This window comes from Nicotiana tomentosiformis, chromosome 4 (assembly GCF_000390325.3).
Source record: "Nicotiana tomentosiformis chromosome 4, ASM39032v3, whole genome shotgun sequence".
Lineage (NCBI taxonomy): Eukaryota > Viridiplantae > Streptophyta > Magnoliopsida > Solanales > Solanaceae > Nicotiana > Nicotiana tomentosiformis.
The window spans coordinates 63054604-63198782 of NC_090815.1; the positions used below are offsets into that span (position 1 = coordinate 63054604).

At 38.4% G+C, this 144179-nt stretch overlaps 4 protein-coding genes across 11 annotated transcripts; 1 reads left to right on the plus strand and 3 right to left on the minus strand.

Annotated features, from left to right (window-relative positions):
* Nucleotides 1-9041: 9041 nt before the first annotated feature.
* On the minus strand, nucleotides 9042-63868 carry LOC104099391 (uncharacterized). 3 transcript variants are annotated; one of them, XM_070199825.1, is made up of 13 exons: nucleotides 63366-63864; nucleotides 61531-62257; nucleotides 54206-60186; nucleotides 51646-53135; nucleotides 49805-50068; nucleotides 43241-43461; nucleotides 41649-41920; nucleotides 30783-33804; nucleotides 30565-30697; nucleotides 20304-20818; nucleotides 19194-20093; nucleotides 17249-17440; nucleotides 9042-9576 (listed from the first exon to the last, which is right to left on the minus strand). In XM_070199825.1, the coding sequence occupies exons 1-13, from the start codon at nucleotides 63707-63709 to the stop codon at nucleotides 9379-9381; spliced, it is 14259 nt and encodes a 4752-aa protein (XP_070055926.1). In that variant the 5' UTR covers nucleotides 63710-63864; the 3' UTR covers nucleotides 9042-9378. The 3 variants fall into 3 exon arrangements, with proteins under 3 accessions (XP_070055926.1, XP_070055927.1, XP_070055928.1); XM_070199826.1 differs by lacking the exon at nucleotides 61531-62257 and having other exon boundaries at nucleotides 63366-63504; XM_070199827.1 differs by lacking the exons at nucleotides 9042-9576; nucleotides 17249-17440; nucleotides 19194-20093; nucleotides 20304-20818 and adding an exon at nucleotides 23470-23841 and having other exon boundaries at nucleotides 63366-63868.
* Nucleotides 63869-102776: 38908 nt separating this feature from the next.
* LOC138909805 (uncharacterized) lies at nucleotides 102777-105257 on the minus strand. The gene is made up of 4 exons (XM_070201020.1): nucleotides 104825-105257; nucleotides 103579-103800; nucleotides 103054-103185; nucleotides 102777-102925 (listed from the first exon to the last, which is right to left on the minus strand). Exons 1-4 carry the CDS (start codon nucleotides 105255-105257, stop codon nucleotides 102777-102779), a joined length of 936 nt encoding a protein of 311 aa, XP_070057121.1.
* Nucleotides 105258-108226: 2969 nt separating this feature from the next.
* LOC104108108 (uncharacterized) lies at nucleotides 108227-112470 on the plus strand. 6 transcript variants are annotated; one of them, XM_033659152.2, is made up of 6 exons: nucleotides 108227-109673; nucleotides 109970-110712; nucleotides 110817-110967; nucleotides 111085-111140; nucleotides 111225-111293; nucleotides 112178-112470. In XM_033659152.2, the coding sequence occupies exons 1-2, from the start codon at nucleotides 108664-108666 to the stop codon at nucleotides 109995-109997; spliced, it is 1038 nt and encodes a 345-aa protein (XP_033515043.1). In that variant the 5' UTR covers nucleotides 108227-108663; the 3' UTR covers nucleotides 109998-110712; nucleotides 110817-110967; nucleotides 111085-111140; nucleotides 111225-111293; nucleotides 112178-112470. The 6 variants fall into 6 exon arrangements, with proteins under 6 accessions (XP_033515043.1, XP_018630328.1, XP_018630330.1 ...); XM_018774812.2 differs by having other exon boundaries at nucleotides 109970-110967; nucleotides 111225-111744; XM_018774814.2 differs by having other exon boundaries at nucleotides 109970-110967; nucleotides 111225-111297.
* Nucleotides 112471-135471: 23001 nt separating this feature from the next.
* LOC104108111 (uncharacterized) lies at nucleotides 135472-136149 on the minus strand. The gene has a single exon (XM_009617091.1). It carries the CDS (start codon nucleotides 136147-136149, stop codon nucleotides 135472-135474), a length of 678 nt encoding a protein of 225 aa, XP_009615386.1.
* Nucleotides 136150-144179: the final 8030 nt, after the last annotated feature.

Here is a 144179-nt window from a genome sequence, read left to right on the forward strand (position 1 = left end):
CTTGTTGCGGGGGCTACATATGCACGAGGTGATGAGAGTCCGTACGTAGCTAGATTCATGTTATGACCGGGTAGACTTAGGTTCCGATATCCGCACTCTCGACCTCAAATAACCCGAGTTCGGTCACCAAGGAAGAAACCAAATAGCAATCACAGACACCAGCCCCGACCGAACCAGAAAAGCAGGGGACGGGCGAGGATGACGACTACGGAGTTCCCAGGTCTTCCATAGCCCCTGGCGATTCCGATGCCACCATGTCAACGGTCGAGGAGCTGGAGCAAGTCATATTGATCGAGCACCTGCCCGATCGGAAGGCATACCTGGGCACGAGGTTAAGTCCCGAGCTCAGGAAAAAACTCATTGAATTCCTTATAGCTAACATAAATTGTTTCGCTTGGTCCCATCTTGATATGACAGGGATCCCGCCAGAAATAACTACTCACAAGCTGAGCTTGGATCCGAAGTTTCACCCGGTTAAACAGAAGAGGAGGCCTCAGTCCGAAGTCAAGCAAGCATTCATCAAAGACGAGGTATCTAAACTCCTTAAAATAGGTTCCATTCGGGAAGTTAAGTACCCAGACTGGTTAGCAAACGTAGTAGTGGTCCCGAAAAAGGGAAATAAATTAAGAATGTGTGTAGACTATAACAACATAAACAAGGCATGACCCAAGGACTCTTTTCCTCTACCCAACATCGATCGCATGATCGATGCGACGGCCGGCCATGAGATCCTCAGCTTTCTCGATGCATATTCCGGGTACAACCAAATTCGGATGGACCTAGGCGATCAGGAAAAAAGTTCCTTCATCACTAAATACGGTACCTATTGTTATAATGTAATGTTGTTCGGATTAAAGCACGCCGGTGCCACTTACCAAAGCCTAGTAAACCGGATGTTAGAAGAACAAATAGGAAAATCGATAGAGGTTTACATTGAATAAATGTTACTAAAGTCTATGCGAGCAGAGGACCATTTGGTACATTTACAGGAAACCTTCAACATACTAAAGATATACAATATGAAGCTGAGCCCGGAGAAATGTGCATTTGGGGTCGGATCCGGAAAGTTCCTCAAATTTATGGTGTCCAATCGGGGAATCGAGATCAATCCGGACAAGATCAAGGACATAGAAGACATCACCGTCGTGGACAATGTCAAGGTCGTTCAAAGGCTAACCGGGCGCATAGCCGCCTTGGGCTGGTTCATTTTAAGGTCTTCCGATAAGATCCACTGGTTCTTCTCGTTATTAAAGAGGAAGAAGAATAACTTCTCATGGACCCCGGAGTGCCAACAAGCTTTGGAAAAACTCAAGCGGTACCTTTCGAGCTCACCTTTGCTTCATACTCCGAAGGCAGACGAGCACCGTACCTATACTTAGCGGTATCCGAGATAGCGGTAAGTGGAGTCCTAGTTCGAGAAGAGGAAGGTACGCAATTTCCTATCTATTATGTTAGCTCCTTCTAGGCGAGGCCGAAACTAGGTATCCTCACCTGGAGAAATTTGCGCTCGCTTTGCTAAGCGCCTTCCGGAAGTTAAAGCTGTATTTTAAATGCCATCCCATATGTGTCATAACTAGTTACCCGTTAAGAAACATAACACATAAACTCGAGCTCTTGGTACGATTGGCCAAATGGGCCGTGAAAATTAGCGGGTACGATATCAAATATTGACCCCGAACCGCCATCAAATCCCAAATTTTGGCAGACTTCGTGGCTGACTTCATGCCGGCCTAATACCCGAAGTCGAAAGGGAATTGTTGTTGAACTCGGGGACTTCCTCGGGGATCTGGACCCTCTTTACGGATGGTGCCTCGAACACAAAAGGGTCCAGGCTTGGCATCGTGTTGAAGCCACCCATGGGTAACGTAGTTAGACAATCTATTAGAACTGTGAAATTGACTAACAATGAGGTCAAGTATGAGGCCATGATTGCAGGTCTCGAATTGGCAAAAGCCTGGGGGCCGAAGTGATCGAAGCTAAATGTGACTCCTTCCTTGCAGTGAATTAAGTCAATGAAATGTTAGAAGTAAAAGAGGAACGAATGCGAAGATACCTGGATAAACTACAGGTAACGCTACATCGATTCAAGGAACGGACCCTGCAACATATACCTCGGGATCAAAACAGCGAAGCCGATGCTCTAGCTAACTTGGGGTCGTCCGTTGATTACGATGAATTCAATTCAGGAACGGTCGTACAACTCATGAAATCGGTAGTGGAAGAAGGCCACACCGAGATAAACTCGACAAGCTTAACCTGGGACTGGAGAAACAAGTATATAGATTACCTGAAGACCGGGAAGCTACCCTCGGATCCTAAAGAATCCAAGAGATCACCCCCACTCGGGGACTGTCGTCCAAGACAAGTTCTAACGGCTTGGGTATCGAAGCCCAAAGTTACAAAGCCTATTAGGCAGTTCCTGAGCTCAAAAGGCTACGGCCACCCTAGAAACGGCTCGGAGACATACGAAGCCCGTAATCGAAACATAAAGGCCTTCAAAAATTCCAAACCAGTTCAAAGGCTACCCTCGGCAAAACTATAATCTAAAAACATCTAAACAAGCACTTTGGGGAAAGTTTCCGTTCATACCGAGCCCCCCACAAGATTCAAAAAAAAATTACATCGAGAACGAGTCTTGTTCGAACCTCCGAACAAGACCTTATTTCTACGTTTTATTCCATGCCAAGGCATTTGAAAACTTTGCATTCATAAAGGGGAAGCCAAAAGAAACGAACTCAAAAATCGCCAAACGAAAAAAAGCCTTATATACATTGCAATAAAAGTCTTTTACAAAGTCCAACGATAACGGCCTCAACAAAATGAACAAAATACAAAAACAAAGAAAAATCCCTAAGGCACCTAAGCCTGATCTTCACCAGAACCCGCCTCGTCACCGGAGCCGTCGGGGTCTTCTCCATCCTCGGGTTCGTCGGAGCCCTCAGAGCCTTCTTCACCCTCGGGGTCAGCCAGCTTCTTGGCCTTGGCCTCGAGCCTTTTCGCATCTTCGATCTCGACCGACAGGTCGAAACCCCGAGTAGGGAAATCCTCGAGAGCCTCCCTTCGGGACAACCACTTCACGTACTCGACAGTAACTTTCAGGCAGTCCTGGGCTGCCTCAGCATCAGCCCAGTACTGGGCCACCATCTCTGCAGCATCGGCCCTTGTTATTTCCGATGCACATTTTGTTGTTTCGAGCTCCTTGCCGAGCGCATCCCGTTCAGCAATGGCCGAGCCCAGTTGAGACTGTAGGTCTTCGATTCGTTGAGCCCGTGCTTTGGCCTTCTCTCTCGCCACTCGGAGTAGGACCTCCACTGATGCCAGCTGCTCCCGGGCAGTCTCTTTCTCCGAAGCCAATCGGTCCATTTTTCCTTTCCACCCTTCAGCCATGGCCTTGACCTCATCCATCTCGGCTAGGAGTTAGTCGATCCTGTCAACCTTCTGTTGGACCTGTGGGGTTTGGCCGTTAGTCGCCATGTCTAACTCATCATCACTAACTTTAAAAATATTTACCTGTTCCACCAGGTCGGCATGCTCCTTCTGAACCGCATCCAACTCAGCCCGAAGACTCTTGGCTTCTTCTTCAGATTGCTCGCTGAGAAGCTTATACATGTCCCTCTTTTCAGCAAGCTCCTTGACCTCAGCCTCGAGCTGGTTAACCTCAGCCCGGTACCGGAGGAAACTTTCATGATGAAGTACCGAGGCCTACAAAAATATAAAGGAAAAAAGAAAAGGCATGAGAGATATCAAAAACTAAATCCGAAGATGAAAGAGTGTAATGCCGCCTTACCCGGTTCAGTGCCTGTTGTGCTTCGTTAAACAAGCACGGCGTATCCACCTCGTTCATTTTTACCTGTTCTTCTTCAGTTACCAGGCACCAGAGGTAGCTTGCTATTCCAACGGGGGCGGAAAGAACCCGAGCATCCTCCGGGACGGTGATGATTATTGACCTCTTTTGGCCGGGATCCATGCTCGGGGCGGGGAACCGGTTGATTAATTTTGGGCTCAAGTTCAGCCCGCCGACCTCCAAAGATGGTTCTTTCCTCGGCACCTCCAAATCACCAAACCCGAAGAAGTATTCCAGGGCGGTTGAGTCTACACCTTCAAAAAAGGAACGGAGGGGATCATACACACCATGAGCCCCTTCGTTGGACCGCTCCTTTGTCGTTCGAGCCTCTTTGAGCATAGACTCGGTATAAGAAGAAAACCCTGAAATGTCTGTTACAACGAGTGTCTCCTTCGGGGCATGGCCGGCATCCCGGGAAGTCTCGGCTCCGGTCTCCTCATCGACTTCCCTAATCTGAGGGAGATCAGTCTCATGAATCTCTCGTTCAGCAACCACCCACCCTTCGGGGGAGATCTGTCTACGGGCCACGAGAATATCATCTTCCTCGGGCTCATCCCTGAGCCGATAAAGCAAGTCTGAGTCAGGTGCTCGAGAGCCAGAACTCTCCTTTGTCTTGCGGGCCAATCTTCTCCTTGGTTTCTTCTTCTCTAAGCTCGGGGAACTCAGAGCCTTTCTTTTTTTCTTCTCTCCTGCAGCAGCCCGGGGCTGTCCCGGGGTGGAGGGATCAACGGACAAGTCCTCATCCCCTATTGAAGGCCTAAGCTCTATGGTCTTAGACAAGCCTGCGAAAAGAACAGAAAGGAAACGAGAATGTGATGCTAAAAGGGGAGCCTAATGTTACTTATTCGGGAAAGAGGTCTTACCGTGAGAACGAGCCTCCCAACGGCCCTTCGAGAGCTCGCGCCATGAGCGCTCCAAATAAGGCATCTGCGAGCAAATGCCCTCGATCCACTCCTTAAGCCGAGGAATGGCGTTTGGGACTCGAGCAAGGGCTGCACCACAGCAAATACCGATGAGAAAAAAGGAGATAAAACATAAAATCGACATTTAAAAGAAGGTTATGCTTACGTGATACATTCCACTTCTCGGGGAATGGCCTGAACTCGGTAGGGATCAAGTCTGCGGTCCTCACCTGGACAAAGCGTCCCTGTCAGCCCCGATCCTGGTCCTTGTCGATGCTTGAAAATGGGGCTTTGCTGGCCTGATGTACGATCTTTATCAGTCCCCCCCCCGGAAGATTCGGGGACTGTACATGCGGAGTAGATGGTCGATGGTGAACAAGCAAGAGTCGATTTTGTTCACAAAGAATCGGAGGAGGATTATGATCCTCCACAGTGATGGGTGGATCTGACCGAGGCATACTTCATACCTCCTACAGAAGTCCAGAATAACCGGGTCCACCGGGCCCAGTGTGAAGGGGTAAGTGTAAACACTAAGATACCCCTCCACACGGGTAGTAATGTTGACATCGGGCCCGGGGATTACTATGTCCTTATCCGCGAACCGTAATCCTTACGAACCGCAGGAAGGACGACCTCGGTGATGGAGCAAATGTACCTAGATACCGCTTCGCATCGGCCTTGCACCGATGAGGGTTTTTCGACCTTAAAGTCGTCCGCGATCGAACACCGCCCGGGGACGAACATTTTCAAGGGAGGCTTGGCTGCCGGTTCATCGGTAGCCACGCCCGGAGCGGACCTCTCAAGGTCAACCACATCAGAAGTCGTCTCGTCTACTTTGATGGTCGGCCGTGAAGAAGAAGTAACAACTTTTTGGGGAACAGTCATAGAAGTCTTCGCCATTGTTATCTAGAAAAATGTTAGGAGAAGTGAGAAGGAAGATTGGGAGATGAAGGATAAAAGCTTGCCGAGAAAATCAAATGTGCTGGTTTGGGTAAAAGATAAATGAAAACTTGTGATTTGCTGAAAACTCTTGAAGAATGAAGGTAAAATGTTGGGGTATGAAAAAAGGCGGTAATATCCTGAAGGTAGAAGCTTGGTCAAAAGTAAAACATGAATGAAGGAGGGGGGGTATTTATAGAGGTTTCGCGCCTTTTCGTGTCCAGGGACGGTCTGCCGATGGCCAACACGCATTTGAGGTCATTAGAAGAGACGTTTCAGATTCTTTGTCATTTTTGTCACGGCGTATTGAAGAAGGAATCGAGGTGCTCGTACCATTTTTCGTTGTTTCCATAAACTCACTCTTCGAGAAACGAGGGGACTATCTATATACGGGTGAAACCGAGTCCGTGGGACGCCTCGATTTCCGATAAAGTGAACAGAGCAAGAAACGTAAAGGCAAGGGACCGAAATCGAGGCAAGAAGCCCTTTGGTCCGGGATCCGGGCACCCTCGGAAGTATCAGGGCCATGACCCCCAGGTCCGGTTCGAACCCCAAAAGCCTCGGAGAGCATTACCAGACAATCGAGCACGACCAACAAAAGGTCGTGATATCCGCGACCGGCCGGATATCACGGCGTGAATCTCGGCACATATCGGCAGAGAACCGGTGATTAGTTAAATGAAAATTTTTTACCTTTTATGGAATTCTACTTAGGGTAAAACTTCCCTACTATATAAAGGGAGTGTGATTATTCATTAAGAATATTATAACACGCATATCAAGGCAATATACTCTTATTTTCTCTGTCATTCAAAGTTCTTATTCTTGTTTATTAGTGCTTCGTTATTGTGAGTCCGGGATCGAGGGCAGTCATCTCATTAAGGCTCTTACTAAGTCCGGGATCACCTCTCTTGATCGGTTTGATAATTTATCATGTCCTTTATCTGTTTAATCTAACGCAATTTATCGTTTGTATTGAATTAATCCACGTATTCTTAAAACCCCTTACAAATATAATTGTTATCCGTTTTTTAGGGTAAACAATGATTTCCTGCAATTTTGTAGCTTACATGGCTTAATGATTTCTTGCAAAACTCTGTTCACAGTATAATCTTACCATGTTGGGCCCGTGCATAGTACGGGCATTCCTTGCTAGTACAAGATAAAAACAAAGCAAAACCAAACCATGTTAGGAGAATTATTTTTGGTTGGTAAATAAAAATTAAAGACGTAATTGAGATGCATCAAAAGATAGCAAGAAGAGAAGTTTTACTCATGCTTATAGCCAACTACAAATTACTATACATATATGACAAAAGATATGTAAATCAAATACTAGGTTTATTTATGTATATGTGGCTTTAGATGATTTGAAAATGTCTACGGCAAATAGGCACGGTATATAACCATTTATATGGGAAGAGGGTATTACTTCATTCGTATAAGGATTCCAAGCAAATTTGAATTAGGATGAGGTTTTTGATGTGACAATTTACCCAAGAGGCGATTCTCGTTTCAAAATATATTTTAATTTTTAGAAGATATAAAAGTTGGTTAATATTTCGGGGTCGTACAATATTTAGTCTAAAATATTCGTACTTTTATAATAATTTATTATTATATTATCTATATTTATATTAAAAGCACGAAAGCCCTTAGCGAAATGTCGTTTGCCTTTTTTTACCTTTTAAACGTAGATTTTAAATTAGACAAAATTATAATTTAATTATTTTCTTAATATTTAGCACTTTAAAATCAACTAAAAAATTTTATTATTAGAGTTTTCCTTATTTGAACAGTGTAAAAGCTTTTAATATTTATATATTTAAAATAGAGTAAATTTCTTATTTATAAAAATTCTTTCCTTAGAAATATCCTATGTAGTTACCTAACTTTGACTTTGTTAAATTTCCTTACCTAAATAAATAAACGAAATTTTGGTCTAAGGGTAAAAGAATCTTTCGGTTACAATTTGTTTCCAACATGAATGACGTGAGGTTGGCACTATTTAAGAAGGAAAAAAATTGTATTAATATCCTTTTCAAAATAAAAGAGAGTTAGTCTATCGTGGGTCTCATTAGTAGAAGCCGAGCAAAATTAAGTCTTCTTTTCGAATTCATTGAGGTTGTTTTGTATTTGTTGATGATTGAATGAATGCTCTTGGTTACACTAAAAAGTTAATTTGTCCTGAAGTTTGCACTATAAATTGAAGAACTTCAGACTAATTTGTAAGTTTGTACTATAAAGTAAGGAGAAACTGAAGTTTGCCCTTGCACTATGAACTGAAGTTCCTGAAGTTTGCACTACAAATTGAAGAATTTCAGACTAATTTGTCTAAAGTTTACACTATAAAGTGAGGGGAAACTGAAGTTTGCCCTTGCACTATGAACTGAAGTTCCTGGAGTTTGCACAACAAATTGAAAAACTTCAGACTAATTTGTCTGAAGTTTGCACTATGAATTAAGGGAAAACTGAATTTTGCCCTTTGCACTATGAACTGAAGTTCCTGAAGTTTGCACTACAAATTGAAGAACTTCAGACTAATTTGTCTGAAGTTTGCACTATGAAGTGAGGGAAAACTGAATTTTACCCTTTGCACTATGAACTGAAGTTCCTGAAGTTTGCACTACAAATTGAAATACTTCAGACTAATTTGTATGAAGTTTGCACTATGAAGTGAGGGGAAACTGAAGTTTTCCCTTGCACTATGAACTGAAGTTTGCGTGATTACCTTTGCAAGTCAGGCCAAACTTCTGGCAAAAATATCTGAAGTTTTGCTTTGATAAGGCTACACTTCAGGCAAAAAATTTTGAAGTTCAAACTTCAGACATAAATTTTTGCTACTTCAGGCCCGTATGCCTGAAGTTACCGAAAAGTAGGTACGCTTGCAATTTTTTTTGCAAAGCGGGTATATGTTAAAATGTGACCCAAAAACTAGATATAGATGCAAATCCCCCAACATTGTGAAAGTAAAACCTAACTAAATGGAGAGGGTGACAAAAGTGGCCCAAAGCCATTCAACTCGCCCAACCCGCTCAGATTTTAATGGGTTGGCCATGAGCTACTTTAATGATGGGTTAAGTTTGGGCACAACCCAACTTAACCTATTTATTTTTAGTAGTGGTGTGTATGGATTTTCCTAGAAAATGAGTGATTTTATCACTTATTTTCCATGTTTGGTTGGTGAGTGAAAAACGTTTTTCAAAAAATATTTTTTAGTATTTAGTTAGAGTCGAAAATATGTTTTAAGAAAATATGTTTTTATGCTACTCTCCTCAACCCCCTCCACCCAAATCCCCATGTTTCCTAGCCTCCCCCCCCCCCCCACCCACCCCACCCACAAAAAAATGCCCACATCATCCCAAATTTCTGTACATGATTAGACCTTATAAACAAAGATTTTGTACATGATTAGAATATAAGATGCCCTATCTATACAAGTAACTCAAAAGTGGAGCTCTATACCGCTCCATCTGCAAGAATTTCTTTTCTGACACGAAATAAATCGGGGCTTTAATATGGTATCCAAAGTAAAGCTCCTTGGCAACTGGGAGAATAATTCAAATATCTCTCAAATAGAGACCCTTCAAAACTGCATCAATTATCCTCTAGCAAAGGATATCATACCAGGCAACTGAATAACACCAATGAAGTACACGGTAGGAAGGTAGGTAATTTGCAGCAATAATGTATTCAGGGACGGAACATTCTCATAACCTTAGAGACTTGAAGCCGACAGAACGGACACCTGGAAACTGCAGACGAGCATCTACGACAAAGCACATGACCACAAGGGACTAAAGTAACGTCAACTTCAGTGTTGAGACAGATCCGGCACAACCATGCTGCTTTAGCTGTGTCAGCTTCTTTCGTAGCCATGTCAAACTTTTCCTGCAAATTCACAAGGTTCACCAAGTTCATATTCTAAATTTTGACTGTCTACCCGACACACAACAATATTTGTAAACTTTGAGAGGCCGATTCATGATAATATGGTAGTCATTCATAGGGACCAAGAAAATGACATTATGTTTCTAGAAAAGCAACCACTAAAAAAGAGGTGGGGGTATTAGCATTATATTTGTTATGAAAATAATTATATTATGGATGTTCATTTATTACTCCGCTATAGATAATCTTCCTGAAGAAGATTATCCATTTAGTACTCTGTTGAAGTTTATCTACAAGCAGCTGATGCAGGCAGGTTGCAAGCAGCTCAATGAAATGATTTGCAGCAGCTTCTTATTAAAGAGGCAGGTTGCAAGCAGCTCATGCAGACAGCTTACAAGCAGCTAAAGAAAAGCCTTGCAACTGCTTCCTGAAAAGCCTCGCAGCTGCTTCCTTTCTTCTATAAATAGAGCAGTTTTCAGTTCATTGTGTACATAAGTTTGAAGTTTGAATAATATATCAGTTTCTCTCTATACTTGTCTTTACTTTACAGTTTTTATTTTATAACACGTTATCAGCACGAGACTCTGCCATCTCGAGAAAATACTTTGAAAGTATCAGAGGTACGAACTTTCTTTTTCTAAATAATGTCAAATCTTTCTAAACTTGAGTTTGTAACCCTAGATATATCGGGCAAAAGCTACAGGTCTTGGGTGCTTGATGACGAAATCCATCTTGATGCGATGGGTCTAGCAAACACCATCAAAGATAAAAATCAGGCATCAAACCAAGACCGTGCCAAAGCAATGATATTCCTACGTCATCACCTTGATGAGGGCCTGAAAATGGAATATCTTACTGTTAAAGATCCAGTCATACTGTGTAATAATTTGAAAGATAGATATGACCACCTGAAGATGGTCGTTCTTCCACAGGCACGTTATGATTGGACTCATCTAAGTCTACAAGATTTTAAATCTATCAGTGAGTATAATTCTGCTATGTTCAGAATTATTTCCCAATTGAAACTATGTGATGATAATATTACTGATCATGATATGTTGGAGAAAACTTTCACCACTTTTCATGCCTCGAATATGCTCTTGCAGCAGCAATATCGAGAGATGGGATTTAAAAAGTATTCTAAACTTATATCACATTTTCTTGTAGCCGAGTCACATAATGGGCTATTAATGAAAAACCATGAAGCCGACCTACTGGTTCTTGTCCATTCCCTGAAGTGAATGGGACGAACTTCCACCAAGCTAAGCGTGGAAGAGGACGTGGCCCCAGTCGTGGTCATGGCCGTGGTCGGGGAGGAAACTCTAATCGTGGTAATAACAATGCACCAAAGAACCCTCCTCACCACCAGCAGTGAAAAAAGAAGGAACAAAAGCATGAAGCGGTGCAAGAAGCAAAGCCAGAAAATGCATGCTATAGATGTGGAGGAAAAGGAAGGAACAAAAGCATGAAGCGGTGCAAGAAGCAAAGCCAGAAAATGCATGCTATAGATGTGGAGGAAAAGGAAGGAACAAAAGCATGACGCGGTGCAAGAAGCAAAGCCAGAAAATGCATGCTATAGATGTGGAGGAAAAGGGCACTGGTCACGTATATGTCGTACGCCAAAGCACCTGGTTGAGCTGTATCAAGCCTCCCCGAAGAAGACAGAGAAAAATGTTGAAGCAAATTTTATTTCTGAAGATAATTTAGACTTCATGCATTTGGATGTAGCTGATTATTTTGCACTCCCAGAAGGAGAAACAAGTCATGTGATCGGTAGTGAATCTGTAGAAATGTAAATATTTTAATTTTTGTTGTTTGTAGTAGATAGTATGGTTATGTAATTGTTGTACATAAATAAAAGTTATGCTTTGATAATAATGTTTACTATCATATTTATTTTGTTTATGTCATTTTGAAGAATATGGATAATCCTCAAATTATGTTTGGATCAAAAACCAATCATGAAGATATTTGTGTAATTGATAGTGGAACAACTCATGCCATATTCAAAGATCAGAAATACTTTTCTTATTTGCATAAGGAAAAAGCAAATGTTTCTACAATTTCTGGTAATATAAGTTTGATTGAAGGCTCCGGAAGAACTATTGTATTTCTGTCTAAGGGAACAAAACTTATTATAGACAATGCATTATTCTCCTCCAAGTCCCGAAGAAACTTGTTGAGTTTTATAGATATCCGCCGAAATGGGTATCATGTTGAGACAATAGATGAAATGAACGTGGAATATCTTTGTATTACAAAGAATATTTCTGGCCAGAAATGCATTGTAGAAAAGTTACCAACTTTATCTTCTGGCTTATACTATTCAAAGATTAGTACAGTTGAAGCACACTCTATCGTAAACCAGAAGTTTACTGATTCAAATACTTTTGTGCTTTGGCATGGCCGTTTGGGCCATCCTGGATCAATAATGATGAGACGAATTACTGAAAATTCGAGTGGCCATCCATTAAAGAACCTGAAGATTCTTACAAATGATGAATTTTCTTGTGATGCTTGTTATCAAGGCAAAATGATCACTAGACCATCACCAATGAAGGTTGGCATTGAGTCCCCTACCTTTTTAGAACGTATACATGGGGATATATATGGACCTATTCACCCACCAAGTGGGCTGTTTAGATATTTTATGGTCCTAATAGATGCATCTTCAAGATGGTCTCATGTTTGCCTACTATCATCTCGCAACCTGGCGTTTGCAAAGTTATTAGCCCAAATAATTCGATTAAGGGCACAATTTCCAGATTATCCTATAAAGGCTATTCGCCTTGATAATGCTGGAGAATTCTCATCTCAAGCTTTTGATAATTCCTGTCTATCAGTTGGAATAAAAGTTGAACATCCTGTAGCTTATGTTCATACTCAAAATGGCCTTGAAGAGTCATTTAATAAACGACTGCAATTGATAGCAAGACCGCTACTTATGAAAATAAAATTGCCCACTACTGTTTGGGATCATGCTATCTTGCACGCAGCATCACTTATCCGTCTCAGACCAACACATTATAATAAATATTCTCCGTCACAATTAGTTTTTGGTCATGAACCAAATATTGCCCATCTACAAATTTTTGGATGTGCTGTATATGTGCCAGTAGCACCACCACAGCGCAGTAAGATGGGCCCCCAAAGAAGGTTAGGAATATATATTGGGTTTGAATCACCCTCTATTATTCGCTATCTTGAACCATTGACGGGAGATTTATTTACTGCTCGATTTGCAGATTGTCGATTTGATGAAACAAATTTCCCACAATTAGGGGGAGAGAAAAAGGAAATCAAAAGAGAAATTGTGTGGAAAGTTTCATCATTATCTCATTTTGATCCACGTACCCCTATATGTAATCAGGAGGTCCAGAAGATCATCCATTTACAAAATATAGCAAATCAAATGCCAGACGCGTTTACTGATTTGAAAAGGATAACTAAGTCACATATCCCTGCAGAGAATGTGCCTATACGAATTGATGTCCCAGCAGGACCATCTACTAGCATAAGAACTAGTGAACCTAAAGCACGCCTGAAGCGTGGTAGGCCTTTGGGTTCTAAGGATCGAAATCCTAGAAAAAGAAAATCGACAAATGATCAAAATGATATTATGAAGGGATCTCCTGAATAGACCCAAGATCTGATTAGTTCTGAGATTCCTGAAGAAATCAATGAACCCGAGACTCAAGTGAGTGAGGAACTTTTAATAAGTTCTACTGGTGATGGGATTAATTTAAATCGATCTGAAATAGTGGTGGATAATATTTTTGCATATAATGTTACACTTAACATTATGCAAGATAGTGAGGATTGTGAACCCCGATCTGTCGAAGAATGTCAACAAAGATCTAATTGGCCAAAATGGCAAGGGGCAATTCAATCAGAATTGAACGCACTTGCTAAAAGAGAGGTCTTTGGACCAGTAGTCCAAACACCTGCTGGTGTAAAACCAGTTGGTCATAAATGGGTTTTTGTGCGAAAAAGGAATGACCAAAATGAAGTTGAAAGATACAAGGCTCGCCTTGTCGCACAAGGATTCTCACAACGACCTGGAGTCGATTATGAAGAAACATATTCACCAGTTATGGATGCCATAACATTTCGATATCTCATCAGTTTAGCCTTACGTGAAAGACTTGAAATACATATGATGGATGTGGTTACAGCTTATCTGTACGGGTCACTTGATAATGAGATTTACATGAAAATCCCTGAAGGATTTAAAATGCCTGAAGCATATTCGAAATCTCGGGAAATGTATTCAATCAGATTACAAAGATCTTTGTACGGTTTAAAGCAATCTGGGCGCATGTGGTATAATCGCCTTAGTGAATATTTACTGAAAGAGGGTTACATAAATGATGTTATTTGTCCATGTATTTTCATAAAGAAAATGACATCAGAATTTGTTATACTTGCTGTTTATGTTGATGACATAAATCTTGTTGGAACTCCAGAAGAGCTCCAAAAGACAATTGAATATCTTAAGAAAGAATTTGAGATGAAAGATCTTGGAAAAACAAAACTTTATCTTGGATTGTAAATTGAACATTTAACAAACGGGATCTTTATGCATCAATCTGCCTATACAGAAAGGGTCTTAAAACGCTTTTACATGGACAAAGCGCACTCATTGAGTACACCAATAGTTGTTCGATCACTTGAAGTGAATAAGGACCCGTTCCGACCTCCAGAAGAGGATGAGGAACTCCTTGGTCCTGAAACACCCTATCTCAGTGCAATTGGTGCACTTATGTATCTTGCTAATGCTACAAGGCCTGACATAGCATTTTCTGTTAATTTACTAGCAAGATATAGCTCTTCTCCTACTCGGAGACATTGGAATGGGATTAAGCATATTTTGCGATATTTAAAGGGAACTCTTGATATGGGTTTGTTTTATGCTAACAAAGGTAGTGCAGATCTTGTTGGTTATGCAGATGCAGGTTATTTATCTAATCCCCATAAAGCTCGATCTCAAACCGGATACGTGTTTACATGTGGAGGTACTGTCATATCATGGCGCTGCACAAAGCAGTCAATTGTTGCTACTTCTTCAAATCACGCTGAGATAATAGCTATTCATGAAGCAAGTAGGGAATGCGTATGGTTGAGATCAGTGATTCATTTTATTCAAGAAAAATGTGATTTGGAGTGTAATAAAAGATCCACAATTTTATACGAAGACAATGCTGCATGCATAGCCCAATTGAAGGGAGGATTTATAAAGGGAGATAGAACGAAGCACATTTCACCAAAATTATTCTACACACATGATCTTCAGAAAAATGGTGACATTGATGTGCAACAAATCCGTTCAAGTGAAAATCCGGCAGATTTGTTCACAAGTCTTTGCCAACTTCAACTTTTGAAAAGATGGTATACAAGATTGGAATGCAGAGACTCAAATATTTGAAACAAGATTTTCATCAGGGGGAGTGAAATACGCACTGTACTCTTTTTTCCCTACTAAAGTTTCTTCCCATGGGATAGGTTTTTAATGAGGCAGCTAGAAATGCGTATTACTAAATATGTGTACTCTTTTTCCTTCACTAGGTTTTTTCCCACAGGGTTTTTCCTAGTAAGGTTTTAACGAGGCACAATACCTTTTAATGAACATCCAAGGGGGAGTGTTATGAAAATAATTATATTGTGGATGTTCATTTATTACTCCGCTATAGATAATCTTCCTGAAGAAAATTATCTATTTAGTACTCTGTTGAAGTTTATCTATAAGCAGCTGATGCAGGCAGGTTGCAAGCAGCTCAATGAAATGATTTGCAGCAGCTTCTTATTAAAGAGGCAGGTTGCAAGCAGCTCATGCAGACAGCTTACAAGCAGCTAAAGAAAAGCCTTGTAGCTGCTTCCTGAAAAGCCTCGCAGCTGCTTCCTTTCTTCTATAAATAGAGGAGTTTTCAGTTCATTGTGTACATAAGTTTGAAGTTTGAATAATATATCAGTTTCTCTCTATACTTGTCTTTACTTTACAGTTTTTATTTTATAACAATATTGACATAGTTCATTTCTACTTCACTGTTGAATTGTCTTTAGCATCCCATGAGTTCATAAGGCAATTAGCAGCAGATTTTAGCAGAGAAACTTGATAAACTTTTAATCAAATACTGTTTCGTGGAACCTCAATTGCAACCAACAAATTTGTATGAAAAATTCTCATAAAAAAGGAGAAGAAACTCGATACTCATTCCAAACAGTGTGTTGGATTAAAGAAAGGAGAAGAAAGAAAAGAAGCCTGTGTAGGAGAAAAGAACAGAGAGGAGAGGGAATAATAAAGAGCATTAGGTTTTTTCAGTCGCTTGCTATAGAAAAAACAAAGTACACAGTTAATTTAAAACCCTTCATATATATCTATTTTTGTCGGGCATGGTCAATGTTGGCAGCTAAAAGTTACTTCCCATTCTGTTTCTAGCCAAAAGATAAAAATAAATATAAAATAGAATCAAAGACAGAAAGGCTGAGCTTTTCAATGCTAAAGCTGAATATCCATTCATGGCAGTTGTGAACTCATAAGGACCGAACATATGCTGGAAAAATTGAAGTCACCACTCAAATTTAACTTATTTGTGATAATCAAGTTGTGCTCCATATCGTTTCAAATTTAGTATTCCATGAGGACTAACAACATAGAAATTTATTGTCACTTTGACAGAAAAGTCACTCTCAGAAGTTACTGTCACGAGATCTGTAAAGTTCAATGATCAGCTTGCAGACATATTTACCAAATATCTCGCACGTTCTCAAGTTAGTTATGTACGTAGGAAGTTCAGCACATACGATGTGTATGCACAGCCTTGAGGAAGAGTGTTAGATAGGCTAGTGTAGCACTGTACATATTAGTGTCCCACATTGGACAAGTGTAAAGCACTCATTGGAAAACATATATATATATAATTAGATAGAAGCATGAGGTGTAAAAGCCACGCATTCCTATAAATTCTCTCGACTACTATTTCTCACGCTAATTATCCTTTCATAAAGAAAGATGATAAAAATACTTCAAACTATTTTTACAAAGTAATATCTGAAAATTTCATGCAGGACAAAAACCTTAATATTCCCAAAAAATAGCCTCTCAACTGTATGGGTATTAATGATACAAGACAAAATCAGCCCATACATGGGGAGAAAAGTTATTCGTGAAGTCATTCTATCAGCACCCTTGATGCAGTATATTCACGCTATAGTGCTTTGATCAAAGTTGCCTCCTATGCTCTTTGTTTCGTTGTCAGATAAGGGAATAGTTCAGTATTGTCCCTTAATTGGTGACAGGCAATGTTACTTGATTCTTTGCTTTGCATTTTCTTTTGGACCACAAAGTAGAATCCTAAATTCCTTAAGTTAGGGTTTGAAAGATCTTTGTTTGCTGTAAACGAAGGTTTAACTCTCCTCATCACTAAAATTCAGCATTTTCCTTTTAACTTTTTTTTGGGTGATAAGCAGGTATCTATTTCGAATTTGTAGACTCTTGAGGTTGAGGAAAATATGCAAGCTAAGGACACGTGTGCATCAATGCACCAAGAAGAATTGGGGGAGGGGCAGCATGATCGTGTAAGTAGTAGGAAAAAATGCTGTGAGAACCAGAAATGGCAGATGTGCACTAAACAAGGAGAGATACATCAAATTATACATAGTTCACATTAGATACCTGCTCGAGCAAGAGTGCTGCTTGGGACTCCTTGAATTGCTCTTGCAATGTGATTGTTGTTTCTAGTAATGATTGCTTCTCCACATCCATACTGATTCCTGCTGCGGAAAGCATCTCCTGAACTGCCTGGACCAATTCTGCAGCAGACACTCGCCCATGCTGGAGTGCTTGAAGCTGCTGCCGCTGGTTCCCCTATGAGAAGCATCACTTAACTCTATAAGTAACAAAATTTCAGATCAATTTCGCAAAAAATATAGACCTTGAGCAAACTATTTGTTAGAATCCCAGTCGGTTAACTGTATGGACTATTTTCTCCTTATATGGCCTTTTTTTTTTTAAATTATTCTCCTTATATGGCTTTTGGACAATTTTCAGCACTTGAGTTAACTTATAGGTGAATTAGGTCTCATTTTTTCTCAACATGGCATCAAGGCACATGTTATGCTACTCCACGCTTCAGATGTCCACCCCTGGGCATATGAGGGTTGTTATAATCCTACACCAATTAAGCGCATGGGCCGTGTCAAAGACATAATTAAGTAAATAAAAGTGTGTTCTCTCTGACAACTTAATCTTTTAGATGAGATAGTCACACACTTTAACATGGTATCAGAGCAAGCAGAGGTCCTGGGTTGGAGTCTCACCGCCACTCAATATCAAAAAGAATTTCCACATGCTTAGCTCATCAAAAAGAATCAAGCCCGCACGTGAGGGGGCGTGTTGAAGACATAATTAAGTAAATAAAAGTGTGTTCTCTCTAACAACTTAAGCTTTTAGATGAGATGGTCACACTTCAATAGGCCGTAATCTCCTTTTTATCGTTTTGGACGATCCTCACCACTTGAGCAAGCTTTTAGGGTAAGTTAGATCTAGGATCCACATTTCTTAACAATATTAAAAAAAAAAAAAAAAAAGTGGTAAAAACACCAACCATTGAAGCTTTACTTGTTCTATTGGAAAATGAGAAAGAATTCCTCTAAAAAGCACAACGGATTTTAAAGGACGCATAATTCGACATATTTTGAGTCTTATTTTTCTAAAAGCAACAAAGATACCTATTGACGCTGAACTGTGGATCAAGGAGCTCTGTCAGAAGATTCCCTAAAAGACATATTCACACACCATGCTAAAGAAGTGGTTTTTACTAGGGTTCATATTACCCGTTGGTTTGCTCGAGTTGTTCATATTTATGAATTCCAACACTGTAAAGGGAAACAACGAAAAAAAGAAGACCAGCTGCCCTGGAATAACATCCAAGCAAGCTCTTTATTTTATCTTACTCTAAGAGGCTTACATATACTGCTAAGTTATTTGGTCTCCATGACCCAGGAAGGTGAAATTTCTTCACTTGGATCAAATCTAGGAATCAACCATAGATGTTAGCCATTGCTCATTCATCGAAAGATAACAGCCATGCAGTTGGATTTTTTTCGTGATTTTTTAGCGCTAACCGGACAGCACCTAGACTGTTGTAAATCACACTCTTCAATGCTCGAAGGGGATAGGACGGAAGAAAGTAAGGCCCAGAAGAACAGACTTGGAATGTAATCCTACAGGCAGTTATAAGAAAATGAAAGCGGAGGCATATGATGGAATAAAGAAACAGTTTGATCATTTTTGGCCGTCGCACATTTTCCATATATTTCTGGAGTACACAAAAGATAACTACATGTATAGATGGTTGGTTGGAGGTTGTGATAACAATGGTGGTCTTTAAAAACCAATTACAATTGCATTTCATTAAATATTACTGCAGTGAATCTGGAATTGCCAAAACACAATAGAATTATTAGGAAAGAAAGTTACTAGAATTTTCCAAACTCTACTACTATAAGCAAAAGACAGAATTGAGCTCATGTTTTTGCTCAAATCACTAAAAAATGAACTGCTGCTATAAAATATAAACCATTGGATTCTAAATCAGAAATTTAGCAAGGGTATGTACCTCAGAAGGTCTTGATTTAACTCTTCCAGCAACACCTTCACTCCTGGTACTATCCATTGTAACAGAATCCTCCAAGAAATCAGCTGAGTAATCCTCACCAGAGACTGTGACACTTTTGAACGAGAAGACATGAGAAGACAGAAGCTCAACCAAGCCCAGTGATGTTTCTACCTTGAATCTGTAGAGTGCTTGGCCTGCTGACGGTCTCACATTCTCTATAACCTTACCATACCTCAACTTTTCTCCATTCTGCTGCCGCCAAGCTACTATTTCTCCAGCATAAAAAGGTCTTAATGGGTGAAATTGAACTTGTAAAGCATCTTGGGGTAATAGTTCCCTGCCAAGAAGACCATCTTTTTCACTTTTGCTTCCATTAGCTTGCATCTGAGAACAAAGTTTCAAGATATCGACAAGGGCAGTCTCAGAGCCCTCAGGACAGAGGAATAGAGAGCCCATTGGTAATGAGATGGGGAAGTCCAAAACCCTGCTTACAGCAATTGCTATTACATCAGCAATAGAGACATAGTCTGGTGGTTCGGCAATCAGCACAGAAGTTTTACACTGTTCAACAAAGTAAAGGGCCCGGTTACGTGATGTATCCTTCCACTCCGGGAACAACGATTCCTGTCTAACTTGAGTTATATCCAAAGATTTTGGAAGGAGCACAAAGCGTGTATATAGACATTGAACAAATTTCAATTTCTCCGCAACCAATTTCAATGAACTTCTCATGAGCTCAAAGGTAGCCTGATCAATGCTAGGAATGTTGCTTGCCGTGCTACTGACCACAGTCCACATTGCAGCTTGAAAGGATCTGCTCAACAACTTGTGCCTTATAGCCTCTACTGGAACTGATCCAATACATTCCAAAGTTTGCAAAGGTTCTTCACAATATATTTCCTGGAAATAGCCCATTAACATCATATAAGAGACATTAATCATGCGGGAATACAGGAAGAACTTGTTAGTGTAGATTTAATCATTCAAGGAAGAAATGGGGGTGAAAAAATTCAAGTACATATAGCAAACATGAATTCTTCAGTGCACGAACATGACCAGAATCTTATGTAGAGTAGAAATTTATATAAGTAACCAGATACTTTTGGGTACCTCTATAACCACATCCGAAAGCTTTTTGATTCCAAAGGCAATGCATAACTTTCCAGGGAGATCTTGGTGGACAAACCTCAGCTTGGAAATATCAATATACTTGATGTAGCTAGAACCATAAGAATCTATGTATACACATGACCTAGCATGTACAAGTCTGCAATCATTATCAGGGACAACTGCTTCAGAACACCAAGTGCTCATGTCAGAAGTGTTTGCTTGATCACAGATGAAATGCACAATTTCCATCACAGCACGGAATTCATTTGGATTTAAACGCTGATATCCACATGCTTTTTGAAGATTCAAAAGCAGGGTCTTTGCGGAAGAGATAGAAAGATTGTCCTGGAGGCCCAAGTCTTTAAGGATATTCACATAAGGCAGGTAGAGTGAAGGGAGTTCAAAAGCAAATGGGGAAAGATTAATTGTCAGACGTGTGAAAAGGCAGCTTGCTGTCACCAAACGTGTACCATTTGCGGCAGGCATGAAGGCCACTAGACGCAATGCCTCCTTGTCTGGCAAGGAAAAGAAAAGATGCAGAACAAAATTTCATCAGCTGACAAACAGAACCAGAAATGCGCACAACACAGCTTATCTACTTCAAATCAATATAAAGCAAATGAAGTCAGTCTTTCAGGAGAAAAAGAAAGCAAAAATTCCAAACTGAAATGGTCAGCTATCCTTACTACTCATGCCACCAGCACTTTTACAATGGGAAAGCGAACCATGCCGCCTAAGCCAACTCCTTAAATCCACCACTCCTATGGTTCATGTGATAGTTTTAATGACGAATATATTACTCATAAACATGGTTCAAACTTGTCTAGTAATGCACTGATTGACATCAATATTCATTGCTGCCATATCAAATTGCCAATATGTTTCCAGGTGTGCCTTTTTTTAATTGACATGTTTACGACACATTTGGGGAAAAGTTTCACTTTGAGAATGCAAAAGGCAATGACATTTAGCACATTATGCTAAGTGAAGAAACCACAGAATTACCTAATCATAAGATCCTTGACTCCTTCCCCAGACACTCTCTACACAGCCAATACTAATTAATACTTTCAAAGTTACTTGAAATAAGCACCTTGAGGTGAGACAACGCATGCACCTCAATGCACCAGGGGCCTTGATTGTCCCAAAACACTTGTTGGTCATAATGGGAAGCAGATCACCATAAAGCACTTTGAAAAAAGGTTGATTCATTTTACAACTTACGCATATGTCCTTCAAATTGATTTGAACTATATAAGATTCTGAAAGTTAGTAGAAGAAGAAGATAATGGAAGAAGCAGCCCATGAAACAAGAGAGGCAAAACACGACATGGTTCTGCACCATATGGCTATATCCATAAGAGTCTCAAAATATGCTTTAATTTGGGATAGGAGGCAACTCACTTTCTTCTTTGCTCTATTTGGTTAAATGATTTTTTGATTCTCATAACGAGCTTGTGAATTCAAATCTGTTACTTATAGTACGTCATTTCTGCCTTTCTAAATTATAGTATGGCTCTAAATACATTCAATTGGGAAATAATTTATACACATTTAGCGTATTTTGTTGTCCAATAAATTGAGTAAACTTTATGCCGAGAATTAAAACACAATAATTAAGTATTACCATCCCCACTTGCTAGTGCTGGACTCGAATCCAACTACCATTACATGAGTACCAGACATGAACATGACAATAAACACGTGGTTCATGTGCTACGCACAGAATTCGTATTATATTCCAGATTATTCTGTCGTCCACGCTTCAACAAACTAGGAAATTCAATAAAACCAAAGTAAGATCAATTTATTTCAAGTCCAATTTATTACTCTGTATAACCAGATTGCATCTGCTAAACAGTACAGTCAAATGAGCCAATGCTTTCTCTGCTTCTTGAACATAGTAACTAGAAATGAACAATCAGTACACATGTTCCAGTCATTAATTTCTGGAGACTTATATGTTGATTTAAGCTCGCTGTGCACATACGTACTGCGGAGCACCTTTTATTCCTCATTATGATAGCAAGATATTGATCTACTTCCATGACAACTTTTACAACCTACCTGCTATAAGATTCACTGAAAAACTTCAAAAATGCAACTTGATGCTTGGATCATCACCAAACGCCAAATTAATCATACTACGCAATGAAACAATGTAGCAGTGATTGAGCCAATAAAAGCAGAGGAATTGCTAATCACACAAACGAGTTCCCAAGCCTCCAGCCATACTTTTCCAATAAGTTAGTGATAAACAATTGTAAAGCAGGGATGGTATAATGATTAGAAAGGAATCAACACATAAGTCACCAATGCAATCATTGCTACAAAGTTTGACAATACAACTAAATGTGATATAAGGGTTTAACCCAACATATAAAGTACCTTCATAGTTGGAATTGTAAGTCAGCGTTCTAAATAAAGGGAATAAAATCAGCAGGGAAGAGGATTGCTTTATCAACTTGCTATACCAATGAAATGGTTTGAAGTAAATTGCTTCATCACCTTTTTGTTTATACTTGTTAGATAGTTATGTAATTAATATATAATTAGTCCTAGTCCCACATGGAATAGGAATAGAATATGTATTGTGTATAGTTATAAATAGGGCTCATTGTATTATAATTAATTTACATGGTATCAGAACATGAGTGAGACACATCTGGGAAAGAAAACCCAGTCAAACAGTCGCCGTGCTTCAATTTCCGGCGACATTAAAGCACTTTGGTAAAAGATCGATGCTCAATTATGTAGCATCTTGTGGCGATCTCTTGATCCCAAGCTGATGCCTTTGTTTCGTCCATTCCATACATGTTATTTAGTTTGGGAAAAGGCTCGCACTTTATGCACTAATGACATATCTCGTTTCTATGATGTGATATCGCGAATGACAAACTTGAAGAAATAGTAATCGGATATGTCTACTTACTTGAGACTGTTGATTGACTTAATTATTAGGAAAGATTTGATTCTGATTGAGAAAGATTTGATTTTGATTGAGATTTGATTTTATTCTGATTGATTGTAATTGATTGTAAATTGATTGTAATTTATTTTTCTTCCTAAAATAGTCATAGGACTTGGTGTATAAATACCTTTGCAAGGATGTAAGAAATACACTGAAATACAAGAAGCCTTTTCTTCTTCTCAAAATCTATATGGTATCAGCTATTGCTGCCTTTTTTAGGTGAATTATCTCCCTCGCAGCACTAGGGCTCCGTTTTTATCAAAGAGGTCGAGTTTTCTCTCTCTTGGTAGCTGTCCACAACACAAACCTTTTCTGGTTCCGTCGAGACAGATTTGGTTTCCGGCGAGGTAGATTATTTTTGAGCAACTTTCTTCAGATTTCCTTCTGATTGGGCAAAAAATATGGAGACATTCAAGGAGACGGTTTCTGGAGAAATCTTGTCTTCGGATGAAATTCAGCTTCTTTGTCGCCTCCTAGCCAAACTTGACTCCGCTAATGTTGCCACATCCAATTATGTGTAATCAGTTACTGCCTTTGCCGCTCACCTTAATTCTTGGATTATTGATTCTGGTGCAAATAGACACATGACAGACTCTTTTAAAGGCATTCAAAACTATTCTCCGTGTCTCAAAGGAAATAATGTTAAAATAATCAATGGCTCTTTAACACATATCTGGAACAGGTTCTATCGTTTGTACTCCTAATATTAAACTATCATTTGTGCTCCATGTCCCTGAGTTTCCTGTCAATCTTTTATCTGTTAGTACCATCACCAAAGCTCTAAACTATAAAATCGAGTTTTTTCCCGATCATTATTTTTTTCAGGATCTTCAAACAGGGAAAAGGATTAGCAGTGGTAGATCGCATGATGGCTTATATATATTAGATGGAATTCAAAACTCTGGTCACGCCTTTTTTAGGAAAGTAAGGATGTCAACCAAGAAATAATACAGCGCATAAACGATTAGGACACCCATCATTCTTTATTTTGAAGAGGTATATCCCAATTTGTTTTCAAGGACTCAATTTGAATCTTTGTTCTGTGATGCTTGTGAATATGCCAAGCATACTAGAAACTCCTATCATGTGAGTGATAATAGAAGCACAACTCCGTTTATGACTATTCATTCTGATGTATGGGGTCCTACACAAACTGTTTCTTTGTCTAGTAGTCGATGATTTGTTACTTTCATTGATTGCTGCACTAGGATGACTTGGGTATATTCGTTAAAAGCCAAAAGTGAAGTTTTATCTTGTTTTCAGTCATTTCATAAGATGATTTGTACTCAGTTTGATGCCAAAACAAAAATCTTGAAAACTGACAATGGCAGCGAAGACATGGATAAAAGATTTGGTGCTTATTTGGAGTCCAATGAGATAGTCCATCAGATTAGTTGTCCTTACACTAGTGCACAAAATGGGGTCGCTGAAAGAAAAAAATGGCATTTGTTAGAAGTAGCATGATCTCTTATGTTCACTATGCATCTACCAAAACCTCATCGGGGGAATGCTATTCTAGCGGCTGCCTATCTTACCAACAGAATGCCACTTAAACCCCTCAATTTTCAAAGTTCTCTGGAAGCTTTAAAGGGTAAGAATGAATATATTGTTCCTCCAAAGGTGGTTGGGTGTATGGGAAACTTGATCCTAGAGCTATAAAGTGTGTTTTCATTGGGCATTCTCCGACACAGAAAGGTTACAAATGTTATCATCCTCCCTCCAGGAGATCTTTTGTTAGCATGAATGTTACTTTTCGAGAATCTGAGCCCTATTTTAGTATTACCTCATCACCTCTCAGGGGGAGAGCAGTAAGGAGGAAGATGTGATTCTACCCAGTTCCATTATTGGACCTCTTGATGACATTGTCACTAGGGGAAAGTGAAATTGGAGAAAGAATTCAGAGGGAGACTATTGGGCGTTTGGATAGGCCTGATTTGAAAACTTACTCAAGGAAAAATAGAGCAGAAAAAGTCATCATGCAATCTACCGAAGCTGAACTTCTTCTACTAGTAAGTTATCTACATTTCTTAATGAGTTAGATGAATCTATTGCTCACAGAAAAAGGAGTCAGATCTTGCACCACCAAACACCATTTATCTAATTTTATCTCCTATAATCTTTGTCTCCCTCCTATAGAGCATTTGCCTTGTTATTTCTTATGTGTCTGGAGGGTAGTTTTTGCAGATCCTAAATGGAAGCACGCTATGATTGAAGAAATGAAGGCCTTGTCAAAAAATGAGATTTGAAAACTTGTCACTTCACTATCAGACAAGAAGTTGGTTGGCTGCAAATGGGTTTTCACTGTGAAGCACAAAGCTGATGGTTCGATTGAAAGATTCAAAGCAAGATTGGTGGCTAAGGGATTCACTCAGACTTATGGAGTGGATTATCAAGAGACATTTACCCCTGTTGCTAAAATGAACACTATTAGAATTCTTTTGTTTTGTGCAACTAATCTTGATTGGGATCTTGATGTGAAGAATGTATTTCTTCATGGAAACTTAGAAGAAGAGGTGTATATGGAGATTCCTTCTGGATTTGATAATGCACAAAGTCAAGGAAATGTATGCAGATTGAAGAAAGCCTTGTACGGACTGAAGCAATCCCCCGCTTGGTTTGACAGATTCTGTAAAGCAATGATATCCTTTGGTTACCAACAAAGCAATACTGATCACACCCTCTTCATAAGATATCATACAGATAAACTAACTCTTCTCATAATTTATGCTGATGACATAGTAATGACAGGAGATGACAAAGAGGAGATGGTCCGATTGAAGAAGTTGTTGGCACATGAATTTGAGATCAAGGATCTAGGAAAATTGCAGTACTTCTTGGGAATTGAAGTTGCTAGATCAAAAAGAGGAATCTTTATTTCTCAGAGGAAGTATATTCTGGATCTCTTAAAAGAAACTGGTATGACAGGTTGCTGACCCGCAGAATCACCCGTTGAAAGCAATCACAAGTTACAAAGCGGAGTTGGGGAGTCAGTTGATAAGGAGAGATATCAGAGGTTGGTTGGAAGACTCATTTATCTCTCTCACACTAGAGCAGACATAGCCTATTCAGTTAGCCTGGTGAGTCAGTTCATGCATGATCCCCGAGATCCTCATATGCAAGCTGTCTTTCACATTTTGCCGTATCTGAAGTCTGCTCCCGGGAAAGGTCTACTTTTCTCAAACATGACCACCTCCAAATAGAAACCTTTACAGACGCGGATTGGGCTGGATCTCTGTATGACATAAGATCTACATCTGGTTACTACACGCTCGTAGGAGGAAACTTAGTTAATTGGAGAAGCAACAAGCAAAGTATAGTTATTAGATCAAGTGCAGAGGCAGAATATAAAGCTATGGCCCAGGGTGTTTGCAAATTGCTTTGGCTACAAAAGCTACAAGAGGAATTGAGACTGTCTGAAAAAGGAAAACTTTCCTTGTACTGTGACAATAAGGCTGCCATCAGTATAGCACATAATCCAGTACAACATGACCGAACAAAGTATGTGAAAATTGATCGACACTTCATCAAAGAAAAAATTACAACTGGTGTCATGAGTTTGTTTCATGTGCCATCGAAAAAACAGTTAGCTGATGTGTTTACCAAGGTCTCAACAAACGGACTTTTCATACACTAATTTGCAAGTTGGGCATGTGCGACATCTTTGCACTAACTTGAGGGAGAGTGTTGATTAACTTAATTATTAGGAAAGATTTTATTCTGATTGAGAAATATTTGATTTTGATTGAGATTTGATCTTATTTTGATTGATTGTAATTTATTTTTCTTCCTAAAATAGTCATAGGACTTAGTGTTTACCTTTGTTTAGGGATGTAAGAAATATACAGAAATACAAGAAGCCTTTTCTTCTTCTCAAAAATCTACAGGGACAAGTACAGGCAGTCATGGAGGAATTTGAGAAGTTGATGCTAGTTTCTGCTAGTATTGAAAAGCAACAAGAGCAACGACAGAAGATGTTTCTACTTCTTACACTCGCTGGACTTCCTAATGACTTTGATTCAGTATGTGATCAGATTTTGGCTAGTCTAACTGTCCCTACAGTTGATGAATTATTCTCTCAATTACCTCGCCTTGCTGCAGCACCCGGTCACCCAGTGATGAGATCACAGACAGTTGACTCCTCTGTTCTCGCATCCCAGACAGTAGAAAATTTGGCATCTCAAACTACGGAGAATAGACGAGGAGGAGGTCGTTTTGGAAGAGATCTCGACCAAAGTGTTCTTATTGTATTAAACTTGGACACACTCGTAAAGTGTGATATTCTTTATATGATCGACCACCCAGAAATGCTTATGTTGCTCAGACCGAGACCATAGGTAACCAGAGATTTTCTTTATCTGAAGGCTATATGAGTTCCTTCAATATCGAGCAAGTAAGCAGACATCTTTACAAGTAGCCTCGGTTGCTCAGACTAATACTTTTGTTGCTGGTAATTCTTTTGCTTGTGTTTCCCAGTCTAGTACTCTTGGACCGTGGGCCATGGACTCAAGCGCTTCTAATCATACCTCTGGTAATAAATCACTTTTATCGAATATTATATACTCACAGTCTCTTCCCACTATTACTTTAGCCAATAGGTTCAAACTAAAGAAAAAGGAGTTGGACAAGCTAATCCCCTATCTTTATGTCCCTAGCTGTTCTTTTAGTCGTGCATCTGTTAGTCGTTTGACTAGTGCCCTCCATTGCAATATGTATGATTCTTTTATTACGTAGAACTGCAGTACGGGACAGACGATTGACACAGGGCGTGAATCACAATGCCTTTACTGCCTTAATTCACTCAATCTCTCCACAGCATATCCAATTACAGATCCTCCAAACCTAATTCACAAACTTTTAGGATATTCGAGTTTATCAAATATTCAGAAGATGGTGCCTAGTTTGTCTAGTTTGTCTACATTAGATTGTGAGTTGTGTCAGCTTGGGGAACATACCCGAACCACCTTTCCGCTTGCAGAGTTTGTTTTCTCTTTAGTTCATTCTGATATATGGGGTCCTAGTAGAGTTAGTTCAACCTTAGGATTTCGTTATTTGTTAGTTTCATTGATGATTATTCAAGATATGCTTGGCTTTTCTTAATGAAAGATCGTTCTGAGTTGTTTTTTGTACTCCAGAGTTTTTGTGCTGAAATAAAAAATCAATTTGGTGTTTCTATTCACACTCTTCACAGTGATAATGCCTTAGAGTATTTATCCTCTCTATTTCAACAGTTTATGACTTCTCAAGGAACTAGTCATCAGACACCTTGTCCTTATACCACTCAGCAGAATGGGGTTGCCGAGAGAAAGAATAAGCATCTCGTTGAGACTGCTCGCACACTTCTCATAGAGTCTCATGTTCCGTTGCGTTTTTGGGGCGATACAGTTCTCACAGCTTGTTATTTGATTAATCGAATACCTTCATCTCCCATCTAGAACCAGATTTTGCATTCAGTATTGGTTCCCCAGTCACCCTTATACTCTCCTCCCTCGTGTTTTTGGGAGCACATGTTTCGTTCATAACTTAGCCCCTGGAAAAAATAAGTTAGCTCCTCGTCCTCTCAAGTGTGTCTTCCTTCGTTATTCTCGTGTTCAAAAGGGATATCGTTGCTACTCACCTGATTTTCGTAGGTACCTTATGTGAGCTGATGTCACACTTTTTGAGTCTAGACCTTACTTTACCTCTTCTGACCATCTTGATATATCTGAGGTCTTACTATACCGACTTTTGAGGAAATTACTATAGCTCCACCTACACTCCCAGCCACAGAAGTCCTACACATACCAACCATTGAGGAATCTAGTGTTGCTCCTCCTAGATCCGAGCCATAGGAACACCACTCTTGAATTATCGTTGTCGTCCGCGCCCAGCATCAAGCCCGGTTGATTCACGTCCTGCACTTGACCCTGCTCCTACTGCGGACTTGTCTCATCCTAGTCCACCGATTGCACTTCGGAAAGTATATTGTCCACACTCGATCCTAATCCCCATTATGTCGGTTTAAGTTATCATCGTCTGTCATCACCCCATTATGCGTTTGTATCATCTTTGTCCTCTATTTCTATCCCTAAGTCTACAGGTAAGCATTGTCTCATCCAGGATGGCAACATGCTAGATATCTGCTTTATATACGAGTGGTACTTGGGAGCTTGTTTCTCTTCCTTCAGGTAAATCTACTATTTACAACGGAAGCTCAGGTATTGTGATCTTACAATGGAAGTACACCTTAGACATTCTTGAGGAGACAGGAATAACAAGTTATAGACCTGCTAACACTCCTATGGATCCAAATTCTAAACTTTTGTCGGGACACAGGGAGTCGCTTAGTGATCCAGCAACATATATGCGGTTGGTTCGTAAATTAAATTACCTCACAATGACTAGACCTGACACTTCCTTTCATGTGAGTGTTGTGAGTCAGTTTATGGATTCTCCCAGTGATAGTCATTGGGATGCAGTTGTCCGTATTCTTCGATATACAAAATCAGCTCCGGGCAAAGGATTATTGTTTGAGGATCAAGACCATGAGCAGATCGCTGGATACGCAGATGCTGATTGGGCAGGATCACCTTCTGATAGACGTTCTACGTCTGGATATTGTGTTTTAGTAGGAGGTAATTTGATATCTTGGAAGAGCAAGAAACAGAATGTGGTTGCTCGGTCTAGTGCAGAAGCAGAATATCGAGCAATGACTATGGCAACATATGAGCTAGTTTGGATCAAACAATTGCTCAACGAGTTGATATTTGATGAAATCAGCAAAATGGAACTTGTGTGTGATAATCAAGTTGCCCTTCATATTGCATCAAATCCGGTGTTCCATGAGAGAACTAAACATATTGAGATTGACTTTCACTTTGTTAGATAAAAGATACACTCATAAGATATTGCTACAAAGTTTGTGAAGTCGAATGATCAGCTTGCAGATATTTTCATCAAGTCCCTCACTGATCCTCGTATTAGTTACACATGTAACAAGCTCGGTACATATAATTTGTATGCACCGTCTTGAGGGGGAATGTTAGATAGTTATGTAATTAATATGTAATTAGTCCTAGTCCTACATGAAATAGGAATAGGATATGTATTGTGTATAGTTATAAATAGGGCTCATAGTATTATAATTAATTGATAAATGATATATTCTTTCATGTGCTAATTCTCACAATACTAGTTTGTTGCTAGAAGTCCCTAGAGTTGAAACCAAAGGACTTTGAACAGAAGTTGACTGACCTGATTTCTCCCAACAAAAACATGTGATAACCTGAATAGAGATAAGTAAAAAGCATGTACCTGCAGAAGAGAGAGAACTCCAGACTCTGTCCAGGTACTTTAATACATCAAAGGAAGCTTCATCAATTGTCTTTAGGCCTGTAGTAGCTGGCCAATGAGCAAGCGTGTCTTCACCATTATTTCTTCCAATAACCTACAGTAACGGTTTTTCTACCTAGTTAAATGACTTAATAATGTGGAACCATTGAATATAACTAAAACTGAAATAACCACCATACCTGGAGGTGCCTCAAAACTGTAGGATAGGCTGGAGGACTTCTCAAATTGAGAGCCCCCCAAGAGTATTCTGGTGGGACAATACTCTGCCTAGAAAGCATGGGAGCACAACTCCAAGCAAGTTGCCAGTCCTTTAATATAATAGCTTCAGAGTATGAGCACAGCACTCGCTTTCCGCTTCTCTTACCGCCCACATTTGGGAAGCCTTTCTCAGCAGGAACACATGCAATCTTCCCAAAAATATTGCAAAAGTGGTTACTATAAAGGACAGCGAAGTTTGATATTATAGCTTTCACAAGGCTTTCAGCCAACAACCAGATTTCAAATGATACTCCATCCTGTGGGCTGAATAAATCTTTCTCAAGATCATCAGTAATCCCTGCAGGTGGCATGAAGTCTCTTCCAAGTGACTCAACTCTCTTGGCACATTCAAGGATAACATCAGATTCAGCTGAAGTGCGAAGACCCACCTTCTTCAAAATACGTAGCCATCCTTCAGAAATAAACCTTTCTCCAGGAAATTTTATTCTCATGCCTGAGAACACTGATGCTAATAAAGCATCACTGGGATCAAACAGATCGTTTGGTTTAAAGAGTTCTGCAGATATTTCATCAGCGCTTCTAACAAATTTGGTCTCCTTAAGTACTTCAATAATTGATGAGTCTTCTTGTAGGTCCTGCCAATTTGAGTATAGGTATATTAAAATATCTTCCTGTACAGACTGAGGCTTTCCATGGAATCCAGGCAATCCAAATTTGACAAAAATCTGTTGATCATGCAACTCCGGGACCCCAAGGGCTCGAAAAAGAGGTTTCACATTAGAATTAGTGGAGACAGATAGACAGCGTTCATCAAATGGCTTAAGAAAGGTATTAGAAGGAATCATACAAAGGTCATGACTCTGCAATCTCGTATATGTTCCCACAACTGTCTTGTATATAGGCAAATCACGCAGTACTTCAAGCTCTTCCCTTCCATAGCCAGAGCTATTGGCAGAAAAATCAGAAGCAAATAGGGCAAAAAGCTCATCACGTTCGGAATCTGGAAAGGAAGTGAGTTCCGGAAAGTAGCCAGCATTTTTAGCTGCGACAAGCTTGGATGCTATAACTTGACCTAACGAGTGCTCCTCGCTGGGTAAACATTTGCAAGGACCAGCACAATCCAAGAAAGAGGTATCAAACATGGGTATATTGCACTGGTTCAGCAGCGACATCAACCAAGGGTATTTTCTCTCTGCAACTTTAAATGATAAGCTGTAGGATTGAATCTCTTCAGATTCCAAAGATAATCCAAACAGATCAGCTTCTCTGCTTCCCCTATCATCAATGGGTAGAATAAAAACAAGTTTTCGCTCCTTCACACGGCATAGGACTGGACGACCAAGAAAAGCAGGAATAAGAGGCCAATCAGCAAAAAGTGCCAGGTCACCTGAACAGTTATCGACCATCTTCCAGAAAAGTCTAATCCAATTGGGAGAAGGACCACATTCACTTGCAGAAGTAGCATTGTTCTCCCATGAGAACCAGGGTGCCATATTTGAGTCCACCACATGATTTACCCAGTTTTCATGGAAGAGAAACCTCATATGATTTGCCAGCAAAATAAGGGAGAAATTTTGCAGCTTTAATAATGACTGAATCGTGCTGTTAGAGAAAATGTTCACCAATATTGATCTCTCCAGTATTTTAGGATGAATAAATTTAGCAGCAAAGGAAATCATTAGTGATTGTTGGTCTTTGTTTCCAACCCAAAGTTCAGTAGCACCCAACCTAGCAAGATGATTTGTTCCTGTTGGACAGGGTAACCCTCTGAGTTCACCAGCTACAGCTAGTAGCTTCTGATCAATTCTATTTCTGATACTATCTCCGATGGTTCCCGAAATAATATTCCTTTGAGATAAAGCACCTCCTCCACGACCAATATCTTCAACAACAACCCGGCCTAGATCAAATAAGGCCTTCCCTAAACTTGTCATCATCTCAATGGCGTCTCCTCCTGAACTGCTTGAAGGTTGCAGAGTGTTGTGACTTCTAAGAGAACTGGAGCTTGATTCGGAGAAAGAATTAGTCTGACCTTCAGTAATTTCCTTAACAGAACCTAAGTTGCTAATGTCTCTGGATGAATCAGGCCCACTTGGTTCACAGGTCTCTAGAAGCTGGATAATATCTGATAAGCAGTACTCAAGTACATCTACATAAGTCTCAACTGATCCGAGAACAATAGATGTTGAAGAAGCCCGAAGAAGGGCTCGGACCATTTTAGGTTTGATTTCCCTGACAGTAACCCCTAAGGCTTGTATTTCACTCACCAACTCCCATGGTACAGAGAAAACTGGATAATGTTCTTTCACGAACGCACAAACTGTAGCTGGAAGCAAGCAACCCTCCACTCCACTTCCAGGCTGAGAAAGAAACATACCCTCCTCAGCCTTCACTAGATTTCCTGAATACAACTTCCAAACAGGAAGATCGATAAGACGAGCATAGAACGGCTGAATAACTTGCTGAGTTATACATTCCCAATCTGATTTGCAAACCTTCACTGACGTGGAATCATTTCCAATTTGCTCTTGTTCAATCGGCAAATTTCTAGTTGACCTGGGCCAAAATGAATAGATCTGATCACCATAAGCGTTCAGAGTCAAACTGACAGCTCTGGCCAGACTAGGCTCCAGAAGAGATGTTGATGGTTCCCTCCTCAACTTTTGCATTTCCAATACCAGCTTCAAATAAGAATCACAAACACAACACATTAGTTCTCGATTCCAAGCTTCAATCAATTGATTTCCAGCATCAAACCGCGACCCTGCCAAATCCTCCATTTCTTGGTCCTTGAAAAGAAAGCGTCCCTGATTATGACATACTAGGAAATATCCAAGTATAGTGACTGGTATGTTTATAGCACTTGACAGTGGAAGTGGGGACATGATAGAGCTTGAAGAACAAGTATTGCTAGGCTGGCCATTTTGCGATATCAGTGCTGCGACACCACCAACAGGTGTAAGGTCGTATGCCATGTACCGCCTGCAAAACTGCTAGTAAGCGACCTGATGCCCCAAAAATGACAGATTGATGGAGAACATGCTAATAAGGGAATTGTTACAGTAAAATATCAAAGGATATTATATGGTTTGGGGGGTGGAGGGAGAATGGGTGGATTCAAGCGTGAATTACAAGCCTAAAAAAGTGCATTGTATTCTTTTTTCCACGAGGCATTCAAATTTCTAAGGATAATCAAACAGTCCTCAACTGTTCTACACAATAGGCCATCTGTTCACGCAGACATACTAGAATGATTTTCAATTACACATATTTTAAGAAAAAAGCTAGGATTAGATCTGTCTATGAGCTTACTTGATTAGCTGAACAACTACGATATTCTTCAAGGAGATGAATAACCATCTGTCTAGTATTAAAAATCAGCTAAAAGGATGCCACGCCTACCGGAAATGATATCGGAGGATTGTACTTTTACGTAGTTCTAACTGGATATTATATTTGAAAATGAAAGCTGTTAGATAGTTTATGTATATATTAGTATAGTTGGTCCTACATTGGAATAGGAATAGCATGGATTTGTAGAGTGTAGATAAATACGCTCCTTGTATTATAGTAAATGAAGCATATCAATAATATATATATATATTCCTGTGTTATTTCTCACATGGTATCAGAGATTTTAGGGAGAAGATTATCGATGCGCATCATTCCAGCGACATTCGGGAAGAAAGAACTCACTGCCGAGCAATTTTCCAGCGATTATACCACTGTTCGAGGATTCGCTGTTTCCTAGGAGTGCTGCGCATACACCAGTACCACAAATAGGATCGGAATCTTTGTGCGACCAAAACCCAATAAAAATCGTTGTCATCGGACCTCCCACGCGACCGCACACAGCGACCAGAAGGAGTTATTTTCTAGCGAGATCCAGTCATGCGCCAGCGCATGAAGACTCACTCCGACAGATTCCAGCGAGTAGTTTTCTTCTACGGTAATCGCCTATTCATTCCGAGCACCCATCCAGATTCCACTATTCCGATGATTTTTTCTAGATTGCAGCGAACTTTTTCAGATTCTGACAACTATTTTAAGAATTTTTCAAATTCAGACTTGTCTTTCAGGTTCTTAGGGTCGTCCAGCCAGTTCAAAATCAATCATCCATCTTTCTTTATATATTATGACCATCAAACTAGGGTTCCAGTTAATTTTTCCAGCGAATTCTCATCTTCAGCGCTTGAAGAATATTTTCTGGCAATATACAGAGTGTTTCCGGTGTTTTTTCACCTTTTGCAGCATTTATCTAGAGTTGTACCAGTATTGTTCACCCATTGTTTGTTTTCGGCAAGTTTTCCGGTGAAGTTGGTATAATTACCTGAGGTTATTTGAATTTTGACTGCAACAAATGGCAACGAATATTTTGAATCATTGGATGGTTTCTCTACCAAATTATATTGAGTTCCTTCAGTATAAAACACGTAAACAGATATCTTCCGTTGATTGATTGAGAGCAACTTGTTTGGTCTTGCGGTGCACTCATTCCCGTTACGAGGATGAAATGACGCCCCAGCTTGACTCGAGACCAAGACTCCTTACAACTCGTACCAATAGCGACACTGAGCAGCCGGAGATTGATTGAAAAGGCAGGCCCAGCTTAATTGTAGGAGTAATATTAATTGATTAGAAATTTCCTATCTTAATTGTAGGAGTAGATTGATTCTAAAATATTTTCTTTTATTATAATTGATTGTAATTGATGTGTAATTGATTGTCTTTCCTTATTTTGTCTGAGGACTCATTATATAAGTACCCATTCTCATGGGAGGTAAAAATCATCAAGAAATACAAAGAAGCCTTTTCTTCTTCTTGAAATCTTCATGGTATCAGAACCATTGCTGCCTTTTGAGGTGAATTTTCTTCCTCTGCAGCACTAGGGTTCCATATATATATCAAGTAGTCGAGTTTTTCCTCCCTCCTTCCTCGTCACTGCCATAACAGTGATTGTTCGCAAAACCTACAAACTGCTAGATTTTTTCGGCCACTTTCTGAAGCAATTTTTTCGTTGGAGTTTGTCCAGTTATTCCAAGCTTGGTTGGAAGACTCATTTATCTCTCTCACACTAGACCAAACATAGCCTATTCAATTAGCCTCTTCAGCCAGTTCATGCATGATCTCAGAGATCCTCTTATGCTGTCTTTCACATTTTATGGTATCTGAAGTCTGCTCCAGGAAAATGTCTATTTTTCTCCAAACATTGTCCCCTCTAAATAGAAGTCTTTAAAGACGCGGATTGGGCTGGGTCTCGAGATAACAGAAAATTTACATCCGGTTACTGTACACTCATAGGAAGAAACCTGTTACTTGGAGAAGCAAAACGCTAAGTGTAGTTGCTAGATCAAGTGCGGAGGCAGAATATAGAGTTATGGCTCAGGTGTCTATGAACTTTTGGGGTTACAAAAGCTAAAAGAGGAATTGAGATTGTTCGAAAACAGGAAACTTTCTTTGTATTGTGATAATAAGGCCGCAATTAGTATAACTCATAATCCATTCCAGCATGACTGAACAAAGCACGTTGAGATTGATCGACACTTCATCAAAGAAAAAGTTACGCGTGGCATCTTAAGTTTGTTCCATGTGTCATCAGAAAAGTAGCTAGTTGTTTGTTTACCAGTTTATCCAAACTTTAGAAAATGGTATCCGAATTGTCACACTTGTCCACTCTAGAGTGTGAGTCATGTCAGCTCGATAAGCATACTCGCTTCCATTTCCCTCGACGTCCTGATAATCAAGCAGAGTCACCTTTCACTTTAGTCAACTCCGATGTTTGGGGTCCTAGTCGGGTCACTTCTACCTTGGGATTCCACTACTTTGTCAGTTTCATTGATGATTATTCCAAGTGCACTTGGATGTTCTTGATGAAAAATCAATCTGAGTTGTTTTCTATTTTTCAGAACTTCCACGCTGAAATCCAAAATCAATTTGGGGTTTGGGTTTTCTATCTGCACAGTTCATAGTGATAATGCCCCAGGGTATTGTCTTTCCTATTTTAGTAGTTTATGAACTCTCATGGGATCATTCATCAAGCATCTTGTCCATACATATCTCAACAAAATAAGGTGGCTGAAAGAAAGAATAGACATCTCATTGAGACTTCTTGTACTTTTCTCGTACAATCTCATATTCCATTGCGTTATTAGGAGGGATGCAGTTCTTGTATCCCCGCTCACCTTTGTTCTCTTCCACCTCGTATCTTTGGGAGCACGTATTTTATTCATAACCTTACTCCAAGAAAAGATAAGTTAGCTCCTCGTGCTCCTAAGTTTGTATTTCTAGGTTACTCGAGAATGCAAAAGGGATATCGATGCTATTCATCTAACCTCCAACAGTGCCTTATGTCTGCTAACCTCCAACAGTGCCTTATGTCTGCTGATGTTACCTTCTTTGAAACCTAACCATACTTAACAGATCCAGGTAATCACTTAGATATTTCTGAGGTGTTACCAGTACCATCTTTTGGAGATTCAATCATTATCTCCCCTTCATCTTTCTCCACAGCTCCAGCTCCACCACCTACAGCTTCAGTTCCATCACTTATAGCTCCAATTCCAGCTCCACCACCTACAGCTCTAGTCCTATTACTTATAGCTCTATTTCCATCAATTACAGGTCTAGTTCAACCTTCTACAACTCCACCACTCCTGACTTATCATCACCGTCAGCGTCCAACACCAGGTCCAGATGATCACGTCCTTTATCCTTCACCTAATGCGGACTTGTCTCCTTCTAGTTTATTTATCGCACTTCGAAAAGGTATTAGATCCACTCTTAATCCAATCCCATTTATATTAGTTTGAGTTATCATCGTTTATCATCACCTCGTTATGCCTTTGTGTCATATGTGTCCTCTATTTCTATCCATAAGTCCAAAAGGTTAAGCGTTATCTCATCATAGATGGCGACAGGCTATGATCGAAGAGATATCTGCTTTACATGCTAGTGGTACATGGGAGCTCGTTTCTTTACCTCCAGGTAAATCTATTATTGGTTGTTAGTGGGTGTATACAATCAAAGCTGGTCCAAATGGTCAAATTGATTGCCTTAAAGCCCGCCTTGTTGCCAAATGTTATACTTAGATATTTGGGTTTGATTATAGTGATATTTTCTTTCACATGGCTAAAATAACATATGTCTGCCTTTTTATATCCATGGTTGTTGTTCGCTATTGGCCTCTTTTTTAGTTGGACATTAAGCATGTTTTTTTCCACGGTGACCTTGAGGATGAAGTTTATATAGATCAACCGCCTGGTTTTATTGCTCAGGGGAAGTCTACTGGCATTGTATGTCAGTTGCGCCAGTCACTCTATGGTCTAAAACAATCTCCTCGAGCATGGTTTGGTAAGTTTAGCACAGTTGTTCAGGAGTTTGGCATGAATGATAGTGAAGCTAATCATTTTGTGATTTATCCGTATTCTGCTCAAAATTTGTGTATTTATTTGGTGGTTTATGTTGACGAAATAGTTATTACCAGAAATAATCAGGATGGTATCACTAGTTCGAAGCATCTCCTTCAACACTTCCAAACTAAGGATCTGGACAGATAGAAGTATTTTCTAGGTATTGAGGTCACTTAGTCTAGCTCAGGTATTGTTATTTCAGAGCGGAAGTATGCCTTAGACATTCTTGAGGAGACAGAAATGACGGATCATAGACCCATTGACACTCTTATGGATCTGAATGTTAAACTTCTGTAAGGACGGGGGAGGCTCTTAGCGATCCTACAAGATATAGGCGGCGACTCGTTGTTAAGTTGAATTAACTCACCGTGACTAGACCTGACATTTTCTTTCCTGTGAGCGTTGTAAGTCAGTTTATGGATTTTCCCTGTGATAATCATTGGGATGCAGTTGTCCAAATTCTTCGATAATAAAATCAATCCCAGACAAAGGACTATTGTTCGAGGATCGAGGTCATGAGCAGATCGTGTGATACACGGATGCTGATTTCGCAGGATCACTTTTTTATAGACGTTCTATGCCCGGATATTACTGGGTGAACTCTCCGGGAGTCGTTGCGGCTTTGGGTATTGTAGGCGGATTAGAGTGGAGGAGGTTGAGAGGGCTGTGTAAGATGAGCAGGGACAAAGCGACCAGGCCGGATAAAATTCCGGTGGAGTTTTGGAAGAGTGCGGGTAAGGTGGGCTTGGAGTGGCTCACTAGGCTATTTAATGTCATTTTTAGAACAAAGAAGATGCCCGAGGAGTGGAGGTGGAGCACGATGGTTCCTTTACACAAGAACAAGGGTGATATCCAAAATTGCAATAACTATCGGCGTATCAAGCTGCTTAGCCATACTATGAAAGTCTGGGAGAGGGTGGTGGAGCTAAGGGTGAGGAGGAGTATGTCTATTTCCGAGAATCAATTCGGGTTTATGTCGGGGCGCTCGACTACAGAGGTCATTCACCTTGTTAGGAGTTTGATGGAGCAGTATAGGGAGAGGAAGATGGACGTGCATATGGTGTTCATCGACTTAGAAAAGGCGTACGATAAAGTCCCGAGGGAGGTTTTGTAGAGATGTTTGGAGGCTAGAGGTGTACATGTTGCCTACATTAGGGTGATTAAGGACATGTATGATGGAGCAAAAACCCGAGTAAGAACGGTGGGAGGGGACTCGGACCATTTTTCGGTCATGATGGGGTTGCACCAGGGGTCGACACTCAGCCTTTTTTTGTTTGCCCTGGCGATGGACGTTCTGACGCGCCACATCTAAGGGGAGGTGCCGTGGTGCATATTATTTGCAGATGATATTGTATTGATTGATGAGACGCGAGGCGGTGTGAACGCGAGGTTAGAGGCATGGAGGCAGACCCTGGAGTCTAAAGGTTTCAAGCTGAGCAAGACCAAGACAGAATACTTGAAGTGTAAGTTCAGTGGTGAGACTCAGAGAGGGGAATGGGAGATGAGGCTAGACTCGCAAGTCATCCCTACGAGAGGAAGTTTTAAATACCTTGGGTCTATTAATCAGGGGGATGGGGATAGGGGTGTTCAAAACCGAACCGAAACTGAAAACCGAAAACCGAACCGTAAAAGTGGCTTGATGGCTTATTGGTAACGGGTTATCGATTTAACGAATGGGGAACGGATTAAAATTTTATTATTAACGGCTTATCGGTTTGGGGGCGGATTATTCAATTTTCTTATCGGATAAACCGTTATATATATATATATATATAATAAAAAAAATTATCCATATGTGTATTAAATAATAAAAATCCCTTCGGCATTTGCACTTACCCGGTACTAGACCAATAATCAGTATTACACTTACTCTATTAGAATATAGAAACCCTAACATCTAAAATTCCTAATTTCCCTCAGATCTCATAAGCAACAACAACCCACTGCCCAGCCCTCTCGAGTCTCGCCTCTCCCTCTCGCGGTCTCGCGTCGCTTCTCATAATCTCAACACAATTCTCAGAACCAGATCTCAGAACCCCAGTTACGGGCTTACGGCCATAGCCAGAGCAGCAGATGGTAAATTTCTTTCTTCTCCTTTTCGAATCTTTACTTGATGGTCGAATCTTTAATTCTGCTATTGATAAAATAGACCAAATCTATGTCAAAAATGTGGGGAAAGGCACTGTTAAGTTCTGCTGAATATGTCTTCTTACAGTGTTTTTGACAAGGCAAAGGCACTGTTAAGTGTCTTACATAATTGTCTTTTTCTTAAGATTCTAACATAATCGTGGGATAGCATTTCTGACACTGGTGTTCTTGGTTCATCTATAAGTCCTTCTAGTTAATCTTGGTTTCTGTAAATTCGATTTAGCAATAATGAAAGATACTCTGCTGGTCATTAGCATATTGTTGACTCAAGGCAAAATACCAATAGCCTCAGAGAGTTTCTTCTTTATTATTTCCTCCACTAGTTGCATAATTATAATGAGGAATTCTTTACTGCACTGTAATCATTAGTCCTTCTAGCAGCAGGAAATGGAAATATGTAGGTCTAGGTTTGGTGTCTTGGAAGAGCAAAAAATAGAATGTGGTTGCTCGCTCTAGTGCAGAAGCAGAATATCGAGCAATGGCTATAGCAACATGTGAGCTAGTTTGGACAAAACAGTTACTCAAGGAATTGAAATTTGGTGAAATCAATCAGATGGAACTGGTGTGTGATAATCAAGCAAATCATGTGTTAGATTGTCACTATGTCAGAGAAAATATACTCTCCGGAGATATTGTTAATAAGTTTGTGAAATTCAAATGATCAGAATGCAGATATTTTCACCAAGTCTCTTACTGATCCTCGTATTAGTTACATTTGTAACAAGCTCGGCACATACATATGAGATGGCTTAAAGGGGGTTGTTAGATAGTTTATGTATATATTAGTACGCTGAGTCCCACATTGGAATAGGAATAGTATGGATTTGTAGAGTGTACATATAAATAGGCTCCTTGTATTATAGTAAATGAAGCATATCAATAATATATATTTTCCCGTACCATTTCTCACAAAGCCCAAAAATAATAATAAAAAGAAACTACTGTTAGAGACAGACAATCACACAGTTAAACACATTACATTCTAGTTTGTCCAAACCTCCCTCATTGCCAGTCCCAAACAATGTCTTATTCCCTTAAAGCCCTACCATATTGGATTTTTTATATATAAGTCTAATTCCCTTCAAGCCATACCCTATTGTATTTTTTATAAATACACTTCTGATGCTAACTTATACCTTTTTACTTTTTCCAAAAAAACAGTACTACTTTCTATGACCACCAGGTGTGTCAAAAGAGGACCATTCACCTTGGGGTGTAGGGAAAATAAAATTGCTCACTGTACATAGTTCAATTCATCTAGCAATATACCTGTCAAGTGCCATGTTTCTTGTTTGTCCTGAACCCAGACTAAGCACAACAAGCCAACGGTCAACTACTTTAGTTCCTTGTTTCCAAAAATTCACATCTATGACTTGTAGCTTGATTGCAGAATTTGAGCTACTGAATAGACTAGATAGCTGGAACTTTTTCCACTTCTTCTCCGAGAAAGGGTTTCGACTAACTGAATACAACGGATCAATGTCAACAGAATAATCCAAGGATGGTTGAGGGCTTCCTTGCTCCCATATTGACAATGAAACCTGAAAAATATTGTTTCATGAAAAGAACAATGTTATGGAGATCAGATCAACAAAGAAATATGCAACAGCAATTCCAAATTGACAATGAAATCTGAAAATGTTGTTTCACATACTGAACAAAGTTATGGAGATGAGATCAACAAAGGATATGTGAAAATTAATTCAAAATATTAAGCAAAAGCTTGTGCGAAATAAATCAAAGGATAATTAGCCATCCTTAAGGATAAGTAGAATTAAAACGTATCCACTCAATTTTAGCCAGCCTAAAAAGAATGAAGTTTATGGGAGATTGGCCAGGACCATGGAGTTTAAATGTAAACAATTAAGAGATCTAGGCTCAATTTTTCAGGAGAATGACACAATAGACGAAGATCTATCATGTGGAATTGAATAAGAAAGCTGAAATAGAGGAGTGCTACTGTAGCAGTATGCAATAGGGCCCTACCTAGCAAGATGAAAGGAAAGATATACAGGAAAATGGTGAGACCAGCAAATTTTTAATGGGAATGAAAATTGGGTCTTTAAGGCTCAGCATATCCACAAGATGAATGTTGTAAAAATGCGGATTTAGATGGATGCGAACTCATACAAGATAACACAAGATTAGAAATGATAGAAGGTTGCCCGAGACAATATTATCATGCCTATGTAGACCTCCAAATACATTAGTCTGTAGTTGTAATACCATGAAAACTTATTGTGTTAACAAAGATAAATCTAAGACCACATGACGAAGTTTTCTCAAAAGACCTACAGCTTTTAGATTCCATGTGGATTTTGACGAAGGACATAGCACAATGGAAGCAATATCCATATAGACAATGCCTAACAAGTTGAAATTAAGGTTTAGTTGTCATTTAAATACTTACATTGGGCAGTGTTTGACATGAGTTTTTTTAGTTTAGTTAGAGATTCTATGTCAGTATATGGTTAAATGCGAAATTTAGAAAATCCCTAGTTTTGAGTAACCTTTAATTTGTCCTAAAAACAAGTTAATTTGTTCAGGAAATAAATGGTCCCAAATGGACAGAATAGGTATGAGAATTCACATAAACCCAACTAGTTTGAAATTGAGGCATAATTATAGTAGTTGTTTTTGGAGAATTGGTTTTAAAATGCACAAACATTTATTTACAGTTATTTACTTTTAGCCATGATAAATAACTCATCACGCAAGATGATCTATAACTGGGTACTTCATAAAAAAATCTATATTTGGGTAACCCCTCTACCTTAACAGGTAAAAGATAATAAACTAAGGTACCACTTAAAAAAGTTATAGGTATTAACACATCCAACTTGAAAATAGAGAAGCATTACCTGCAAAACTGACTTCAAAAACAAGATCGTTGCAGAAGCATTATTTAAGAATTTATCAAGTATCATTGAAATCTTCTTCAGGCCAAATTCAACTCCATCTTTCATGAACTCTGGTGAAAAAGGCATGCGTATGACAGTAGAATTGGACAATGACCATGGTACATTTTGATCAATCAACAAGGGACTGAATTGATCACGGAATCGCTCTGTCAAATTTGTCCCTGCGCCAAGCCAAGAAAATAATCCTGTTCATCAATGCCTAACAATGTTGGATGTAATACTTGAAACCCTCAGAAAGTCTTATAGAGCACATGTTAAACAGAGATGAGCTTGGTTGATCGAGCTGAACCATAAGTTCTGGACAGTGAAAGGAAATACGAAAACACAATTTCTGAATATTTAGCTAGGAACACATCAGCAGCTATACCCCGTTTGGACAATATTTGGTTGAAATTAAAACAACTGAGCATTTGAACTTGAAGTTGGAAAAAAGTATTTGGAAGCTAGTTTGTGTTTTGGATATGAATTTCGCTTGGAGAAAAAGTTGGAGTAGACTGTTAATCATTTCACTTGAAATACTCCTCAAACAAGTTTATCAACTTCAAATTCTCTATTTCAAGTTGAAGTTGAAAAGATGGACAAAATAATAAAATAACATCGATTCAATATTTGCATATAATATTTGGTTTGAAGTTCCAAAAAAGGTCTGTGTAGATGGGATTTGGAGACATCTCCCAACACAATTCACTTTATTGATTCCAGGGTAATGAACACGTTTTAGATCAGTTATGATTTTTGTTCTCTGGTCTGACCTCATAACATGTTGATACCAATCCCAAACGTGATTTTACCCATTGCATTAATTTATTATTCTTTAGTTACATGTAATCAATTTTACCATCCATATTAACACACATAAAGCAACAATAACTTCTAGAACCATCCCTGGTGAATTATGTTAGATAGTTTATATATATATATATATATATATATATATATATATAAAGGTTTAAAGCCTCTTTCCTTCAACACCGAAAAGCTAGTAATTTTATGTGTCTTCTTGTGCGAGTGAAGTGCTTCACGGCAGATGTGGAGCACGAACGCATAAAACTTTTTGCTTTTCCTTTCCCTCCCTCGCTTACAGTTACTTCCAATTCCAACCAATTTCTAGTCAATGCATCCATAAGAACCCGACGATATATATATATATATATATATATATATATATATATATATATATGCTTAATTGGAATAGTAGCAGTATATATTTGTAGGGTGAAGAAGCTTCAGCTTCGGTAGATTGCATGATGGCTTCTTCTGTTCTATTTCGAGTTGTAAGGAGTCTTGGTCTCGAGTCAAGCTGGGAAAGAGACGGATTTAGAATTAGAGTAAGGGCACGCTAAGACATTCCTTTTCGTGCTTTCGATCTGCTTACTTTGCTCCCGAGTAAAATCAGGCCTATCCAAACGCCCAATAGTCCCCCTCTAGTTCTTTCTCCAATTTCACTTTCCATTGTGACAATATCATCAAGAGGGCCAACAATAGAATTAGGTGAAATCACTTCTTCCTCCTTATTGCTCTCCCCCTAAAGAGGTGATGAGGTAATACTGAAATATGGCTTAGATTCTCGAAAGGTAACATCCATGCTAACAAAAGATCTCCTAGAGGGAGGATGATAACATTTGTATCCTTTCTGTGTCGGAGAATACCCAATGATAACACACTTTATAGCTCTAGGATCAAGTTTTCCATAATTCCTAGTGTGGACAAAGCAAACACACCCAAACACCTTTGGAGGAACAGTATATTCATTCTTACCCTTTAAAGCTTCTAAAGGACTTTGAAAATTGAGGGTTTTAAGTAGCATTTTGTTGATAAGATAGGCAGCCACTAGAATAGCATCACCCTAGTAAGGTTTTGGTAGATGCGTGGTGATCATAAGAGATCTTGCTACTTCTAACAAATGCCTATTTTTTCTTTCAACGACCCTATTTTCTGCACCTCAAACCAGTAAAATCGCCCATTGAAAGTAATCACAAGTTACAAACAGGAGTTGGATAGCCAGTTGATAAGGAGATATCAAAGGTTGGTTGGAAGACTCATTTATCTCTCCCACACTAGAGCAGACATAGCCTATTCAGTCAGCTTGGTGAGTAAGTTCATGCATGATCCCCGAGATCCTCATATGCAAGTTGTCTTTCACATTTTGCGGTATCTGAAGTCTCCTTCTAGGCAAAGGTCTGGTTTTCTCCTAACATGGTCACCTTCAGGAAGAAGCCTATACATATGCGGATTAGGCTGGATCTTTAGATGATAAAAGATCTACATCCGGTTACTGTACACTCGTAGGAGGGAATTTGGTCACTTGAAAAAGCAAGAAGTAAAGTGTAGTTGCTAGATCTAGTGAGGAAGCAGAATATAGAGCTATGGCTCAGGGTGTCTGTGAACTTCTTTAGTTACTAAAATTACTAGAGGAATTGAGACTGTCTCAAGAGCAGAAATTTTCCTTATATTGTGACAACAAGGCTGCCATCAGCATAGCTCATAATCCGGTCCAGCATGACCGAACAAAGCATGTTGAAATTGATCGACACTTCATCAAAGAAAAAGTTACGAGTGGTGGCTTGAGCTTGTTTCATGTGTCATCAGAAAAGCAGCTAGCTGATATGTTTACCAAGGGTCTCAACAAACGGACTTTTCATACACTAGTTTGCAAGTTGGCCATGTGTGACATCTTTGCACCAACTTGGGGGGAGTGTTGATTGGCTTACTTATTAGGAAAGATTTAATTCTGAGTGAGATTTGATATTATTCTGACTGATTGTAATTGATTGTAATTTATTTCCCTTCCTAAAATAGTCATAGGACCTAGTGTATAAATATCTTTGCTTAGGGATGTAAAAAATACACGAAAATATAAAAGCTTTTTCTTCTTCTCAAAATCTACACTTTTATTTGTTAGTGCCATCACCAAAGCTCTAAACTGTAAAATCGAGTTCTTCCCTGATCATTGTATTTTTCAGGATCTTCAAATGGGGAAAAGGATTGGCTATGGTAGATTGCGTGATGATTTGTATATATTAGATAGAAATCAAAACTCTGGTCAAGCCTCTTTTGGGAAAAGTAAGGATGTCAAGCAAGAAATAATATAGCGGCGTAGACGGTTAGGACGTCCATCATTCTTTATTCTGAAGAAGTTATATCTCGATTTGTTTTCAATGACTCAATTTGAATCTTTATTCTGTGATATGTGTGAATATGCCAAGCACACTAGAAACTCTTATCCTGTGAGTGATAATATAAGCACAACTCCGTTTATAACTATTCATTCTGATGTATGGTGTCCTACCAAAACTTTTTCTTCGTCTGGTAGTCGATGGTTTGTTACTTTCATTGATTGATGCACTAGGATGACTTGAGTATATTTGTTAAAAGCCAAAAGTGAAGTTTTCTCTTGTTTTCAATCATTTCATAAAATGATCTGTACTCATTGGATGCCAAAATAAAAATTTTGAGAACTGACAATGTGGATAAAAGATTTGGTGCTTATTTGGAGTCCAATAGAATAGTCCATCAGACTAGTTGTCCTTACACTAGCGCACAAAATGGGGTTGCTAAAAGAAAAAAAAGGCATTTGTTAGAAGTGGCAAGATCTCTTATGTTCACCATGCACCTACCAAAACCTTACTGGGAGAGTGCTATTTAGTGGCTGCCTATCTTATCAACAAAATGCCACTTAAAACCCTCAATTTTCAAAGTCCTCTGGAAGCTTTAAAGGGTAGGAATAAATATATAATATTCCTCCAAAGGTGTTTGGGTATGTTTGCTTTGTCCACACTAGGAATTCTGGAAACTTAATCCTAGAGCTATAAAGTTGTTTTCATTGGGTATTCTCCGATACAGAAAGGTTACAAATGTTATCATCCTCCCTCTAGGAGATCTTTTGTTAGCATGGATGGTACCTTTCGAGAATCTGAGCCCTATTTCAGTATTATCTCATCACGTCTTCAGGGGGAGAGCAGTAAGGAGGAAGAGATGATTCTACCTAGTTCCATTGCTGGACCTCTTGATATCATTGTCACAAGGGAAAGTAAAATTGGAGAAAGAATTAAGAAGGCGACTATTGGACGTTTGGATAGACCTGATTTGAAAGCTTACTCAAAGAGAAATAGAGCAGAAGAAGCCATCATGCAATCTAGCGAAGCTGAACCTTCTTCTATTGGAGAGTTATCTACATTTCCTAATGAGTTAGATGTGCCTATTGCTCATAGAAAAGGAGTCAGATCTTGCACCACCAAACACCCTTTATCTAATTTTTTCTCCTATAATTCATTCTCTCCCTCTTATAGAGCCTTTGCCTTGTCTATTTCTTCTATATCTATTCCCCAAAATTGGAGGGAAGCTTTTGCAGATTCTAAATGGAAGTAAGCTATGATTGAAGAAATGAAGGCCTTGTCAAAAAATGAGACTTGGGAACTTGTCACGTGACCACCAGACAAGAAGTTGGTTGGCTGCAAATGGGTCTTCACTGTGAAGCACGAAGCTGATAGCTCGATTGAAAGATTCAAAGCAAGATTGGTGGCTAAGAGATTTACTCAGACTTATGGAGTGGATTATAAAGAGACATTTGCTCTTGTGTCTAAGATGAACACTATTAGAATTCTTTTCTCTTGTGCAGCTAATTTCGATTGGGACTTGCAACAGTTTAATGTGAAGAATGCATTTCTTCACAGAGACTTAGAAGAAGAGGTGTATATGGTAATTTCTCCTGGATTTGATACTGCACAAAGTCAAGGAAAGGTATGCAGATTAAAGAAAGCCTTGTAAGGACTAAAGCAATCCCCTAGAGCTTGGTTTGACAGATTCTACAAAACAATGATCTCCTTCGGTTACCAACAAAGCAATGTTGATCACACCCTCTTCATAAGACATCAAACGGGTAAACTCAATCTTCTCATAGTTTATGTTGATGACATAGTAATGATAGGTAATGACAAAGAGGAGATGGCCCGATTGAAGAAGTTGTTAGCACATGAATTTGAGATCAAGGATCTAGAAAAGTTGCAGTACTTCTTGGGAATTGAGGTTGCTAGATCAAAAAGAGGAATCTTTATTTCTCAAATGAAGTATATTCTGGATCTCTTGAAGAAAACGAGTATGACATGTTGCATACCCGCAGAATCTCCCATTGAAAACAATCACAATTACAAAGCGGAGTTGGAGAGTCAGTTGATAAGGAGAGATATCAGAGGTTGGTTGGAAGACTCATTTGGTTGGAAGACTCATTTATCTCTCCCACACTAGACCAGACATACCCTATTCAATTAGCCTGGTGAGTCAGTTTATGCATGATCCCCGCATCCTCATATGCAAGTTGTCTTTCACATTTTGCGGTATCTGAAGTCTGCTCCAAGGAAAGGTCTACTTTTCTCCAAACATATGATCACCTCCAAATAGAAGCTTTTACAAATGCGGATTGGGCTGGATCTCTGGATGACAGAAGATCTACATCCGGTTACTGTACGCTCGTAGGAGGAAACTTGGTTACTTGGAGAAGCAAGAAGCAAAATGTAGTAGCTAGATAAGTGCGGAGGCAGAATATAGAGTTATGGCCCAGGGTGTTTGCTAACTGCTTTGGCTACAAAAGCTACTAGACGAATTGAGACTATCTGAAAAATGAAAACTTTCCTTGTACTGTGACAATAAAGCTTCCATCAGTATAGCTCATAATCAAATCCAGCATGACCGAACAAAGTATGTGGAAATTGATCGTCATCAAAAAAAAAAATTACAACTGATGTCTTGAGTTTGCTTCATGTGCCATCCAAAAACAGCTAGTTGATGTGTTTACCAAAGGTCTCAACAAGCAAACTTTCCACACATTGAATTGCAAGTTGGGCAAGTGCGACATATTTGCACCAACTTAAGGAGGAGTGTTAATTAACATGATTTCAGGAGATTTGATTATATTTAGGAGATTGTTGATTAGCATAATTTTAGGAGATTTGATTATACTTAGGAGATTTGATTTTATTTGATTCGATTTGATAGCTGGATTGATTGTATAGATTTATTTTATTTCCTTAATTAGTATTAGGAGCTTTGTATAAAGTCTCTTGCTCATGGGAAGTAAACACACACAAAAGTACAAGAAGCTTCTCAAATTCTACAATGTGTGCAAAATGCAATTTAGAACTAACTTTTGTATGAGATCATAACAAACCATGGAATGGGAAAAACGCACAACTAGTTGCCTAATATAACAAGTAATTTGCAGTGGCAGGTCATGTCATCGTCATACTAAACTTATCTTAATGTTACATATTTACATATTAATATACTACAATGAAATTTTCTGTTTCTACGTGGTAACTTCGAATACAAATTTTGATTAATAATCATATAGAAAATCATTTTAGATTGCTAAAATTAGCATTTCCAAATCGGTACTGCATTGTATCTGTGACAACCAAATCTGTTCACATCTCTCTAGCATAATTAGCATTAGGCACAGGAGTATATAAGTATGATTAAACACTTAAGCAACAACAATGCAGTATGTACCTCTTAGAGAGAACATTTTTGCAGCTGGTGCGCGATGTGAAGGCATTGCAAGAGCTAAACCTCGAGGATCAAACATGTACAAGAATCCATCTGAAACAACTGACACAAAATCACTTATCGAAAAACAACTAATCAACCCCAGCCCATAATTCATGGTATCACCACGCAGACTCCAAGGTGGAAGAAATTGCAGTCCAGCTACTTCATCTCTACTTAAGTTTGCCCCTTCAAGGATGACAACTAGTGCAGGCCCTTGAAAGTCACCTGCAAAATAAGAGGCTTCTGAATGAAGACGAGCTTCTACAGTGCCTAAAATCCAGACTACGTACTATCAGGAAACACAGATCATAGGAGGGGAGGTGGCACAAAAGTTATTCCTCAATCCTCAGAAAATCTCTAGAGGCAACTGTACATATTACAAAGTGCTTTAGTCGTCCTTTAAGATGTGGGTTATTAGTTATGTTCTTACTTTGTGTAGGTAATTATTTGTTTTTGGGATAAAATTGTTTTACTTTTAAGCAGTCGCATTATGGAGAAAACTTAGGAATCCTAGTTTGTCTAGGATAATAGGTATCAAAGTATTTCCCTTACCTAAAAATGGAGATGGATACAACTTACCATTCATTCATCTCAGTGTGTAAGAAGTAGACTACTGACTACCTGGAGGCCACAGAATGAGGGACCAAGATGACATTAAAAGCTGTTTTTTTAGAATACAGTAGAAGTGATGGTACAGTTTTTTTTTGAGAATGGTAACAAGTTTATGATGTACTCTAGTAGTCCTGAAACGCCGGTTTTTAGGATTTGGGCTATTTGTTAGGTTCTTATTTAGTTCAGATCAATTTTTCATTATATGAAATGTAGTTGTTTTTCAGTTATTTTACTGTATTTCTTTCTTTTTTTAAGCGGCCTTTTTGATGGAAAACAGTTAGGAATCCTAGTTTGTTTGAGGATAATAGGTCCAAGAAAATTTTTCTCCTTATAAATGATTCGAGAAACAACTTTTTAGTCATTCATCCTCTTATCTTGGATTGGCACTTCTGAGATTTACAATGGAACTTGGGTTTGCTTTGCTTTGTAGCAGTCTTCTATAGGCTTTTCATTTGTTTCCCTCAGATATACTAAGACTTGTATATGAACTGAATGCATTAAAAAAAATACCGCGCTTCCTCCTGCATCACCACATTAATGTAGGAAAGAATAATTAGAAAAAGCAATTAGAATAACTATGTCAAGGGAGCACAGCTCAACTGTAAAGCAGAGTACAGGAAAAAATTAGAACATTTAAGCTTGTAAAATATTTAAAATGCAAATTAGGTTAACATTCAAGCTCAACTCTGGATTTCTGCCAACATTATATTAATTAGATTGAAAAGAAGCCTCATTGATGAAAAACAGAAGTAAAAGCAAGTTAATGGAATGCAGGCACAAAACCTCCCCAGTAAAGAAGAGTAAAAGAAGACAGAAGAAATAGCAATTGAAAGATGCTATGCTTATAGCGCATGCTAATTGCATAAAAATGTCACCATGAAAATCCCAACACATCCATTTCTTTAAGACCAAAAACCTAAAAAGTCACCTCACTATTCATATTTTTGATCGTTAACCTCGCTATTCATATTATTGTGTACTGAGATGCATAAACCACCTACCTCTAAATGAGAAGGTATACCTTAAGTTATCCGATAAAAATATTAATCTTTAAAACTTCAGAGCAGAAAATAAGCAAGACCATACAGCAACTGAAGGTGCTTTCAAGCTCGATAACACGCAAAAGTCACATGTTTCTGCCCTTAAAAATGTCGGAGAAATAACCAATAAGTAGGTTTAGAACTATGTACCTAGATTATGCTGCAGAAGGGACTGACACCGATGTTCCCTTCTGTCAAAAATCAGATGAAGCTTTTTTGCTTTGCAGCAATCTGCCAACTCAAGTAGGTCATACAAAAGAAAATCAGTCTTTCCATACAACTCTAGAAGTTCACATATTTTTGTGTAATCCATGCACGGTAAGTCTTTTGTCATTTCTTCACTGACTAATGACACACTTCGAAGCGATTGAATACCCAATCTGTCAGCAAGATTCTGGCTGAGAGACGGATGAACTAGACGTTTTCCACCAACAGTGCTGCTCTCCATCCAAGGAGCATCGTTATAAACAAGATTCCCAGCACTCATAAGAGCTCCAGACGAATCAGGAAGTAATAAAGGAGTACTGGAAGCCTCAAACATTAAGCTATCCATGTTGCAATCTGTAATTGCTTCTAGCACATGATTGACAAAAATCAGCTGATCAGCAGTAAGGGGGAACCCTTTCACATCATTTTGCAACCTTTGTAAAACATTGAAGTAATCAAAAACATCAAAGCTGAGTCTAACACCTAACTCCAGAAGCAAATCTCTGAAATCCGTTAACTCAGATGGTACAACATACAAGTAGGGGCTGTATTTCACAGGTGAATCAAAAGTAAGTACATCAGGAGAAACAAAATCATCTCCTATCCAAACCCACCGAGCACCATCTAAGGTAGACTTGAGAACCTTGAAGTCGTCAGTACCAATAGATTCTTGCAACTGTGAATAAATTAAGAGCACCTGCTTCTGCAAAACTGAATCAAAATTATGTGCTGCATCTGAGTCATCATTTACTTCCACATAGAATTTAGATAGTCCAAGCAATTGTTCAGACAGAATCTTTATACTTGGGCTATCCATCCAACCAAGTTTACGTTGCAGATGCTCTGAACATTCACCATCCAGGATATGCATCTTAGATGAAACCATCCACATCTGCGACTTGGGCCGAACATTACTTGGCATCGCAATTTTTCCTCCTGAGGCTAACCACGGCAATCCTCTAATAGGCGGATCTATAAGTACAGGACACCAACTTATGGATCTCAATGCTGACCAAAATTCTTCTCCAGACATATCATCGATCCAGTTGCTGAGAAATGAAATAAATCCTGAGAGGTCCTCCAAGAGGTTGTCAGTAACATCAACAGCTCCTTCATTGCAAACACTAAGACATAACCCCTGAGAAGATTCATGACCAACACTGGGTTCCCCTTCCTGTGATGAGAGCTTTGCTGCAACTGAGTCCAACAAGTAACGCAACCTGCTACCATACTTCACTGCGTCTAACTCTTCGGAATTATGTAACAATGACACAGATGTGGCACAATCTAGCAAACCAGTAAAGCTTAAAGACTGCCGAAGCCCAAGGTTAACCAAAATCTCAAGACACTCAGGAGTAGAGAACTTTTCAGATGGAAAAAAGGCACCTCCATACAACAACATTTTCAGTTCTGGTATACGAGGATCATAAAGCCTACAGAAACATTACAAATTCCACAATCATATACTCCCTCCTTTCCACTTTGTTTGGCACTATTTCCTTATTAGTCCATTTAAAAAGATAATGAGAAGCATTTCTAGTCACACAAATGCTATGCCATGTTTAAAACCACAAGTTTTAAAAGTTTTATAGCCACACAAATATTATCAGATATTTAAGACTACAAGTTTCAAAAGTCCTCCTTTCTTTCTTAAATTTTGTGCCAAGTCAAACTACGACAAATAAAATGAAACGGAAGGAGTATGTAAGAACATACCCCCCGTGTTAAACACACACATATATATATATACACACATGAGAATGTATTGTATGTAGATCACATAGATACACCATACTTAATGGTGTACGTTAAAACTTCTAAGCAAAGGTAGAATAGCAGAAAGAGTTTGAGCATTTGATGGATTTTATAATCCGACAGCACGGGTACCAAGTTGCTAACTCATCAAAATATTCTTTCCAAATAAATTGCAGTGAAGACTCCCTGCTAGTAACAGATTTTATGTGTTAGATTTACTCGACTACACTAAAATATCAGTTACAGTGAGTATGTTGATTATGTAACACAATTTTCAGTCCAGCCACTTTTTTAGGAAAAGATTCAGCATGATGATTTTTGGTGTTGATATTTAAATGAAAAACTGCTGTAGCAAAACCAAAAACGACCAAGAATGTACCACTAATTTTATATTAAGTATACCTTTAATACTACAATAGATTGTCACTTCTCATAAGAAGATGACTCCTCGTCCAATTTTTTTTTTTTTTTTTTTTGTGAAACATGATCTACAACCTACCCCTAGGAAATAATGCTGCTTTTACATAGTATTACTTTCTACATCATTTTCTGACTATTCTCAGAGAAAACAAACCAATGATTTTACCTTTTATATTGTTTTACAATTGATAGCATTATACTTGTGCCTAACAACTTCTAAGGAGACCTAATTTGACTGAGAGAAACAAGAAACTATTTGAGATCATCAAGGATTAAGTCACTCACGCACGACCATAAGAAAGTTGAGTGGATGGATAAATACACACACCTGATAGGCTCTCTCCAGGAACCATCACGAGTTAAAACAAAAGTCGCTTTGGAGATTGCTTCTTTGAAGGAGTTGTCCTCTTCCATCAAATATCTGATATCTTGTAAAATGGCTGAGAGTAATCCATCTTGAGAAACAAACTCAGGCATGTGAGTGATTACATAATGTTTGAAGAAGTCCGCCTTTGTAGGTTCTGCAACTTCTAAGTATTTATTCAAGATAATCCTTTCCTTATCTGATTCAATTCTCAAGAAATCATCATTCAATAGATCTTCATGTACACCATTTGGTTTTAACCATTTAGTTAACCTACTCAAAGATACCATTTTTCTGCTCTTGAAAGACTCAAACATAGGAATCTCTTTGATGATAACCATATGAGTGCCATTCATTGAATCTTCACAGAACCACTTCAACTGGAGAATGTAGCTCCTAAGTTCATGCATTTCTCCCTCCAATGCATTAGTAAAGAGCCCCTCGATCTTTTCTATTTTCACAGCTGCAGCCAATATTGCATTTAATATACCACTTGCAGTCGGAGGCTGGACATAACATATTAACTGAGGATGGTCTATTGGGAGGTCACGCCTCAATATCAGGCATCCAACGCGCAGCAAAAGTGATGACATATTCTCACTCCAGCCACCATCTTTGATCACATTGGAATTTTCCACTAGCTGCAGGAGACGATTGTTTAGAACAGGCAAAATAGGCCACTTCGAAAACAAAGAGAGATCATCACAACAAGACTTGAGATAGCTCCACAGCAGTCTCATCCAATCCAAATCAGGATGTCCTTGACAACAAGGGACCCAATTCACCTGTTTCGCCAGCTGCCAGTCTGCTGGGAGTAATTGCACGAAAAGCCTCTCAAGCAAAGGGCAAGTCAAGAAAGTAATGTTAAAATCTTCACTTTGGGCTACTTCACTTAACTTGTCATAGAGAAAAGCAGAGATCCCAGAGTCTACAAGTTGGTGGGGAAGAGAATCCTTAAGAAGACCATATCCATCGCCGTCAGCAATATAAATTTGATCACTCTCCCCCCTCTTCTGAAATTTTGTGAACAAACCATTGGAAAGAGGTATCAGGGGTAAGCCAAAGAAAGTGCTAGATTGAACTGGAGTTCTTAGGTCAAGCAAGCAGTATTCTAAGGTTAACATCACAGCATTTCTATCTCTAAATTCACGATTCCTCCTAATTAAAAGAGTGCGGAGTAGTTGAGGTGTAAGAAAATGCAGTCCGGGGCATATCTCCTTAAATTTTTCCACAAGAGCCTCGGGAATGGTCGCCACAGGCAAACCAGCATCTGATAATGCATCCACAAGTTCCCTTGCCTTGTCAAAAGTGAAATCTGGAAAAATTGCTTGCTTCGTTGAGATCCATTGTCCACCTCTGGCTTTTGTATACAACACTCTAAGACCAGAACCAGAGATGAAATTATAGAGTTGCCGCACCACTGACACCCATGGTTCATATCCCATCTTGGTTGGCCAAAAGGAAAAGAATGAATCACATGGGCCAATTTCTGAAGCAACTTTCTCAAGCATATAACCATAAGCCGGAGCAACGACATCTTCAAGTAGGTACATATTCCACTCAGAGCGCTTCTTCCCACCCCCAGCCATGTCATTGCCAAACCATATATCTCTTCGGTTGGATGATAACTCAAAATATGCATTGACATGCACAGGAAGCCCAGTAATGACTGGCAGTGGCAAAAAACAGAAGGCACGACCCTCAAAATTCTCTATAGCACCAGTTGATGCCACTGGGAAGTCTAGCAATTTAGGAGTAATGAGATCAGATTCATCAAAATCACCATCCAAATCTCTTTCAGTTTTCTTTGTGTGTAAACAAGTAGCAACACATGCCCAAGGAATAGTGTTATGGTACTTATCAAGGTTGGCATGACTATTCTTACCTCGAATAAAGCCTAAGCACTCACTAGTTAACCACAAATGTGCACGACCATCAGAAGTGCTCTTCTCGGACACCACAATCTTATGACACTTCCATGGCAAGTCTATATTCACAGACTTACATAATTGGCTGAGGAACTGAGCTTTATTAATTTTGTCATGCCGCTTCCCATACATAAGACTGAAAACCTGATGATTTGGATCACTTTCATCCTCAGAATCACCTACATCTTGCTTGTCAACACAATGTAGCAGTTGCATTTCACTATTAGCACCTTCTTTCACAAAAATCGATATACTTTTCACGTTCCGCAGGAAAAGCAATGTCTCAGAGACAACCTCCGAAAAGGAATGAAATAGTGCTAGGACATCATCAGCTGTGTACCCTTCTTTCTTTATTTGGCTTCTAGAAGCAACACTTGCACTCCGAAGAGGAAAACGGAAGAGGGTTCCAGGGAAAGAATGTTGCAGATCACACCCGAAATGCAGAAATGGAGAAAATTGGTCAGGAAATTGTTCTAATATTCTTCTGCCCGCAAATTTGATCCGCAGGCCAGGATGTGAAGGAGATATCCCGGGTAAATTGCAGGCATGTGGGTCAAACATGACAATATTTTCTCCCGAAACAAAAGTTGGTATATCTGTGAAGTGATAAACACAATTAAAGCCCAGCCCGAATCTTCCAATGGCAAATGGTTTCTCTAGTTTAGTTTCTTGACCTATACGAGAGATTGCATACAAATCTTGGGGAGTAAAAACAGAGTCATTGAAACAGTACAAAGCAGGTCCCTGCCAATCCGCCATTTCAGGAGAGAGAACGGATGAAGTCCCATATTGAGTTTTATCCAATAAAAAAGTCACCTTTGAAGCATTAGCATCCTCGGCATTTTGTACCAGCTCAAACAGAGTCCCAGGTCCATCTGCATACATTTCAAGTATATGTTTAAGCCTGGTTGTTAATGCTTCATGCTGCCCAAATGCTTCAGCAGCACCAGACAAGCTCAGGTTCATGGAATCAGCACTTTCTGCAAGCAATATCCTTCGAAGAGAGCGTACTCCTAGTTTCTCAGCAACATCATTAGAAATGTTTCCATGCACAAATCTATGGACAGTTTGACTTGCATTAAAAGCCATTGTAGATGAACTACCAAACGAGGAACTAGGATCTTCTGAATCAAGCAACCAGGGAGCGTCATTGTATACCAAATCTGTAGCAGAAAGTAATCTACATGACACATCAGGCAGGTAGATCTTAACTGGATCTTCGGAAAACTGAACTTCAGAAAGATGTTGTGCAATTAATATAGCAGCCCTGATTTCCTGAGTATGCAAGGGAACGGAACCTTTCCTTACCGCCATTCGACTTAATATATTAGCATAATCATTAGGACACAAGAACTCTCGGATGCCCAGCTCCAGGAATAGTTCTTTGAAAACTGCCAAATCCACAGGTATAACACGCATATAAGGAGCCAAATGAAGAGGGCCATTGAGGACAACCTCATCAGAGGTCGCAAATCCATCTCCAACCCAAATCCACCGACTTCCCTCTAAAACAGCCTTGACAATGTCAATTTCATCTGAAGCAAGCATGCTCATCAATATAGAATATATCCTTGGCATTGCTAAGGCCAATTCCTTCCTTAGCACTGGATCAGTAACAACCTCACTATTTTTCCCAAGCTCAAGAAGCTGTGCAGCAATTACACTTCCTCCAGGTGGAGAAGACCAACCTAGTTGACTAGATAAAGCTGAAGAAGAGCATTCTCCATCCAGCATGCGCATGCTTGCAGAGACAAGCCACAAGTCAGAGTATAATCTCACAAGTTTAGGAGGAGCAACCATGGACGAGACAGCAGGCCATGGTAAAGACCGATACGGAGAAGAAACAAGAACCGGGCACCAGCATATCAACCGAAGATCACTCCAGAACTTTTCTAAGTCAGATTTAACATAACGAGGTTTAAAAGCGTTTGTGGCTCTTGAGAACATTCTATTAATGCTTCCTTGATCATCCTTGGTTGGATCAGATAGCCACTTCAATGCATTCACTTCCAAATATGAAAGAAGCACTTTACCTCTAGAATGAGCAATTTGTGGATCGGTATGCATCAATTTTTCCACCCTTCGAGCACTTTGTATCACTGTCTCATTGGACACGGTTGTCCTGAGACCCAAACCTTGTAAAATGTCTAGAATACCAGATTCCTGGAAAGCACCATAAGGAAAACTATCACAATCTTCTAATAAAGCATATAATTCCTCATTTCTTGGATCATACAACACCGAAGGACTTCTCATGGAGCCATTAGACGTAGGGATAAAGTCCAAGTTCCTCAGATTTTCTTTAAAATGTGCATCCTCAACACAAAGATGAGGCAGCTCTCTCAAAATGATAACCATGATGTTGTCACGAACATCAGGATCCAGCAAATTGACCCTATCTAAGACGTGCTTCTTGTAGAAGTCTGCCTTCCTCATACGTTCAATACCGAGATATCTATTTAGCACCTGTTCTTCGGTATTTGAAGAACTACTAATGAACTCAGCAGAAAGGAGAGATGCAGAACACTCCAGGGGCGGCAAGTATTTTTGAGGGTTTACTAAATCAGAGAACTGAAAACTTTCAGAGCACTCTCCACCATAAACTCGATAAACAGGCAACCTCTTGCAATTGTGTAAGTCGGAAACATCCATACAATTGCAAATATACCACCTTGGATCCAGAAGAAATCCACGAAGCTCATCTCTGTCTTCCACTTCCAGATGTTGAAGAGATTCTTGTGTTCTCTCACTTGAAGAGACAACATCAAAGATAGACTTCAGAACACCGCCACCATCAGCATCACAGACATAACCAGATAAGTCTGGATACTGAATATCATGACTGTGATCTAGTATCTTGCATCCTATCTTAATCAGAACATGTTGCATTTTATCAGACAAGCTTTCTGCATTCAGCAATTTTAAGTTCCTAGATGGTCTATACAAATGCCCCGAAGCTGATGGTAAGATAGGCCAATCACCAAAGAGACTTAACTCTGCACATCGATCTCTAAGATAACGCCAGAAGAGCACAAACCATGACAAAGTTGGATGGTTAGAACAAGACCCAGGGTCCCACAGAACTTTAGTTTTATACTTCCATTCAGCAGGGAAAATTTTGGGTAATAATTGAAGGAGATCAGTAACACTAAAAAAACTAAGGTTTGCACCAGATGCCTTTGCAACAGCCATCAGTCTGTCCAACAAATTGCAAGGGATTCTCCTGTCGATTACTCTACCAGAAAGGTTATTAAGAAGTGTGTATTCCAAATCGTTGCATATAAAATAAGAGATTCCCTTTGTCGGTTCAGACAATAAACCAAAGTCCCCATTTGCTAAAGGAAGTAAAGGCAAACCAAATGCATGTATGCCAACATCTGTATCAAGGAGGTCCTCAAGGCAATACTCTAACAGCATAAGCCTGTTAGATCTGTCAATCTCAATTGCAGATTTTCTTTCCCTAAGATAATGGCGTACTGAATCCGGTGTAACTACTTTCCATTTAATAGAAGTAACACAAGTCACAAACATATTAAACAATCTATTTGGCAAACGAACAACAGGCATGCCTAGCTGGACGAGTGCCTGCTCAAGCTCTTTGCTTCTTGACAACTCGCTATCATGAAGAAAAGCTTCTCTTGCTGAAACCCAGTTTCCACCGTTGACGTTTGAATATAAAACAGGGTACTCAATGATGTTCCGGTAGATGTGCTCAACTAAAACATTCCATGGCTCTTCAAATGAACCAGTGGGCCATAAGGAATAGTAAGTCTCAGTAGGACCAAGCATCTGTTGCACGCCCAGTAGTAATTGAGCATAACTAGGAGCTACAACATCTTCTAAGAGAAGCCTGTTCCAAAGAGAACGAATTCTTCCAGATCTGTCCATATCAACTCCATACCAAATGCCTCGACGATTCGAGGAAACCTCAAAGAATCCATTAATATGTGCACTTAATCCAGTTTTGACAGGTAAAGGCAAGAAACAGAAAGCCCGGCCTTGCTTAAGAACATCATCCTACAAAATGAAAAATAAACGACGACAGAGAGCTTAGATGAGTAGGCACTTAAACTAACAAATAGAGAGGCCCTGAGCCAGTGAGCATAAACCTTGCAATCAAATAATTCTCAATGGAGGGAATCGAAAGGAAGCACAGAAGTCTACAGTCTCCCTAAATTCTAAAGCCAACGCTTGAATTTCAAGTAATACATGTTACAGTAAACTAATACTCAACAAGTATACCGGAGTCCTAAAATACGGTTATATAAAATAAGCCAACAGGTCAAATAAAAGCACAGCTAACTCCTAATATACTTAAATCTATAAGTTGGTTTATCAACGTGATTCCCATCCTCAATCGATTAGATGGAATAACTTCTCGTTCTACCTTAGAAGCAGACAAGACAATACATCTTGAACACCAACTAGGACTAAAGGCGCACCAACAAGCACTGATTCCTAGTACTATAGTAGCACCAACAGTTTAGGTTACAAGCTCAATGTTAAGCACACAGAGGCAATCAGTAGGATCAAGAACCCGCAGGATACCAGAACATGAGCAATATATGACACTTTAATTATAGAAAGAAAAACAGTACATTCGGGAAATCATCGTTCATTTCCGTTCTTTTCATTTTTTTTTGTTTATTAGCCAGCAGGGGAGAGGAATAGGAGAGATATTTCCAGAGAGGAGGTTATCGTCACTCGGAATTTTGAGGATAGACTACCTATTGTATTGTCCAACCAGAAGATTAACAAAGGTCTGGTCGGAGGACTGGCAGAGGTAAAAAGACATTTTACTAAGTACTTTCTCTACTTCATTTTAAATGACATAGTTAATTTTTAACTTTATCCCAAACTGTTTCGTGCCTCTACTTCATTATAAATGGCACACTGCCCTTTTAATGTGACGCAAATTGTTCTATGAACTTCACAAAATAAGATAAATAAAAGGATGCACACCAAAGGTGGAATACAAGTACTACAATCCCATCCAACACCCAAGGGTATGGCCTAATGATCAATGAAGTAGGTTGAGAACTATGAGGTCTCGGATCCAATTCTAGCAAACACAAAAACTCTAGATGATTTCTTCCCGTCTGTCCAAGCCTTGGCGACAGAGTCAGCCGGTACATGAGCTGGTGGTAGGTAGCAAGTATTTATGGAATTAGCAAAGGTCCGTATAAGCTGGCCCAGACACCATGGTTATCAAAAAAAGAAAAAAGAGCACTACAATCTCATCCTTGATCATCTCGTTATAATTCAATGATATCCTCCTTATCTGCGAAGCTTGACTTCACCTGTTTACTTGATTGATTGAGTTGTAACCCATCAAATAACTGGATGCAGAAGCTACATTACCTTAGATGAATTATCTGATATGCAAGCAGCAACCGATGCCCAAGGCAGAAGGTGAATATCAAAGTCTTTTGAAGCTTTCGCCGCAAAAGCACCTATTCTGCTCGATGGTGAAGACAATCTTTGTACTATATAAAACGTATCAGTTCTCTTCTGAGGATGACTGGCATTAACTGCCTCACTCAAGAACTCCAATGAGAAGGTATCCACGGAGGAGTCATTTGAATCAGGCAATTTCGATAGTCTCAGAAGTGCCTGACGATGCCAAATGGTATCACCGCTGACTGTGTTCACAGAGCAGGAATATGTCTTCTGTGGCTCGGCCATACCAACATCCCATTCATACATCTCTATTGATAAAACATTTTTAAGAAAAAGTAGTGAGAAAACTCCTTCCTCGTAAAGTTGTACTAACATTGAAGAGATGTCATCTTCCAAGTAGCCTTGCTTGGAGAGCTTACTACTAGCAGCCTGATCTGCGCTCCTCAAAGGGAAACGGAATAAAGTTCCATGGAAAGGACTTTTCATGTCACAACCAAAAGCACAATATGGAAAAAACTGATCTTTGTACAGTGAGATGGCTGAAGAACTAACATACTCAATTCGTTTTCCAGGATTTGATGCTGAGACATTTGGAAGGTAAACACCCTGGGGATCAAATAGTACAACATACTTTCCACTTACAAAGGAAGGCAAATCAGTTAAATGGTACACCGAGTTGAAGCCAACCCTGGAAGAAAACACACCAATTCAAAGAGATAAGTTGATTGCATTTGTGAGAAACTTAAACAAGATTGAGGAAGAAAAGGGTACAATTTCCCCTCAACCTCTTTGCTGTTTCCTTTTTAAGGAAAAGGTGTAAAAAAAATTTGTGTTTTAAATTTACAACAAGTTTCCATTCTGAATTAATATGATAGCAATTTAGATAAAAGAACGGGAAAAACTCTTCTTCAGAATTAATAACACCTATAGCAGGAATCCTCAATTATAAAAAAAGTAGCATTGTTTGGTTTCAAAATGTTCTTTTGAAGAAAAATAAACACTTCTATAATATAGCAGTTGATATGTTCGCACCTTCTACAGAGAATTACAACTTACAACTCCTTTATTGGGACATAACTACTACTTAAAATTTCATGTTGCAGCCACTTTCTGACCAAAGTTCCTTATAATTTTAGAGTAGCTGTTTTCCACTTTCTAACTTGTTTCCATGTAATCTCAGGAAATTCAAACAAAGACAACAACAACAACAACCCAGTAAAATCCCACTAATGGGGTCTGAGGAGGGTAGTGTGTACGGACCTTACCCCTACCCGAGTAGAGAGGCTGTTTCCGAAAGACCCTCGGCTCAAAAAAATAAAAAGACAAAATGATAAAAAGGAGACAATATTAGTATCACAACAACAATCATAGGATAGTTACGAATTCAAACACAGACAAAATCACAAATTTACGAAATCAGCCTAGTACCAGCTCAAACTCCAAAACTGGTAATGTTTGTCAAGTTCTCATAAATATCTAAGTAGAATTTTGACATTTCAACATCAAAAATACTTCAGATAACACCTTCCCACCATAATTTAACCATCAGCCAAAGTAGCATTTATCCAAGTATACACATTAGGGCACCGAACTTACACAAGGATTTATGTTACATAATGAACTTTTTACACAGTCGGTGTAATTTAACATGTTATAAAAGGTAACATATCATTTATTTTAAGTTACCAATCAATGTTAGTATTAAATATAGCTACCTGCAATTATCTTTTAAGAAACCTGATTATGCGCAATATATTTTTAAAACCATCAGTGTATATTTGAAATGAGGAAATTACCCAAAGCGACCGGTTTTCCAAGCCTGGCCATGCTTGCCGCTGCCCCCAATCCTAGAAATACTAACAAAATCCTCTTCAGAGAAAACGGCGTCGTTGTAAGCCAAAAGCGCAGGGCCTTGCCACTGTCCGAGCTTGTCAGAGAGCAATGACTCAGTCCCGTGATTCCGGCGGTCAAGGCAGAGGCAAACTTTGGTAGCTCCGGCATCGTCGGCGTTCTGAATGAGCTCCTTAAGCACCGTAGTGCCCTCCGGATAATTCAACAGAACCTCTCGGATTCTCCGAGTTAGATCTACTTTCTGGCCGAAATCTTCAAGGAAGATTGACTCCGGCGACGGAGAGTCCATATTATTAGGGATCAAGTCGGCGGTAAGAGAAACTTCTGAGTCAAGTCATTACAAAAATTTGATTTGATGTATGAACCAACAACGACCTACTTGAAGAAGAGGAATATCTGCGGAAAGAGTAAAATGAGGCGCCAAGCCTAACGAGAAATAGCCGATTGTTTCTGATATTTGTCAGCATAGTAGAGATCTGACGTTGAATTTCCTTTTTTTTTTTTTTGGTTGAATATTTTTTTGGGGGGGAGGGGGTGCTAGAGGAAATATAACTTTTTAAATAAAAGATTGAAATTCAAAATTTGTCAAAATTACCAAATGTTAAATAATCTAATATCTACGTAACGACATGATGGGTCATTTTGACTTCTAACCTTTTCCACGATCAACATTCTTGGCAAACGACATATAATCATATTTTGACGATTCCGGCAAGTTCGTATAATAATTTTGGACTTGTACGTATGTTTAGTTTGGGTTCCGGGTGACCCGAAGCCGTTTCGGCGGCTTATAGTTGAAAGTTGAAAAGTTTGAACTTATGAACTTCAAAATTTTGTTTTGATGTTTGATTCTTAGCTTTAATGTTATTTTTAGTGTTTTGAGCCTTCGAGAAAGTTCGTGTTAGATATATAGAATTGTTGGGATGATTGGATGGGGTCTCGGGGGGCTCGGTTGAGTTTCGGGATGGTTTCATGACAACTCTGGTAAGTTGTTCATTGCTCATGCTACTGTGATCGCATTTGCGATAACAGGTTCGCAAATGCAAGGTCGCATTTGCGAATGTCGCCTCACATTTGCAAGATGGGAGGAGCTCAGGCTCGTGTTTTGCGATGCTATGATTTGCAATTGTGATACCGCAATTGCAAAGACAAAGTCGTATTTTTGACTGTGTATGCTCACGGGTGCAATCGCATTTGCAATTAATTGGTTGCATTTGCGAAGATTTCTTTCACATTTCCGACATTTGCAGCTGGAATAAAGAAGGGCTTCGGGATCGATTTGTTCTTTTCCACTTTTGAGACCTATACTTTATAAGGAGACGATTTTGGAGAGAATTTTCTTCTCAACTTCAAATGTTAGTATTTCTAACTTAGTTTTAATTAATTTCCATGATTTTTCATAGATTTTTACCCTTAAATCTAGGATTTCAAAGAATAGAAAATGGGGTTTTGGGTAGAAACTTAAGAGAGCTCATTTTGGGGATTTGGACCTCGATTTGAGGTCGAATTTTGATACAAATCACATACTTGGACTCGTAGGGCTATGCGTAATCTGAATTTGGTCTTGATTTTGGATTTCGACCATCTAAGCCTGGGTTGACTTTTTGTTGACTTTCTAAATTGGGTAAAGATTAAACCTTTTTATATAAGAAAGATTCTTAAGGCTTATTTTGACTTATTTAAGTATTATTTGGCTAGATTTGAGTTGTTTGGAGGCTTGTTTTAAAGGAAAAGCGGTTTGGAGCTTTTGACTAGTCGGGTGAGGTGTGTGTCTTGCAAGCTTTGGTTTGAGAAAACTTTTCCTAATAGGTATTATTTGCTACATACGGGGGTGACATATATGTGTGGTGACGAGTGTATGTGCATGTGTGTAACGACCCGATAGGTTATTTTGAGTGCTTTCTGTTCTGTATTTTTTTGAATAGCTTAATTTGATGATTTATGATTTGCATACGTGGTCCATTTTGATTTTCGGAAAGTTTAGATGTGTTTTTACAAAAGAAAATTCGATTTTTGAGTTAAAAGTTATTGGTTGACCACGGCCAATATTCTTGGTAAACGACCTCAAATTTGTATTTTGAAGATTTTGATAGGTTCGTATGATAATTTTGGACTTGTACGCATGTTTGGTTGGGGTCCCAGGCGACCCGAAGCCATTTCAGCGGCTTATTGTGGAAAGTTGAAAATTGAACTTATGAATACTAGAAATCTTTGAGTTTTGACTCTTGATTCTTGGTTGTAGATTTTATTTTGATATTTTGAGCTTACGAGCGAGTTCGTATGAGGTTTATATACTTGTTTGAATGTTTGGGATGGGCTCGAGAGGCTCGGGTAGTTTCAGATTAGTTTCGAATGATTTTGCTAGGCTTAGAATTGCTGGTGCTGCAGTCATCACATTTGCCATGTTCTTCTTGCAAATATGAGGCTCGTATTTGCCAACGTCACCGCGAATTTGCGGATAGGGGATAGGAAGCCCAGCTTCGCAATTGCAAGGAGGTTGTCGCATTTACAACTTCTGAATCTCTGAGGCCACTTCACATTTGCGACTATGTGGCTCGGAATTGCGGGCTGTGCAATTGCAAGCGACATCTGCAGCTGGTAAAATAGGTAATTTCAGGATTAGCTCATTTTATTGAATTTTTGATACCTAGACTTCACCTAGAGGCGATTTTGAAGAGAAATTTCTTTCCAACCTCAAGGGTTAGTAACTTTAACTTACCTTTTTTCTATTAATTCTATTACACCCCATATTTTTGTACATAAAAGTACGTCGTAAGTCGGTTGATGTAAGCTCATAAGGAATGAAATCACTCTATAAGGATAAGGAAGGTTTATGTCTTAAGTAAGTTAAGTTAAATGAGACTTGGAAAAAAACAAATGAGTTAATGGATACATACAATATGGTTGCTTGCTTACCGGGATACTAATTTGAGCTACTTGCTTATCCGTCCTACTAGCTTGAGCTACTTAACACATGTCATGACTATTAAATGAGGGTAAGATACGTGTCTAAGTGAATAAGGGCAACATGTGACACCTATTTATTAACCAAGCAGGTGACAAGCAGGTGTGTCACCTACTTGCTAAAAGGGAAGGCCCAAATTAGTCCACATAAATGGACATGTGTAGGTTAGCCAAGAGGGGCCTTTTAGGGGCTGAATCAAGTCACATATCCTCATAATATGCAAGTAATAGAAACATAAAGGGAGCCACGAAATTCTCTCCCAAATTGACCTACTCCAAACTCTCAAGAAGTTGTTGATAATCTTCTTCTTCTTTCAATTCAAGTTAAAGGGTAATCTCCAATCTTGAAGGATCTGATGTGAAGCAAGTTAATGGCCATCAAGGTCAATATACTATCATTGTTTCATCCTTACAAGATCTTATATAGGTAAGAAAATCTTCCCTCCTTCATATATTTGAGTTTATCTAAGTTCTAGCTAGGATGTTTAGCGAAGGACTTGTGAAGTAAGGGCTGGAAATTGAGTTGAAGTTGTTGTGGTGTTACGGACTGTTTGGAGTAGTTTCATATTATTATATGGCTGTCACATAAGAGTATTGTCTTGGACATGTTGTGTTTAATCTTATTGGTGCCTTAACTAAGTTGCGGGAGTAAGAATTGATGAAGTAATAATCTGAAAATCAGTTTTCAGTTGTTGTAATTTATGGACTGTTAGGAGTTCTTTTTTATGTCGTGTTGTGGCTTAAAAATCAGTATGTATAACCTCAGTATATTGTGGTTGCCATTATTGAAGTGTATTCAAGTTCTAGCTAAGTTATAGGGATGGAAAAACGCAAAGTAGCACTTGGTTGTTGTATGAGATTGTGTGGACTGTTTTGGTGATGTATTGCGATGGATATAAGGTTGGATATTGATGTAATATGTTTGTTGATATTTTGGACATATTGGTCTTGTTTGTGGATTTGAGGAAAGTGAAAAGAATAAGGGGAGGTGCTATCCAAACTTTCGTAGATGAGCTAGTCGCTCATTTGTGTTGAGTTCTAGCTTCCGTAAACTTAACAATGGTCCCTTATTGTTTGTTGTAGATTGAAGTACTAACGGGCTGAACCGACGTCGTATGGTTAGCTAAATGACAAAGGTATGTTAAGGCTATCCCTTCTTTACTTTTGGCATGATCCATATGATACAAACGAAACGAGCAAACGCACAACTTTCATAAATGGCTCTATTCATAAAAGTACTAGGAGTGCCTATGTTCTTGATTCCCTATGTGTCCTATTATTATATCATCTATTCACGGGTCTTAGAAAAATACGTAAGTTGATAAAGTTTATCCAAGAGATCTTATTAACTTACTTTATTATGCATTGGATTCATTTATATATGTACATTGAACCATGACCAAATGGAATTATATATGCGTATATTATATGTATATGGGATATGGGGAAAGGTTATGGCGTTATATATGCACCACCACCTGATCAACTGGTATATATTGATAATTTCGCCCACAGAGGCCGAGATGATATGATGGGATGCCCTCAGAGGTTTGATGATGTTATGTACTCATATACCTATGCATGGTATGGCATTTACATGCATATACGTGATATTATAAAATGTGTCACGATTCACAGAGATATTCATACTTACATGTTGAGTTCTTTACACCATATTTTTTTCATGCCTTACATACTCGGTACTTTATTTGTACTGACGTCCCTTTTGCCTGGGGATGCTGTGTTTCATGCCCGCAGGTCTCGATAGATAGGTTGACAGTCCTCCTAGTAGGCTATTAGCTCAGCGGAAAGTGTTGGTGCACTCCACTTGCACCAGAGTTACCTATTTGGTCAGTATGATTTGGACATGTATTGATTAGTATGGCGGGGTTCTGTCCCCACCTTTATGATATTTATGTACTCTTAGAGGCTTGTAGACATATGACATGTATATGGATACTTGTATGGCTTTATCAACCTATGTTTTGAGTGTACAAATGATCATATCGGCCTTATAGGCCCGAATGTCACGTGCACAAATTTCTATATCATGTTGGGTCGTCCTATATCTAGTATTCACTTATGTTTTATTCTAGTTATCTCATGATGGCCCTTCTGGTCCATTTAACTATGATGGTGTGATAAGAAAGATATGTTACGTTAGTACTCGGTTGAGTAAGGCACCAGGTGTCCGTCGCGGCCCTCCGATTTAGGTCGTGACAAATTCCCATTACCTTCCATAGATTATCATCCATAAATCTAGATTTTCATAGAGTAGAAATAGGGTTCTTGGGTAGAAACTTAAGATTTGATATTTTAGAGATTTAGATCTCGATTTGAGGTTGAATCTCGAAATAAATAACATATTTGGATGTAATGACCCGATCGATCATTTTGAGCATTGGCATTCTGTTCGGTGGTTTGGAGTCTTGAGTAGCTTCATAGGATATATTACGACTTGCGTGCATGGTTGGTTTTGATTTTCGGGAAGTTCGGAGTGATTCGGAACAGTAATTCTCTATTTGGAAACTTTAAGTTAAAGGGTTGACCAAGATTTGACTTTTGAGTAAACGACCTCGGATTCGTATTTGGATGGTCCCAATAGGTTCGTATGGTGATTTTGGACTTGGGTGTATGTCCAGATTCACATTTGGATATTCACAGAAGGTTTGGTTCTATTTGAGGAAAGTTAAAAATTTGAAAGGTTTGGAAGGTTCATAGGTTTGATCGGGAGTTGACTTCGATATTATCAGGTTTGGATTATTATTTTGGGAGTTGAAATAGACTCGTTATGTCATTTAAAACTTGTGTGCATAGTTTGATTTCATTCCGAGTAGATTTGGTAGGATTCAGGCACATTCAGCGTAGTTTGAAGGTTTGAAAGTTAAGAGAGTGATCTTGGTCTTCGATGCTTGGTTTTGATGTTATCTTTGTTGTTTTGAGCTTTTGGATAAGTTCGGATAATGTATTTGGACTTGTTCGTATGTTTGGACGGGGTCCCAAGAGCCCCGGGTGTGATTCGGGGTGGTTTCAGACCATTTCAGATAATTTTTATGTTGTTGGTTTCTGGTACATCTGATGTGTTTCATGATTGCGAGTGAAGCTTCACGATCACGTAAAAGGTTGTTGGCTGGTGGCGATTTGTGCACCGCGTTCGTGGTGACTGTTCGTGTAAGGTGGTTGAGCTGGTTATCACGTTGACATTTGTTGCTTCGTGATCGCGGAGTATTGCTGGAGGCAGGTCAGCTCGTGGCTTCCGCGCTAGATGTCGCATTCACGCTTCTGTGGCCCATTGGCTTCCGCGATCGTGGGGTCCAGACGCGATTGTGTAGAGTATTTTCTTGAGCAGCGTTACTTTGTTCTTCGCGATGTGTATAACTGGGCAGTGCATATAAGTTGTCATTTTCTGACTTTGAGCTTATTTTATCATATTTTTAGATTGGGAGCTCGGATTGAGGCAATTTTCACCACTTGAATTGGGGTAAGAGTTCTTGACTCGAATTTAATTATTTTTTATGATTCCATCCTTGATTTTGGCATTTGATTGGTCAATCTAAGAGAGGAAAATTAAGGGTTTTGGCAAAACTTATCTAAAGTAAAAAATTGAGATTTGAACATCGATTCGGAGTCGGATTTGGATGAAACTTGTATGGTTGGACTCATATTCGAATAGATTATTGGAATTTATGAGTTTTGTCTGATTTCGGGGTGCGGGCCTGGGTTGAATTTGAGTATTTGATTAAAGATTTGACCTTTTATCGTTTGGGTTTGATTCCTATGGCATTATGTGATATTTTTGGATAGATTCGAGCCGTTTGGAGGTCGATTCGGGCGGAAAGGCATTTTTAGAGTATTGATTTGGCTTGTTTAAGGTAAGTGTCTTCCCTAGCTTTGGTTGAGGGAATTTTTCTTACTATTTAATATAGTTTGCTACATGCGGGGGTGATGTATATATGAGGTGACGAGCATATATACATGTGCCATGTGTATTCATGCTCGGGGTAGATTCTAGCTTACTCTATGCTTTATTTGATTGTATGTTCTACTTGATTCTATCTATTATTCCATTAGTTGACTACGTGAGCAAAATAAACCATGCTAGAGGAATGTTGAGACTATTGGTACCTAATTTTGAACTTGTTGAGCAAAATTTGAGACTTATGCTATACTTGCCTCAGAGGTAGATGTACGTATGTTATGGACACACATCTAGTTGTTCTTGTGTTGTGCTTTGATTGGAATGTGTACACTCTGTGATACATATGTGATCCTTTGTATGACTACTTGAATTTGGTTGATATAATTGATTTAGACGTAGTCATATCTTACCCATATTTTTATTGTTATCATGTCCTTGTGCGCTTTATTGATGAGTTATGAGGATATGTCCCTTGATGATAAATTGTTATCTTGCATTGTTGTGATAATTGCGGCACATGTGGGCATGCCGTATGGGTTGATTTTTGTTGTGGAGTATAAAGGTGGCATTTCGCTGTTGATGTTGTGTAAATAAGGGTGTCATTTCACTGGCTAAATAAGGGTGGCGATATGCGCAGGTGGCAAAATAAGGGAGGCATTTCATTATTATGTACATGCGGTGAAATAAGGATGGCGAAATGCGCATGCGGTGAAATAAGGGAGGCATTCCATTATTATGTGCATGCGGCGAAATAAGGGTGGCATTGTGGGGCATGCTATGTGTTGTCCTGGGGCAATTTTTATTGATTATATTTGTGTGGTGGTACGAGAGTGGTATTCTTGTTTGTGCTTACGACTTCTTTACGCCTGTGTTATTATTTGATGATTTGATTGTCAAAATGGGTTACCTACGTGGAGTTGATATCTCATCTTTTGTTGAGTTGATGGTGGCATATCAGATTGACATGATAAGAAAGTTGTTATCGAGCATTGCTATAGCTGATTCTTGAAAGGTTCTCTTGAACATGTTATTTGGCATTTGATACGAAATCGGATCATGTTGGGCTCATATTTACAGTCATGTATGAGTGTTGAGCACATAAATTATGTGGTACTTATCTCTTTGTGAGCGGGGGTTAGTGCAAGTTGTATTTGTTGAACATGTTTAATTGGAAGAGTTTGTTTATTACCTTATCCCACTTGTGCACCTTTACTGCTGGTATTCATTATTTTGTGATTGTCTTTTTGGAATATTTTGCACAGGTTCTGCAAAGTGAGTGTCTTTTGACTTAAAAATATCGTCACTACTTTTCTGAGGTTAGTCAAAATACTTACTGAGTACATAGGGTCGGTTGTACTCATACTACACTTCTGCACCTTGTGTGCAGATTCTGAAGCTGAGTAGCTGCGAAGACGGAGCTTTACATTTGGAGACGTACCAGCTTACCGGATTCATGATACCTTTTGTTCATGGTAACTTAGGATTTCATTTCTGTTGATGTAACTTTCAAACAGATATTGTATTTATTTCTCACATCAGCTTTGTAAATCTAAATCATAATGGCTCATGACTTGTAATACCAGTCCTTGGAGTAGTTGTATTAAATTCTTTTGCAGTCTTATTTATAAAATTGATGATTTCTCATTTTAGTAGTAACTTACACAGTTTGGCTTACCTAGCAGGTTAGGTTAGATGCCATCACGACATTGATGGGATTTTGGGTCATGACAAGTTGGTATCAGAGTCTAGGTTCATAGATTCTACGAGTCATGAATAAGTGTCTAGTATTGATGATCGGCATGATGACGTCCATACCTATCTTCGAGAGGCTATAGGGTATCTAGGAAACTTCCCTTCTTTCTTTCCTTATTGTGCGACCTTGTTTCAGCTTGGAGCATGTATCTTCGATTTCTACCTAATCAATCGTATGTGACATTTCTCACTCGGTATCAGCTACGCATCGGCAGTTTGTGATGCTGCGGATGGACTATGAGAGGCTATGGATGCTTTATTATTGTCTCGATGTATTTTCTAGACTGAGAATACAGATGTGTTGGTATATCTTTTAGTTGTCCATGTATAGGATGAAGCGAATTCTTGTATCTGGTTAATGAGTACGAACTTAGGATGATTGACTGCATAGTGGTCGTGACTGTAATAGTGCCATAGAGAGGTGTCTGTCGGGGGCTAAGCAGGTGGGTTATCTCATGCGAGTAGATTTGAGGTTGTGTGATTCGTATGCGGCTTCTATTTAGTGGAATGCATATACTACCATTTTGGAGGGCTTGAAGAAGTTTGTGCGACTGTCACAAGGATGGGTATGCACTTGACAGAGTCTTTGGAGTGTTTCACGACTAGTATTACATAATTTTATGAAGTATTCCGGTAATTAACAGTACGGGATCAGGGCAGCTATGAAGGAAGGGTACTATAAATTATAGACGATGTGTTCTATGGCTTCGAGCCAAGTGAGGGAGTTTGATATCGACGATCGGATTGCATGGTTACATGTTATATCAGTTTTTGGACTAAGGGACGCTTGTGGATTAACTACGACTTGTAAAGGATGACTTCGAGGATGATATGAGCAAGGGATCGGTTGGATGTATGATGTAGTACACCTGATTGGTACATGGGGGTCTTGGGATGGTTCAGGTTTGATACTCTTTGGATGTAGTGTGCAAGGAAAAGGAATCGCTTGATTGCTTCTTTTGGATATTCATCTGCTGGTGGAGCGTGGGTTGTTCGGTGCGGATTGGCTGTGCATTAGATATTGGAAAGCAAGGTGAGTGACTCTCGAGAAAGTTCTAATGGGTTCAAGATTTATATGTGGTGTTTAGGGATTTTCTTATTTGCGTATGGATAGGACTTGGGGCTTGCATTGGATGCTGCCAAGACTTGCGGTATTTCTATATCATTATTGATTCTACTTTGCGGTACTAGAAAGGTGAAAGAAACTGCTTCAGATTTGAAGAGGGTCTCTTCAGAGTCAGCATTTCGATTTGAGTTACTTTAGGGTTTGGCAGTCTGCGTGACTAGGTTGATTTAGATAGACCCAGTCCTGATGGTTTGGCTAGGTGCCAGCGGGTTTTGAAGAATTCATGCCGGTTTTGACCACAGCTTGAGGTTGATGTTTTCTACGGGTATAAGAGGTTGTTGCATGTGGTGATGTCCTTCTGGATTGAGTTAAATAGAAGGTTCTTGGTTGGTGAGGTATTTATCCTGCTTGTGATTCAGAGTTGACTATGAGATTTTTGTATTTTCACAAGGTAGCATGATAGTTGCGGTGCGTTGTGTGGAATTGGGAGTTGCAAGTTCAAGGTTGCGGTTTTATTTTGAAGGGAAGGTCATGAGTTCTAAAAGGCATGGACGCTTTTAGATGTTTAATAGGATGTTGGCACTATTTAGTATTGCCTGAGAAAGGTGTGCATTTTAGGAGAGGCATTGTGTTTTTACTAGCGGATGCTTGACTAGTATTACGGCAATCGCCTAGTGTTTGGCTACTGAGGTTCAGGTTTTGCTATGTGGTGCAGGAGATTTATATGGGTATTTTTCTATGAGATGATTGTGTATGAGCGATGTGTCAGTTATTAAGTGGTGGAGTTGGGATCGGATATGGAGATTCATGTATTCTTGAGGTTTAGAGACTGGATATTCTTAGAGGTAGACTATTCCTTGGTTGTGGACTGTGAAGATATGTTAAGAGTTAGACAGCTGATGGTATGTGTTATGGAGAGGTTACCATGGACTTTTGGGAGGTTATTTACATGTTTTGGGATGATCGAAATTGGTTTGGGGGCTATTTGTAGGCCTAATAAGAATGTATATTCTACATCAGATCGAGCTTGCTTACTCTTGCACAACATTTACAGCGGGTATGTAATCGGGCAAAATGGATTTTATTCCTGCCCTGGATTGTTTCGTATGTTGCTCTCTTATGCTAAGATGAGTTGTGAGACTGCTTGTCTATTCACACATATGATGTGGTCCTGTTTAGGCTAGGTGACGAGATTTGGAGCGAGATGGCTCTTGGGATGTTGGGTTCCTTATTGCACCTTAGTCATGTTTTTCCTATCGGTAGTATATTGTGTTATCCGTTTCTCTATGATTGTTGTCATGCATTTCCCGTATTTGTTGTTGATACATGCGTGGTTCATGATTGGGAGCATTATGGTTCGATGAGAATTACATGTGGATCCGTATGTTTGGACCGGGCTACGTGCCGCAACGAGGTTATGTTAGGATGAGATTCTTTGTGGTCATTTCATATGTTTTGCTTCTCCCTTGTGGGATGGACTCATAGTATGGTGTTGTTGGGGTTGTACCTATTGGACTTGTCGGATAGTTCTCTCATTTGGTTCTCTTTCCATCTTCAATTATATTTGAGTGTTGCTTATTGGGTACGGATTTTGTCGTATGTAGCTCTAGGTGGCATTGGGTGTGGCATGTCGGTCGAGCTGCTTGTTATGGATAAGATGAGATCATTGGACCTAGAATTAGTGCAATCAGACTTGGATAAGGTATGTTTGGATAAGACTATCATTAATTAGCTTAGAGTTTGGCAATGGTTCATGTTAGGCTAGAGAACTCCATGATTTGTTGATTGGGTGAGTGGTTATGAGTTTTTACATGTTTCTTACATCATTAGCGGTGTCGTGAAGGTTTGGAACAAGGTTTTATTTGATATGAGGTTTGTTACGGATACCGGGTTTAGTAATGAGCAACTTTTGTAGTAAGAAGATATTACTATAAGTGCATGGGTTATGTGGTATATTGTGTGATTATATCGTGGAATATGGTTACGGCTTGATGCAACTTTGTTAGACTTATACAATGTACAGATGTGAGAACCGGATCTTATAAGAAATTCCAGATGTTAGAGATTGGGTTCTAAGATTTATGGACTAAGGTTGAAGAAAGAATCTTCCGTTAGGTTGTGTTGACAATCCTATATGGATTGAGGTGATGTGGTATCACTCATGGATATATGTATGGTGAGATTATACAGTGATTTGATGGCTTTGGAACGACGCTTGGCACGTCCGACGACGAACATATATTTAAGTGAAAGAGAATGTAATGACCCGACCGGTCATTTTGAGCGTTGGAATTCTGTTCGATGGTTTGGATTCTTGAGTAGCTTCATAGGATGTATTACGACTTGCATGTATGGTTGGTTTTGATTTTTCGGAAGCTTGGGAGTGATTCAGAAGAGTATTCTCTATTTAGAAGCTTTAAGTTGAAGGGTTGACCAAGGTTTGACTTTTGAGTAAACAACCTCGAATTCGTGTTTGGATGATCCTAATAGGTTCGTATGAAGATTTTGAACTTAGGCGTATGTCCGGATTCACATTTGGATGTTCCTATAAGGTTTTGGCTCTATTAGGCGAAAGTTGGAAATTTAAGTGTATGGAAGGTTCATAGGTTTGATCTGGAGTTGACTTCGATGTTATCGGGTTCAAATTATTGTTTCAGGAGTTGAAATAAGTTCGTTATGTCATTTGGAACTTGTTTGCAATGTTTGGTTTCATTCTGAGTTGATTTGGTAGGATTCAGACATGTTTGGTGGAGTTTGAAGGTTTAAAAGTTAAGAGAATGATCTTTGTCTTTGATGCTTTGTTTTGACGTTATTTATGTTGTTTCGAGCTTTCGAATAAGTTTGGATAATATATTTAGATAGGGTCCCGAGAGCCTCGGGTGTGATTCGAGATGGTTTCAGATCATTTAAGATGATTTTTGTGTTGCTGGTTTCTGGTGCATATGATATGTTTCACGATCGCGAGTGAAGCTTCGCGATCGCATAGAAGGTTTTTTACAGCTGGCGATTTGTGCATCACATTCGTGCTGATGGTTCGCGTTCGCGTAAGGCGGTGGAGATAGCTATCGCGTTCGCGTTCGTTGCTTCATGATCGCGGAGTTTGTTGGAGGCAGGTCAGCTCATGGCTTCCGCGTCCGTGTTAGGTGCTCGCATTCACGCTTCTGTGGCTCGTTGGCTTCCGCGATCATGGGGTCGGATGCGATCACATAGAGTATTTTCCTTAGCAGCGTTACTTTGTTCTTCGCAATCGCGAAGGCTATTCCGTGATTGCGATGTGTATAACTGGGCAGTGCATATAAGTTGTCATTTTCGGACTTTGAGATTATTTTTTCCTATTTTGAGATTGTAAGCTCATATTGAGGAGATTTTCACCACTTGAATTGTGGTAAGTGTTCTTGATCAGATTTGATTATTTTTCATGATTCCATCCTTGATTTTGGCATTTGATTGGTGAATCTAAGAGAGGAAAATTGGGATTTTTTGGCAAAACATTTTTAAAGTGAAAATTTGAGATTTGAACATCGATTCAGAGTCAGATTTGGATGAAACTTATATGGCTAGACTTGTATTCAAATGGGTTGTCGGAATTGTGAGTTTTATCGGGTTCCGGGGTGCGGGCCTGGGTTGACTTTGAGTATTTGATTAAAGATTCAACCTTTATCATTTGAGTTTGATTCCTATGGCATTATGTGATGTTCTTGAGTTATTTTTGGCTAGATTCGAGCTGTTCGGAGGTTGATTCGCATGGGAAGGCGTTCTTAGAGTATTGGTTTGGCTTGTTTGAGGTAAGTGTCTTGCCCAACTTTGGTTGAGAGAATTTTTCCTACTATTTGATATTGTTTACTACATGCGGGGGTGATGTATATATGAGGTGACGAGTGTATATACATGTGCCATAGGTATTCATACTCGGGGTTGATTCTAACTTACTCTATGCTTTATTTGATTGTGTGTTCTACTTGATTTTATGCATTGTTCCATTAATTGACTACGTGAGCACATTAAACCATTCTAGAGGAATGTTGAGACTAGTGGTACCTCATTTTGAACATTTTGAGCAAATCTTGAGACTTATGCTATACTTGCCTCGGAGGTAGATGCACATATGCTACGGACACACATGCGTACTTGTTCTTGCGTTATGCTTTGATTGGGACGTGTACACTGTGATACATATATTATCCTTTATATGACTACTTGAACTTAGTTCCTATAATTGATTTAGCCGTAGTCATGTCTTATCCATGCGTTTTTATTGTTATCATGTCCTTGTGCACTTTATTGATGAGTTATGAGGATATGCCTCTTGATGATAAATTGTTATCTTGCATTATTGTGATAATGATGGCATATATGGGCATGCTGTATGGGTTGATTGTTGTTGTGTGGAGTATAAGGGTAACATTTCACTGTTGATGTTGTATGAAGTATAAGGGTGGCATTTTGTTGTTGATGTTATGTAGAGTATAAGGGTGACATTTCACGGTTGATATTATGTGGAAATAAGGGTGACATTTCACTGGCGAAATAAGGGTGGCGATATGCACATGTGGCAAAATAAGGGAGGCATTTCATTGTTATGTACATGCGACAAAATAAGGGTGGCGAAATGCGCATACGGCAAAATAAGGGAGGCATTCCACTGTTATGTGCATGCGGCGAAATAAATGTGGCATTGTCGGGATTTTATGTGTTGGCTTGGGGTGATTCTTATTGATTATGTTTGTGTGGTGGTACGAGAGTGGCATTCTTGTTTGTGCCCATGACTTTTTTATATTTGTCACACATTTTTACATGGTTTGTTGCATTGTTTCTAACCTGCTTATGTATGCCTCTGTTATTATTTGATGATTTGGTTGTCAGAATGGGTTTACCTATGCAGAGTTGATATCTTATCTTTTGTTGAGTTGACGGTATCATATCAGATTGATATGATAAGAAAGTTGCCGTCGAGCATTGTTATAGTTGATTCTTGAAAGGTTCTATTGAACATGTTATTTGGCATTTGGTACGGAATCAAATCATGTTGGGCACGAATTTACAGTCATGTATGAGTATTGAGCATAGAAATTACGTGGTACATATCTCTTTGTGAGCGGGGGTTGGTGCAAGTTTTATTTGTTGAACATGTCTAATTGGCAGAGTTTGTTTATTACCTTATCCCAGTTTTGCACCTTTACTGTTGGTATTATTTATTCTGTGATTGTCTTTCTGGAATATTTTCTCTATATTATACATGTTATTGAGCTGCATAGGTTCTGCAAAGTGAGTATTTTTTTTACTTGAAAACCTCATCACTACTTCTCTATGTCGCCCCCGTTTTCTCGTAAAAGCGGGTTTCGACGAGTGACAACTCTTTTAAATGGGTATTAAAAGAGGAGAGTCATCACCTAACGATTTTAAGGTGCGTTAAGGCACCTATTTGCGAATAATTCTGTTTGAACTAGTCCATGTTATCAAAGATCAGGTAAGGGCTCAAATTACCTCGAAGAGTAGGTGTTAGGCACTATTCGAGGTCCACAACTGTGGGTTCTGCCGAAATTACACTACGTGGGATTATTGGATTATAATTGTCCTATGTAATAAAGTAAGTGAAGGAAGACAGAGAATTAAGGGTTCAATTACGATATAAGACAAATATGAAGAAGATTTTTCGAAAAAAAAGGAATTAAACTATATTAGTAAATGATTAGTACAAGTCTTTAGAAGTTACAAAATACAACCTAATTGCTCTAGGTTTAAAAAACAAAGGCGTGAATAACAAATATATAAAAAGGTTAAAGACAAGATGGGGGATCCTAAGTTATTTAGCCTAAAGGATCACCCCGTGCAACATAAATAATACTTCGTAACTCCCTTAGGGCAGGGATTGTTCATATTATTCAGCGGACATAGACTATCATCTCCTGGTACCCAGTTGCCATGTTAAAGTTGTTTACCTAAAGCGCTCTAGTTTGATTCTAGACCATGTCTTATGCGTGCACTACCCGTCCCATGCATATGGTCCAGGAGGCTTTGGACCTACTACTTGGGTTGTTCTAGACTTTACTTAAGGTGCTCAAAATGATAAAAACTAGGTGCACATCCAAAACAGGTAGGACTTCACATAAAGACAATAAATGGCTCAAGTTCGCCTAGACACATAAGCAACAAAAGCACGTGGGCAGATTTCATATTATGCATTAGGCAGCTTCAGAATCAGGGTATATTAGAGTCGTTAAGTCCTAAGGCATGACTTCTATGTGATCCCAATTTAAAACATCTTATAGGCAGTGCTGCTGTTCAGACTATCGAATTTATAGATTACAAGTATTATAAACCTATGGACATGATCTCTAAGTGATTTGCGCAATGAGGTAGAGAAGACATTTCAGAATTACTCGTGTTTGATCCTATTGACATGCTTTCTAGGTGAGTAACGATATCTTATACGTAGGTTCTTTAATAATTGGTATTTGAGCACAATTTTATCATGCTTATTCCTATAGGCATGCTATCTAATAGCGCATAGAAGTAGACATGGGAACAAGTAAAGCATTTACTCAAACATATTCTAATAATGTGCAGGCATTAGATATGTTGAGTAAGTTAAGTGTTGAGTTCCTATATGCATGATTTCTATTAATGTATAGAAATAAAGCATGTCGAACAAAGTAGCAAAAAAAAGCATGTAGACCCTATAGGCATGCTCTCTACCCATTCATACGAAAATTAAAGTATACCCGTTCCCCTATTCCACTAATTCCCTAACTGTTTTGTTTGCAAATTATTACAGGCCCAAAATAATGAATATAAGTACAAATATTACGTACTGAACGACTGCAAGCCCAAATGAAAATAACCCAGTACTGCCTGGACCTTCAACAGGCTCACTTTCACATGAATAGCAGACCCAGATCCAAACGCATCTCAAACAGAAGAGTGTGTCCATTGCACAGCCCAGGGCCACACATGAACTCATACTAGTCCTAACAATTACAGATTAACCACTTAACCGTATAAGTTAACGAACCACACATGGCAATCAATTAAACAGCTCTGAAGCACTACCTCATAGGGACAAGATTGTCACGCCCTAAAACCGAGGAGCGCGACCGACGCTCAACCGAGTGAACCCGACTGAGCAATCCTGTTAGATTTCATTCTACCCAAATTCATCCGTGAATAAAGAGGAGATGTACTCCGTTAATCAAATAATTTCATTAACTGCTTCCATTTCATTCCCATTAACAGCATCATTCAATATTTCTAAAATAGTATGAGTTTATAGATTTAATGAAAAACATGTTGCCAAATACCAACAGTTCTAATCCAATTCCCAACATCAAATACCACCCACAACTTGTCTACGGAGCCTCTAAGTATAACTGAAGAGTAATATGGAAATGCCGGCAACAAGGCACCGGCTATACCTCAACCACAAAGTACATGAGAAACAAAAGATACATGACTTTGAAATGAAGTGGGGCTCACCAAATCAGCTGAAAGGAGTGTACTGCTATCTCTGATCAATGCCACCTACTGTAGAACCATCTGCATCCATTAAAGAGGCAGCGCTCCCGGCAAAAGGGACATTAGTAATGTCGAATAGCACTAGTATGTACAACTAGAAATCCTCTTTCAAAATAAAATGCCCATATGATTTATACGTGGAATACATAATATAATGTAATTGAAACAACCTGTACAAACAAGGACAACAAAAGGGGCACCTATTGTCTGCATTAATAATGTGTCTCATTAGACCGTCCTTAGTGTTCACATATCATATTATACACTTATGCGTTTCATAGACCGTCCATAGTGTTTATTCATACCGTACATCTATACCTCTTATACACAATGCACCTATGTGTTTCATAGTCCGTCCACAAGATTTCATATCATACTGGATTTCCCAACACAATGTACCTATGCGTTCATAGACCGTCCACAGGATTTCATATCACAATGGATTTCACAACACAATGTACCTATGCGTTCATAGACCGTCCACATGATTTCATATCACACTACATTTCATAACATAATGTACATATGCGTTCATAGACCGTCCACAAGATTTCATATCATAATGTACCTACGCGTTCATAGACCGTCCACAGGATTTCATAACACAATGTACCTATGCGTTCATAGACCATCCACAGGATTTCATAACACAATGTACCTATGCGTTTCATAGACCGTCTACAGGATTTCATAACACAATGTACTTCATAACATAATGTACCTATGTGTTTCATAGACCGTCCGCAGGATTTCATAACACAATATACCTATGCATTTCATAGACCGTCTATAGGGTTTCATAACATAATATACCTATGCGTTTCATAGACCGTCCATAGGGTTTCATAACACAATATACCTATGCGTTTCATAGACCGTCTATAGGGTTTCATAACATATTGGAAACAAAAGTACAAATACATACATCTCATAACCTTTCACCACATATCACCTAATCCGTACTTTCAACTACTTACAATATTATTATTTTATTGGCTCTCTTGGCCATACATATGATTCTTTATTCATGACGCAATGGCCGTATTTCATATTTCACACTTTCATTTCTTCCCTTTCATAGATCATCATCATAATTATCAACAAGTAGAATATTCCGAAAATCACAACTTTAAATTCATTAGTAATGAAGGTTTTAAACACAATTGATTTTTTTCCAATAAATGGAGTAAAATGATTGGCAATCGAAGTACAAGTTAAAATCATACACAATTTCCACTCACGAATATGTAAGAATGCAAAACACATTGGAAATTACTTACAAAGCATAGCATTAGCTAAAACAACCACATATGGGCATCACTTGAGTTCATAAACCTTTAGTCGATTATATTGTCGAAGTCAATTTTGGAATAGTTGAGTCAAAGCTCATTTCATAATCTTTCTCACATTATTTCATTTCATTGGCACCATTGGTCATAAGTATAACTTTCACCATTGGCACGTTGGCCACACTTTATATTCCCAATTTACTGATTTCACTTCCAACCATCTTTATAGGTTATCAACAATAAGACATTCTCAATCAAGGCTTTAGGTACACATATGAGCAATTAAGAGTCTTAAGAATATTGAGATTTTCTCACACAATTTGGCATACTAGCTTTCATTTGAAATATGATTCAAGCCACCACATTTTAATACGCAACCCATACTTTGAAACTCACAGAAACATTATGGAATTCAATTCCAAGAGAGAAAGTTTAGCCAACATACCTCAATTGAGCTTTCCTTAAATTACTACAACGTTTCGGAAATTCTAGCAATCCCAATCTATTTGAGACATAACAAAATTAAATCATAATTAGGAAGATATTCATGGTCTCAGCTCATTTGAGCATTTTATCAAATACTAAGTGTGGATTAAGGTTCAAGATCCTTTTATGGAGGATTCCATCATCCCAGAACCCAATCTTTACCATTTTTAGCTCAACAATCTTTCTATACCCTTTGATAACACATGCATGTAAAATAAATAACCCTCTTGCCCAGAAATTATCTTGCTTATTAACCATTTCTAGAAAAAATTCGAAATTAAGGGTTAGGGTGTAGAATCTTACCTCTAGGATGAAGACCTAGTGAGTTTCCCTCCTTAATCTTCCAAAACTTGAGCAAGAATTGAAGAATCAATTATTGAGGAACACCTTCTCATTCTAGGACACTCTCTCTCACTCTAAAATATCAGATTATACCTCAAAAATGACCTAAAGAGTGTATTTAACGAAATAGGGTTGGGTTTTAAAAACTCAAAAATGGAGCTCTGGAACAAGGTATGCGATCGCATAACCGATATGCAGACTGCATATCGGTCGCATAATTGGTTACAAAATGGCCAAAAGAACTGTCTATGTATGCGGTCACTATGCGGTCCGTATAACTGTTCTGCGGTCGCATAGTGCACCGCATAACGGTTATGCGGTCGCATAGTCAACCGCATAATGGCATCCAACTGACCCAATTAACTGCGTCACTCTGCGGTCATTATGCGATCCGCAAAGTGATTCTGCGGTCGCATAATGGACCGCAGAAATGCACTTTTCCGCAAAAAAAAATTTTCTTTACTTTCTCGCACATTGTTCAACCCAAAAGGTCCGAGCCGCGGCTCTCAAGCTCGCCACGAAAAATTTCTACAATCCTCAAACACGCAATCCTAGTCCGACACCATGAAACATTATTTTCTTAGCAAATTTTACCAGGCTTTACACTTAAGTTCTTCAAAATTTTCCGGGGTGTTACAAAGATTACATGACATTTAGCAGGATTCACATAAAGCATATTGGCACTTGCATTTTAGAAGCTAGGGCGATAGGATTGGTCAAACAAGGGCTTGAACATGAAACTAGGAGAACCATTAGGGCTTAGTTTCAACATAGTAAGTTTGACATGGAAAACTAACAACATAGGTTCACAACAAGTGAAAGAGTATAGCATGCGCAACATTAGGAGAGTTGAGGAGGCATGTCACTTAGGTTAACAGGGTAAACACACATACATGCTTAGTTTTCCAGAACAACAAGTTTAGAGTAAAGCATGAACTAGAATTAGTCTAAAAGGGACTCTAGATCTAGGAGGTCTTAATCATGGAAGTCAGATAGAGTCATAGTTAGGGGAATAACAATTTTCTCATGATATCCTAATGAACATAACAAACAGGCTAGTAGGCATGATCTACGACAGTCAATAAACAACCTAACATGCTGAGTATAACACAAAGATTCCAAGGTCTAAAGAATTCATGGTAGGCAAACATATCCACTTAAGGTTAAAAGAAACATGTAGACCCTAGGGCTTATGTCAGTTAACTATGCATGATAGAAGAAGCTAAGTATATTAAAATTCAATTAGAAGTTTTAGGCAATACTAAAGAGTGCAGGATTGAACAAACATAGCATCAGAGAGTAACATGTACGGCTAAAACACTGAGACAGTAATTGGCACATAAGGCTCATGTAAGCATAAAGCAGGGAAAACAGTAGAACATACATGAAGGATTCATCAAAAAATTCACTCAATCAAGTTCTAGGCAGGAGATAATCCCTTTAAGAATACAAGAATCCAAGGCAGGGCATGGGAAAGGGCTCATGAAGAGCAATAGGTGATCAAAATAGCAGAGCAGGCTCAAGGTAATCAGAAATCATTCAAATTGCACACATATAACAGGCATGCAGCGAGGCTCAGAATTCATACAATTTTAGATACTAGCAAAGCACAAGGGTATAAGATAATCTAAGGCAAACATGAATACAAATAGAGGCAAACAATAACATATTGATTCACAAAGACCTAAATGACATGAACATAAGCAAAAGAGAATAGAATTGCAAGAGTCTCATTACTTACCAGTTTGCAGAATTAACAAGCTAATAAGGTAGAAATTAAGTGCCAGCAGCTTGCTTATCAGTAACAAGGAGAGAACAAAAGAAACCCCAAAATTTTCAGTGTGTTAGAGTTCCTAAGGGTCTCAGATGAACCTCGGGCAGTGCTAACACCGAGAGAGGTCTAATGGTCGGATTCCGGTGGCCCTGGCTCTCAGCCGGCCAAGAGTATAATCTTAGAATAGTTTAGAGTGAGTGAGATTGAGAAAGCAGTAGCAATAGCAGTAGTTAAGTCTTAGAGGGAAACGAGGAAGGGGATTTATACAGAGATCGATTAGAACAAACAAATATGGGAAACAATCAATTAAACATAAATAAGGCAAGAAAATATCTCATGCAAATCAGAATCGGTAGATGAGATGGAAAATCTCAAACCCTAGTTGGGTTCAATCGTCTGAAAATCGAACCAAAGGCACAAATCGTTCCTTGTTGAGCGTATATGGACGGAATACCGTCCAAAACCAAAGATTCGAGTCATCCCAATCCGATCTTGGAAGTGGTACTTGCCAAAGTTAGGCAAGTACTTAAGTAATACCATAAACGGACGACCAGTAATAGGAGGGTTCTAATTAGGTAAGTAGATCGTAGATTGATTCCATTTCTAGGTCGGAATCGAAGAGAAATTAGGCGGCGGCTGCTAGGGTTTGCGGAAGAGAGGAGAAGGTTCAAGAGAGTATAGAGGCGGATGAAAGGGGAAATGACCTCTAGGGTTAGGGTGAGGGGTTATAAGAAGAAGGGACATGTTTATTATGGGTCGTTGATCATTTAAGATCAACGGTCTAAGTCGAAGGGGAGCGGGGCGGGTTAACTGGAACGGGTCGCGAGCGGATTTAATAAAGGGGTCATTTGGTTTGGGATAAAAGACTGGGTCAAGGGTTTTTTGGGCGTTTGGGCGGTTGAAATTATCCGAAAATTAGCTCAAAATTGGGCTGGAATGTTGAATGCACCAAATTCATTCAAATATAATTTATAAAAATTATTAGTAATTTTTTTTTTTTATTTATGTAGTAAAATAATTAAAAATAATAGCTTAACATAAAAAAATATATTTTAGCACAAATAATATAATAAAAGTAATTATGTGCAGAATATAGACTGTTATTGTAAATAGTATAGATAAAATAGGAAAAATGCAAATATAATTATTCAAAAAGAGATAAAATATTATAAAATGCATAAGGGTATAGAATGATAAATTGGATGATTAAATCACCTTAAAAATATTTTAAAGGGATAATTAACAAATATTTAGACAAATTATATGCGAAAAAATCAATTTTAAAGCTTTAAAAATTATAGAAAATGCTTATATAACTCTTGTAAATTGGGTAATAATGCAAAATGATATTTTGAAAATATATGGTATATCTTATAAAATATGAGGACAAAATTGGGTATCAACACTCTAATGTTAGTCAAGATACTTACTGAGTTCAGGGGGTCGGGTTTACTCATACTACATTTCTGCACCTTGCGTGCATGTTCTGGAGCTGAGTAGCTACAAAGACGGAGCTTTACATTGGAGACGTACCAGCGTACCTGATTCATGCTACCCTTTGTTCATGGTAGCTTAGGATTTCATTTCTGTTTATGCAACTTTCAAACATATATTGTATTTATTTCTCACATCAGTTTTGTAAATCTAAATCATAGTGGCTCACGACTTGTACTACCAGTCCTTGGGGTAGTTGTATTATATTCTTTTTAAGTCTTATTTATAATATTGATTATTTCTCATTGTAGTAGTAACTTATACAGTTTGGCTTACCTAGTGGGTTGAGTTCGGTGCCATCACGATATTGGTGGAATTTTGGGTCGTGACATTGGACTCTGGGATGAATAGGTAATCGAGATTTGGTCTTGATTTCATATTTCGACCAAGTGGTCCCGAGTTGACGTTTCCAAATATGGTAAAGATCGAATCTTTTTATACTAGGGTAGTTTCTAATGTGTGTTTTGACTTATTTGAGTATTAGTTGGCTAGATTATCGAGTGGTTTGGATGCTTGTGCTAAAGGAAAGGCAATATTAGAGTGTTGATTTGTTCCGAACAGAGGTAAGTGTCTTGATTAACCTTGATTTAACAAAATTAAGATGTAATTGGCTCTATTTGCTATGTGTTATATGTGCTGAGGCGACATATATGGAAGGTGACGAGTGTATATGGTTTGCTATGGGTTAAGCATGCAGGTAGACCTAGCGTTATTTATGTCATGTATTTTATGTATTATGTCTTCCATGCTCTAAATCATTTGTGAATTTCTTTGATTACTTTTGCTCATGTTAATAGCTATGATGAGCTTGTTGTGATATTGAACATTAAGGTTGTTGAAATATTGATTTGGCTATTGGTGCAAAGGTGATGGTTATTTTTTATATGGCGTGGTATGTTTAATCACTCTTCTTGGTGTTGTTGTGCTTCCTATTTTGCTTGGTATTGTTTATATGTTTATGCTTGGTGAGGAAGAGTGAATTATGCGAAGGGTGTTTCCGTGCTTGTGAGGAAGAATGATTATGCACGAAGGGTGTTTTTGTGCTTCTTTACATTATTACTATTGCACAAAGGGTGTCTTCACGCTTGTGAGAAAGAGTGAATATACACGAAAGGTGTTTCCATGCTTGTGAGGATGAATAAAAGTATGAAGGGTGATGCCGTGCCATTTGGTTGATATTTCTTATTCCTTACTTTTACTATGCAGATTGAGGACTCGGCTATGTTGTTTTATGGATGCCTAGTCATTTTCTTGTAGTTGAGTTATTGAAAGACTTGTTTTGTGTTATTTGTGAAAGTATATTCATTACTTTCCTTAGTTGCTTCTTTCATTGTTCCTCATACTATTTCTTCTTGCTATATCACTTGTTATCCATTTTGCTATCTTACTTGCTATTTTCTCTTGTCTTATTAATTGCTATATCTCTCGTTATTTCTTTTGATATTTAACTGCACATGTTTTCTTAGTAGGTGTCTTGTCTTAGCCTTGTCACTACCTCGTTGGGGTTAGGTTCGATATTTACGTAGTACATTGGGTCGGTTGTACTCATACTATACTTTTGCACTTCTTGGTACAGATTTTGGCATCACACCTAGTGATACTTAGAGAGCGGACTAGCTGGTAATTTGAGGAGACTCGAGGTAGTGCTGCACTCTCATTTGGAGGCCTTAAAGGCACCTTTCTTTTAGTTTTCCTACTGAGTTTTTGCTTTAAACAATGTATTTGTTATTTCAGATGATTTATTTTGTAATCCTGCAGAAGCTCATGTACTCGGTGACACCAATTCTGGGAGGTTTCTAGACGGATATTTGGCATAGACTCGTTATGTATGGTTGAGTTTTACTCCCTATTATGATATTATGTTGTTTTCTGCCTAGTTTTGTTCCTTAATTTATGTTAAATATTGGCTTGTCTAGCAAGTGGTGTTAGGTGTCATCACGACCCTGTAGTTGAAATTTTGGGTCGTGACAGTGTGCCATGGTTATTCATGCTTGGGTTGAATTCTAGGTTTCTATATGCCTTGTTGGACTTTGTGATCTTTTTGACTTATGTTTCATTTGATTCTATGACTATATGAGTACAATATCCATGCTGGAAATCATGTTTCAATATATGACATCTTAAATGAGTATGATGGGCTATTCTTGAAATTGTTGATATACTTGATTTGATCGTAGTTATTCTTTATATTACAAACACATGTCTATGCCTGTTATGTTTTTTTGCTATTTGAGCCTTTTTATTCATGTTAAAGATCACATGTAGATTTCATTGTGATATTTGGACAGGGCGGATCTTGAAATGTTGGCTTACCTATTTATACAATAGCTATGATTATTTCTCACAGATTGTATTATGCTTACTCATCCCTCTTGATTGTATTTATGCATACTATCTTGCTTGGTACAGATATACATATGCTTTGTGAGGATGAGTGAAATTGCACGAAGGGTGTTTCCGTGCAGTGAGGATGAGTGACTTATGCACGAAAGATGTTTCCATGTAATTTAATATGATATATGCACAAAGGGTATTTTCATGCAGTTTGATATAATATTGGCACGAAGGGTGTTTCCGTGCAACTAAGGGTAAGCGTTCATAGAATGAAGGGGTTTCCGTGCAAGCGAGGACGAGAAATATGGATTATATTATGTTTATCCTTCCGTTACATTGCACATATATGCTTTATACCTTGTTTGCTATTGTTATATTTAAGACTTCTTTTAACGACCCGACCGGTCGTTTTGAGAATTCAAGACACGTTCGACGGAATAAGGCCCTGAGTAGCTTCGTATTATGTGTATTGACTTGCGTGCGTGGTTGAATTCAGTTACCGAATGATTCAGAGTGATTTGGGATACTTGGTCCCTAAAACAGAAGCTTAAGTCTTAGGATTTTGACCGTAGTCGGAACTATGTGAAGATGACTCCGGAATGGAGTTTCGTCAGTTCCGTTAGCTCCATTGGATGATTTTGGACTTAGGGGCGTGTCCGGATTGTGGTTTGGAGGTCTGTAGCTCATTTAGGCTTGAAATGGCGAAAGTCGATTATTTTGGAGATTTTGACCGGAAGTGGACTATTTTGATATCGGGGTCGGAATGCGATTCTGAGATTTGGAACAGCTCCGTTATGTTATTTGGGACTTGCCTGCAAAATTTGACGTCATTCCGGGTTGGTTTGATAGGTTTCGGCACGAGTTTACGAAGTTGGAAGTTTTGGAATTTCATAAGTTCGATTCATGGTGCGATTCATAGTTTTGACGTTGTTTGATGTGATTTGAGACCTCGAGTGAGTCCGTGTTAGGTTATGGAACTTGTTTGTGTGTTTAGACGGGGTCCCGGGGGCCTCGAGTGTGTTCTGGATGGGTTATGAGTCATTTTCCCCTATTTTTGAACTGGTGGTTCTGGTGTCTATTGTCCTTCTTCGCGATCGCGAAGCTCCTTTCGTGTTCGCGAAGTGTCTCTGCTGACCGCCTCAATTTCCTTCTTCGTGTTCGCGTGATTCCATTCGCGATCGCGAAGGTCTGCTTTTCCCTTCTTCGCGTTCGCACCCGTGCCTTTGCGTTCGTATAGCTCAGTTCCTAGGCTATCGATTTCCTTATTCGCGATCGCGTAGCACTAATTCGGGCAGTAATTATTTTCTTCTCCGCATTCGCGAGCTTGTCTACGCGTTCGCGAAGTACAACTGGGCAGCTTCCATTTTTCTTCTTCGCGAACGTGGGACTTTCTCCGCTTTCGCGATGCTTTCAGACCTGGGCAGAATATACGTTTTCCAAATCGAGGGTTAGGCTATTTTCATCATATTTTGACTTGTAGAGCTCGGTTTTGAGCGATTCTTTGTGGGCTTTTCAAGCAAATCGATTGGGTGAGTGTTCTTCACCTAGAATTTATTATATTCCATGATTTTATCTTTATTTTTATCATTTAATTTGTGTTTTGAGTTGAGAAAAATGGAGGTTTTTGAAGAAAATTTCAAAATGAAAAATCATGTTTTGAGGGATGAATTGGTATCGGAATTTGATAGTTTTAATATGATTGAACTCGTATTGGAACGGATATTCGGGTTTTGTAAAATTTGTCTAGTTCCGAGGTACGGGCCCGGGGGTCGACTTTTGGACCAATTTTTAGATTTTGATAACGATTGAGGCTTTATGGTCCGGAATAATTCCTTATGAGTTTTATTTGTGCTTTGAAGTTATTTTGGTTAGATCTGAGTCGTCCGGAGGTCTTTTCGCCCGAGAAGTTTATTTTTTGAGTATCGGTCTGTCTTCTTTGAGGTAAGTATCTTGCCTAACCTTGTGTAGGGGATTTCCCCTTAGGATTTGAGTCTTCTATGTTGATTGTAGTCCATGTACGCGAGGTGACGAGTGCGTGCTCAGACTTATTTGTGGAAAGTTGGCCTTTTAGGGTCTTAGGTCCCTATATTCATTGAGTATGAAGTTGTTCTTAATATGATTAAGTTCCTATTTACTAATTTCACCTCTACATGCTTTAATTTGAATTAATTGCTTCAGGATTCACTCTTATTGACTATTTGACTCTTATTTGGCTTAATTGAAGATTTTACCTCTTCTATTGTCATGCTATCTTTTCATAACTGCTTATCTTTATTTGGAATTATTATTATCTCATCCTATAATTGTTCAGTCTTAATTGAGGTTATGATTATCTTTAGGCTGTTTATCCTTAATTGAATTGTTGAATATCCTTCGTAATTTCTCAACCTTAAAAGAAGTTTAGATATCCTATGTCTTAATCGACTTGCTTTATTTGAAATTATTTGACTCGTGTTAGCTTCCATGTTGTTGAAATGTATATTGTGGAATCATTGCTACATATTAGTTTTCCCTTGCTGAGCTGTTCTCTTTACGCCTAGCCTTCTTTACTGTGGTTATTCCTTGTGAATTGGTTCTACCGTTCCTTGTGATTTAAAGTTCTTGAGTTGATTTACTTGTCGTACTTTGTATTATCGCCATTGTTGTTGTTGTACTTGTTGTGGTGATGCACGAGGTTTCTGCCGTGCGGTTGTTATTATTGTGATGCACGAGGTTTCTGCCGTGCGATTGTGGTTATTGTGATGCACGAGATTTCTGCCATGCGGTTGTTGTCATGGGGTTGCACGAGGTTTCTGCCGTGCTTTTGTTACTATTGATATTTGCACATGCAACGTGACAAGGCGGGATATATATATATATATATATATATATATATATATATATATATATATATATATATATATATATATATTTGTGGGTTGCGCTTGTGGCGAGACAAGGTGGGAACCTTGTTATGCACGTGTGGCGAGACAAGGCGGACACTTACTTTATTATTGCACACGTGGCGAGACAAGGTGGGCTGTGTCAGGGATTATTTTGTGATGATTTGTGATGGCCTGGGGGCATTTTTGTTGTTGATATTTGTGTAGTGGTACACTTACCTGTGTGAACTTTATCTTGTGAAAGTTGTGAGAAAAATATTCTACGTGTTGTCCGTTCTTTTTTCTTATGCTTATTTGCTGGTATGGACTATGTTAGGATACTTGCACAAGCATACACGTAGTTAAACACTCTTATCGGATAAGAGGTGTTCTTGATATTGTTGAACATATGTGCTCACCTTTGTTTACTTGCTTCTATGTGAGAATGGCTCTATTGGCACGTGAGTCGTCAGTGCGGTTATGAGGTGTTATGAGGGCACATGATGCCAAGTGTTAGGGTTCAGGTATTGAGACCCGTGAATTGTGATTTGTCCGAGGTTCGGTACCTCGTGGAGTTTGTTGACTAAAACCTGATGTAAAAGCGGTTGTAGTTACTGAGTTATTACTTGTCCTTGTTGTATTTGTGATTCCGGATTTAGGATGTGTTCCATTCACTTTTATGTGTCATTTTTATGGTATTCCGCTGATACTTGTTGTTTCCTTTATTATTGCCATTACTGTATTGTGAGCCATATTGCATAGTCTTTATGTAGATATCATATTTCTGCTGTTCATATACTTATATTTGTTCAGTTTATTAGACCAGTGGGTGTCTTGACTATTTCTCGTCACTACTTGTCACGCTCCAAACTCAGGGAGCGTGACCGACGCTCAACCGAGAGAACCCGATCAAGCAAGCCTATTAGACTTACTTCTACCCAAACTCATCCATGAATAAAGAGGAGATGTACTCCATTAATCAATCACTGAAAAGATTTTATTAACAACTTTCTTTTCATTCCCATTAGTAGCTTCATTCATTATTTCCAAAACATTACGAGTTTATAGGATTAATGAAAAATATAATTTTCAAATACCAACATTTCTAGTTCAATTTCCAATATCAACCATAACCCACAACCTGTCTACGGAGCCTCTAAATACAATAGAAGAGTAATATGGAAATGCCGGCAACAAGGCCCCGGCTATACCTCGAAACACTGTACATGAGAAACAAAAGATACATGACCCCGAAATGAAGTGGGGCTCACCAAATCAGCTGAAAAGAGTGTACTGCTATCACTGATCAATGCCGCCTGCTGAAGAACCAACTGCATCCATTAAAGATACAATGCCCCCGACAAAAGGGACGTTAGTACTGTCGAATAGCACTAGTATGTATAGCTAAAAATCCTCTTTCAAAATAGAATGCCCATATAAGAAAAGGCAACACATAGGAACAGCAATTCATAATCAACAATATCCAAACGTCCAGTTAAAACATAATAATTTTCAAAATACAAACTTCATATATAATTTTGGTTGGGAGATCATTAGCACCGATATACCACCGTCTTTGTTAGCACGGAGTCCGATCACGCCCGATCGGCTAGGCCATCTCCCTACGAACAATGTGGTTTGACATGTGATGCGAAAGAAAGTTGTTACCAAGAGTAGTACCACCATATGCGCAATATAGCGTCTGATCTCCACCCGATCAGCTAGGACGCCTTCCCACATACGCCGTGCGGGTTGACTTTTCCAATCTACAAACGTTCGAGTTTCATCCCAATTAAGGGGAATAATATCACAATCCACCCCTACACCGGCACGTGTAGTTTCAGGTGTGGGCCTTATGACCCACCCTTCCTCGGTATTGCTAATAATGCTCCCAAAAATAGTTTTTATTTGATTTGCAAATTGAAATATCATAAATAAAATTGTACTCACCTCAACATCTTTCACATTGTATGAATTCTCATTAGTATTTCCATTCATTCACAACGACAATATTTCCTTGGCTCATTAGGCCATTCACAAGATTCTTTATTACTGGCACAATGGCCGTATTTCATATTCCACACTTTCACCTCTTTCAATTTCAAAGATCACCATCAAGTATCAACATATAGGATATTTTAAAAATCATATACTTCAAATCCATTTGAAATGGAAACTTCAAACACAAATGGTTTCTTCCCAAAGAATGAAGCATAGCAACCAATAATAGAAACACACATGAAAAATCATAAACAGTCAATACACCATTTACTCTTGCAGTACTCTCCCCCAGAAATGACAATGTACAATTTCAACACATGAGTATATAGAACTCGAATCACACTGAATATATTTATAAATCAAAGCATTAGTTAAAGCAACCACTAATGGGCATGAATTTAGTACAAAAGCTTTTAGACAATTCTATCTTTCATTGAAACACGACTCAAAGCCATAACCTTTTAATACGTAACCCACAGCTTGAAACTTACAGAAACATTATGGAATTCAATTCCAAGAGAGAAAGTTTAGCCAACATACCTCAATTGCGCTTCTTTAGACTCTACAATTTTTCGGAACCCTTAGCAACCTCAATCTATTTTAGCAATATATAAATTGGACCCAAAATTAGGAAAATGTTCATGGTTCTAGTTCACTTCATATTTCCCCCACACTTTTTATCACATGCCTGCAAGATAAGCAACTCTCACACCCATGGACCATCTTATTAATACCCCATTATAGCTATGTTTGAAATTAAGAGATGGGGTGATGAAGTCTTACCTTTTTGGATGAAGAATTTGGTACTTTACTTGAATATTTCCAAGCTTTGAGTGATGGTTGAAGATTAATTGGTGGAAATTAGGCCCTCCTTCTAGAACCCTCTCTCTCTCACACTAGAAATATGAGAAATGAGCTTCAAAATGGGCTAAATGGGTATTTTAACGGAATGGGGGTCGGATTTTAAATTAAGAAAAATGGTGCCCCGATACATGTCTGCGGTCGCATATGCGACCGCATAATGGTTATGCGGTCCGCAAAGTGACCGCAGAAATGGCCCTCAACGTCCTGAACTTACGGCCCAGGTATGCGACCAGTATGCGGTCCGCATACTCGTTCTGTGGTCGCATAATTGCACCGCAGAACTCCCTCCGCAAAAACTCAAGAGGGATTATGCGATCGATATGCGGTCCGTATATCGATTATGCGATCGCATAATTGACTGCAAAACTGACCTCAAGTTGGCCAAACTTACTGCTTCACTCTGCGGCCATTATGTGGTCCGCAGAGTGATTATGCGGCCGCATAATGGGCCGCAGAAATACGTTCTTCTGCGAAACATTTTTCTCTCAGTCCATAGGGTACTGTTCAATCCAAAAAGTCCGAACGGGTCTATAATGCAGGGATCTATCTTGGCACCACGAAACCCTGAGTTTTTGGTTTAAATTTTTACGGGTCCTTACACTACTCCACCGAGGTTAGTCTTGATACTTACTGGGCACCGCTGTGGTGTGCTCATTTTACACTTTTGCACATTTTTGTGCAGATCCAGGTATTTGTCGTTAGCAGCCATGCGGGTAGTTGCTGTGGAGACTCAAGGTAAACCTGTTACTGCGTTCGCAGGCTTCAGAGTCACCTTCAAGTTTTCATTTTGCAATGTTTATTGTTATTTCTAGACAGTTGTATTTGGAAGTTTCTAGCAAACACTCTGTAGAGCTTATTACTTGTACTACCGGTTTTGGGAATTTTAAATTTTATAAAATTTCTATTTCAAATTGTTAGATGTTATTTAAATAATGTTGTTGTTTCAATTAATGTCAGGCTTACCTAGTCCCTAAGACTAGGTGCCATCACGATACCCAACGGAGGGGAAATTGGATCGTGACATTTCTACATTATTTGTTGTTCTTACATCTATGCCTTTTACCTTGTTTGTTATTGTTACATCTATGCCCTTTACCTTATTTGCTATTGTTATATATGCCTTCTATCTTGTTGTTTATTATTGCCACATCTATGCATTCTTCTTTGTTGTTACTGTTACTTACATGCCATTTACCTTCCTTGTTATTGATACATATATGCTTGGTGAGGATGAAAGTTCATGGCATGAAGGGAGTTTCCATGCAAGTGAGGATGAGAGTGCACGAAGGGTGTTTCGTGCATGTGAGGATGAGAGTGAATGGAACGATAAGTGTTTTCGAGCGGTTTTGATATGATTGTTGATAAGAGTTTCTAGTCATGCATCGACATTTTGATTCATGTGGACACATTCGTATAAATTTTAATTGGAAGTTGATATGATATTGAACTTTGTACTTGTATAGACACTCCACACCCCATGTCAAAGTATTCGGTAAATGCTACTTGGTGTATATTCATTTGTGTGTGGATTCATGCACTTGTATACACTTGATCGGTTATCTAGAAAAGTATGTTGTTAGCTCCTTCCATTAATGTATACCTTATTATTGATACTGTTATTTTTCTTCGACTTGTTGTCTGGTTACTTTTCCTATCATTTTCTATGCTTATAAACTACATAGATATATTAAGTGAGTGTCTTTTGTCTAAACCTCACCACTACTTTATCGAGGTTAGTCAAGATACTTACTGAGTACATGGGGTTGATTGTATTTATATTACACTTTTGCACCTTGCGTGCAGATTTTGGAGTTATGCGGTTGTGGAGGTCGAGGTTGAACATTGAAGACTTCAGCATTCCATCCATTAGCTTCCATCTTGCTCATGACACTTAAGAATTGTAACTCTATTTATGTATTTTCAAACAAATGATGTATACTTCTTGCCAACGTCGTAAAAATTCCAAATCTTAGTTGCTCATGACTTGTACTACTGCATCTTGGGGTAGATGTACTTAAATTTGTACTCTTATTTACGTATTTATTGATGATATTCTATTTTGATAATATTTTATATTAACTGACTTATCTAGCGGGTTTAGGTTAGGTGCCATTATGACTTGGTGGGAGTTTTGGTCGTGACAAGTTGGTATTAAAGCCCGAGGTTCATAGGTCCTATGGGTCATGAGCATGTCTAGTAGATTCTTGTGGATCGGCATGGAGACGTCTATGTTTATCTTTGAGAGGCTATAAGGCATTTAGAAAACTTCACTTTCTTTCTTTCCTTATCGTGCGGCTTTTTTCAGCTTGATGTCTAAACTTCATTTTCTTTCTATCCGTTCTTATGCGTTGAAGAGAATATGTTAATTGTTAGGCAATGGTGGTTGGTAATGATGTCATGGAAGAGTTGCGAGATGGATGCATGATAAGTGCTATGAGTCTAAGGACCACGATTAGAGAGTTTGATATAGCGTGAAGGGTTTGTTTGAGATACTATTGTCACAACCCAAAATCCACCTAGTCGTGATGGTACCTAACCCAACCCGCTAGGTAAGCCAAACAACAGTCAACGCAACTCTAATAAAAAATAACAAGAAATCAATAAGTGAAATAACTGAATTTTCATACAATAACCCAAGAATTGGTAGTACAAGTCATGAGACACTAAGACTTAGATTTACAAAGATGGTATGAAAATAAATACATCATCTGTTTCGAATGTACATAACCAAAATTCGAATCTAAAACTACCAAGGACAAGTAGTAGATATATCCAAAAAATAGGTACATCTTCATTGTCAGCTTCCGTCATCCACATCATCTCAACTCCAGGATCTGCACGCAAGGTGCAGGAGTGTAGTAAGAGTACAACCGACTCCATGTACTCAACAAGTATCATAACTAACCTTGACGAGGTAATAATGGCAAGAATTATAAATGATACTTGCTAATCACCTGTACAATTCATAAATCTAACAAGTGTAGAATAATAATATGATCAAGTCATCAGTCAAAGATAAAATCATCTTGGTGCACACAATAACTTATTGTACTCTGCTCTGTCAACAATCCAGCATATAAAGAAGATATGCAAATAAATCAGGTAATCAACCAAGAAAATTGCAAGTAAAGATGAAATGAAATAACCAAATCAAACAATCCATTGCGACGTACAACCCGATCTAAACAGAAATCATCTTACGGCTTTAAGGCCCACATCAAAATTTCAATAACCAAACCAAACCACTGATCATCTTTCCCAAATCCCACATCAACCAGAAACTCGTCGGTTTCTCACAATCCGTGTGTACGGCATCAAGAAGACACATGAGATGGTGACTCTAGGGGGATGAATCCATATCCGCACGCATCACGGATAACTCACGTGCTACCATAATCCGCTCGACGTGGTCACATACTCAATATCACAATCCGCCCGGCGTTATCACAGGCGCAATATCACAATCCGTCCAGTGTGGTCACATGCTCAACATTACAATCTGCCTGTCATGGTCACATGCTTAATATCACTATCTGACTGGTGTGGCCACATGCTCAATATCGTAATACGGCATGGTCACATGCTCAATATCACAATTCGCCCAATATGGTCACATGCTCAATATCACAATCCGCCCCACGTTGTCACATGCTACCAGTCCAATCCATATCACACAGAAAGTAGATATTCAAGAATACTTGTACACGATCAATGAACATCAAATTTCATACTCCTGGACTAGCATAAGTGACATGCTATGGTTTAGGCATGTTCAAAGTATCATATCATAGCTCAAATCAGGTAATTACATCACGAAATTAGCAACTACCGGGTTCAATAAGGAGATTAACCTCTATGTAGGTCAAACACGGCTCAAATAGCTCACAACAGGGGTACAAATATAAGAACCATCACAACATGAAGCTTAACAATCAATCCAAGGCATATCATAGCCTAAACACAACCCAGAGCATGAAAAATACCCCGGTGCATGCACATGGGCTCAACCCTACACATGTGCGCCACCCATTGCAAGTAACTATCACAAATAACTCAGACAACTAGTACCTCAACCAAGTTTAGGTAAGATACTTACCTTAAGCAAGCCAAGTCGATACTCTAGAAGCGCCATCCCATATGAATCGACCTCCGAACGGCTCAAAACTAGCCAAAAACAACTGAAAAACATCAAATAATACCATAGGAATCAAACACAGATGATAAAGACCGAATCTGTAATCAAATACTCATAGTCAACTAAAAGGTCAACTCTGGGCCGCACCCCGGAACCCAACAAAACTCACAAATTCTGACAACACATTCGAATATGAGTCAAAATATATAATTATTTTCCAAATCCAACCTTAATTTCATGTTCAAAACCCCAAAATTCATTCTCTTAAGTTCAAGTCAAAACTCCCCAATTCTTCTCTTCAAATCCTTGATTTAGGTGTAATATTCCATGTAAAAACAAAATATATAATCAAAACAAAGATAAAATTACTTACCCTCAGGATTTGGGTGTTTAACTCCTGTAAAATCGCCTTACTTGTGCTCCAACAACTCAAAAAGGGAAGAAAACGAACTTAAAATCTCAAAATTGGACATTAAATACCACAACGAGGCCTCCTTCTTTGCAATCGTGGTCACCAACCTCGTGATCGCGGTCAAGAATTGTCACGACCCAAATCAATGGGCCATGACGAGTGCCCGAGTCCTACCTGTCGAGCACCCCTAAGCATGCATCTAAGATATAAATATGAATTAAGGGTAGGTCATGATAACACCTGTCAATAAACTGTTGAATCCCGTGAATGACATACGTGAGAAAAACATGTCCAAATGACATATATACATATACATGCGGAATACGGTAGGGCGAGCCGACAAGGCTTCTTTAGACAACTATATATCCAAAACTAGAAGCCGACAAGGCCACATACTATCCAACTATAGATGACTGTCTACAGACCTCTGATAGAGTGTACAACTGTATGAAGGATGGGACTGGGCCCCGTCGTACCCATATCTACATACAAAAATAGCGTACCAAAACTAATAACAGCTCCAGATCAAGTGGAGCACACTAACTCTTGCTGATCAAGGATCCTAAAAAGGGGGACCGTCAGCCTGTCTACCTGCACCTGCGGGCATGAAACGCAGGCCCAGGAAATAGGGGCATCATTATGAATAATGTACCGAGTATGTAAGGCATGGAAATCAATACATAAAAGACATAAAAGAAACTCGGAGTAAAGGAATCCGCCTGTAAGTCTAAATAACTTTGTTAATCCTGAAATATTTATAAAGTCATGCATGTGCATATAAATGTCGTATCATGCGTACGTATATGTGTACATAACATCATCAAGCCTCTAAGGGCATCCCATCATATCATTTCGGCCTCTGTGGACAAAATCATCAACGTATACTAACTGATCGGATGGTGGTGCGTATATAACGCCGTAACCTTTTCCCATATCCCATATATATATAATATACGCGTATATAACTCCATCTGGTCATGGGTCAATGTACATGTATAAATGAATGAAATGCATAAGAAGTAAGTTAATAAGATTTCTCGAAATGTCATAAGATCAATATGCTTCCGGATAAATTTTATCAACCACATATTTTTCTGAGACCCATGAACAAAAGATATAATAATAAGACACATGAGAATTCAAGAACATAGGCACCCCTAGTGCTTCTATGAATAGAGACATTTATAAAAGTTGTGCATTTGCTCGTTTCGTTTGTATCATATAGATCATGCCAAAAGGAAAGAAGGGATATCCTTAACATACCTTACTTGACGAATTTATCAAACACTTTTACTTGAGCTTGCCAAGAACAACTTTTGCTCCTTCTAAATCTTTGAACAAGAACTAAGCATTTCTTATGATCATGGCATACTTCATGTTGTTGAACATATGGAGTATCATGTGTGTACGTTTTTGGCTATGTTCTAAAGTAAGAGAATCCCCAACAATAGAAGGAAAGATTTCTACATCTTTTCTATATCTCAAATTGCCAAAGAAGAATAACATGAAGGCTTAAGGGATATGCCTTGCACTTTCACGTGTAAACAAGGCACATCAAGTGCTATGACTCATCTATGCACATTGGTGCCACCTTGGCCAACTTAATGCCATGTGGCAGCCTATTAAAAATCCTTATCCACTTAATCCTATTTAATACCATAATTATTTCCTTATTTTCCCACATTATTCCCACAATTAATCAATTATTCACATAATTAATTCTAGCACACAATTTACGTAAATACTAATACACTTCATAGACCTTACTATCATGGTCATGTGGTACCTTGTATGGCACTAGTCCATAAATATGGGGTATTATAGCTTGGATCGTATTTTATCCCAAATTGACAAACTTCAACGAATACTCATTCTTTGATTTGCTTACCCTATAATCTTCACGGTACTCACTTATCACTTGTTACAAATAACATAAATACTTATAACCTCAAAAATAATCTCATTCCCGAGCTTACGTCGATTAACTTAAGACGAAACTTTAATGTACGAAATGCGGGATATAACATCCTTCCTCCCTTAGAAACATTCATCCTCGAATGTTTAACTCCCCAGGATCTATATAAATGTTTGGCAGAGTCGCCTTTATAACAGTACTACTACAACCCTTCCTGTAGAAAACTCAATAATTCAATGCTACATAGGGCCACAATCATCAATAACGACAATAGCCTCACACGACCAATGATAATAACTAACACAAGAATCCATACACGAACCTTAAGGCTGTGATGTCTCAGTCGGATCCTCCTCTGGAAGAGGAAACAAGTGAGGATACCTAGACTTCATGTCTTTTTCGGCTTCCCAAGTTATTTCTTCCACATTATTGTTTCACCGAAGCTATGTCTTTAGTCCTCAATCTCCGAACCTGTTTATCTAGTATAGCAATGGGAGTTTCCTTGTATGATAACTGCTCTATGACCTGAACATCATCAACTAGCATGATTCTAGAAGGATCTCCAATACATTTCTGGAGCATAGACACATGAAAGACTAGATGTACAGACTCCAAGTCAAAAGGCAAGTCTAACTCATATGCTACCTGACCTACCTTGCGTATGATCTTATATGGTCCAATGTACCGAGGGCTAAGTTTTCCTTTCTTACCAAACCTCATAACGCCTTTCATCGGTGATACCTTTAGGAATACCCAGTTGTCAACCTGAAACTCCAAGTCTCGTCGTCGACTATCCGTATAAGACTTATGACGGCTTTGAGCTGCTAATAGCCTTTCCTGTATAAGCTTAATCTTCTCGATTGCCTATTGTATCAGCTCTGGTCCTACTAACTTAGTTTCCCCAACATCGAACCATCCGATAGGCGACCTACACTTCTGTCTGTAAAGAGCTTCGTATGGAGCAATTTGAATGATGTAATGATAGCTATTATTATACGTGAACTTAATAAGTGGCGGATGATCATCCCAGCTACCCTTGAAGTCTATCACACAAGCCCGCAACATATCCTCAAGTATCTGAATAGTACGCTCAGCCTGTCCGTCTGTTTGGGGATGAAATACTGTACTAAGACTTACCTGAGTTCCCAATCATTTTTGGAAGGACCTCCATAAATTGGTTGTAAACTGAGCTCCTCTATCCGAGATAATAGATATAGGGACACCATGAAGTCGTACTATCTCCTTAATGTAAAGCCTTACGTAATCCTCTACGGAATATGTAGTCCTAACAGGCAGAAAATGGGTTGATTTTGTAAGTCTATCAACAATCACCCATATAGAATCGAACTTACGCAGGGTATGAGGTAAGCCTATGATAAAATCTATATTAATTACTTCCCATTTCCAAGTCGGAATCTCTATAGCCTAATCTACCAAGTTTTTGATGCTCAATCTTAACCTGCTGGCATTTAGGGCACTGAGTAACAAACTCCGCTATATCCTTTTTCATTAGGTCCCACCAATATATTTCTCTGATATCATGATACATCTTTGTTGCTCCCGATGGACAGAATAACGAGAATAATGAGTCTCTCCCATAACCTACCAGTGTAGCCCTGTAATATTAGGGACACATAATCATCCTCAATATCTAAGGACTCTGTCTCCTGTAATCTTAAATGGCGTCTTCTCCTTCTGAGGGGTTGTATCCGTGTAATGAGCTAACACAGGATCCTCGTACTGTCGTTCCTTCATTTCAGTTACTAAAGAGGATGTTGCTGTGTCCTGAATAGTAACTCCGATATCACCTGAGTCCAGTAATCGAACTCCAAGACTAGCTAGCTGATAAATCTCATGGGCTATCCCCCTCTTCTCTGGCTGTAAATATGATAGGCTACCCATAGATCTACGGCTGAGGGCATCGGCTACTTCATTCGCCTTCCCTGGATGGTATAAAATTTCAACGTCATACTCTTTCAGTAGCTCCAAGCATCTCCTTTGACGTAAGTTCAATTCCTTTTGCTTGAAGATATACTGAAGGCTTTTATGATCCATATAGATATCAACATGAATGCCATACAAATAGCGCCTCTACATCTTTAGTGCATGAATCACCGCGGCTAACTTTCGATCGTGGGTCGGGTAATTCTTCTCGTGCTTTCTTAGTTGTCTAGAAGCATAAGATACAACCTTACCATGCTGCATCAGTACACAACCCAATCCAACGCTCGAAGCATCATAATAGATAAACATAACCATTGGTTCCCTCTGGGAGTGTTAGAACCGGTAATGAAGTTAGTCTGTCCATTAATGCCTGGAAACTCCTTTCGCAAGCATTGGTCCACTGCAACTTAGCTCCCTTCTGAGTCAACTTTGTCAATGGTGCTAAAAGAGAAGAAAATCCCTTTACAAATCTCCTGTAACCAAACTGAGAAAGCTATAAACCTTCATCGGTGTCGTAGGTTTAGGCCAAGTCTTTACCGCCTCAATCTTTTGTGTATCAACCCAGATACCTTCACCTAAAATAATATGCCCAAGGAAAGCTACAGAATTCAACCAGAATTCACATTTAGAGAATTTTGCATACAACTTCCCTTTTTGTAGAACTCTAAGCACAGTACACAAATGATCTGCATCCTCAGTCTCTGAACGAGAATACACCAATATATCATCAATAAATACAATCACGAACATATTTAGAAAGGGTCTGAACACACGGTTCATCATATCCATGAATACTGCTGGAGCATTGGTCAAACCGAATGACATTACACGAAACTCAAAGTGTCCGTATCTGGTCCTAAATGCTGTCTTCGGAATATCTTTCTCCTTAACCCTTACCTGATGGTACCCGGACCTAAAGTCTATCTTCGAGAAATACTTGGCACCTTGCAACTGATCAAATAAATCATTAATCCTTGGGAGCGGGTACTTATTCTTGATCGTCACCTTATTCAACTGTCTATAATCAATACACATCTGCAAGGAACCATCTTTCTTCCTCACAAATAACACAGGTGCTCCCCACGGTGATGTACTAGCTCTGATAAAGCCTTTTTCAAGCAAGTCCCTTAGTTGTTCCTTCAACTGTCTCAGCTCTGCAGGTTCCATTCTATAGGGAAGAATGGATATTGGCTGAGTATCTGGTAATATGTCAATAGAAAACTCAATTTCTCGCTTTGGTGGAAGACCAAAAAGCTCATCGAGAAAAACATCGGGAAACTCATTAACCACAGAGATAGATTGAATGGTTGGTGACTCTACTTTCACATCCCATACCCGAACTAAGTGATAAATATAGCCCTTTCTAATCATCTTCCCTGCCTTGAGATAGGAAATAAACCTACCTCTCGGCGATGCCGTATTACCTTTCCACTCCAAAACAGGCTCCCCTGGAAACTGGAATCGAACCATCTTTGATCTACAATCAACGTTGGCATAACAAGAAGCCAACCAATCCATACCCAGTATAACATCAAATACTACCATATCTAACTCAATTAGGTCGGCTACTGCAAATCGACTGTGAACTACTACTGTTCAATCTCTATATACTCGCGTAGCTATCACTGGATCCCCAACAGGTGTGGACACCTCAAAAGGTTTAACCAACTCAGGTTCTATTCCAAACTTACTAGCAACCAACAGAGTAACATATGATAAGGTAAAACCTGGGTCAATCAATGCATATACATCATGAGGAGACTAAAAATATACCTGTAACAACATCAGGTGACGACTCCTAATTATGTCGACCTGCTAATGCATAAATGCAGTTCTGAGGATCGCTCGAGCTAGATGCCCCACCTCTGCCTCTACCATGACCGATTGGTGCTTGTGAACCTTGCCCAGGGGGGCATACTGATGATGACGAACCAGCTACAGAGCCCGCTGGCTAAACTATGCTTGCACAACCTCTTATCAGACAATCTCTCATAATATGGCCTGGATAACCACAAGTATAACAAACACCCAACCCCATACGACACTGCCCCGCATGCTCCTTACCAAACTGAGCACATCATGGCAAGGGCGGCCTCATCTGACTTGACTCACCCCTATACTGAGAACTTGAGGCCCTGGAATTCTAACTAGGCCCTGAATTTGTAGAACGATCAAATCTCCTACCGGCAAACTGAGGGGGTGCGCTTGTCGATGGCTGGGCTGGATACCTCGGGTATTGTTATCTCTGACCACCTCGAAACTCACCAGAAGGACCCGCAGATCTCGCTCTCTTACTCTGGCCCCTATCATACACACGATTGGCCCTCTACTTCTGCTTACGATCCTCTACACCCTGAGCGTATGCCTGAATATGAGAAATATCCATGCATGGCTGAAGTAAGACCGACATATAGTCGTTAAGCAGGTGCGGCTCCAACCCCATCACGAACCGGTGAACCTGATCCTCCATTTTAGCTACAATAGTGGGAGCATACCTAGCCAAACAATCAAACTGAAGGCTGTAATCTCGAACACTCATATTACCCTGCCGAAGGGTCAAAAACCTATCAACTCTAGCCCATCTAAGCTCTGGTGGCAGATAATGGCGAAGAAAACCCTCCGTAAACTCATGCCATACCACTAGAGGGGCATCCTCACCTCTGGACAACTCCCAAGACTCGTACCAATTTACTGCAACATCCTGAAGTTTATAGGAAGCTAGCTCAACTGACTCAGTCGCAGTGGCCTTCATTACCCTCAAAGTCCTCTGCATCCTATCGATAAATACCTGAGGGTTCTCGTTTGGATCTGCTCCAGTGAATACCGGAGGGTCCAAATTAATGAAATCATGAACCCTCGCACTGATGGCCCTATCTGCATGACCAATACCTACTTCCTAACGCTGAGATTGTGCGGCTACTAATCGAGTCAATAGCTAAATAGCATCTCTCATATCCTGCCCCAGTGCATCTGACTGAGGAGATGAGCGTGCAGGGGAAGGCGCTGGAGCTGGTGCCCCTTGGAGCTCCTCTGGAGAGGGCGGGGTATGTGAAGTTTGAGATAGAATCTCACTATGAGACTCTCCTCGAGCCCTGCTCGTGGCGCTCGACTAGTAGTCTCATCAGCCACAGACTTTCCCTTTTAGGTAGCTGTAGCCTTCTTAGGCATCGCTGAAAACATAACATATCGTTAGGGAAATGAATCCTTATATCTCACGACTTAAGATAAGAAAGGAGGATAGCATCCTCTTTGTCCTGTAGCCTCCTATTTTTAAATATGGTGCACAACACACTCATAAACAAGACTCTACTAGATATGATCTGTAGACAACCTTAGGACATAACTTCTCTAATACCATTTTTATCACGACCCAAACCGATGGGCCATGACTAGTGCCGAGTCCTACCCGTCGAACACCCCTAAGCATGCGTCTAAGATATAAACATGAATTAAGGGCAGGTCATGAATAACACCTGTCAATAAATTGCTGAATCATGTGAATAACATACGTGAGGAAAACATGTCCAAAAGACATATATACATATACATGCGGAATACGGTAGGGCGAGCCGACAAGGCTGCTATAGACAACTATATATCCAAAACTAGAAGCCGACAAGGCCACATACTATCCAACTATACATGACTATCTACAAACCTCTGATAGAGTGTACAACTGTATGAAGGACGGGACTAGGCCCCGTTGTACCCATATCTACATACAAAACTAGCGTACCAAAACTAATAACAACTCCGAATCAAGTGGAGCACACCAACTCTTGCTGATCAAGAATCCTAAAAAGGGGGACCGTTAGCCTGTCTACCTGCACCTGCGGGCATGAAACGCAGGCCCCAGGAAATAAGGGCGTTAGTACAAATAATGTACCGAGTATGTAAGGCATGAAAACCAGTACATAAAAGACATAAAAGAAACATGGAGTAAAGGAATCCACCTGTAAGTCTAAATAACTTTGTGAATCATGAAATATTTATAAAGTCATGCATGTGCGTATAAATGTGGTATCATGCGTAGGTATATGTGTACATAACATCATCAAGCCTCTGAGGGCATCGCATCATATCATCTCAGCCTCTGTGGGGGAAATCATCAACGTATACCAACTGATCAGATGGTGGAGCGTATATAACGCCGTAACCTTTTCCTATATCCCATATACATATAATATACACGTATATAACGCCGTCTGATCATGGGTCAATGTACATGTATAAATGAATGAAATGCATAAGAAGTAAGTCAATAAGATTTCTCGGAATATCATAAGATCAATATGCTTCCGGATAAATTTTATCAACCACATATTTTTCTGAGACCCATGAACAAAAGATATAATAATAAGACACATGGGAATTCAAGAACATAGGCACCCCTAGTGCTTCTATGAATAGAGACATTTATGAAAGTTGTGCGTTTGCTCGTTTCGTTTGTGTATCATATGGATCATGCCAAAAGTAAAGAAGGGATATCCTTAACATACCTTACTTGACGAATTTATCAAACACCTTTACTTGAGCTTGCCAAGAACAACTTTTGCTCCTTCTAAATCTTTGAACAAGAACTAAGCACTTCTTATGATCATGGCATACTTCATGTTGTTGAACATATGGAGTATCATGTGTGTACATTTTTGGCTATGTTCTAAAGTAAGAGAATCCCCAACAATAGAAGAAAAGATTTCAACATCCTTTCTATATCTCAAATTGCCAAAAAAGAATAACATGAAGGCTTAAGGGATATGTCTTGCACTTTCACATGTAAACAAGGCACATCAAGTGCTAAGAATCATCTATGCACATTGGTGCCACCCTTGGCCAACTTAATGCCATGTAGCAGCCCATTAAAAATTCTTATCCACTTAATCCTATTTAGTACCATAATTATTTCCTTATTTTCCCATATTATTCCCACAATTAATCAATTATTCACATAATTAATTCTAGCGCACAATTTACTTGAATACTAATACATTTCATATACCTTACTATCATGGTTATGTGGTACCTTGTATGGAACTAGTCCATAAATATGGGGTATTACAGCTTGGACAGTATTTTATCCCAAATTGACAAACTTCAACGAATACTCATTCTTTGATTTGTTTACCCTCTAATCTTCACGGCACTCACTTATCACTTGTTACAAATAACATAAATACTTATAACCTCAAAAATAATCTCATTCCCGAGCTTATGTCGATTAACTTATGAAAAAACTTTAACGTACGAAATGCGAGATGTAACAAGAACCTCCGCGATCGCGATGAATAAATTCGAACAAACTTGGTCAACTCTTCCAGGTAGCCTATAGTATAATGGCCATAACATTCTGTACAAAACTCAAAATGACAAACAGACTAATTTTCTGAAAATTAAACACAAAGGGCTACAACTTTTATTTGTGGATCATCTCCAAGTTCCTTATAGATTGCAAGATATAAGCTCCGGAAATCAGCTCAGTGACATAAGAAATTTCTTTTGCGCGAATGCGGATAAGGCCACCGTGATCGTGATTCACTAGATCCAAACAACAATTTACTCTTCGTGAATGCATCCTAGAGGTCCACAATCGCGATTCACACCCCTTGTAGCCAAAAACCAGCTATTGAAAAAGGCCTAAAAATGGTCTGAAACCATCCTGAAACTCACCCGATCCCCTCGGGACCCCGTCCAAACATTCCAACAAGTCCAAATACATTACCCAAACTTATCCAAAAGCTCTAAATATCATAAAAAAACATCAAAATCAAGAATCAAAGATCAAGATCGGAGTATGTAAAAAATCCTAATGCTCTCTACATAGGCGATTTATTTAAACAGTAAATTGACGGACAACTATGGTCATCGATCCCTCGTCCGGTGGTGAAAAACCATCAAACCAGTCCCAATAATATCGTATCAGCAATGCACACAAACCCCAGGTAGGCACACATATCCAATTCTTCCCCATCTGCTGCAGAAATCAACAATGGTGGAATTGTCATCTCACCAAACAATTGCCAGGAGAGAGCCAAAATCCACTTCAACGTCCCTGGGTCAAATAGACTGATTCAAGGCCTTGAAGATGTCTCAACACATCAATTACAATCAACCCCCAAAGATTCAGACAACATCACCACAGGAATTCCCGTCTACGGCCAGATGAGCAACGCATCAACTAGATGTTGGCCACGCATGCGAATACAAATGTCCAAATTGTTCAAATCCAACATAAATCAACTACAATTGATCTGGATATTGATCCCAAACCCTCAAACAACAATTACATTGAACAATTCATCATAACAATACAGAACACTATGTATGCAAACTCCACTATGCCTTATGTTCGACGAAATGTCAAGGTCAATTTTGATGCCAATTTTAATGAACAAATGAATGGTTGTGCTTTACAAAATAATGTTGAGATTAGTCGTCATGAGAAATTGCGAGAACAATCAACAAAAGAAAGTGCTGAAAAGTTGTCACCCTCAGCAGCAAATATGTTGCAGGCCCATATTCCTACTGAGAGCAATGAGCTTCAAGCTGCAGTCAATCAATGTGACCTGTCTCTCTCCAACGTTGACAATGAAAACAACAATCCCCTAAGCTGTCCAAAAAATATGCCTTCAAGAAGTCCGAATGATAAGGAAGATACAATACCAGTAGAAACATATATTACCGATAAGGGAGAATACTCATCCCAAGCATCCCAACAACAGTTTAAAACTACCCATCCCACCCAAAACATAACTCATACAGCAAATCCCCAACAAGAACAACATATTAGACAATCAACAACCTCAAAACCAGCATACACTATCCCAAAGATCTCAGCAAATTTTGATAAACCTAACCACCCCAAGGCTAGCAAAAAACCTGCAACCTCAGACCAAAAGGTCCTTACTCAGGCAACCAAAACAAATGCAACACCCAATCCTAAAGACATCAATGTCAAGCCAAATAAATCAGCTAACTACCCTGCTCCATCACCACCTACCATCACCCAATCCTTAGCCACAAAATTGAGAGCCAGGCAGACTGCAAAAATAGCTCCAATAGAATTCACACCTCCCAGAATAACCACAAAACAGGGCCAGTCTACTGTAATGTTTACCAGGAAGGATTGCATGGTCTCCCTAGCCAACAGATGCCAATCTATATATTTCTATAAAGGAGGGCCTAGGAAAAGGTGATGTGGCATATCTCTTTGTTCAAGGATTACATTTATCTTTTTCCTCGTATTTTTAATATTTTTCACATTTTTTCCATTTATGCATATATTAAGAATCCCAAAAGTCATACTATTTTGCAATAACTGAAAAGTCACGTCTTTATAATTATAACTATTCCCTTCATCTTCTTTCTCATATTCGTTGCTTCTTGATCTCTGTCGCCTTCTTCCTATCCTTTTCTTCTCGCCGGTCTCTTCGACTGCTTTTCCACCGTGGAATGCTTGGCTGCTGGTGTTTTTCACTGCCATTACAGAGGGGGAAGGATTCAGAAAGCAAAGTAGCAAATTCAGAAGGGGATCATGGCCATTCCAACTCCATTAGTCTAATTGCATTATCTGCAGGTATATAGTAGTAAGGATAAAAACAAGTGGGATCGAAATCCCTTGTAACGGTAAGGCCTTATTAACTTGCCTAATCGTTTTTATCTTTAAACCCTATTTCCATTCTCTATTTATTTGCTTTGTGGATTCTATCTACACTAATCATAAGCGAAGTCTTGATTTCTGACTCAAAAGTTAATAAAGTTATTTTCCGATAGAACTTATTTGAAGGTATGATCTTTCAAGGTTCAAGCATAGGTATGGCATTGTGGCTTCTGTTTAAGCCTACTTTTGGATGAGAATAGAAGCAGAGGAAAAGCAATTTCTTGATCAAAATTTAATCTGATTAAGATTATGGTGCATACCGGAAGATGGCTAGCTTTTGAGTCCAAGATGGCCATGATTATGACTATTAAGGTTTAATACATGAGCAAATCAATAAAGCCAGAGTGAAATTACTGAGTAAATCTAAGAGTAGTTGTACAGTACTTTCTTGCATTTCACTGTTAATACTCTCTTTACTTTCTGGTTCTTTTATTTATTCTCTCCTTGGGAAATTTTTGAAGTATTACAAAATCTATCACATAGTTTTGAAGAGATAAAGCAGATTTCTGTATCATGGTGGTGAAGACCATCACCTTTCTGACTTGCTGAATGTTTTCTTAAACTTTGGAAGGTTAGTATCATACATTATAAAAATATGGCATTTTCTCCTGATTTACCTAGACAAGATCTCATTTTTTTTCACTCATTGTTTGGTTCTTTTTCCCTTTCTTATAGGAATAGCTTATTTATTTAGTGTGCTAATAAATAAAAGCAATGAAGAGTTGTAAGATGACGATGCAGAGTAGAAGAGTTATCAGCAAGTTAGCAACCATTTAGATTCTACCATCTCTTGCCTGCAATGAAATTTCAGAGAATGCTCTTGAACGTATGTATATTCTTGGTTTTAAGCTTAATTTTCTTTTCTTTGGATTTGATTTTTTAAGCATCTATAGTTTTCTTTTCCCTAATTGGTTTATTTTGTTGTTCTTTTTGGATTGCCCAGGTCCTCTATCTGAAATAGCAGAAAAAATCGATGCTTGCTGACGTTGCCTCAATCTGGTTGTAGATTTGCAATTTATTCTAAACTTTCACTGATGATTGTGTTTGGAAAATGCATGGTGACTAATGAAAATAGCGTTGCAGGAGTGCTAGAAAATTTCATGCTTTTGGGCGCCAGAAATCACACCATATATTAGTGAAGCCTAATTCTATGTCAGTATGTTCTCTCATCCACACTTATATACTGATTAAATTGCAGGCTTACTTTCTATAGTACTATCTTGATGTTCCTAAAGAAAATTATTGTATAATTGTAAACATCTACTATTTGTTAGTAATAGAAAAAAGTGGTGCAGAGTCATCAAGGAGAGCATGTCAGAAATATGTTAAATGTTGACTAATTTTTGCTGATAAATAGTACTATATGTTATTTTTTGAGTCATACTTTATCCTTTAGTTTATCATTTCCGTTAAATATTCAAGGATAGAACATTTAATTATTAGATTTTGGTTAATTTTGATTAGGAGTTTCGATGTACTATTATGTGATTCTTTGCTATTGGATCCTTCTATACCTGACAAGTTTTACTGATTTCTTCCTTTTTTTTAAAAAAAAGAAAAGAAAAGAAAAGAAAATGAGAGTATTACAATCTCAACATCCTAGGTACTATTCTCATTAATCTTTTCTCTTTAATCCATTATTCCTTAATATTTTATTTTTGTATCAACTTTTAAAGTTAAAGCTATAATTTGAATGAGATCTTTCTTTAGTTTGTATGATCTATATATTTTTTTCGTTCATTTTGCATAATCATTGTCAATCTCTTTGACGAATAAACATATTTATCTATTTTTTTCCTTTTTCTATTTTCTCTTTTACCTATTTTATTTATGTGTTAAGAAGTCCAAAAGTTGCCTCATTGATCCCCTAAATCATTACACCTTAAATGACTTTGACAGTTTTTATATGGACTTTCATTTTCCCTTTTTTGAAGTAGCCTTTTGAGCTTTCTTTGCCAACATTGTTGCCTCTCACTTTTGTTAAAGACACTTTATTAATAATATGTAGTATTTACAAATGTATTGCTTCAAATCAGGCAGTTCTGCTCTTCAAGCTGAAAATTCAAAGATCAAAAGTCACGAATTTTACAGCCACAAGAAAGAAAGTCAGGGTCTATTCCATAAATTCATATACGCGATGCTTGAGAAACTCTAAGGTTTATAAAATAGTCAGTGCTTTTTGTAGCAGAAATGGTTAACGTGTGTGCAAATATATGGACTTTATGTGATATATTTGTCATGATGGTGAATTTTGCTACTTCCCCTGGCATGTTATGAATATTTAACTTGTATGCAAATGTAATAATAGATGATTTCTTTTGATTTATTATTATGAGTTTTGAGTGGTGCCTATTTAGTAGTACTATTAATTTTCTTCTGGCATGGCTTTGATTCTAAAATTTTGTCAATCTATATGCAAAAACTTGAATCTTAAAGATAACACAATTTTGAAATACCTTCTTTGAATCTAAAACCTTACTTTGTATATATGGTTTCTTGAGTATGAAACCTTCTTAAAGTTTCATGTTATGCTGCCACAATATGTTCCTTTCCAACCATCACTATATCTATTTTATAACAGGTCTCGCAAGCTAATATTTTAACTGGATATTGGTACATTAAAGATAATTTAACCAAGAATCAATTTCTGTTATCTTCATGTTCTGATTTAAATACCTGAGCCCACATAATTCTGATACAGTAACATATATAAAAGTAGCTTCCAGAAACTAAAATCCCTAAATTCAATTTTTACGAAATGCCAAAGATGAAAATAGCTCTCAAATCACCATTACATAACAACAAAAAAAAGATCATCTAGATACCAGAATTAAGTATCAATAACATACTTTTTTAACATTAAAAAATATTAAATTTTAAGAGAGAGAGAAAGGCTGATGGTTTACATCCCTAGATTTTAACATTACTATTATTAAAATTCATACGTCATGATTTACATAAATTATTATGAGAATAAGATTCTATTGTATTTTGATTTTTGTTAACGCCGCGCGAAGCGTGGATCATTACGCTAGTTTACAATAGTTGAAAGATTCTTCAACACAATGCCTAGAATGGAACATATAAGAAGAAGTTTCATATCTCAAACTAAACTCAAAGGAGGAGTTAAAATAGACCACTTCAATGCTAAAATAGTGTACATTGACCTGGACAATGAGTATGACCACATAACTATCTGGACAAAAAAATTCTTGTTCATTCAGGGTCAAAGAATGGAACTATAAGCATGGACTCCGACCTTCAATCCTAATGAGGATACTCCAATTGTACCAGTTTGGATAGTCATTCCTGAACTTCCATGGCACTTTTACTAGAGGGAGGTATTTTCAGTGTTGTTATCATCAGTTTGTAAAGTTCTGCATCTTGACCTAGCATCAATGCAAAAAACTAGGGGAAGTGTAGCTAAGGTCAGGATGCAGGTAGACTTAACACAAGCCAGACCTCATCATGTATGGCCCTGATTTGATGAGGATCAGGATGTCAATGGGGATGGGCACTGGTTGGAGGTTGTGTATGAAGATCTTCCACCTTACTGCTTACACTGTCGACACCTGGGCCATGAAGATTACTACTGTTATGTCAGGAAATGATATGAGGAAGAAAAAAGGAAAGCATTAGAAAATTCATCAAACAACAATAACCACCATGCAACAAACAGAAATGAAAGGCTAACTAGAATACAGCCTCAACAGAAACAGATCTTACAGAACCAGAAGATAACTCAGCATTCAAAACAACAAATTGTGGAGGCAGACCAAAATGAGGCAGAGTAAGCAATAGAAAATTCCAATGCACCAGTCTAACAACTAACAAGGGATAACCATTCCAAGGACTAATGGCAGACTCAAAAGAAGAAGCATTTCAGGGGTTTCAACCAAAGAAGTAGATAGCAGAAATCCATAAAATCTACTAAACAATTTATTGATGCACCAGTGACAAAAATAGTCCAAAACTCAGGTATAAATAGCAATAAACAAGCTGCTCCTCCAGCCACTATGCAAAATCAGAAGGACCCAATTCACAAGCAAAAAATGACTGATGCTAAAGCTAATGGAGGCAAAGTGCATAATCAGGATGTACCTATTCTTAATCAACTAGAGGAACCAAAGGGGGTGGATCTTCCTCAAGTTTTACATGGCAGTGCTGCTTCACATGGTAACCTGCCTGCACAATCTGAAAAAAGATATGGTTGCTCAAAATGATAACCCTGTGGGTAATAAATCTGATAGCACAGAAGAGAACACGAACAAAACCACACAGCAGATGCAGCAAACATTAGACTCCAATCATATTCAGGGGAACCATCAGATAAGGCCTATTTATAATCTCAGCCACACTACAAAGGATGCATAGTATACTAGGAGCCCTAATACTAGTAACAACAAGTTTAAGGGTGCATCTACAAAAGAAAGTATAGTGGACTGGGTTCTAAGAAGCTTTGGAAAATACAATGAAGTGCCTAATGTGACCCTCAATCATTCTTGCCAGGGGATACCTTCTCAGACCCTTGTGGATTCACCTAAATCTACTGAAGCTACTAGAATTGACTCACAACTATGGGGTGATGAAGTACAGCTGCTTGCATACAATTCTGAGGCAAATAAAAGATTAAATGAGGAAGGTCAAAGTGAAATCACACAGCCACAACATGAAGCTAAAGTTAACAACATTGCTATAGTGCACCATATCACAACTGGAGAGCTACTATCCAATGCTGAAGATTCACGAGAAGCAGTTAAATCCTGGGAGTAGGTTAGGGGTGATGATGAAAAAATACTTTGAGAAACAGAGATGGCATCCCACCAAATTGTTGGTGAAAATCAACTGACATTCAGTGGAATACTAAATTCAACACACAAATCAACAATGGAACCTACTCTGGATAACATACATGATCTGCAACTCAGCATGTTACAAGAATCATTGATTACTGGAGCGCAACTTGCAATGATGATGGAGGAGGCAACTGAAGTTGAGCCATAACATGCAATGATACCTCTTCAAGCAGATGCAGTTGAGCTAAGTACCATGGCTTGTGATTCAGCAACTGAGCAACCCCTACATATTTAGCTCAACATTCCTTTAAGGTCACCTATACAAGTGCTACATGAACTAGTAACACACAATGTTCCACCAGTGGATATTTAGAATTCACCAACAGATCATGAGAAATGTAAAAAAGGTGAGGATGAATTAACAACAGGTAACTTTAAGGAAGTAGTAAGGGAAGCAGACTTATCTCCAAGAGCTGGAGATAAGAGTGGTAAAAAGGGAAGGAAACAAGGCCAAACCAAAGATATTCCTCAACAAAAAAGGATCCTGCTCAAAAGGGCTGCATCACAAACTAAATGATGATCAAGACATTAATTTGGAACATTATGTTTGTCAATACTCAGCAGGCCTTTCCAAGAGTTATCAATATGTAAAGGGAGCACAAATTTTGTGTGATAGCACTGATGGAGCCTTTTCAGAATTCAGGGCACATACAAAGATATAGAAGCAGACTGAATATGGAATTTTTCTTCTCAAATTTGAATGGGAAGATATGATTGTTCTTTGATGCTGTGGTACAGTGAGAGTTGGTGACAGACACTGCTCAACAAGTTATAATTAAGGTATTCCATCATAATATTGGGAAGCACATTATGATGCCCTTTGTTTATGCAAAGTATTCTTCTACTGAAAGATTGGAATTATGGGATAACTTATATCACATGGCAAGTGACATGGAATTACCTTGGCTAGTGGGGGTGACTTTAATGTTATATTGCATGAAGATGAAAAGATAGGGGGGCTACCGTACATCCTCCTGAATATGAGGACTTTGCTTTCTGTGTTAACTCCTGTGGTTTATTTGATCAAGATTATAAAGGAAGCCCATTCACATGGTGGAATGGGAGACCTAATGAAGAGTGTATTTTTAAGAGACTAGACATGATCTTTGTCAATTTGCAATTCCAGAATTTGTTTCCAACAACTGAAGTGGAGGACTTGATTAGAATTGGATCAGATCATGCACCATTGCTAATGACTTGTGGAGAGCAGGGCAACAAATATGTCAAGGGAAATGGGATATACCTTGGTGTATTATGGCAGAAGTGCAGAAGATTAAGGACATGAAGGCTCATTTCAACGTGATCTTTCGACATGTCTTTAGAGAGGGCAATAGGGAGGCCGATTTTATAGCTAACATAGCTTCCTATTTTGCAGGGACAACATCATTCCAATCATTTCATGACTTACCAAATGCAGGAAAGACTCTGATCAACCAAGATAAGGCACAAATGCCCAACCTGAGGGTTAGGATTGTAAGACAAAGGGCACCTGATTGAAGATTGTCAACTGCTAGTTAGTGCATGTTGTGGACATTTGAATACTGCTGTTTAGTTTCAGGAAATGAAAAAATGATTTTAAAACTGAAACAAGCTCAACAAATAGTTTCTGTTATACAGTATCAACACATTAAGAACATCATGCATAAAAAGGTGTGCTATGGTGTCATCTCACCGCAAAATCAAGCTGTACTTTTTCGTAGGGGCATGTTATCCTCTACTGTGCTTAGGCATTTGGGGTATCCTAAGTGTGTGGTATCAGCATTTACAATGCTCAATCTACTGAGGATACATCAATGGTCAAAAGCACCTACCAATTACAGTCAACAAGGCATCCTAAACCTCAGAAGAACCAGACAACATTGGCTCATCAGTTCACTGAAAGAAATAGAAAATCGTGGCTTCACAACTCCTTCTCACCAAAATGCTGCAGATCAGCACCATCACAGTACTCGCAGTAGCAACACCAATTACAATAGGACTTCAACAGTCAAACATCACTCACCCAACATTCTATAACAACTGTAGCTACTTCAACAACATTCCATTAGAATCATTCATCTGCTTCAACCAATGAACAAAAGTTTGCTCTTATCCACCTGTATTATTACCAAATACGGAATTCAAAGTAGATGCATCATCTAAAGCATTCCTCCCTCACTTACAACCCACTCTTCCTAACTCGTTTGCTACATTTTGCAGGTTCCATAAATAGGCTCGGATTAGTGAAACATCAACTGCATGATCCAATGGACATTTTGATACGCTTTGTGGTTTATACAGAACAAATACATAAGTATTCATTGATGCTACAACTGCAATTGTGCTTCTATGAATACATCAACATGACATCATTTGAAAGCAAGATTAATGAGTACTGTTTCAGCACAACCCCTTTGTCACGCCCCAAAACCGAGGAGCGCGACCGATGCTCAACCGAGTGAACCCGACCGAGCAAGCCTGTTAATTTTCCTTCAACCCAAACTCATCCACGAATGAAGATAATATATATTTTCATTAATTAGACAAAAACGTGATCATGTCTACAATACCAATTCATTACCAATAGTTTCTTCATTTAAAGTCTCAATTTCACACACTTTTTTTTCATAATCTGAAGTAGAAATAGTAATTCAAACACAACATAACGAGTTTGACTTCCCCAACACCAATATACAACCCACAATGTCTACGAAGCCTCTAATAGATACAAAAGAGTACTATGATAATGCCGACAACAAGGCCCCGACTATACCTCAAACAAAATACACAAAGTACAAAAGATTCATGACCCCGGGATGAAGTGGGGCTGACCAAGTCAGCTGGGAAGAAGGTGTACAGCTATCACTAATCAATAACTCCTACTGTGGAACCACCTACATCCATTTAAAGATGCAGCGCCCCCGAAAAAAGGGACATTAGTACCGTCGAATAGCACTAGTATGTATAACTAAACACCCTATCAATAAAATAAATAATACAAACAAGAATATCATAATATCAATGAAAGCCTTAATCAACATCAAACCTCAATTTAGGATCAAGACAATGTTCAAATTAATTTCCATATCTCAGATTGGGAGATTTTTAGTATCGATATACCATTATTCACAATACTATTATTCACAATACCAATACTATCATACTCTCAGCACGGAGTCCGATTACGACCCGATCGGCTAGGCTATCTCATTAGAGACATCAACCACAATTACTCTCAATATCAATACCACCATCTTTAACACAGAGTCTGATCACGACCCGATCGGCTAAGCTATCCATTAGGGACATCAACCACAATCACCATTTCAATTATAATTTCCAGCACAATCACCACCATGTGTACGGTATGGTGTCCGATCAAGACCCGATCGGCTAGGCTGTCTTATTCGAGACATCAACATTTTTATATCAATCATCGCATTTCATACTTCTTTTACATCTTTTCATCTCATTGGCACTAGTGGCCAAAATTATAAAATTATTCTTGGCACGTTGGCCGTATTTAGTATTTCATGCTCACCTTTTCAATTTCAAATATCATCATCATCAACAACAACAAATACAATTCAAATCAAGGTGTGTATTACACATGCGAGAAATTTAGAGTCTAAGGTACATAGCGAGATATTTCACAAAATTTGGCATAATAGCCTTTGTTTGAACTTGACTTGAAGTCGAAACATTATTAATGCACAACCCATATTTTAACACATCCTCAATTGATAACATAACATAAATAAAGCATTTGGGATACTTGTTGAACATATATCTTTCAACCCAATCTTACTCGGAATAGCCAATTTTATAATGAACCACTCGGGATTTGCATAATTTATGTGAATATCGTGGGATTCAATTTTAAGAGAAGAGTTTAGCCAACATACCTCAATCGAGCTTCCTTAAACTCTAAAATATTCCGGAATTCCTAGCAACTTCAATCTATTGCAGAAATATAACAAATTGAACCAAAATTAGGAAGATGCTCATGGTTCTAGCTCATTTGAGCATTTTATCAAACACTAGGTGTGCATTAAAGTTTCAAGGTCTTTTCATGGAGGATTCCATCATCCCACAACTATATCTTTACCATTTTTAGCTCAACAATCCTCCTACACCCTTTGATAACACATGCATATAAAATAAACAACTCTCATCCCAAATATTATCTTGCTAATTATCCACTTCTAGACAAAATTTGAAATTGAGGGTTGGGGTGTAGAATCTTACCTCTAGGATGAAGACCTAGTGAGTTTTCCTTCTTAATCTTCCAAAATTTGAGCAAGAATTGAAGAACAATATTGAGGAACACCTTCTCTCTCTAGGGAGATCTTTCTCACTCTAAAATGTCAGATTTTAGCTCAAAAATGGCCCAAAGCGTGTATATAACGAAGTAGGGTCGGGTTTTAAAACCCAAAAATGGAGCTCCGGAACAAGGTCTGCGATCGCATAATCGATATGCGGACTGCATATCGGTCACATAATTGGAGTCCAAAACCGGCAAAATATGTTTGTGTCTGCGGTCACTATGCGGCCCGCAGACCTGTTCTGCGGTTGTATAATGAACCGCAGAATAGTTCTACGGTCGCATAGTCGACCGCAGAATGGCATCCAAACTGACCATCTCCTGCTTCACTTCTGCGGCCATTATGCAGCCCGCAGAGTGATTCTTAGGTCGCATAATGGACCGCAGAAACGCATTTCGCTGCCAAAATTTTTCCTTTACTTTTCAGTGCATTGAAAACCCAAAAACTTCGCTCGCCGCGAAGAATTTCTATAATCCTCAAACACGTAAGCCTAGTCCGGCACCATGAAATATTATTATTTTTTCCTTTGCAAAAATTTTACGGGGCCTTACACCCTTATTATTGCCAGTGTGATTTTGAAGGTATTTACTGTTTGTTTGTTGTCGTATCAATTTTCAATGGTATTAGTATGTTACCATGCTCATTCTAGGGGTTGTTCGACAACTTACAACACCTATACTTCAACAGGGCAACTTTCAGTATACAACAGGTGCAAAAAATTGACATCAACACTATTATGGGACTGTTACAGCAACATATGGAAAGGAACTGCTTGGCTTGTTCAGGGATGTATTTGTACTTAGCTGTCTTATGGCTTATGGAAATACAATTGGGCTTAGCTGTTTGGTTGATTGTATTTGGTTGATAGTAATTAGCCACTACAAACTATGTCTCATGCAAAAGAAGCTTATACTTATGTGCTCTACACCAACTATAAAGCCGGAATTTCTGTTCTTCAGCCCCAAAGTGAAGATATCCAAACTGCGATGCTTTACGACTAGTGGATTTATACATACCTATTCCTTTGGTGTTAAATCTTGCATTTTTCGTACGTTAAAGTTTCTTCTTCAGTTAATTGACATAAACTCGGGGATGAGAATTATCTTGAGGTTAGCATAGTTATGTTATTTATAACAAGCAATAAGTAAGTTCCATGAAGGAAAAGGGTACACGAATTAAAGAAAATGAGTTTCGTTGAAGGGTGTCGATTTGGGATAAAATACGGGCCGAGCGATAATAACCGATATTTATGGACTAGTACCATGCAAGGTACCATATGACCGTGATAGTATGATGTATAAAGTGTATTAAAAATAAGTAGAATTTTAAGTAATTTGAGACAATTCTTAATTATGCGGGTAATTGGTTAATTACTGGGTAGCGAGATATTACCTAATTATTTAATTAATTATTACATAAGATCAAAATCCCCACCCCACCCCCAAGTGGCAGCAAGCCCCTAAATCAAATAAATGACTCTTAGTCATTGTTGATTAGGTGGCAACTTAGTATGATAGTTAAAAGAGATTTCATTTCTAAAGTCTTAAATACAAGAACACTACAGCAAACGTTAGCAATTCCTAACCTTTCAACAAAAATTTCTTGCAACAATTCCTATAAGCTTTCAACACCAGACGTTAACAATTTCTACAAAATAACACTATAATCAGAGGTTGAGAACGTTGGCCATTCTTATACGTTTTCAACTTTTCATTTTCAAACACTGGAATCAGATTCTAAATGTCACATTAAGCAACGTGATTCCTACAAGTTTCAACAATTCCAGCGAGAATTATTTACATATTAGCAACGGTGCTACCTTTTCCAAGAATACCATACGGAATTTTCACATACTCCAGGTATGTTAAGGCTAAGCCCTTTCTTCATTTTGGCATGATCTCGTAATTACACGAGTTTGATAACGAGGCATAAAGAAAAATTCATATCTCGAAATTTATGTATATTTTACTAGTTTTGTAAGTTACAATATTATCTTTATCGGGACTTCATATTCATTTGAGTATTTTCCTTTTTCCAGTCAAGAGAGCAGAGAGTCTATATATACAATATTATAGTATTTTCATTACCATCGAGCTATAATCGATAGGCAGGCCAGTAGCAACTATGGATGGTGCATATCTGGCCAATGAGTCAAAATGGAGACTATACTCTCGAACACTAATATTGCCCTGCTTAAGGGCTAGAAACTGATTGATTCGAGCCTGTTGGATCTCCCGCGGTAAGTACTAGTCAAGGAATGCATCCAAAAAATTCTCCCAAATAGCTGGAGGTGCATCAAGTCCCCTGGACCTCTCCCATCCCTCGTACCAAAGGATGGCTATATCACGAAGTCAAAAAACTGCTAGCTCAACTGCCTCTTTCTCCGTGGCATGCATAACTTGAAAGATCCTATGAAGCTGATCTATGAAATCATGCGGGTCCTCCCTCTGATTTGTCCCCGTGAACTCTGGGGGACTCAAAGCAATAAACTCTCGGACCCTTGAACTCCCAGATCCCTCAGAAGGTCCTATACTAGCGGATGCCCTAGCCTGTTGTTGGGTAGCTACCAACTGTACCAACAAATGCACCGCACTCCTTAAGTCCTGATCTGATGGAAGCGGAGGGGGTACTGGATGTGCGGTCTACCTAGGAATCTCCTCAGGTGGCGGAGGAGCCGGTAATGGCTGAGTAGGGGTCTCTCCCTGGGCCTCCGATTGGGCCCCATCTACTGGGGGTACCCTGCTAGTCCCCTCACCTACTACTGTTTCTCTCCTCTGGCTAGCTGTAGTCTTCCTAGTTACCGTCATATGTGCATGCAAACGCCAACACGTAAGTTTAACTCAAATTTTCTATAACTCAGTGCTACAACACGATTTAGATTTGAAAGAGGGGTAACCAACTCCTAGATGCCCTGTAGTCCCCTGCTTATATAATGTGGTACACCACACATCTATAAACAAGACCCTACTAGACACGGCTTGTAGACTCCCTAGGACAGAACTGCTCTTATACCACTTTTGTCACGCCCCGAGCCTGAGGGGGAGAGTGGAACCCAGTGCCTCAACTATCCTTTCGTACCACTTGCGACTAAGAGACTTTGAATATGTAATGTTATACTTTGGCCATGGGTCACATTACAAGATAATGTGCGATGCAAAATATAAAACTGAATAGAGACTAACGCTGACTAAATGTCAACATAAAGCTGGGCCGACAAGGCCGTCATAGTTACTATAACTGACAAGCCAACAAAATATACGTACAGGGCGTACAAGCCCTACATACTGCACTAACTGACAGGATATGTCTACAAGCCTCTACTGATAGATGTACTGTGATCGGAACAGGGCCCCGACCTACCTACCCATAACCTATCTACATATATACACAAAACTTCTAGATCCGGCAACTCCGAAGGACGGGGAGCTTACCGTTAAAGCTAAACTCGAGCAATACCTACTGAGGAGGTCTACCCGTCTGTCTATCTGAAGCTGCACGCATGAAATGCTTTGGCTTGTTGTATGCAAATTCTATGAGTGGTAAATGATCATCCCAGCTAACTTTAAAGTCTAGAACGCAAGCACGCAACATATCCTCAAGTGTCTGAATAGTCCGCTCTGCCTGCCCGTCAGTCTGTGGCTGAAAGGCTGTACTAAGATTAACTCGAGTACCCAAACCTTGCTGGAATTTCTTTCAAAAGTTAGCAGTGAATTGTGCTCCCCGATCAAATATGATGGAAACTGGGGTGCCATGCAACCTGACTATTTCTTTGATATACAACTGAGCATACTGCTCCGCCGTGTCGGTAGACTTAACCGGCAAAAAGTGTGCTGATTTCGTGAGTCGATCCACAATCACCCAAATTGAGTCAAACTTGCGCGGAGTGCGCGGTAATCCTACCACAAAGTCTATATTAATCATTTCTCATTTCCACATTGGAATTTCTATGTTCTGTGCCAACCTACCAGGCTTTTGGTATTCGGCCTTCACTTGCTAACAATTCGGACATCTTGCTACAAAGTCCGCCACATTCCTCTTCATATTATTCCACCAAAAGACTTCCTTAAGATCATGATACATTTTTGTAGAACCTGGGTGCACGAAATACCTAGAAGTGTGAGCTTCAGTCAAAATACATTCACGGAGACCATCCATATTTGGAACACATAGTCGCCCTTGGGACCTTAGTGTACCATCATCTATACCAAGAGAAAAGGCCACGGTCTTATGGTTATGAATCCCCTCTTTCAATTGTGCCAATAATGGATCGTTGTATGCTTCTCCTTAACTTCCACAACAAGAGATGATTCAACCCTATTTTGCACAATCACCCCTCCTTCACTAGAGTCCGCAAGACGAACTCCCAAACTAGCCAATCGGTGAACTTCCTTGGCCAATGGCCTTTGATATGCCTCCAAGTGAGCCAAACTACCCATAGATTTTCGGCTAAGAGCATCCGCCACAACATTGGTCTTTCCCGGGTGATAAAGAATATTGATGTCGAAATCCTTGAGTAACTCAAGCCATCTTCTCTGTCTCAGATTCAGCTCCTTTTGTTTGAAAATATATTGAAGACTCTTGTGGTCCGTGAATATATCCACATGGACCCTATACAAATAATGACGCAAAATTTTTAATGCAAATACCACCGCCGCAAGTTCTAAGTCATGTATTGGGTAGTTCTTTTCATAATTTTTGAGTTGCCTAGAAGCATAAATGATCGTCTTGCCATATTGCATCATTAGTGGAACATCTATATCACATTTCTTTTTTATATGACCTCCTAGGATTTAAGTTCTACAAGAATTTCCTTGATACGGTTACAATCTTATTAGTACTTGCAACTTGTTTTTCCCAAATTTCTCAACAAAAGACATTACTAGGTCAGTTTTCTTATAGGGCCATCCATTTCAAATGAATAACATCTACTAGCTTGCGCGCACACCCTGATAAAATCAACCTGCATGGCATTGCCTCAAATATGAAGTAACATCGTGCTCAGACCTTTCCTAGCCACCCTCTTTCCTCCTTGTAAATCTTATAAGATTTTTAAGAAATGACTCTACTTCCCTTGTGAACATTCTCACGATCCCTATTTACTGCTAAACACTTCCCAAAACACATATCAACACCCTTCATATATATTCAATTCAACAAAAGTCATTGGCCCGAATAGGGCATTTTCTGAAACTTGAGATCCTCCCAGATTTTTCAACGACGACTTCTTGTTTTCCTTATAAGTGTAGGACTTAGTCCACCTGATTTCATCCTCGATGAGTAACTCACCTTATTCCCAGTATTGTAGTCACCAATAGTGTTTCCTGGTATTGCAGCCTAAGAGCTATCATGTTAAGTATGTTTGGTTTGTAACAAGTGTTCATCCTCTCTCAATCTGTTTCGAACATTTCCCCCTTCTTTTTTTTCCTTTGGTCTAGACAATATGATGGTAATATATTTCCTTTATGACTAGAGCATTCATTCACATCCCATTTTTCCCTTAATTCATAGTTGACAGCCTTATTGTGCCACACACTTGTCTGCCTCCCATTAACTCGTAGTATCATTGTGCCTGATTTGTTAAGTTTATCACACCACCACTTCATCACCAGTAGTCTCACTTTCTAATGTAATATGTAGACATGAACTCCCTGTAATTCTTCTAGTTGATATTCAATGTCACTCAAGTTGGCTGTATTATAGTTGATCCTTTATATCGTCTATTAACACTTATGCTCTAGGCGAGCCCACCATTCGGATACGAACTATTTTGCGATATCCATGACCATCTCAATTTATAGATTTTCTTCCAATTCTTCTCGCCTCATTCTTTTTAGTTAGTGAATAGCTATACGCTCTTCCATGCATTACGTGGTCTTTTACCTTAGTTGGGAATTCATCCTGCTCGCTTAACGACACTTGTTGGGATATCCGTGGGAAAGTGTGTTCATCCATGTATCACTTAACACTTCCTTGCTTATAAGATTCTTAAGAGACTCTCCATCAAGTCCAGATGCACTCTTAGGTTATTATAACATCACATTTATCTCTCCCACTCGTTATGTCTTTCTTAAAGCCTTGGAACTTTAGCTAAATCGCAAATCCGTGATTAACTCATTCTAAGAACTCGCAAGCCTTTCATATTTGATCTGTAGTACTTCCTTGAGTTCCATTGTCCCTGACACTCTAACAAGTATAAAACCCTTTTTTGCAAATATTACTCTTAGTTTTTAGTATCGTTGACCTTGTCATGTATATTGCCACGTACGAAGAATTTACATTTCTTAACCTTCCACATTATTTTTGTACTAGTGGTTTATCTTTTGCATTTCCTTTCAGAGAATCACATTATCCCTTACCACTTTTCTAGACTACACATGTCTTCAACAAAATATCCAAACATCATAGCTACATGGCCCTACTCTCGTTTTATTGCACTTAAGTAGCCTCACCATGGTCCTTCCCTCCCCACTTGGGGTGAATGTTTCATATTTCGACACAAGTCTTGAATTTAGCAATTTGAAGGACATATGTTTTACATCTCTAGTCCTCTTGTATATGATTGACTATTAGGGAGATTTAAGTCCCTATGGTATTAACCTCATAAGTTCTCTACTCTTATTCAGCCACACAAACCTGGGATCCAAATTCCTCATGTCAATATCCTTTTTGGAGTGTAACACTGCTTCGCACATTCCTGGGATTTTTATAACATTCATAGTACTAGGGTCTTCTCATTGTGGGTTCACTTAACTCTCCTTTCATATCTTCTTGTCTCCCGTAAGAGACCTACACATTTATCATTACTCTCCAGGCCATGCCTTTCATATATCACGTGCCTATGTAATAAATTTACATCTTTGAATCATACACATGGTTCCCACACTATCCACATGTACTAGATAAGCTTAGGTCTCATTTATCACGTCAATGCCTCTTTGGAGGTGGGTCATCATCACTTCTAGCACTCTTCTCATATAAAGTATGCTCATGATACTATATACTTGTCATATATGGCCATACCATTTATTCAACATGATACATGTGCCATCTATTTAATATTAAGGCCTTTACCCCTTCGTCATGTCACATAACAACATTACTTGGAATAAACCAAAAGAGCATTTAAACTTACCTTGAACCTCAACGCACGAGTTGGAGGAAGAACAGTTTCACAACCAGTTTCATCGCACAATTCAGAATATCAAAGAAGGATATTATTCCTAAATGCCCATGTAGCATCCTAATTATAGATGTGATCGACAACACACCAATAATAAGGACTTTACTAGACACGGCTCCGAGACATCCTAGGACACTTTAAAACCTTAGGCTCTAATACCAAGTTTGTCACGCCCCAAAATCGAGGAGCGCGACTGGCGCTCAACCGAGTGAACCCGACCGAGCAAGCCTGTTAGATTTCATTCTACCCAAACTCATCCACGAATGGAGATAATACATATTTTCATTAATTAGACAAAAAGGGGTTCATGTCTACAATACCAATTCATTTTCAATAGTTCATCATTTTTTTTAAAGTCTCAAATGGACAAGTAATACAACCGCAACATAATATATATTTTGACTTTTCCAGCACCAATACACAACCCACACTATGTCTACGGAGCCTCTATAGATAAAGAAGAGTACGATGATAATGCCAGCAATAAGGCCCCGGCTATACCTCAAATAGAATACACAAAGTACAAAAGATTCATGACCCCGGAATGAAGTGGGGCTCACCAAGTCAGCTGGGAAGAAGGTGTATTGCTATCACTGATCAATATCTCCTACTGTGGAACCACCTGCATCCTTTTAAAGATGCAGCACCCCGGGCAAAAGGGATGTTAGTACTGTCGAATAGCACTAGTATATATAACTAAACACCCTCTCAATAGAATGACAAATAAAATAAACAAGATTATCATAATATCAATGAAAGACTTAATCAACATCAAACCTCAATTTAGGATCAATACAATGTTCAAATTAATTTCCATATCTCACATTGGGAGATTTTTAGTATCGATATACCATTGTCCACAATACCATTATTCACAAAACCATTATTCACAAAACCAGTACCACCGTACTTTGAGCACGGAGTCCGATCACGACCCGATCGGCTAGGCTATCTCATTAGAGACATCAACCAAAATTACTCTCAATATCAATACCACCGTCTTTAACACGGAGTCCGATCACGACCCGATCGGCTAGGCTATCCATTAGGGACATCGACCACAATCACAATTTCAATTACAATTTCTAGCACAATCACCACCATGTGTGTGGCATGGTGTCCGATCACGACCCACCTAGCTAGGCTATCTTATTTGAGACATCAACCTTTTTATATCAATCATCGCATTTCACATTACTTTCACATCTTTTCATTTTATTGGCACTAATGGCCATAATTATAAGATCAATCTTGGCACGTTGGCCATATTCAGTATTTCATGCTCACCTTTTCAATTTCAAATATCATCATCATCATCAACAATAAATACAATTCAAATCAAGGTGTGTAGTACACATTTGAGCAATTTAGAGTCTAAGACACATAGAGATATTTCATAAAATTTGGCATAATAGCCTTCGTTTGAACTTGACTTGAAGTCGAAACATTATTAATGCACAACCCATATTTTAACACATCCTCAATTGATAACATAACATGAATAAAGCATTTGGGGATACTTGTTGAACATACATCTTTCAACCCAATCTTACTCGGAATAGCCAATTTTATAATGAACCACTCGGGACTTATATAATTCACATGAATATCGTGGGATCCAATTTTAAGAGAAGAGTTTAGCCAACATACCTCAATTGAGCTTCCTTAAACTCTAAAACATTCCGGAATTCTTAGCAATTTCAATCTATTTTAGAAATATAACAAATTGAACCAAAATTAGGAAAATGATTATGGTTCTAGCTCATTTGAGCATTTTATCAAACACTAGGTGTGCATTAAGGTTTCAAGGTCCTTTTATGGAGGATTCCATCATCCCACAACCCAATCTTTACCATTCTTATCTCAACAATCTTCCTACACCCTTTGATAACACATGCATATAAAATAAATAACTCTCATGCCCAAAAATTATCTTGCTAATTACCCATTTCAGAAAATTTCGAAATTAGGGTTTAGGGAGTAGAATCTTACCTCTAGGATGAATACCTAGTGAGCTTCCCTTCTTAATCTTCCAAAACTTGAGCAAGAATTGAAGAACAATTATTGAAGAACACCTTCTCACTTTAAGGCACTCTCTCTCTCACTCTAAAATGTCAGATTATAGCTCAAAAATAGACCAAATAGTGTATTTAACGAAATAGGGTCGGGTTTTAAAAACACAAAAATGGAGCTCCGGAACAAGATCTGCGGTCGCATATGCGACCGCATAATGGATATGCGGACCGCATATCGGTCGCATAATTGCTGACAAAAATGATCAAAAATATGTCTGTGTATGCGGTCACTATGCGGTCCGCATAACTGTTCTGCGGTCGCATAGTGCAGCGCATAATAGTTATGCGATCGCATAGTCAACCGCATAATTACTTCCAACTGACCCAATTAACTGCCTCACTCTGCGGCCATTATGCGGTCCGCAGAGTGATTCTGCGGTCGCATAATGGACCGTAGAAATGTACTTTTTCGCCAAATATTTTCCTTTACTTTCCGGTGTATTGTTCAATCCAAAAAGTCTGAGCCGCGGCGAGCAAGATCGCCACAAAGAATTTATACAATCCTCAAACACGTAAGCCCAATTCGGCACCACGAAATATTATTTTCTTTTTCAACTTTTACTGGACTTTACACTTAAGTACTTCGAAATTTTTTCGGGTTTTTACATTACCGCTACTTCTGAGATCGCTAAGTATATTAGCAATTGTTCACCTTCCCTAGTCTTTGATCGTAGCGGGGGGCTTGATAAATAACATTTCAGGTCTTTCAAGGCCTGCTGACATTCCGGAGTCCATTCAAAATTGTTCTTCTTCTTCAGGAGTGAGAAGAAGCGATGACATTTTTCCAAGGATCGAGAGATGAACCTGCTTAAAGCGGCTAATCTACCAGTTAATCTCTGTACTTCTTTTACGCTTGTAAGATGGTCCGGGATGTCTTCGATGGCTTTGATTTTATCAGGATTTACCTCGATCCATCTCTGTGAAACCAAGAAACCCAAAAACTTACCGGAGCCAACCCCGAACGTGCATTTTTCCGGGTTGAGCTTCATGTTGTGCTTCCTCAAGATATCAAAGGTTTCCTAGAGGTGCTTTAAATGATCACATGCATTCAAAGACTTTATCAACATGTCATCTATATACACTTCCATCGTTTTACCTATTTGCTTCTCGAACATCTTGTTCACGAGCCTATGATAAGTGGCTCCGGCATTTTTACGCCCGAAAGGCATCACATTATAACAATATATGTCAAAGTTCGTTATGAACGAAGGTTTTTCCTGCTCATTCGGGTTCATCTTAATTTGATTGTACCCGGAATAGGCATCGAGAAAACTCATTAACTCGTGCCCGGCCGTTACATCAATCATTTGATCAATGTTTGGCAGTGGGAACTAGTCTTTAGGGCATGCCTTATTCAAGTCTTTATAATCTACGCACATTCGAAATTTGTTATTCTTTTTCGGAACTACAACTACATTAGCTAACCATTCAGGATACTTTACCTCCCGGATTGAACCGATGTCAAGTAGTCGAGTTACGTCTTCCTTAACAAACCTGTTTCTGACCTCGGCTATCGAGCGTTTCTTCTGCCTTATCAGAGGGACACTCGGGTCCAGGCTTAGCTTGTGCACGACCACTTTTAGCGGGATACCTGTCATATCCAAGTACGACCATGAAAAGCAATCAATGTTAGTTTTAAAGAAATTAATAAATCCTGACATGAGCTCGGGATTAAGTCATGTTCCGAAGTGAAACTTCCTCTCCAAGAATTCCTCGAACAAAGCCACTTGTTCGAGTCCTTCTGCTGTGGATTTGGTCACGTCTGTCTTTTCCGGTACCTGAAAGTATCTCAGTACCTGGTGGGATTCCGATAACTCCTCGCCCTTATCATCTTCACTTGGCACGGGAGCAGGCGCCAGTTCCTATAATTGCTATTTGCTGGGCTCATTCCCTTTACTGGTGGAAATCGACACTGCGTTCATTTCTCTTGTTGCCGGTTGATCTCCTCTTATCTGTTTGATTCCCTTTGGGTCGGGAATTTCAATAGTTAGTGATATGTTGATGGTATAGCCTTCATCTCATGTAACCATGCTTTACCGAGAATTATGTTGTAGCCCATGTCACCATCCACCATTTCAAATAAGGTGGTATTTGTGACCCCTTCGGCGTTCATGGGCAGCAAGATCTCTCATCGGGTTGTCACACTTGCCAAGTTGAACCCGACGAGGAGCTTTGTTGCTGGAATGATACTTCCGATTAATTTGGATTATTCCAGCACTCTCCATTGAATGATATCGGCTGAGCTTCCTGGGTCAACCAAAATATGCTTAATATTGAAATCTAGAACATTAAGGGAAATTACCGTGGCATCGTTATGCGGTAGAAGAAGTCCATCGGCGTCTTGCTCCATGAAGGTAATGTCATCTTCGGCAACTTCCCAGAGTCTCTTGTTGTGGGTTACCAAAACCTTCATCTTCTTGTCACCGAGAAGGTTACACTATTGATTTCATTCCCTCCGAAAATTATATTGATAGTCAGCCAAGGAGGGTCTTCCCCTATCTTCGAGGGTTCTGTGTTGTCCTGACTGCAGCCGTAATTGTTTTTGGCTCGGTCGCTCAAGAACTCCATAAGATGGCCGTTCTTCAATAGCGTTGCCACCTACTCGCACAAATGCTGACAGTCCCCAGTTTTGTGGCCATGAGTCCCGTGATATTTTCACCATAAGTTGGGATCCCTCTGGCTGGGATCAAATCTGTTTGGCTTCGGGAATCTTGTTTTTTTGATATTCCTCATCGCCGATACCAACTCCACTACACTGATGTTGAAATTATAATCTGACAACCTGGGATAAGTGGAATCCCGAGTCCCCGATACCTCTTTTTCTAGTAACGATATGTTGTTCCGACCACTGTCAGTTCTTCTTTCGGGAGTGAACCTATTCGAGGACCGGAACCCTTTACTGCTGTGTCCCTCAGCTCTCTCGTAAGGCAAAAAGCAGCCTTTAAAAAATCGCCTGTCCGTATCAAAATCATCCTTGAACTTATCTCGGTCCTTGTCTCGGTCCCCCCCTTGGTTGATGTCGGGAACCCAAGTTGATCATCTTCTATCCTTATCTTCGATTCATAGCGGTTATGGACATCCGTCCATGTGGTTGCTAGGAACTCGAGCAGGCTTTCCTTCAGCTTTCGGAAGGCGTCAAAGCTTATCGAGTTCAAACCTTTTGTGAATGCCTCCGTTGTCCACTCGTCTGGTACGACCGATAGCAACATCCTTTCTTTCTGGAATCTGATCACAAATTCTCGCATTAATTCGAACTCACCCAATGCGATCCTGAATATGTTCACCTTCCTGGCCTGGACCTTCCTGTCCCCGGTATGGGCCTTAATGAACGAATCTGCGAGCATTTCAAAAGAATCAATCGAATGCTCGAGTAATAGTGAATGCCATGTCAGGGCCCCCTTAGTGAGGGTTTCTCCAAACTTTTTCAGCAGGACCGACTCGATCTCATGTTGAGCTAAATCGTTCCCTTTCACCGCCGTTGTATAAGTTATGATATGCTTCTGGGATCTGAAGTCCCATCATATTTTGGTATGTCCGGCATCTTGAATCTCTTTGGGATTAACTCCGATGCTGCACTCGGTTTGAACGGCAACTGAGAATATTTTTTTGAATCCGGGTCCTTCAAAACTAGTGGTGCGCCCGGAATTTGGTCCATTCGGGCGCAAAATCCTTCATGTTCTGATCCATCCGCTCTTTCATCTCTCTCATGAACCTTATGAGTTTGGTTTTGAAGGGATCATTACTGTTATCGTTACCGGAATCGGTACCGGTCCCCCCGGCACCATCAATGTCGACCTCACCCCTAGGGGTATTATTATCAACTCTTTGAGCCGTTTGATTTGCAAGAGCGTCGGGAGGAACTAGGACTCTTCCGTTTGCATTGTTGGAAGCACCTGATAATGCCTACTTCAATTTCGTAATGACCTAGTCCTGCCTTGAGAGATGACCCATGATGGCTTTCTGTTGCTCTCTCAAGATCCTTACCGTTTTCGCAACGTGTTTGTCCTCCGCATCATTGGGAGTTGGTTCCCGAACATGTTGGGGATATTGTCCGCCATGGACCGGAGTTGCCACGTCCCCTCGTTGCAGGTGTCACTGATCGAATTCTCATGTTGAGGCAGATTTTCATGCTTCTCAATGTTGTGTGCGATGTTGACATCGTTAGCTGCCATTTTCGATTTTTTTGCTATGAAACAAAGAATCAAACGAATTAGTAATAAATGCAAGAATCAACTCAATTATGCAACTGTCTAATCCCCACGGCGGGCGCTAAACTGTTTACTCGTAAAATGGTACAGTTGAATTTATTACGTGATTTATAGACAAGCGAACTGATTTGATCCAAAAATAATAAATAAACTAGATTAAAAATAAGACTTAGCATTAAGACCAAAAGAAATGGATAGCCCGGCTCCAGGAGCGATGCTTCTGAGGATAAAAATAAGAATAATATGTAAGAACAAGTAAAGTTATCTTATTTAGCTTGAGAATAGAATGCAACAGAAGTTATGCCAAGAATTTCCTCTCCTTACAATGACTGTTGAAACTACTATTTATAACTATACCTAGGAAACAAGATCCTAGGATCAAGCTCATCTTAAATGACAATAAAAGGGGCAATTGATGAATACGTAATGGTATGCCATGAATGCCAAAATTCTCTGTAACGGCTGCCTATTTAATACTAGGGAATATTCTTCATTAAATACCATCTGGTGACAAAAATTCGACCCACTCACGTTGACTATGCTCCCTTCCAGGTATGTCCGATGCTAATTGCAGTTGTTGTTCCCGGTCTTGGTTCTTACTCGATTTGTCTTTCGCATGTCTCATGTTCCACGTGTCACGCTATCATTCGATCATTTAATATAAATCAATTTTACCCTATACATAACTCAAATTGTCAGCATTAAAATGTATAAAATCATCAATTGGTTGAGGTAAGTAAACAACAATAATTTGTCAATCACTTTCGGAAGAGGGAAAACTTGAGTGAAGAGAAGAATCAAAGACACAAGAAGAAAGAAGGAGAAGACATGCAAACGTTTTTTTTTCAGTCAAGAGAGAGAAGAGTAATAAAAGTAGCGATTATTGGTTAAAAAACGGTAGGTGGAAAAAATAAAAGAAGCGACCGTTGTGTTTTTTATTGAAAGCACATAAATGAAAAAAATGGGGGAAAAATAAAAATTGCCAAAAAAGGGAGAAAACAGATAAATACCCTTGTTGGGCATATAGATTCACACATCATTTTTTCATTCCCAGCTTTATATACCACGTAACAAGACTTGTAAATAATTAAGTCTCTGTAAGTTTAGTTTATTTTAGATTTGAACTCTTAACATCAAATTCATGCGAGGAGTTTTTTGGATTGAGGGTCTACACAAGATTGCCACGTTGGCTTAGGGGACATTTAGTATTTTTAGTTTTAGGATTCTAATTTTATAATTGTAGTCAAATAACAATTTTTTGTTAAATTTAAAAACTCCTAAACATTGGGTAAAATCTTAGATATTATAATTTTATCCAACATGATGCTTTTTTAAAGAAATATTTTAGATTTGAAAGGGCATAAAAGTCTTTTTAATATTTCGAGTATATTTTTACGTTTAACATTTAGTGTTCTAATATTCGTGCTTTTATAATAACTAGTTTTAGAATACGTGCGTACTCTATATCAGTGAACATAAATTTTTAAAAATCACACAAATACTACTAAACTATGTAATTGAGTTATAGGGAAAAAAAGTACAAACTCTTAAAAATGAGTAATATTGATCATATTTAGCTAACTTAATAGAGAAAAGAATTATGTCACGCAAAAATATTGTAATGCTTTATCATAACTTAAACAATTTTTAATGCTTATTATTATTTCACTAAAAACATACAACAATTTTTAATTGTTACTCCCAAATTAATTTTCGTGTTTCAATTTTTGAGAGTCACTTTGATTAAATTTTAAAGTTAAATTGAATTTAGATCAACTCACTATTTAATATTAAAATTTATATATTCAAAAGTTATACAAAAAATATTACAAGTTGTAACTTTTTCATTCCAATACGGTACTACCACGGTAGCATCTAGTGTGGTCAGCACCAATCGTGTTAAAAATGTGATCAAAATTTACATAATTTAGCTCTTAAAAAGTAAAATATGACAACTAATTTGAGACGGAAGATATACTACTGAATAATTTGGAAATCAATAATTTACTATGTCTACGAGGAGGCTAACTAAGTGTTATATATACTTATTAATCCTCTTAAATTCCTTAAATATGAAATGACCTTTGTTTTTTATTCTAATGATTTCAATACATAACTTAGTAAGCCAAACAAAAAGCAAGTCTTCTTTTATTGATACGGTCTCTTTTATAGTTTTTTTAAAAAAATCATTCACAGGGAAACTTGCAGTTTTTATCATTTGGTTGCGTGTTGAGTAACTTGCTCACTATGCAATAGGTCATAAATTATACAAAAAATATAAATTGCACTAGAGAAACTCAGTACGACGAGTTCTGACTGAGAAGATTGCTGATAAGGAAAGTTGATCCATGTTCAAGAAGTTTTTCTTTTTATTTTTGTAAGAAGGGAATAATACAGTCAAACCTCTCTATAACATCATCATTTGTTCCGAAATATTTTAGCTTTTATAGTGAATGGTTGTTATACACCTATAACATCATTTGGCGTTTGAATATATTTTGGCTGTTATAGACAAAAATTATCCAAAAAATAATTTTTTTTTCTTTTTTAATATTACATATAAAGGTAAAAATAATATTTAAATTCAAAATCTCAAAAGATATGAATATTTCATGAATTAAATGCTAAAGAAATCTAATATATTATTAAAAAAATTCATAACTAAACGTACAAACATTTAAAACTCTAAGGCACACAATTAAATCTTTCAAGATTGATGGAAGAACTCCATAATTGTAGCTTGTTTCATAGATTCCAGTCTCTTACTAGCGGTATAACGCTTGAATCGGCGAAGATTTACATTCGAACTATCAGCAAAAAGATATCCAATTGCTTTTCCTTGAAGGCAATCTGAGAGCTTAACAATTGAGTCTTCTATCTCACTCCAAGTAGCAGTAGGTTGAGGTTCTTTGTCAGCACTTTCATTTACCTCCATAGTGTCTTCTTCTTCCACTCCAATAACTTGGGCAATAATTTCTTCATTAGTGAAAGTCTCAATAATAGGAAGTGTTGCATCAAATTGCACATATGTGGCAGCATCCATCGTCTCATTGATGTTATCATATGGGATTTGTGCTATAAGTGATGATACATTCCCAACATCATCGACTAATTCAATATTTTCACTATCAATATTGGGATTGTCATGTGTAGGTAGGATTCCAGTCTTTTTCCAACAATGGAGAATGGTGGAGGCCTTCACATCATTCCATGCTTCTACTAAAGTGTTAATAGCTTGTCGCATATTGAACTTATTGTCATTAGATAATGGATGGCTCCCATTGCGCTCATATTCATCAATCAGATTCTTGATGAAGCGGCTTTTGTACTTAACTTTAAAATTTACAATTATACCGGCATCAACATGTTGAAGATGTGATGTCATATTAGGTGGGAGATAATGAACCTGAATAATTCAATGTTAGTACAATAGCACCACTAAAAAAATATAATCAAGGCTACAATGCATATTTTCATGAGACGTACTGTTATCTTTATTTCTATTATAAGTTTTATATTAAAGTTATAAAATATTTGATTAAAATATTTAGAATTATTATTAATAATAATCTTAAAAAATGTACATGGCTGTTATAGAGGGGTAATTTTACAAAAAGCGTACTGTCATAAAGATAGATGTTACTGTTATAGGTAAAAAGTTGTTATAGAGAGGTAAAATATAACATAAAAAATCGATTCTAAGAAAAACTAAATTTTTATAGTAAATGATTGTTATATAGGGATGTTGTTATAGAGAGTAAAAATGGCGTGTGGTAGCCACTAAATAAGGTGGTGTTTATTTTTTATCCACCAATTCTAATGTTGAGCAAAAATAGCCACTACTCTATTAAAATTAATATGAAAAGATATTTTTACCCTTTCTTCTATTTCTTTTATTCCCAAACCCTTCCTTTATACCCTCCTTTATACGCTTCTCTCATTTAAGTTCAGAGCCAAAATTTCATAGGCAAAATTTTGCTCCCTCAATATAGTTCCTGCAAGCAACTCTCTTCTCTCGATTGAAGTTCAGAGCCAAAATTTGATAAGCAAAATTTTGCTCCCTTAATATCGCTCCTGCCCAGCCCACAACAATTGTCTGCGTATACTTTGTCCAACTTAATCTCTTCTCATTTGTCATCTTCTCTACAGCGAACCAGCGTACTGGTATGTTTTCGATTTTGCTTTTATGCATTTTTCTTTTTGTATATCTCTAATCGTGATCAATGCTGTATTTGTCATCAAGTATGTGTGAAATGTCCAAAATAATGATTATAACTTGATTCGCTGAGGAATAAGGTGCAGATTTTTGTGAGAAAGTTATTGAGAACCTTTTAGTATTGAAATGTGTTTGTGGTTCAATCAATATATTGATTATGTAAGGATATTTCAGAAAAATAGTCCTAAGAATTTGTAAGCTAACTGTGTTTAGGAATTTTAGTTAACTGTGCTTCTATTAAAGATGCATCTAATTAGGTCCTGAATTTTAGTTTTTTAGTTTAAATATTAAGGACATTTCAGAAAAATAGTCCTACGAATTTGTAAGCTAATTTTAGTTAATTGCGCTTCTATTAAAGATGCATCTAATTAGGTCCTGGATTTTAGTTTTTTAGTTTAAATATTAAGGACATTTCAGAAAAATAGTCCTAAGAATTTGTAAGCTAAGTTTAGTTAATTGTGTTTCTATTAAAGATGCATCTAATTAGGTCCTGAATTTTAGTTTTTTAGTTTAAATATTAAGGACATTTTAGAAAAATAGTCCTAAGAATTTGTAAGCTAATTTTAGTTAATTGTTCTTCTATTAAAGATACATCTAATTAGGTCCTGGATTTTAGTTTTTTAGTTTAATTATTAAGGACATTTCAGAAAAATAGTTCTAAGAATTTGTAAGCTAATTTTAGTTTACTGTTCTTCTATTAAAGATGCATCTACTTAGGTCCTGGATTTTAGTTTTGTAGTGTAAATATTAAGGACATTTCAGAAAAATAGTCCTAAGAATTTGTAAGCTAATTTTAGTTTATTGTTCTTCTATTAAAGATGCATCTACTTAGGTCCTGGATTTTAGTTTTGTAGTGTAAATATTAAGGACATTTCAGAAATATAGTCCTAATATTTACGTTCTATTTCCTTCTTTGTAGTGTGCTAATGGAAGAAGATCGTATTTTCGAGTTTGATGATTGGCGTAATTCGATGAGCTATTGGAAAGGAGATTTTCAGTATAAGGAAACAATAAAAAGTTTCTTGTCGAACACGCAATGGAAGAAGTTGAGGGATGGTGTTTTCGGAAACTTTTTCCGATTACAAGGTGTGAAGTTCTGTGGTAGACTTATTCATTGTGTGTTGCTTTTAGAAATTATAAGCAATGAATCGCATTCAATGACATTCAAGGTTTTTGATCATGAAGTGAAGTTTACACGTGAAGCGTTCCAGATAATTACTGGGTTGAAATGTTCTTCTTCGGTGGACTTCAAAGTTTTATGTGAAAGAGAGAATAGGCTTTCGAAAGTCTACTTCCCTGGAAAGGATAGAATTGAGTTAGGAGATTTGTGGCGTTTTATTACTAGTCACCCATATGGTACAACTGCATCATTTGTAGGCAGCCATGACGATGCGGTGAAGTTGGCAACAATTTATTTTGTTGAATCTGTGTTGATAGGGAAGCGCAAGAATCGGAATGTGTCTGAGCGGGTAATGAAAATCATAGATGACGATGAACTCTGCTTTTCTTTCAATTGGGGCTCTCTTTGTTATGAAAAGTTACTAAAATCATTGAAGAGCTGCTTGAAGCCCAAACAAAATACTTCAGACAAAGAGAATGAGAATGAGAAAGAGAAAGAGAAAGAGAAAGAGAAAGAGAAAGAGAAGGACAGTTATACTATACTTGGCTTCCCTTTCGCCTTCTGTGTTTGGATTATGAAAGTATTCCTAATTTTTCAGGAAAAATAATTTGTGAACTTCAGAGAAGGTGGGTTCCCCCGGTATGTTATTCAGATATGAAATCTTCACATTATGACACCCTATATAAAAAGTACTTCCATAATGAAAAAGTAAGTTAACAGGATTACTAGCTATTTTTTTGTTTATGTGTTTTAGTTCTGAATACTTACGTTTTTTTTCCTTATATAATAGTTGTATCAGTTGCTTGAGATGGTACCATTTCTTTCTTCTGAAGTAGATGCGGAGCCCACTAGTGTGCATGTGCCATTGTCTCAAGATCAAAGTTCAATGCCTTCAACACAATTTGATGAAGTCTTGCTTAAGGAATTTGTTAACGTAGGTTTTCTGTCTTTGAATACCATTAGTTTTTTATTTGCTTATTTTTGCTTAAGAGACTTTTTTGTTTTTATGGTTTTTGATTCAGAGATTATCGGAGAAGTTCAAAAAGGATATGGAGGTAGAATGTACTAGAATACATCAAAAAATAGCTTTATCAGAAAAAAGGATTCAAAGTGACATCAAGGTAATATCCTTAATTTCCGTGCTTGTAACTCTAAGTTAAGGATACCATGTCCTTAATTTTTGAGCTTGTAACTCTCAGTTTAGGACTACATATTCTTAACTTTTGAACTTGTAACTCTAAGTTCAGGACTACATGTCCTTAACTTTTTAACTTGTAACTCTAAGTTCAGGACTACATGTCCTTATTTTTTGAACTTGGAACTCTAAGTTAAGGACTACATGTCCTTAATTTCTGTGCTTATAACTCTAAGTTAAGGACCAAGTGTCCTTAATTTGTGAGCTTGTAACTTGAAGTTCAGGACTACCTGTCCTTAACTTTTTAACTTGTAACTCTAAGTTCAGGACTACATGTCCTTAACTTTTTAACTTGTAACTCTAAGTTCAGGACTACATGTCCTTAATTTCTGTGCTTGTAACTCTAAGTGAAGGACCAAGTGTCCTTAATTTGTGAGCTTGCAACTTGAAGTTTAGGACTACCTGTCCTTAACTTTTTAACTTGTAACTCTAAGTTCAGGACTACCTATCCTTAACTTTTTAACTTGTAGCTCTAAGTTCAGGACTACATGTCCTTAACTTTTTAACTTGTAACTTGAAGTTTAGGACTATTTGTCCTTAACTTTTTAACTTGTAACTCTAAGTTCAGGACTACATGTCTTTATTTTTTGAACTTGGAACTCTAAGTTCAGGACCAACTGTCCTTAATTTCTGTGCTTGTAACTCTAAGTTAAAGACCAAGTGTCCTTAATTTGTGAGCTTGTAACTTGAAGTTTAGGACTACCTGTCCTTAACTTTTTAACTTGTAACTCTAAGTTCAGGACTACATGTCCTTAATTTCTATTCTTGTAACTCTAAGTTAAGGAACACTTGTCCTTAATTTGTGAGCTTGTACCTCTATGTTAAGGACTAATGTCTGTAACTTATAAGCAGCTAACATTCTAATTCTTATTTTAAATACTATCTCACAGGCTTTAAAGAAAAACCTAGGATCAAAGATTGATACTTTATTGAAGCTTCTTGACAAACCTCATGAAAGGACCATAGAGAGAGAACCTAGTGTTCCAATTAGCAAAGATGCAGTTGATGATCAATGTGATGATATAGATGTGCATGTAGAAGATCATTATGAAAGCGATTATAGAGATGCGCATCTAGAAGATGAAACTGATATTGACATCGAAATTGGGAAAGGTTAGATACAGTTTTTGAATTTGTTATCATTGAAATTTATATTCAATAGCATAATAAATATAAACTTTTTTGTGATTACAAATGTGTGTAGAATCTTTTGATGGAATGGAATGTCAAGACCAGGAAAATCCAAAAGAAACAAGTGTAACAGACATAATTTGTAAATCTGGAGTGCAATCTCAGGATTTAGAAAATCCATTGGGAACAAGTATAAGTGAGATTGTATGCAAATGTGTTGAAAAAATATATGATCTATCTATACCTCTCTCACTTAAAGAGAAATTTGGAAATCAAAATGATGCCAATCAAGGTTAGATGGAATTTTCATGACATGTTGAATGTTAGTTTTAATAAACTATTAGTAACAAGTATTAATTGTAAATGTTACAGAATCTTTTGAAACTGCAAGGAAAGAAGATGGAGTGGACTATCAAAATGATGAAATTTCAAAAGAGAGAAGTGGAGGACAATCTCAAGACATAGAAAATACCCAAGGAACAAGCATAAGTGAGATTGTTTGCAAATGTATAGAAGGAACGTATGATATCTCTACACCTCTCTCTCTAACAGACAATATTGGAAGCCAAAAAAATGCTAGTCAAGATAATGATTTAACTGGCATGATCTTGACTGTTGCAAAAGGTTAGACGGAGTTTTTTTTCATCTTATACATGTTTGTTTTAATCAAAGATTAGTAACAAGTACTAATTGTGTTAGCTCCTGTAAATATTTTGCAGAATCTTGTGAACTTGCAATCGAAGAACATGGAGAACAGTTGCAAGATAAAGAAAATACAAGCAATATGTCAGCACTATTATCTGTTAAAGAAATACAAGAAGGCAGTGTGGCCAACACAAGTATTGATTGTGTCCTTAATATTGTATTCATAATTCAAATTGTCAGGACATTTCAAAAATTATGTCCTTAGTTTTTGTCTCTTCATTTGACAATTCATAGAATTGACGACTTGCAGCAAACTAATGTATATGTAGTGTTGCTTGCAGAGCAAAACAAAAATGAAGCTGTTAACCAATATACTAGGAAAAGGAAGAGAGATAGTATTGGTTTTGATGGTCCATCATTTGCTATTCTTACTCCTACTCCTCCGACTACACAAATGAGCATTGATGAGGGTTTGTCTATGGAGGTTGAAGGAAATGTTGAAGAAGAGCTTGGTCGAGGGAAAAGGAATAAGAAGCTTAGTTGGCAATTAAAATCTCCTTTTGAACAGAAAAGAAAAAGAGGAACATCGATGGCGCACAATGAAAATACTCCTAAGTATACAGGCTGGATAAAATCAAAATATACTCGTACATGTATTTTTCATTATGCCAAAGATGATGAAAACTTATTGAAGAAATTCATTGGGTGGTTGGGCAAGGAGAAATGGAAAGGTCGCAAAAAAGTGTAAGTCCCTAAATGTATTCATTATTTCTTAATTGCTTACATTTGTGTCTTGAACTTGTAATTTTAAATTCAGGACTAAGTATATTGAGCTTCCAACTCTAACTTCATGACTAAATGTCCTAAATTTTTGAGCTTGTAACTCTAAGTTAAGGATTAAATATCCTTAACTTTTGAGATTGTAAGTCTAAGTTCAGGACTAACTGTCCTTAACTTTTTAACTTATAACTATAAGTTAAGGACTACCTGTCCTTAATTTTTGAATTTGCAACTCTAACTTCAGGACTAAGTGTCATTAATTTTTGAACTTCCACTCTAAGTTCAAGACCAATTGTCTTTAACTTATGAGCTTGTTACTCTAAGTTCAGGACTTTAATTTATGAGCTTATAAGTCTAAGTTCAGGACCAAGTGTCCTTAACTTTTGAACTTGTAACTGTAAGTTAAGGACTATCTGTCCTTAATTTTTGAATTTGCAACTCTAACTTCAGGACCAAGTGTCCTTAATTTTTGAACTTCTACTCTAAGTTCAGGACCAATTGTCCTTAACTTATGAGCTTGTTACTCTAAGTTCATGACTAATTGTCCTTTAATTTATGAGCTAGTAAGTCTAGGTTCAGGACCAAGTGTCCTTAACTTTTGAACTTGTAACTGTAAGTTAAGGACTACATGTCCTTAACTTTTGAATTTGCAACTCTAACTTCAAGACCAAGTGTCCTTAATTTTTGAACTTCCACTCTAAGTTCAGGACCAATTGTCCTTAACTTATGCGCTTGTTACTTTAAGTTCATGACTAATTGTCCTTTAATTTATGAGCTAGTAAGTCTAAGTTCAGGACCAAGTGTCCTTAACTTTTGAACTTATAACTGTAAGTTAAGGACATCCTGTCCTTAACTTTTGAATTTGCAATTCTAACTTCAGGACCAAGTGTCCTTAATTTTTTAACTTTCACTCTAAGTTCAGGACCAATTGTCCTTAACTTATGCGCTTGTTACTCTAAGTTCGTGACTAATTGTCCTTTAATTTATGAGCTAGTAAGTCTAAGTTCAGGACCAAGTGTCCTTAACTTTTGAACTTGTAACTGTAAGTTAAGGACATCCTGTCCTTAAATTTTGAATTTGCAACTCTAACTTCAGGACTAAGTGTCCTAAACTTATGACCTTATTACTGTAGGTTCAGGAACAAGTGTCCTTAATTAGGAATTGAGAACTAACTTATAAACTTTCTAACTTTGATATTTTCAAAATTTTCAGGGGACAAACTGATATATATGCTGAGGATAATGGTGTGAAAAAGAATCCATATAAATTGTACCATCAAAAAATCAGTAGAAAAATATTCTTCCTTGAGCTTGCAGATAGTAGCTTTGTACTTGATGATAAGGATTGATAATTCACAAGGCATTTATTTTCTTTCTTCTTAATTTATTATTTTTTATTTATTTATGACTGATGGATTTTTTTTCTTTTTTTGTCTTTTTATGAAGCATATTGATATTGCCCTGTATTATTTGAGAAAGAAGGAATGTTACCACCCTTGCGCCCATCCTTTTCGTTGCACAACTACAGATATACTTTTTGATAACTATACGCTAATTGTGTATAAGGATTTCAATGAAGATGCTTCAGATTGATAATCAGTTGGTTCTCACACCATATGTGTGGGGTGACAATCGTAGATGTGGAATTGCTTGGACAGAGGTTGACAAAATCTTTTTTCCATGTCAGTTTCCTTCAGAAGATAATGATGTTGTGACACATTTTCTTTTGGGGGTATTGGACTTGAATGAGAGAAAGATTGATGTGTACGATTCCATATATAGTGAGCCATATGAGCAAGGAATGAAACACATTGAAATGTATGCACGCATGATCCCCCACTTGCTAAAGTTCTCACAGTTTGAGAAAAATCACAAGTCTTTTGGAAATGCATTCAACAAATTTGATATTCAGTGGCAAAGATCACCACACCAAACTGGATCATACGTGTTGTCATTTGCTATATAATTTATATGTACTTTAGATTTATTTTATTAAAGATATTGTTTAATTGACTCCATATTTTTCTTAGGACTGATTGTGGTGCATTCCTAATCAAGTATGTGGAGTTATTGATGATGGGAAAGGATGTGGAGAAATTCCAACCTGAGGACATATCAAACTTCAGAAAAGAACTTGCAGCAAATCTTTGGGCACATGGAGAGTGGAAAAGAAATTCTGGTTATGATACACCACCAAAAAATGTAGGCGACAACTATGATAGTGAAAATGAAACTTCCTGCCCAAAGGAGCTGTAGTGTAGTTGTAAAGAAAGTCAGCTGTAGTGAAATTGGTATAAAATTGCTGTAAAGAATCCATATGAATTCTGAA

What these genes read in the sequence shown, in the direction of transcription:
- LOC104099391 (XM_070199825.1), bottom strand. Translation starts at nt 63,709, where the DNA reads ATGGACTCTCCGTCGCCGGAGTCAATCTTCCTTGAAGATTTCGGCCAG. An exon ending in TATCAGATAATTCATCTAAG is followed by an intron (nt 60,187 to 61,530) that starts GTAATGTAGCTT and finishes TTCATTTTGTAG; the next exon opens with GATGATGTTCTTAAGCAAGG. An exon ending in TTAAATCAAGACCTTCTGAG is followed by an intron (nt 17,441 to 19,193) that starts GTACATACCCTT and finishes TGCTTCTCATAG; the next exon opens with GGGAACCAGCGGCAGCAGCT.
- LOC104108108 (XM_070199829.1), top strand. Translation starts at nt 108,664, where the DNA reads ATGTTGGCCACGCATGCGAATACAAATGTCCAAATTGTTCAAATCCAA. An exon ending in AAAGGAGGGCCTAGGAAAAG is followed by an intron (nt 109,674 to 109,969) that starts GTGATGTGGCAT and finishes CTGCCATTACAG; the next exon opens with AGGGGGAAGGATTCAGAAAG.
- LOC138909805 (XM_070201020.1), bottom strand. Translation starts at nt 105,257, where the DNA reads ATGCAGAGGACTTTGAGGGTAATGAAGGCCACTGCGACTGAGTCAGTT. An exon ending in AAAAGGCTTTATCAGAGCTA is followed by an intron (nt 103,186 to 103,578) that starts GTACATCACCGT and finishes ATTCTCGTTCAG; the next exon opens with AGACTGAGGATGCAGATCAT. An exon ending in GCATATTATTTTAGGTGAAG is followed by an intron (nt 102,926 to 103,053) that starts GTATCTGGGTTG and finishes CTTCTCTTTTAG; the next exon opens with CACCATTGACAAAGTTGACT.
- LOC104108111 (XM_009617091.1), bottom strand. Translation starts at nt 136,149, where the DNA reads ATGACATCACATCTTCAACATGTTGATGCCGGTATAATTGTAAATTTT.